The sequence below is a fragment of the Miniopterus natalensis genome, chromosome 14 (assembly GCF_054644295.1).
Source record: "Miniopterus natalensis isolate mMinNat1 chromosome 14, mMinNat1.hap1, whole genome shotgun sequence".
Classification (NCBI taxonomy): domain Eukaryota; kingdom Metazoa; phylum Chordata; class Mammalia; order Chiroptera; family Miniopteridae; genus Miniopterus; species Miniopterus natalensis.
The window spans coordinates 11,923,029-12,066,502 of NC_142094.1; the positions used below are offsets into that span (position 1 = coordinate 11,923,029).

At 48.1% G+C, this 143,474-nt stretch overlaps 2 protein-coding genes across 9 annotated transcripts; both read right to left on the minus strand.

Moving 5' to 3' along the window:
- Window positions 1–2,691: 2,691 nt before the first annotated feature.
- Window positions 2,692–38,180, minus strand: CSGALNACT2 (chondroitin sulfate N-acetylgalactosaminyltransferase 2). Of its 8 annotated transcripts, none has more exons than XM_087824273.1 (10): window positions 38,136–38,180; window positions 31,963–32,046; window positions 24,630–24,762; window positions 18,605–19,540; window positions 16,259–16,475; window positions 14,830–14,931; window positions 11,537–11,715; window positions 9,848–9,942; window positions 7,233–7,314; window positions 2,692–5,276 (listed from the first exon to the last, which is right to left on the minus strand). In XM_087824273.1, exons 4-10 carry the CDS (start codon window positions 19,263–19,265, stop codon window positions 4,984–4,986), a joined length of 1,629 nt encoding a protein of 542 aa, XP_087680399.1. In that variant the 5' UTR covers window positions 19,266–19,540; window positions 24,630–24,762; window positions 31,963–32,046; window positions 38,136–38,180; the 3' UTR covers window positions 2,692–4,983. The 8 variants fall into 8 exon arrangements, with proteins under 8 accessions (XP_087680399.1, XP_087680401.1, XP_087680400.1 ...); XM_087824275.1 differs by lacking the exon at window positions 31,963–32,046 and adding an exon at window positions 37,103–37,303 and having other exon boundaries at window positions 38,136–38,166; XM_087824274.1 differs by lacking the exon at window positions 24,630–24,762 and adding an exon at window positions 37,103–37,303 and having other exon boundaries at window positions 38,136–38,166.
- Window positions 38,181–55,654: 17,474 nt separating this feature from the next.
- On the minus strand, window positions 55,655–92,501 carry RET (ret proto-oncogene). Its single transcript, XM_016206963.2, has 20 exons — window positions 92,495–92,501; window positions 86,711–86,974; window positions 84,722–85,009; window positions 81,806–82,047; window positions 80,455–80,650; window positions 78,636–78,835; window positions 76,546–76,804; window positions 75,630–75,755; window positions 74,617–74,727; window positions 73,919–74,038; window positions 72,809–73,065; window positions 69,813–69,960; window positions 68,439–68,546; window positions 67,153–67,367; window positions 66,950–67,072; window positions 61,636–61,706; window positions 60,193–60,330; window positions 58,988–59,087; window positions 57,603–57,690; window positions 55,655–56,233 (listed from the first exon to the last, which is right to left on the minus strand). The coding sequence occupies exons 1-20, from the start codon at window positions 92,499–92,501 to the stop codon at window positions 56,076–56,078; spliced, it is 3,219 nt and encodes a 1,072-aa protein (XP_016062449.2). The 3' UTR covers window positions 55,655–56,075.
- Window positions 92,502–143,474: the final 50,973 nt, after the last annotated feature.

Below are 143,474 nucleotides of genomic sequence, written 5' to 3' on the forward strand. Positions count from 1 at the left end.
CCATCTGGGACTAGATTCAGCAGCAGGTGGCAGAATCAGACAAGTTTCGCCTCTTTCTCGTTTCCCCCGGGGGAGGCTGAGTGAGGAATGGGGCAGGAGGCCAGGAGGGCTGCTCTGGGAAGCTGAGGAGTGGGGAATGGTGCAACCCCCACACACACTGCGTCATAAAGTCCCACTTCCTTGGTGAAAAAAAAAAGAAGAGAATACAGAACAACAGCTTTAAGGTATCCTTCCCTTTGAGGTCATAAATCAATAATAAAAAGTAGAATACATAAAGGAAGAATAGTCACAGTAAAGTTCATTTTTATTCATTAAAAAGTGTCATCAAGAATGGGAAAAGGCAAACCAAATCCTGGGAGAGGATATTTGCAAACATGTAACCAACAAGAATTGGTATCCGGATTATGTGAAAAATTCCTATGAACTGATAAAAATGGGCAAAAAGACTAGAAATGCAAATTATAACTATAATTCATGCCTAAAACCTGCTAGGTTAGCCAGAATTAACAAGCCTGACAAAATTAAGTATTGCCAAGAGTGCGAAGTGAACTCTCACCCAGTGCTGGCTGTGGTCAGTGTACCTGGGAAAGAAAGCTGCATGGGCACACAATGAATGACCCAGCATCATCCCTCCTGGAAGTTCTCGCACACTGTGTGTAAGAGACACACAAAGCAGTATTTATGACAACAGTTTGTAATAGCAAAAGCAAACAACAAACTACAGACAACTCAAATATCTATAAACAGTAAAATTAAATATTGTAATATACAGTTACATGCCACTTAGTGACGGAACACATTCTGAGAAATGCGTTGTTGGGCAATTTCACCCTTGTGTGAACAACACAGAGTGCACTTACACAAACCTACATGGTACAGCCTGCTACACACTTAGGCCAGATGGTCTAGCCTATTCCCGCTAGGCTACAACCTGTACAGCATGTTACTGTCCTGAATACTAGGCAATTACAACACAATGGTAAGTGTTTGTATATCCAAACATAGATAAACAGAAAAGGTACAGTAAAAACATGGTATAAAAGATAAAATGGCATCCCCGTGAATGGAGCTGGCAGGACTGGAAGCTACTCTAGGTGAGTCAGTGAGCGAGGGTGAGTGACTGTGAAGGCCGAGGACGTCACTGTCCACTACTGTAGATTTTACAAACACTGTACTTTTAGGCTACACTACATTTATAAAACAACACAAGATTAAACCAAGCACAAGAGAAAATGTGCAATCAAGAGAAGGGGTAACCATGAGATGGACGAGGCCACTGCCAGAGTAATACCACACACAAACTTATTGTAAGTAGGCACAGACTCTAAAAATAATGATTCAAAACTAGTAGTAAATGCATAAGCCAGGAACACAGCTGTTTATTATCAAGTATATGTACTGATAATACTGTACCGTGCTGTATGCGCTGTGCCTTACAGGGCTGAAAGCACAGGTTTGCTGACACCGGCATCCCCGCAAACACGTGAGTACCGCATTGTGCTACTTCTGTCCTCAGGACGACAATATAAGCTCCGCTATTCTTGTTCACGGTTGCACTCAGTGTCTAGAACAGTGCTAATTAAGCATATAGTGGGGTTTCAATAAACATTTTGGTTTAAAAGGCAATGGTGTGCTCCTTAGTCCTAAAGACAATGATTCTGATGTTTCAGTATCATAAGGTGACAGGAATTTGTTAGTTCCATTATGATCTTACGGGAACCCTGTCATATACAACGGTTACAGCACGTGATCGTATTCATACAGTGGAATACTAGTCAGTAATAAAATAATTTTGAGATTAACATGGGTGAACCTCAAAAACATAATACTGAATGAAAGTTGCAAATACATAATGAAATAATATGTATATAAATTCAAAAGCAGGCATAACTGCCTGGCTGGGTGGCTCAGTTGGTTGGAGCATCAGCCCGTACACCAAAAGGGTTGCAGGCACATATCTAAGTTGTGGGTTCAATCCCTGGTTGGGGCACATAAGGGAGGCAACCAATCGATATTTCTCTCTTACATCGATGTTTCTCTCTCACACAGATGTTTCTCCCTCTCTCTCTCTTTCTCCCCCTTCCTCTCTCTCTCAAATCAATCAATAAACGTGTCCTTGGTGAGGATTAAAAAAAAAAAGGCAAAACTAAACAGTCCATTGGGTAGAGATACATAAACAGTTGGGAAAACTAAGACTACAAGTGGCCCTGGCTGGTGTGGGACAGTGGTTAGAGTGTCAGCCTACGCACCGAGGGGCTGAGGTTTCGATTCCCGGTCAAGGGCATGTACCTGGGTTGCCGGTTTGATCCAGTTGGGATGTGTGCAGGCGGCAGCCAATTGATGTCCCTCTTTCACACTGATGTTTCCCTCTCTCTCTCTCTGTCCTTCCCTCCTTTCCACTCTCTCTAAAAATCAATGGAAAAAATATCCTCAAGTGAGGATTAACAAAAAAAGAAAAAGAGAAGAACAAATGAAAAGTTACCACAAAAAATCAGGATGGTGATTATTATGGAGTGAGACTGTGATTAAGAAGGGGCACACGGAAGGCCTTTCACTGGCAATGCTCTATGTCCTAATCTGGGTAGCTGGTGCCCTGGTGTTTGCTTTAGTATTTTTAGTTTTTTTGAATCCTTACCTGAGGATATTTTTTCCATTGCTTTTCAGAGAGAGTGGAAGGGAGAAAGAGAGAGAAACATCGATGTGAGAGAGACACATTGGTTGGTTGCCTCCCACTCGCGAGATTGAGCCTGCAACCAAGGTACATGCCCTTGGCCAGAATCGAACCTGGGACGCTTCAGTTCACAGGCTGACGTTCTAATCACGGAACCAAACCAGCCAGGATGCTTTAGTATTCTTTAAAGTACACAATTACATGTTATATACATTTCTGTACTTACGATGTTTTACAACATAAATAAATTAATTTATCACATTTTAATTTGATTTTTGGTAATAAAATACTTTATTGGTACCGTTTAATGTCAAAAACATAATAATGTTTCCATTGCTTAGCTTCCATCTTTAAATTAAAAGCTAAAGAAAAAACCAGAAGATAAAATCATTTGATTCTATCAAAAAAACAAGCTGAAACTTACCTTTGCAAATAATTAGGTTCCCTCACTTTTCAATGGTCTTCATAATAAATACTTGTATAAAAAGGAGACAAAAGCCTGAATAATTTTTCACAAGACATTTTACACATCATAAAAAAAACTCAAGCCTAAGTGCTACCCCAACTTAAAATTTTAAGAATTAGTAAAAGTTATTATAAAATTGAATTCATGTAGCACCAAGAAATTTGGAATTTATAATATTTCAGATGATATGATTTACTGAGCCAAAAAAGTAATGATTTTTCTTCTGTGATTTTTCAGAGGTTTATATACAAATAGAAAGAATACAACATAGGTCCCTTTCTAAAAGCCAAAGGTTAAAAAATCTATGCATGCCTTTCACCATAGCTCCAATTTCTGGATCTAGCAATTGACCCTATGGTAAAAGATCCACATGTGATAAATAACAGTATAGTCCTATCTGAATATAATTTCTTATTCATCTTGTCTCATTAATATAATTTATACTTCAAAACATCATTCTCTCTGCAAGTTATATATATCTCTAAAATATTCTGTAATTCAGATTTCCATTCATACCGCCTTCCCTCTCTTCCCCTTTTCTCAAATCAGTGTAATCTTATGGTATACCTCATTAAATTGCTTTTTTCTCTCTTCAATGAAACTGTCAACTCAAAGTATTACAATAATGCAAATACATATGTAGCATATATTAACATATTAGGAAAAAAAGCACAGTAAATACATATGGACCCATGCTAAATGAGACAAAACAAAACAAAAACATACAACAAGCACCATGCTATGCTCATCTATTCTGAACCACCCACCACAAAAGGCCCCACAGAGCCCAGGCTCATGTAACTGATGCTCCCAGACACCACTACTGTCCTGTACTCCAACACAAGCAATTGTCTGTTAAGGCGTTTCCATGTTGAGTTCAGTTAGTTCAAAACAGCTTACAGCAACTTTGATTTTTAATCCTGAACATGATGACAAAGTAATAACACTATATTTTTAATCAAGTCATAGATTTTCATCCAAGTATTTCCCACTACTACCCACTTGTTTAAAAACAGACACTGAGGGGACTAAGCAACATGAAGTTAAGGGGTTTTTACTTCTGTCTTCTCGTGATCGGTTGGGGATTTCAGGTGTGTCATGTAATTATCCTCTGCTTCACTAAAAAAGGATTCTTCAAGCAATGAAAAAGATCTTCATTTAAAAACCAAACAAGTGCCCTGGCCGGGTGGCCCAAGTGGTTGGAGCATCATCCCCTACACCAAAAGGTTGAGGGTTCAATTCCTGGTCAGGGCACATACCTAGGTTGTGGGTTGAATCCCCAGTCAGAGTGTGTACGGGAGGCAACCAGTTGATGTTTCTCTCACATAGATGTTTCTCTCTCTCCCCCTCCCCCCTTCTTCTCTTTCTAAAATCAATAAAAACTAAAAAACTAAAAACAAAGCAAGCTGACTCAGTGGTCGGCAGGTGAAGAACCCTTGTCCACATACTCCACCTGCTATGCTCCATCTCTGTGGGAATGGGATGCTCCTTACCTGCCATCGTCACAACACACTCCATCCCTTAGCCGAGATGCAACCAGGACACATCAGAATATGGGTGCAGATACAAACTAACTCAAAACTACTTTGGGACCAAACACCAAATTTCAAGTTATGAGTGATTCCATAGTGCAGTATTTTCACAAAACAGGCTTTGCATTGAAACAGTTGCTTTTTCTTCTCCTATGAAGTTAAACTGCTAAGGTAATGTCAGAGAGAGCACAGGAGATAAGCATGTCTTCTCTGAAAGAGGCACTGCATCTGGCACTGAAATTAAGGCTAATAAATAGTGCTGGTTTGTGGTTCAGCGCTGGTTTGAGTTTCAGACTAACGTGTTGATGGTGACGTTAACCGACAGCTTCGCTGTTTGTCCTGTATGCCTGTTTGCGGAGATGTGTCTCTATCTCTTCCCTGAAGACCAGCATTCCCATGTGTGAATGAGAGGCTTCATTCATGGCTTTGGACTGGATGCACATGCGGTACTGCTCGGGGGTCAACTCGTCAGCACAGCGTTTCTCATGCCACAGGTGGAAAAGACCAGGAACCGGAGTCCGAATCACAATCAAGTCACCATGTAAGTATTTTCGATAAAGATGAACATCTTCTCCACCCCAACCTTTAACTTCCATGTCAAATCCACCTGTAGGATCAAAATCAACACTGTAGGTAACTGCCTGGTAGCCAGAACACAGTCCAAGTGACAATGATTTAAACATTTCACTTCACGTGAGATGGCATGGTATAGCCCACAGACACCTCAGGTTGAGGACTGACGTCCTGGTTTGGAAGTTCAGTTACCAGATGACATCTAGAGCTCAAAGTCTGTTGTTGAGCATCAAAATGAAATTAAATATGCATTTGACACTGCTTTGTAAACTTCAAAGATCTACAGAAAGTCTTTAGAAAGTAAAGGAGAAGGAAATATAAATCACCCATAATCTTAACACTACTAACATTTTATTCAGTTTTTTTTCTATCTTTTGAGATGCAAGTTTTTCTGGGTCAAATAAAACTTACCAGAGAGGAAAATAGAAGAAATGGCTAAGCTGGAGATACAAATTTGAGAATGAGCACACAGATGATTTAAAGCCACAACGAATGGATTAAATGACTGGTTGGTTTATAAGGAAAGCAGAGTCTAGGTCTAAATGCTAAGAGATATCAACTTCTAGAGGTTAAATAGGCAGAGAAAGATAAGTCTGCAAAAGAGACTGAGAAATGGCCCCAGAGGAGGGAGAAAATTGTCTTGAATGTGCAGCTGCTCAGTTAAGAACATAAAAAGAACCAAGTAGACCTGGTAACAAATGTCACTTATAACCTCAAGTAAAATAATTATGATGGAATGATGGGGCAGAGGGCTAACTAAAGGGGGAATTAAAGTTGAGACTAGTTTGTGCTGAACAAAAAAACTTTTTTTTTTAAAACCTCACCTGAGGATATTTTTTTTCATTGCTTTTCAGAAAGAATGGAAGGGGGGGAGAGAGAATGAAACATCGATGTGAGAGAGACACACTGACTGGTTGCCTCCTGCACGTGCCTGGACCAGGGGCGGGGGAGCAAACCTGCAACTGAGGTATGTGCACTTGACCAGGAATTGAACCCGCGACCCTTTGGTGTGCGGGCTAGCACTCTAACCACTAAGAACACCGGTCAAGGGCACATACCTGGGTTGCGAGTTCGCTCACTCCCTGCGTCCTGGAGGGGCACCTGTGGGAAGCAGCCAGTGGATGTGTCTCTCTCACATCGATGTTTTTTTCTCTCTCTCTCTCCCTCCCTCCCTCTACTCTTTCTGAAAAGCAATGAAAAAAATATCCTCAGGTGAGGATTAACCAAAAAAAAAAAAAGAAAAAAAAGAAAAAAGAAAGATGGCATCTGCAGTGTGTAAGTGACTTAAGAACAGGGACCCTGTCAGCTGTCCCTTCAGTTCTCCTCCTGGAACCACAAAACCCATTCCTTCCTCACAGGATTCTCATCAGTTCTGCCTTCCTTCTGAGCCCAGGGTGAGTGGCTGCTAACAAGACTTTGTATGCTGACTTTTTAAGAGGGTGCCTGGATCTCTAGCAGACTTCTGTCTCTCCCTGCTGATTTTCACAGCCAGATGTTATATGGGTGCTTTTTTCACATAACATCTGGTGGACTGGGCTGGGGAACCCAGTGTGGGGTTGAGATCCCATGTTCCCAAAGGGGAACCTTTGCAGCTGTTTATCCCTCAGGAATCTCAGCCACCACCAATGGAATCAGGCCAACCCTTTTCATGTCTCCACCCTTCATGCCAATATCTATGGGGCCAACGCTCTAACCACTGAGTCAAACTGGCTAGGGCCACACAGATATTTTTGAAAACTAGTGTTTTGATTTTAAAGAAACAATAATATATTACACTTTTATTTTATCTTTATGACCTCATTTTTGCTATTCAAAGACAGTAATTATAAGCTCACATTGCCTTTCCTATCTCCAGACTCCTCTTTTCAGCTATTCTCAGACATTCATAATTTAATAGGAAAATACTCAAATCTGAGACCTTTTAGAAAATTGCCATAAGATAATACTGTAAATATATAAAGTCCTATCCTTAAATGTAAGGTATACTTACCAATGGTGAGGAAATCTGATCGATACTGACAAGTCATTCCAAAGCCAAAATCTCGCCAAAAGCCAGAATCCTTTTTGTGAACCTTAAGTTAGAGAAAGATAAATAAATTTAGTCCCTTAAGGACTAGAAAAAGTTTTAATCAACAGTAAAAAAAATTAATACTTTCCAAATAATTTTTCCTGTCATTTATATGACTGATAATAAAAACATGTATTTGTATTATTAAATCTTTATAAAACCAAAAAATATACAGGGTGGGGGAAAATCAGGTTTACAGTTGTTTGCATGGAAAATAATACATTAATAAATAATAATACAAGAATAAACTCTGTGTTTCCCATACTCACAGGTGTAAACCTACTCTTTCCCCACCCTGTATAATAATCCCCATAAGCAAGGATTCTGGCCACTTTCAATATATTTGAATTCAAGCCCTGTACAAGGTGCAAGCTCAGGTTACTAATAATCAGTGTGGTGCCTTGACCTCAGGGGCCTTACATTCAATCTAGGAGCACAATAGTTGTACATATTGTAATACACTGTGATCATTTCTACAGAGTGGACCTTATTTAGTGCCTACCCAGCACCCACTCCCCTACTCCTTTGATTGTGTAGAGTTTTGGCCCCATGCAACCCATGGGCTTCACGCAAGCTCCCAAGAGGTGACAAAGTCCCTGCCTCTTTCACGGCACTGGTTTTCCCCAAGTGTTTGGCTGGTCTTAGTTAACTGCTACTCACTTTTGTTACAAAAATTGTTCAAAACCCATGGCTGTTAGCTATGATTATAGGGGTCTATCTCCATTAATAGTGGGAGAGGGTCTGAACATGGTCTAGGGCACAACCTATCAACAGCAGCGCATCCTTGCATTCTGGGGCTCCCTAGCCTCCCTGCAACTCAATATTCCAGGACCTGCCCTACCTTTCTGGCTCCAGGGGCTATACATACTGCCTCGGCTACAGGTCAATCTCTGTGATGCCTGCTGCTTAGCATACCCCTGGAGAAGCAAGCATATATATTCCACTGTGTCCTCCTGAACATGCTCCAGATTGTTCTCTCCTCCATTAATCCTATATCCACTACTGCCACTTTACAGAAATTTCTCAAACTTTAGACTATTAATGGTAATTCTCTAATTTTCCAAAACTCATATGCCTTTTTCTTCTTAATTCATTTTTACAAAAGGTTTAGGATGTCAGATAAAGCAGATGTGGGTGCCTGATTTGCCATTTTGATCCCATTTGTATCAATATTCCTAAGTAATACTGGCCTACAGATAAGGTAGAGGGGTGTGTGTGTGTGTGTGTGTGTGTACATGTTTGCCAGGTACTGGCATGAAGATAATGCTGGTCTCATAAAATATATTCAGTAGATCATATGGCATTAATATTACCTGTTCTTTGAAAACTTGGCAAAACTCACTAGTAAAACATCGTGTCTATGCACCTACAGGTTACTTTTTGGATAACTGTTCTAACATTTTTAAGCAGCAATCTCAGTTTCCTCAGATTCTATCTCTTTTATTTATAAATACTAACAGCAGCTTTTAGAAAATACTAACATAAACTTAGCTCATATTAATGGTTTATAAATTCTCAAGTCTTTTATTTAGAGTTTTTAAAACATCATATAAAATTGATTTTTCTCAATGTTTTCTTATTATAAATTCCAATGTTATATTGTCCTTTTTACCTTGAATTTATCTACTTTATGATTAAAAAGTTTTTTTGCATGTAATGAATACCTTCCTATATTTGTCAAACTATTATTTTTGGTTCATTAATTTCTGCCTTTATCTTTTTTTCCTCTGAGTTATTCAAGTTTTTAACATCTTAAATTGTTTGCTTATTTGTTTCCATTTTTTTCTTAATGTTAACAATAAAAAATTAGACTAAATGCAATATAGTATCCTGGACTGTATCCTAGAACAGAAAAGGGACATTAGTAGAAAAACTGGTGAAACCCTAATAAATTCCATAGTGTAGTTAGCAGTAACTTACCAATATTAATTTCTTAATTTTGACAAATGTACCACGGTTACATAAAATGTTAAAATTAGGGGAAACTGGATGAAGTCTAGGAACGCTTTATACTGTCTTTCCACCTTTTCTGTAAATCTGAATAATTCTAACATAGTAAGTTATTTAAAATTAAAAATAACTTATGTAAGTATAACTGCTATGTTGATGTAAGTATAAGTTCTGACATGTGACATTCCCATGCAATGGCCTTCTAAGTAATTTCCTATAGTATGTCATTCCTTCTTAGTTATCTAGTAGTTTTAATTTCTAGTTAATGAAGTTTTTAAAACTAAAATTTATTTTCAGTATTACTATAAATATGTTGGCAGAAATAACTGTACAATTTTCATATTCTGAAACATGAAGTTTTCTCTGTGGCCTAAACTTTTCTTTTTTCCTCCAGAATGACAAAATTCTAAAACAATAAATGTGAAAGTGTTTTATGGGGGTCTGGGGGGGAGTAAAGAGAGACTCTGAAAATGTGTTTATAGTAACTACAGGGATTTTTTTGAAATTCTGTTTTCTACCTGTGAAACAAATACAAAGGAACCTAGAAAGGATCTTTGTGGCCCTTCATAATACATCGAGAGTCTTACCAGCTGCTGCTCCACAGGAGGGGGTACATTCTGACTGGCATACACAATGGCAGGGTTGTAAAGACTGAACACCACAGGGTAAAACACCTTCTTACCTATAAATTAAAATATATGTTTATATCACACAGAGAAGTCATAAAATGAAGGACTGGTCTGTATTACAAGACCTACTATTTTGTTAGTCTTCCTTTGATCCCATATAACGATTTTATTGTATCGATATTGTATTTTATCAATATTCAGGCTACTGAACATGCTACTGATTTGATAAACATGATGATGATTTTATAAACAGTAGGCCAGGCCATAGAACTACAGACTTGAAAAGCAACAGAGAAAAAAACAGACTAAAGGGTGCTCCATACATTTATTCCCTTGAATTTAGGGAGATACGCAAAGGTATTGTCTCAGTTATTCATTAGGTGAGCCATTTATTACTCATTATTTCATCTAATTAGCAAGAATAGATACAGGTTAACCTTGGCAATCACCAAGAAACTGAGAGACTTACGTTAAATCCACCTTTCAAAATGAACCATAGAAATAGTAAATACAAAGAGTACTGTAAATAGATATACAGAGAATTAAAACATAGAACTGCAGATAGATTTGAACAAGATTTGAAAAAGTTGGAAAGATAAGAATAAAAAATACCTGATGTAATAGCCCTTGCAGAAAGCCTTGTCATTATCATTCAACTTGACAGAACTGAAGGGACCTTAAAGGCCAACTAGCCCACCTCCCTCAACAGGGAACCCCTTGCTAAGACTGGCCTCAATAACATATGATAATGTAAAGTGCTCAGTAATTGTCAAGGATCCTGTAAGTAAGGCAGTAGCCTTTTAATTACAAGATTTCTAGCAGATGCTCATCTCACCTTCCTCAAAACCCACTTAGGGATGAGGAGCTCAGTTTCCCAGAGGCAAATCTATTTCTGGATATAAAAATATTTCTTTCACATTGAGCAAATATCTCCTTCAACTTCTACATTTTGAACTTCATGCTGTCTGGTGTAACAGAAGTAAACCTAACCCTTACTTACTCACCAGACTCTGAGCGAGTTCCTGAGAATTATCCCACCAAACTAATTAATAAGGTAGTAATAATTTGCAGGATATAAATAGTTCTACATTTAAAAAACCACTATGAGATTTTTTAAAATATAGAAAACCTTTTCATTTAAAGATTTAAATCACATTTAAAAGATTAAAAAACATTTAAAATAGATTTGATTTATAAGAATGTCATTTGCTCATACATTTTCAAAAAATATCTATAACGTAAAGCAAAATATAGTAAATCATCCCAAATGCATAGTCTGGAGACCAAGCACTATCTGTATGGAGACGTCTGCATGTGTGAATGCCTGAGGTAAAGTACTTCTGACACTCACGTATCCACACAGTAGGTGTGGCTCCTTTTCTGATAGGTGCTGCTTCCTCCTTGTTAATTTCAAGACTTTTTATTTCTTTGCATTTGTTTATTTGCATTCAAAGGCAGACATTAGAATTTGGCCATAAGAGAACAGGGGTATGAACTTCAGAGGGACAAATTTTCACTTTTTGACTTAATATTCCAGTTAAATTATGCCTAATATAACTTTAATGAAACATAATTAATGATTCAAAATATGGGACATGCTAACATTGCTCTAAATCCTACACTCAGCTCATCTAACATTTTACGCACCTGGCTCAGCATTTAAGCGGCAGCTGTGAAGGAATTCGGCTGAGAAGTAGATGTCAACGTCACAGAAGAACATCAAGACCTCGCCCTTGTCCCAAGCTTGGGCGCCCACATTCAGTCCTCGCCCACGGTTGAATTCTTCATTCAGTGGGACCAGGGTGTAATTGTGAAAATTAGACTCACTATGGGGAAGCACATATAACAAACAATAAGTCGCACTTACAGCGTAACAACTCCCTCCTTCATTACAACTTACAAATAGGTTTTACACTTCAGATAATATTGTGTTGGTTCTGCATTCCTGCAGGGAAAGGAAATCATCAGCTTCATGTGTATAATCATCATCAGGGACATGTATTCACTAAATGCCCACATGTGAGGCAGCATGATGGGGGCATGAAGTTTATAAATGTTGAGGGGCCCCTGCCCTTCTGAATCTTAAAAACCTATTGCAGAAGATAAGAAATGTACACATTGGAAAACAGCCATAATGTCTGGTAACAACACATTCCACATGAATGAGACACACACAGGTGCTCTTCTACGGAGTTCTTCAGATCTTTGCTCAAATGTCCTCCTAGAGAGGCAACCCTCATACGATACACGAAGTAGCTCCAACCTCCTCTCTTTCATTTCTATCCCCTTGCCCAGCTTTGCTTTTCTCAGTCCCACCAGACATGTTTGAGTGTCTCCCCCACTGGAATGTAAGCTCCATGGGAGCAGGGATTCTGTTTTGTTCATTACTATGGACACGGTGTTACTCATAGAGTAGGAGTTCAGCAAATATTTGCTGAACAAATGAATTAACAGCAGTTCTGAGAAACAAAGACTGCTTCTGTCTGGAGTAGTCAGTGAAGATGTAAGAATTGGAATTTAAGTTGTGCCTTGGTTAAAATCCTGAATTCAGTGGCAAGTGTAAAGGTTGTTCCAATTAATTATTTTCAAAGGCAATGAGGTAAGAACATATAAAGCATTTTAAAGAACAGGGATCAGACAAATCAAATTGGCAAAGAGGGATCCTAGAATGAGAACACTGAGAGGAAATCAGAAAGGGTCAGACTGAGGAGTACTTTTCATGAGAAGTTAAAGATCTTGGTCAGTGTCCTAAAGGCAAGGAAGAGTCAGGGCTTTTCCATCAGGGCGCTGGTTCTCGTTGTGAAGTCCCTGAACGCAAAGCATCAGCTTCCCCTGCACACATGTTAGAAATGCAAATTCTCGGGTCCCACCCCAGACTTCTGGATCAGATGCTAGGGGTGGAGCTGAGTGTCTGCGCCTTAATAAGCCCTCCAGGTGACTGATACTAAAGTTGGAGAACTACTGTACTAGAGTATAGTAGAATAGAAAAAGGAACCTTTCAGAAAGATTACTCTTACAATACTATAGACTGGGAAATGAAGAGATGGAAGCCAAGGCTCAGCGTATGGAGTGGACTCCAAGTGCTCTGAGTGCCCATGCTCCCCTTCTTATGGGATATAAATCTCCCCCTTCTTTTGGGGAAACTGCTGATCACCACCTCACACTCCTAGCAGCATGAGAGGAACTAATCATTGAGCACCCCATCCAAAGCAACTTCCTAGGAGTGGGGACCAGACTCAAGCTGGGCTAATGACAATACCCCCACCTCGCCATAGTGATTGGCTCAAGAGTGGGCAATAGTTCCTCCCTGGGATTTTCTCAGCTGGATGTGGGAAAAGGCTCTTTCCTATCTGACCACAAAGCTGAGGAGTGAGCCCAGAGCAGCCAACAGCCATATACCTCACATATGGAAGAAGACAATCTGCAAGAGGAGAATGAAGTCAAGATGCAAAGAAAAGCAGACAAGAGGACAAGAGCACTTGGACAGTGTTCCAGGCTCTGGTCCCCGCCCCTAAGACATCAAAGTGGATTTGGTTTTCTCCTCCAAATTGGTTGTAATGACCCCTTTAGTTTTGCGAGTTATCCAAGGTTCTTTAATAACACTCATTTTCCTTAAGTACGCTCAAAACAGGCTTCCATCATTTACCACGGAGGAGTCTTGATTAATGTAAGGGCGGCTTCAGGAATGCCAATGTGAGTGCTTGGCACTTAGCAGGCGACCTGAAAATGGTAAGGAGGGAAGAGAAGAGGGAAAAAATGAAGGGGGAGGGAACGGCCTAGGAGAGATCCTGGGCAGTAAGCAGGAACTGACTAATCAGAGGTAGAGAATGACTGAAAGGTGCTGACTCACAGACATCAAGAGCAGAGCATCAGGGGAATGGTCTTAGTCTGAACTGAAAGAGGGCCACCAGGAGGAGAAGACAATGTTTGTTTCTTACACGTCAATGCTGTGAGAGAGCCCTTAGAAGCAGGGACAACAATTCCCTCTTCCATGCCCAGTACTATTCCTACCACCCCAGTTAGGCTCCCAAGCAGGGTACCTAGAACACAGCTGGTGGGAGCCAATGAACGCTAGTGGAATGACTGAAGAAGAATGGCCAGCCAAGTCCGGACCCTTAGGGAACGTCCACACTAGCAGAAAGGCGAGAAGCAAGCAAAGGATACAGAACTGGGTGGTGAGAAAAGAAAATCAACGTATCTTACACATAACATATTTACATTTACAAGTATCAGAGGAACGGTTCAAGAAGGATGTACTTGTCAAGTGTCAAATGCAAAAAAGTGATAGTAGAGGATGGCAGGGAAAAAGCTGAATGTGGCAAATAGGCCCTTAGAGATGAAAAAGCTGAGAAGCTACGGAATTAGTAACAGACTTTTAAGGAATTACTAACTCACTCATTCAAACCTCTGAGCACCTACTATGTGCCAGGTACTATATGAATTGTTTGGTTAGAGAACTACTGTCTTGTGAGGTTTAGCTATGAAAGGACAGAAACCTATAAGTACCTACTGGATATTGTAGAGTCCGGTGGAAGTGTCTTAAGGATAAGGGGAGACCTTACAGGGTGAGAAGAAGGGACTTGGGGAAATGAAAAGATAGGTGACAAGAGACAAGTTCAAGAGATGATATCAAAGTGAAGGGACTAGATTTAGAAAAAGGGAAATAGTTTAACAGGAGGAAATAAAGAAGTAATAAATGGAGGTAAACATACAGAAAATGAGCAGGCTGTGGAGTTAGAGCACCCTGATCATGCCAGGCTGTCTGCTAGGAGGTTAAGTAAAGATGTCATTTAGAGTCGCATGAGTGAGCCTAGTGGTGAAATGAGGAACTTATCAGTACACTCACATGCTCAGCCAACTTTTAAACATAGCTATTCCAAATTAACTCATTAGATAGCTGAGATTCTCACTCTTCTAATGGTAACGTATCAAGGACCCACCTTGTGACAGACTCTAGGATGGATTTGACTTTAGACAGTCCTTCTTTACCAAAATACACCACTGTGAGATGAATCCTCTTGTCCTGATGAATACATACATCCCTAACAGAATTGAAAAATAAAGTTCATTCAAGAAAACATACGAGGCTCTACTCATTCCAAAAGCAATCACATGAAGTTTTAAAAAGAAAATGAACGAGGTATTACTAATTTAAAACAAAATCACATAAGTTTTAAGTAAATATAAAAGTGGCAATATTGTTGATTAAAGGCATCATAGGGAATGAATAACAACGTATATGTCTAATCCTTGGAGAGCCATGGAAACAGTCTAACAGTGTTGCCAAATTTCAAAACATTTTGGGAACTTTGCTTTGGTATTGCTTTCAGAAGCAAAATACAAGCTACTCAAAGAAATAAGGCCAATTAATTCAGAACCAAATAAATAAATATTCATCTTCTGATTTGAGAATTACTTTGTCTTCAAACCGGCTAGTACCAGAAATTACACCTATCATTGAGGAATAAATATTTGCCATGAATAAGGTTATTTAGTGTAAGAATAATGTAGCATCTGAAGGCAATTCCAAGAAAGGCAATAAAAAATGATTTAGGAAATCAGACCTCAAGTGAGCTATTTCAAACATGCAAAACTCATTTGGAAGCATGACTTCTAGATATTCTGCTACAGAAGAGTGTTAACTAACTTTTAAATCCAACAATTTCAATACAAGAAAAAAGACAGGTTACAAACATCAAACTAGCATATTAAAGTATTTAAAACATGGCAATTTTTAAAACAAAAAAGCAAAACTCTCCTCAAATAGTTATTCTAATATGTAGTTGTTTTCTTTAACACTTCAGCATTTTAAAATATCCAAATTTAATGGCAAAAAAATTCTTTTAAAAATTGTTAGTCTCTGCTTTCCAAGATGGAATAACTTTCTGCCATTTTTAGTTAAATGTTTGTATTTCTAAAATTTAGTTCAACTTTAAAATTCAAATTGCTCTTAAGGGAATTTTCTGGGGAGATAGCAATGTTCTATATCTTGATTAGGGAGGTAGCTACAAGAGTGTACATGTCAAAAGTCATGAAACCCATATTCCTAAAATATGTGGATTTTATTGTATGTAAATTATGCCTCAATAGTTATTTTAAAAAATTCAACTTGTCCTAACATGAATTCACACACATTTATAAAGGTCATCAAGTTTAGTTGTCACCCTCAATTTACTTCATAGTTCAAATAGTGAAAAACACAGTAAGTTTTAAGAAATAAGAGAATATCAAAAAGTAAAGTTCCCTATAGCCTATAAAATTATCCTGCAATTTTAAGTAATCATACTCAGTGAAGATAAATGAGTAAATGTGCACGAAGTGAATTTTTTTCAGGCATGCTTAGCCAAATCATTAAGCACTGAGAGTTACCTGAAGTTCTGCATGAACTGCACAAATGCTTCAGTTCTTTCAGCAAGTGGTACGATTATATTAATAATTGATCTAGTAATGTCAATCATCTCGCTCTTCACTTTCATGAGAGGTCCAAAAGGGCGGAACAGGGTCACATGTCTGTATTCCATAAGGTCTGCTTTCTTAAAAAAGAGTTCATACTGGGTGCCCTTATCTCTCTCGGTGCGGTAATAACCTGAGGAAAGAGTTAGGGACAAGGATGTCTCCATGTCAAAGTTTATAAATTCAATGTGAACACTGATTTTACTCAAAGATCAAAGCATAAAACCAGATCTGTAGGGTTTTTATCTGTTTGTGAAAATATTTATCCCAACTATTTATCCCCACAACTATTTCTTTATAAAAGAAATTTAAAAAAAGTTCACTGCTCTGCTGTATTATGATTCAATCCATACCATGCGCTTCAAATGACATTTATTCCTTTTTACATATGATTTTTTAAATAGTAGAGCCTATTAACACAGTAACCATCCTATGAAAATAAAGAAATTACTTCTGGCAATATTAAAATCTAGACCTGAAAGTCAAAACTTTTATTGCTTGGTTCAGCTCAACAAAAATGAATTGAATGCCTCTGTGTCAATCACTGGTGGTATAAAGAGGGCTACAGGTCTTCTTTGAGTAAGGGTCAGTTTAATGAGGGAGACAGCGCAATAAGAAATGATAATATAGTGATACACACGTGTGCACACATACACACATACACTGAATACAGTGAAGTCAGACAAAGAAAAATTAGCAGAGATTTAAACATGGTGACTTGGATGCCTCAGGGTGAAGACCAGGGAAGCTACTGGGCTGATTTTAAGTGTGACATAGAGAAGAAAGGTTAGACTCACAGATGTGTAAGTCACTGTCAATATCTCAGAATAAATGGAGAATGAGACAGACCTGGTCCCACTCCTCCTGAGGCTGACAGACAAGCGAGAATTACAAATCAGGAAATGAGCAATCCTGTATCACAAGAACTATGAGGGGACACAGACGGGCTACAAGAGCACACAGGCAGTACTGTTATCTTAGACTTGCAGGTTGGAGATGATCTTCTAGAAGTGTCATCTAAGCTGAAGTCTGGAAAGAGGAATAGGAGTTGCTCAGTTGTAATTATTTTTTGGTGAGGGGAGTAGCATAGTGGAGAAAAAATGAGGGACAAGATATGTTCTATGCAGAGAAAAATCTTGTAAGTGGCAGAATCCAAGGAGAGTTATAAGCAGAATATAAAACGGGCATCAGTTCCTTTCTTTTCAGGCAAATGTGAAGACATTTTACATGTTATGTAGTTATTTTACTTCCTCAGCAGCTTTCAATTCTGCTATAAGCTACAAACATAGAGTGAAAAGAAAAAAGCTGAGCTTGCAGGAAAATTAGAAGAGTTTTGAGAGGAACAACCCTTGAAAATGGCAGGAAGTGACAGCAGAAAAAAGAGGTGGCTACAGGGAACAGACAGTTCAAATGCCAGAAAAGCACAATGCTCTCTCTGATGGCCTCCAAAGTCCCCAAGGTATTGCTTTACAGTATAGCAAGTGACATCCATGATGATTCAGGGTCAAAAACACTACACATGGTATACTGTTTAGAGTCAAGCAAAGAGAACTTTTAAGAAAGATTTATATCTAAAGTGGTTTTAAGCCTGCAATTAAATATCCAGCAGAGGACATTAGGATAGAGATGGGTGGGGATCTGTAATTATTCCTGTTTATATTAATCAACAAATATCTCTAATTCATAGTAGTGTTTCTCAACTTTTGAGTCATGTCCTATCTTGATATATAAAAATCCCATGCCCCTTTTGCATCTGTATTAGGAAAATACTTTTCCAAATGCCAAATATGTGTTTTAAAACTATGTATGCCCCTTGATGTTCTCACGTGTGCTTTTCTCCTCCCTCCAAAACAGAGAATAACCACTAATCTACATGCTTAGTTTCCATTACTTTATCAAATGGTTTTAAAACCTTGAGCCTTAGTTCATACATTTTTTAAAAACATAAGAAAGGAACAATAAGACCAGATAAGAGAGGAATGCAAATACCTACACACGTAAATACAGAAACAGCCCTAGGAGCTTTCAACTTGGGTAGCAGTCTTCCATATAAGCTTAGATTTATTCTATTTTCCTGGTTCTCATTCTCTACTTTATTACAGTCACATGATAACTTTTTTCAAAAAGCCACTTCAAACTCTTGGTGGAATGAAGTGGGTAAACACTTAATGTTGTAGCACTGTGGAAAATGACTTGCCGGCATACAACAGCAGCATTTTGCCATATTAACATAACTACGGACCAATACATTTTTCACATTACCTTCTATGAAGTCATTTTCATTAAACATCAGTTTCTCTCCAAGGGGACCATCCTCATCTTCCTGTTCATCATCTTCATCAGGATTATTAATGACCTCCAAGCCAGCTTCAATAACTTCTACCAATTCATCTCGCTTATCTTTTCTAACTGGCTTTTCCTCAGGATGGCGAGTGAGACCCATTTCCAATTGGAATACCTTCATTAAGGTAAAACTTTCAAAGGGAATGACCCCATACTCACTAGGTAGTCTGGCTCCTATGCTAACTTCAGCTTTGTCAATCTGGGAATGAAGAAACTCTAACAGATCACTAGGTGCTTGTTCTTTGTGGCCTTGGTAACCTATGCTATTAGCCCCAACATTCTTTCTCTCTTGTAATGATCTCATCTTCTCACTCATTTCTTGTAATTCTTGTTTCAGTTGGGCAATTTGGCGTTTCAGACTGGTTGCCCTGGTTTGATAATGTTCTTCTTGCTCCTGCAGTAGGGCCTGATAATACTCTTTACCATAATTTTCTCCAATGACTCCAGGAAGAGATGCGTTTCCATCCGTCTGGGGGGCACATTCCAGAAGATATAAAAACAGTACCAAACTGCAGAGTAAAGCAAGACCCAACAGCAGCCAGTGGGTCCGGGTCTGAAGAATGAATCCTCTTCTAGGCATTCTTATTAATGTGGCTTTGCCCAATGAGGTAAGTTCTTTGATAGTTCATGCCTTTAGTAAAAGGTTATCCAAAAATTAAAAACCAAATCAGGATTTCCATAAAAGGTACCAAAATGAATTTTTTTGTAGCTTAAAAAATTTCTTCCTTCAGCAGTTAAGACTACTTGCAGAAATGAGAAATTATGCATGCTTCCTGTATTGTTACCATGATATCCAGAATGAAGAAATCTGATCTACAGAATCAGATAAAATTCCATTATATGGTGGTGACCTTTCTGAAAGAAACAGATCAGAATCAATCAGAATTTTGTTTCCTTAAGTACATCAACTGTTGGCAGCCTCAGTAAACTTATGTGACCACTATATCTTGAGCACCATGAGAGGTGCTAATACAATTCAAAATATTCAGTAAGTTGAGGAAGAAATTATTAAGAAAAATATTACAAAGCACTAAAATATGACACATAATACTCCTAAGCCAGTATGTATACACATCCATAATCTCCTGAATGAATTAAACATTAAAATTATGTTTAGCATAGTTTGTGTTATATAGATTTTACTATTCTCTAATCATTTGGAAATTATATTGCTTATAGCTCTGTATTAACATAATATTTCAATCAACACACCATTTCCCTCCTATTGCATATTACAATTTTGGAATTGAGTTTCTATCAATTGTTTTTGTTATATTAATAATAGCTTACTAGAGAAATGTATGTTCTTCCAGTTTATTCAATTCAAGAATTTTACTGCATTAATTTTTATGGCTCAAGTCAGTCAATCTAAGAGCTTTAAAATTAAGTGGAGGGAAAACAATTTCAAAAGGTCACAGACATCTGGAAAACACATTAGGAAACATTTTTACATCCAAAATCCTCCAGTAGATTATTTGAGCATTAGATCACATAATTCTTTCAGAACTCCTACACGTCTGGAAAGGCTTAGAGTCTATATAAAGGAAAAACATGAACATTTTAATATGATTTTTACAAGGGAAAAAATTAAAAACCTTTTATAAATTCACAAAATTACACGGTACTATTCATACCACAACCAGTTGTGTGAGTTCTCCCATGTTTCTTTCTAAATTAAGGATTCTTAACTGTAGAAATAGAGATGGTTAAACTTAGCAGTCAGGAGACAGGGGAGGCCTCTGCCCCAGAGAGAATTTCCATTCTAATGAAGTGTTTGTCAAGAAGGATATGTAATAGTACAGTAGGCTTTTAACAGATGGTCTCTGCCAATGCAGCAGAACCTGTGGAAGAGGATTACCAGGGAAAATGAGTCCTAGTCATTTTCTTACTGATTAGGAAAGTCTGGATACCTTCTGTGAAAAATGCTACACAGAACATATTTGTGTGGAACATATCTGTATAAAATGTAGGATAGATTCAAACTTCTTATGGCTAGTAAACCACAAACCTTAGTCATTTATTACTTTAGTTAGCCAAATGATAACCAAGTATCTTGAAAAATTTAATTCACCACTGAAAGAGCAGTGTATATCACATAAAGTTTTATGTTACAATTATATACATATGTATATTTATGAGATCTTCACATAAAATGTATTTATAAATGGGCTGAGTTTTACTATGACAGCATCTGTTTCACAGATTGTAAATCTTGTTGTATGTAAATGACGTAGAAAAAAGATAGAAAAAAAATTCGGTATTAAGAAATTATCTAGGGAGCACATGAGATCTTACATCCTGGCACATGCTGTGAGTTTGGATCAAATGAACTCTCATAAAAATTCTCTACAGGTCTGGACATTTCTTACATTGACATTTACTTGGCACAGTGTGACAGGATTCTGAAGAAGCCCACCCAGGGCCAACCTGTGGCCCTAGACCCGGTACTAGGTAAAGCAAGGGCGCCTTGTGTCCCACAGGCTCCCCGCTTTGTAGCAAGTGAACCTGGGTGAATCCTGGGCCTCCTTGCTTTAAGTAGCAGGCCATGACTTTATGTGAGTTGTTTTTAGAAAATCCTTGAGGTGGATAATGGTTGAGATAACCTAGGGAAAGGGAAAAAAGTGGGTTGCCGCTTTTAATTTCAGCTTTTTAATTGGATTGCTTACTGAGTCTGAACAAAATCTCTGCTAATTAAATACAAGGCTGGGCTCTCTTTAACTCCAAAAGAGAAAGGACACTTGCCTTCCCAACCCAACAACAGTTGTTTCAGACCCCTGAATTGAGAGTGGCGGAGATGGGAGCCAGAAGTTGTCCAGTGAGGTGGTACAGCTAATCCCAGAGAAGCATGCCGGAGCCCCAGGAGGACAGAGCACCCTGGAATGGGTTTGCCTGGAGAGAGGGACCTGAAAGAGGTGCTGTGCCTTGGAGAGCACTTCAATTCTTGCTGCATTCAGTATGTTCCTGCTGGCCCCTGTTTGGGTATTATTAGGTGAGGAAGAATCTTTGTGTGGTTTCCAGAGACAAAATTTCCTCTAGGGTATAAAGCAGTCCTATAAAGATATCCACTACAATTAGCTCATCTGGAGACATGCATGTAAGGGTTGGTTTTCCCTAGAACTTGGTTCACACTCTACAGATCTCAAAATTAGCATGGGAAAGCATGCTGCCCAGGCCAACAAGGCCCACCACAGCCAGCCTCCCATTTATAACTAAGATGACCAAAAGGAAAATCCTTTGATACATTTAAAATATTTTTTGCATGTACAAATAGAAAAAGCTGGCTATAAAAGTAGGCAGAATGAAAGAAAATCATATTTAATTGGTCTCTTGAAGCTTCAAAAAGAAGATTTAGATAAATGGATTACCTATGATGTTGTTTAGGTATCAACCCAATTTTTTGTGGTATTAAAAACAGCTGTCATTTTGAAAGAGGGAAGGTCATTTGGAACTTGACTTTTCAAGCACAGATATGAATTGTAAATGCTTCCTAAACAGAATTTAGATCCAACTGTTCTCTCTTTGTCCCTGTCTGTATGTGTCTATATATATGTATGTTGTAAATGTGAGATAATTTTCTACCTTGGGATAGTATTGTTAAAATTAATTTAAAGTCAAGGACTTGCAAGAATTGGGTATTCTAAAATTCTCAGAAATATAGAAACTCAAATGCTTTTCAAGTACACATGTTCTAAGATTAATCCTTAGTAAATAAAAGCTTGCTTAAGTTTGTTGCTTTAAGTAAAACAGTCATGTCTTTACTTTGCCTGGGTTTTACAAAAATAAGTCATTGTTAATAACTGACTTTCATATCTATGAAAAATGTTTCCAGAGATTATAAAATATCAGCTAAAGAATGCTTTCCATTTGAAATTGAGGTTTTAAGGGTTAAAATCTCAATATATGAAGAAATAACATTGCAGTGTTCTAGAAGGGCCCCTGGAACATGTCAAAAGACTTGTCTTTTGTGTTAAATTGCATGGGAATATCAGAGGTAAAAATATGAAGAGTTAGGGCTATGGAAAACCCAACATGGTTGCTTGGTTCTTTTCTGCTCCCTGGCCCCCCATTTTCCAGTTTTTGCTTTCCTTCATGCATCACAGTGCATTTAAGCTGATCTGCAATGAAGAAGCTTATGAGAAGACATTACTGAAAGGAGACAACTTACACTATTGCCAAGGTTTGATAGAGTCCGTTCAAGACAATGCCTAGTTGGTAACTGCATCCCTTTCACAGTGAACTCCCAGGAGACAAAGGCTTTAGATTTTGATTACTGGAAAGAGCATCAAATAAAAGACACTCTCCAACTTTATTGGAAGGGACTTTATTAGGCACCTAACCACAAATGGACATCTACCCCATCTCTGATACTTGTCTCCACCTAGAATGGTCATCAAAGCCCTCTAGGGTGAGAAGCTGCCGACACCAGAAGTAGTCAGCTCTCCCAAGACAAGACCTATATACCTATGGATTGATACTGAACTCAGAATCTATTTTGTTTGGCTGTCATAATAATAGTTATTTGTTCTTAGGGTTTTTCTATATAGTCCAACTGTTTATGATTACTGAACATGTATAAGATAACTGTTAATGCTCTTCATGGCTTATGTAACTGTTATACTAGATGCCAAATACAGAAAAATGAGACAGAAGGCAAAGTTTGGATCATGACAATTCACAGGACAGAAATGATCCAGAGTGGTTTTTGTGCAATGAAGGCCGTAAGACCTGACTGTCTTCCATTTACCTGCCCTTTTCCCTTTTTGGGGAAAAATTCTGCCTCAATTTGGATCCCATGGTTCCAGTAATGTCCCATCCCCAATGGTCAACAATACAAGGTTGATACTGAGACTTCCAAGGACTGAGCCTTCCTAGAGCTATAAGAACACACTATCTGGCCAAAAAGTCAGTCATCAATGCATTCTTCATGGCGACTTATGACCAAAAGGGGGAACTGTGGATGAAAAAAAGGGGTTCTATAGAAAGTAATCTCACATAGTGATCTGATCATAAATCCCTCACTGGGCAAGTTATGGTGAATTAGTCATGCCCCAGGCCTATAAGTTCTTTAGTGAAAGGTTTTAAGCCAGCCCTATCCATTGTTCTTGTGCTTGCAATATCAGAAGTAATGTCCCTTGAAAGGTGTATCTACCCTCAAGAGAGCACGTAGTCTTGTTAAGTAACTTGTAAATCAATCCCCTCCCTGCTTTCTCCAATCTTCTGAAAGTCCCCTTTTTAATTTCAAATGCATAAAAGAAGCTGCAAAACTGCTATTCTCCAAAGCATTTGAGATCTTTCTCCTTGGCGTATGTCAATTTGGCTCAAATAAACTCTTATAAAAATTCAAAAAAAGAAACTAATTTAAAAATAAGGATGCAAAGTTATTATTAGTTCCAGGACTTTACCATGCCTCAAAACCCTAATTCTTGGCATAAGAATCCACTCAAATTTTATTAATTAAAAAATAAAACTGTGGTATGTCTTTTAAATATTTATAAGTTATTACTATCCCATTTATTATGGAAAAGAAAGACTAAAACTAAAAATATGGAAACATAATCCTGTATAAATTATTAATAAAGTTATACATATTTAAATATACCATACTCAAACTGTTTTGAAGTAAAAGTTGATAAAAGAACATAACCTAAGTTCTTTTATCTTTTATTAATCTGGTACTTCATAGTTTTTTTCTTTATATAGACAATGTATTTTAAACTGTGAGATATAGCCTGTTAATGGGTCATACCAAAAGTTTATTTTTCAATGAAATAAAACAGGAAATATCAGTGTATATCACATATAGCAGTAAGATTTGTGTTGCAATTATACATATATATACACATATATATATGATCTCCACAGAATATGTATTTATAAGTAAGTTTTGGTTCAAATATCCTGAAAACGAATGGTTTAATTTTTATACATTTTTCTGCTGTTATACCTTGATTGCCATCATTCTCTATAATGTGTTGATATCATACATAAGGTTCATTTGTAGCACAGATTTGATCCCAAGCAACCTTCTAAGCATAAACAGCAGATAGTTAGGTGTTCTGAGGAAAGAATGGGATAGACTGTGGAAATAAAAAAATAAGCTGTTAAAGATATGTAATACAAAATCAAAGATCTCAGAGTTGCCAAAAACCTTAGAGGTCATCAATTCTTACTCTCTAAAACAGATTAAAGAGTCTTTCTCTTAAAGCCAAGATGGAGCAACAGGGACCAGATTTACTCTCACACTTGAAACAACCAAAATCAACCAACCAACCAACCAACCAACCAACCAACCAACCAACCAACCAACCAACCAAAAAACCCCAAAGCATTAAACAATGGTTTTCAAGATACTGAATATTGGTAATAAAAGACTGATTCCTGGAGAAACAAGAAACAAACAGTTGCCCAGCTTACTGCCTTAGTCTCCAGGCCACAGACAGGTTGCAGAGCCTAAACAGAGCCCAGCAGACTCCTTAAGTTGATCAGATGGAGCTGACAGTCTGAGTAGAGCAAGGCATACAATCTGAGAGGAGAAAGCTGCACAGAGAGAGAACCCCAGAGATCTGAAGACGATATTCTTGGGGAATTCAGCAGAGCGCTGATAATGCTGGCATATGAAGAAGCTGATGCTAAAGAAAGAACCACACAAAAAATTAGAAGACATAGAACTCAGCACTCATACAGGGCCAGGAATAGTGCACATTCCTGCCAGACAGACTGCAAAAAAACCCAAAATTCATGGGGAAATGGGTAGTGTACTCAAAAAGGTCTTGCCTCAGTAGTAGAAAATAATTAGCTCTAGACTAAACATGGCTCTTGTCCTCAACAAATCTTTTTTTAAAACCATTTTAAGTTTTCAATTACAGTTGATATACATTATTATATTAGTTTCAGGTGTACACACCAGTAATTAGACATTACATAACTTACTAAGTGATCCTGAAAAATCTCACATCCATCTGACACCATACATAGTTATTAGAATATTGTCGACTATATTCCCTATGCTGTACTTTACATCTCCATGACTATTCTGTAACAACCAATTTGTAGTTTTAAATCCCTTCACCTTTTTCACCCATCCCCCAAGCCCCTTCTATCTGGCATCCATCAAAATGTTCTCTGTATCTGAGTCTGTTTCAGCTCTGCTTGTTTTTGTTTTTTAGATTCAATTGTTGATAGATATGTATTTATTGCCATTTTACTGTTCACATTTTATCTTTTTTCCTTTTTTCTTCTTAAAGAAGACCCTTTAACATTTCAGATAATACTGGTTTGGTGGTGGTGAACTTCTTTAGCTTTTTCTTGTCTTGGAAACTCTTTATCTGTCCTTCAATTCTAAATGATAGCTTTGTGAGTAATCTTCCTTGTAGGTCCTTGCTTTTCATCACTTTGAATATTTCTTGCCAATCCCTTTTTGGCGTGCGAACTTTCTGTTGAGAAATCAGCTGACAGTCTTATGGGAGCTCCCTTATAGGTAACTAACTGCTTTTCTCTTCTGCTTTTAAAATTCTCCTTGTCTTTAATCTTTGCCATTTTGATTATGTGTCTTGGTGTAGGCCTCTTTGGGTTCATCCTGTTTGAGACTCTGTGCTTCCTGAACTTGTATGTCTATTTCCTTCACCAAGTTAGAGAAGTTTTCTGTCATTATTTTTTCAAATAGGTTATCAATTTCTGCTCTCTCTTCCCCTTCTGGCACCTTCATGATGCAAAGATTTGTTGAAGTTGTCCCACAGACTCCTTACACTATCCTCATTTTTTTGAATTCTTTTTTCTTTTTGCTGCTCTGATTGGGTGTTTTTTGCTTCCTTATATTCCAAATTGCATCCTTATATTCTTGGCTTCATCTACTCTACTGCTGATTCCCTATAAAATATTCTTTTTTAAAAAAAAATGCCTTTATTGATTTCAGAGAGAGGAAAGGAGAGGGAGAGAGAGAGAAATATCAATGATGAGTCATTGATTGCTGCCTCCTGCATGCCCCCTACTGGGGATCGAGTCTGCAACCCAGGCATGTGCCCTGACTGGGAATCGAACTGCAATCTCTTGGATCATGGTGGATGCTCAACCACTGAGCCATGCTGGCCAGGCCCTATTTCAGTTAGTGTAACCTTCATTTCTGACTGGTTCTTTCTGTTTGTTTGTTTCCATGTCCTTTTTAATGCTACTGAAGTTCTCACTAAATTCACTATCCTTATAACCAGTGTTTTGAACTCTGCATCTAGTAGGTTGTCTGTCTCCATTTTGTTTAGTTCTTTTTACGGAGTTTTGCTCTGTTCTTTCATTTGGGACATGTTTCTTTGTCTCCTCATTTTGGCAGCCTCCCTGTGTTTGTTTTTATGTATTACATAGAGCTGCTACCTCTCCCAGGCTTGGTAGAGTGGCCTTATGTAATAGAAGTGTTCTGCAGGGTCTAGTGGCGCAGCCTCCCCAATCACTCAAACTGTGCCTCCCCTCCCCCATGTGGGCTGTGTACACCTTTGTTTTGTAGTGGAGTCTTGACTGCTGTTTGCATGTCAATGGGAAGGATTTACCCCCACAGGCCGATCAGCTGTAAGGACTGGCTATAACTACCAACAACAGACCTCTGACCTCTATGCAGGTGCCCACCCCACAGAGCAGTACTTACTTCAGCAGGGTTCTGGTGCCTGCTGAGTCTGCTCCTTGAGTGTCTTGCTTGTGGAGGTGGTTGGGTGGTGATGCTCTGACATGGTCTGAAACTCTACTGGGTACCCTGGCTCTAGGGCCTCCCGAGAGGTGCAGGCCAAGGTCAGACACTGCTTGTGTTCTTCCCTGGGGTCACGTGGCATGAGCTACAATGCATTCTGCAGATGGCTGCTACTTGTGGTGGGCTTGGAGGTGCCAAGATGAGGCCAAGCTGTGAACCAAGGCCTGCTGCTGCTAGTGCTGGGCCTAGGGCAACTTAGCAAGAAGTACAGGCCACGCTGATGCTAGATACTGTTTGTTTGCAAGATTTTAGGAAAATCTTAAGCATGAGCCAAGACAGGCTATTCGTTTGGAAAAGCCACTGGAAACAGCTTGGGGGAGCCTGAAAACTGGATTAGGTAGAGCCTCAGGGAATCACCTGGGTGGGGCAAACAGTGTGAGTCAAGCTGATTAAGTCTCAGATGTGGTACTCACCTGTAGGCTCTGTTGGGGGGGGGGGGCAGGGCTCATCAAAGGGACAATGGCCTCTGTCAGCACTTCTGTCTGGGAGAAAGCTGCACCCCCAGCTCTTGCCCTGATGCTGGACAATTCAGTTCCTTCCCGTATGTCTCTGGTGCCTTTCAAGCTGCTGGAACTCAGAGGGAGTGAGTATGAATATGTCCATTAGTGGGCCCTTTAAGAGGAACTGCTTGGGACTCCAGCAGCCCTCCGTCTCCCTTAGCCTCAATCCCCTGTTTTTTACAGCCAGAAGTTATGGGAACTTCTCCTCCTGGTACTGGAACCCTGGGATGGGAGGCCTGGTGTGGGGCTGGGATGCCCTTTCTCTTTAGCGGGGACCTCTGCAGCAAGACATCCCTCCCAATTTTTATATGATACACAGGGTGTAGGAACAGCTCATTCTGCATCTCTGCTCCTCCTACCAGTCTTGATGTGGCTTCTTCTTTTATTCTGTAATTGTAGGACTTTCATTCAGTCAGATTTCAGACGATTCTGAATGATGTCTGTTCTCTAGTTTAGTTATATTTTTTATATGGTTGTGGGAGGAGGTGAGCACCACATTTACCTATGCCACCATTTTGACTAGAAATCCCTTCCTAACAAATCTTAAAAGCAAGACCCCAAAAGACCGAACTGTTTCTAAGTAACTACACAATAAGCATCAAAACTACTTATAGGAATATAAAAATATCCAGCATCCAGCAAAATGAAATTCACAATGTCTGACATCCAAACAAAAATGACCAGGCAGACAAATAAAAATAGAAATACAACCTATAAGGAGAAAAAAATCAATGATTGAAATAGACCTAGAATTGATATAGAAGCTGGAATTCATAGAAAATGACATTAAAACAGTTATATAAGTGTATTTAAAATTATGTTCATGTTAAAAAACTAAGTAGAGACACAAATGGCATAAAAAAGAATTCAAATTCAATTTCAGGAGATAAAAACTTCAATGTCTAAGAAGAAAAATACACTAGATGAGATTAACAGCAGATTAGATATTTCAGAACAAAAATTTGACAGAATTTTTATAGGACTAAGTAGCAAAGAGTCTTTAGGAGAAACAGAAAAAAGTAGATCTTAGGGAAGCCTGGGCAAGCTCAAAAGCTGAAATACACTCCTGAACACTAGAGCCATCCTTGTCTTTTCAGATCCTCGTATGTCTTCTTATTCACAACATTCTTCATACTGTTCCTCAGGCTGCCATCGTTCTGATGCCTTCTGCAATTTCAGCTTGGCCCACGAAGAGACAGCATCTTCAATCTGTGAAAGAGTAGCAAAGTGGGCAGTGTTTGGGATACCCAAACACCTCATGCCATTCAGCAAAGTGCCACTGGAAGGCCTTGGGACCTCAGTAGGTGTAGTTTCCATAAATCTGGCAGTTGTAGTTGATATTTAGGCCATGAAGCTTATATAACCAGTAGAAAATGGGTCTGTTATCCCAGCCAAGCGGCAGGTTTTTGGGGTTGTTAATGATCTCGTTCTCTTCATCTTCACTTTCACTCCCACTGATCTGCTTTTCCTCTTCTCCGTCTTATCCTGTCCTTGCCTGTTTGCATTGGACATATTTGTAGATCTGGGCTTAGAGGAAAGCAACATCTTTGCACAACAAAATATTAATGAACTGAAGACACAGCAGTAGAAATTATGCAAAATGTAAAAGGAAAAAAAGAATAAAAACCAAAAAGAACACCCAATAAGCTGTGTGACAACTTCAAGCAGCCTAATATATACGTAATTAGTTCCCAAAGAAAGGGGACAGGGCTAGAAGAACTATTCAAAGAAATAAGGCTAAAACTGATCCATGAAGCGCAAATACAAGAGTTATAAAGAAAACTAAAGTAAGGCACATGATAATCTATTGCTCAAATCCTATGATAAATAGAAAATCTTACAAGTGGCCGGAGGAAAAACACACATCACATACAAGAAACAAAGACAGTGGAGCAATACCTTTAAGAAGTGAAAGGTAAAATATGTCAACTTAGACTTACATAGTCAGAAAAAGGATCTTTCAACAGCAAGGGCAAAATACTTTTTTATACTTTAAAAGAATTTGTCACCATCAGACCTGCACTACAAGTTCTTCAGACAGAAGGAAAATGATCCCAGATGGAATTATGGATCTACACAAAGTAATAAAGAACACTAGAGATATTAACTACATAGATAAATATAAGATTTTTGTTTTTATTTAAATCTCTTTAAAATATACCTTAATAAAATGAAAAATCTCCTAGAAAAATATGAACTACTAAAACTGACCAAGAAGAATAGTAAATATGAATAGACCTATAATGAGAATGAATTAGCAATAAAAACACTACTCACAGCCTTGGCAGGGTGGCTCAGTTGGTTGGAACGCTGTCCCATACACCAAAAGGTTGAAGGTTTGATCCCGGGTTAGGGTGCGTGCAGGAAGCAACTGATGGGTGTTTCTCTCATTTTGATGTCCCCCCCCCCCCCCCCAGAGTCAATAAAAATATATATCCTTGGGTGAGGATTACATGCACGCACACAGACACACAGACACACAGACAGACAGACACACACACACACACAAATTGATAGGAGGAAGGGCACATAGCAAGAATAGAACCACACTTGTTTAATGATTATTCACCCTACTAACTATAGATAAGTGGTTTTCTTATAGACCCTGGGAAACTGGAGGATGTGCTGCAAGGAGAAAAATAGGGCTGTAAAAAGTTAAGAGATGTCTCAGAATCCAGATAGGTCCATTAGTCAGAAAAGAAAATACATTTTGGGAACAGAGAAAAGACAGGACATGCTTTGATCTGGTTGCTGTGCCTGGACCCTGACCCTCTCTGGGAGTTTGCCCCAGGAATGCTGACCATTCTCTGGTCCCAGGAATGGGCTGAGCTGGGTCTTAACATCATAGAAAATTACCTTGTTATTGGGACTTCAAGATCCCGGAAGGAGACACACAGGCCACGGACCCTGCAGCCCTTATCTTGCCCTCCCTCCCCCTTGCATGTAGCCTTTCTTCCTTACTCATATATAACCAGCCAGCTAGTAGGGGAAGGTAGAGCAGAATTTATAGGATCACCCGCTGCTCTCCCATACTGCCGGCATTATTGGAATAAATGCTCATATGTGATTCAACCTTGCCTCTGCTTAATTTGGCTCAAGTAGTGACAGGCGGCCCGGACCCGTTTTGTGTCTGGTTTCAAAACCACTACTCACAAAGAAAATTCCAGGCTGAGATGATTTAACTAGTGAATTCTTCCAAGCATTTGAAAGAATACCAATTCTTCAGAAATTCTTCCCCCAAAAAAGAACAGAAGGAAACACTTACCCAACTTATTCTATGAGGCCAATATTACTAAAATCAAAACCAAATAAAGACATCAAAAGAAAACTACCAATATTCCTTATGAATATAAACACAACAATCCTCAACAAAATATTAGCACACTGAATCTGTCAACAGATAAAAAGAATTATATACCACGATCAAGTGAGATTTATCCCAAGAATGCAAGGTTGTCTTACCATCTGAAAAGCAACTAATGCAACATACCATATAAATAGAACAAAGGACAAAATCCACATGATCATGTCAATAGACACAGAAAAAGTATTGGACAAAATCCAATGCTCCTTCTTGATAAAATCACTCCACTAACCAAGAATAGAAGGAAACTTCCTCGACCTGAGAAAGGGAATATACTAAAAACTCACAGCTAACTTCATACTCAGTGGTGACAGTTCCTAATGTCAGGAATAAGACAAGAATACCTGCTCTTGTCACTTCCATTTAACACTGTACTGAAGGAGGTTGTAGCCAGGACAATTACACAAGAAAATAAAATAAAAGATATTCAGATTGGAAAGGAAGAAGTAAAACAATTTCTACTTGCAAATGGTATCATCTTGTATATCGACAATACTAAGGAATTCACTAAAAATCTACTATAACTAATAAGTAAGTTCAGTAAGGTTATAGGATATAAGATCTATATACAAAAATCAATTGTATTAACTGTATTTCCATATGCAAGCAATTAACAATCTGAAAAAAAAATTCTACTTACACCAAAAATAAAATGCTTAGTAATATTCACAAAAGAAATACAAACCCTGGTCAGCTTGGCTCAGTGGTTAAGAGTGTTGGCTTGCAGATTGAAGGATCATGGGTTCAATTTCCGGTCAAGGGCACGTACCTGGGTTTTGATTTTTTTTAGAGAAAGAGGAAGGAAGAGGGAGAGAGAAAGAAACATCGATGAGAGCAAGAAACATGGATCAGCCGCCTCCTGCATGCCCCCTACTGGGGATCGAGCCTGCAACCTGGGCATGTGCCCTGACTGGGAATCATACCGACGACCTTTTAGTGCATTGGAAAATGCTCAAACAATCGAGCCACAACTGGCCAGGGCTCATAGCAATATTTTTGCCCATATATCTCCTTGGGCAAGGAAAACAAAGGAAAAAATAAACAAATGAGACTAAATCAAACTAAATAACTTTTGCACAGCAAAAGAAACCATCAACAAAATGAGAAGACAATCCACTGAATGGGAGAACATATTTGCCAATGATGCATCTGATAAAAAGTTAATATCCAAAATATATAAAGAATTTATACAACTCAACAACAGGAAGACAAACAACTCAATTAAAAAATGGGCAAAGGACCAGAATAGACACTTCTCCAAAGAGGACATACAGAGGGCCAATAGCCATAAGAAAAGAAGCACAATGTCACTAATCATCAGAGAGATGCAAATTAAAACCATAATGAGATATCACCTCACACCTGCCAGAATGGCCCCCATCAATAAATCAACAAACAACAAGTGTTAGCAAGGATGTGGAATAAAAGAACACTTTTGTGCTGTTAGTGAGACTGCAAATTGGTGCAGCCACTATAGAAAACAGTGTGGAGATTCCTCAAAAAATTAAAAATTGGACTACCTTATGATCCAGCAATTCCACTTCTGGGTATTTATCCAAATAAATTAAAAAAACAAACAAACCTAATTTGAAAAGATATATGCACCCTTATGTTCACTGCAGCATTATTTACAACAGTCAAGATACAGAAACAACCTAAGTGTTCATTAATAGAAGACTGGATAAAGAAAAAGCGGTACATATATACAAGGGAATATTACTCAGCCATTTAGTGAATGAAATCTTACCATTTGAGACAACATGGATGGACCTAGAAGGTATTATGCTAAGTGAAGTACGTCAGACAGAGAAAGACAAATACCATATGATTTCACTTATTTGTGGAATCTGAAAAACAAAATGAACAAAACAGAAAGAGACTTATAGATAGGGAGAGTAAAATGATGGCTGCCAGATGGGAGAGGGGTTTGGGGGCTGGGTGAAAAGGTAAAGGGATTAAGAAGTACAATTGGCAGTTGTAAAACAGTCACGAGGATATAAAGTATAGCATAAGGAATATAGTCAATAATATTGTAATAGCTATGTAGGGCTCCAGGTGGATACTAGACTTATCAGGAGGAACACTTCATAAGTTATGTAAATGTCTAACCACTATGATGTACACCAGAAAATAATATAATGGTGAATGTCAAGTGTAATTGAAAAAAAAAAGTATGTAAAGACAAGTCACAGACCTGTAGAAAATATGTGCAAAGCATATATCTCATAAAGGACTTGTATTCAGAATATATTATAAAAAGTATCAAAATAAAATTATAACAAAACAAACACAACTCAATAAAAACTGACAAAAGATCTGAACACTTAAAATAAGCACATGAAAAAAAAAAGCTCGTTGTTAGTCATTAGGGAAATGCAAATTCAAACCACAACGAGATACCACTACACAGAAGGCTAAGTTTAGACTGGCTAAAATTAAGGACTGATGTGCTAGTGACAATGTAGAGGAACTAGAACTTTCACAAACTGCTGGCGGGAATGTAAGGTGTTTTCACAGTTTCTTCATAAGTTAAACATAAACCTACCATATGATCAAGCCACTCCATTCCTAGATATTTATGCAAGATAAATAAAAGCATACGTCCATACAAAGACTCATACACAAATGTTCAGAGCAGCTTTATAAATACCCAAAACTAGAAGCAACTCAAATGTCTGTCAATAGGTGAATGGAGGGAGGGAGACAGATAGAAACATCAATGATGAGAGAGTCATTGATTGGCTGCTTCCTGCACGCCCCTAACTGGGGATCGGGCCGCAACCCGGGCATGTGCCCTGACTGGGAATTGAACCCTGATTGCCTGGATCCTAGGTCGACGCTCAACTGCTGAGCCACGCCTGGCTGGGCCAGATATAGTTTTAGTAGTTAGTGTCAAAGAGGCATGTGTAAGAAAATAATTGTGAAGATTTGCTAACTACGTTTGGATTTAAATGCAAAACTAAGTATCCCCCCAAAGTAGAATCATATTACTATAAAGGTCTTGCTACATCTTTTCTATTTGATTGTGATTTTGAAACAATAGAAAAGTGTTAAAGATAGTTCATAATACGACCTTTAAGCAGTTTCTACTCAGTCTTCTGATTCTAAAATTTTATGGTCCTACTAATACATCTCTCATACATCATTTCCAGGATACTTATACCGCAGTGTGCCAAACTAACTTCTGATATAAAATAACCTACTGTCTTCTGCAAAACATAAATAATCCATTTGAATCCACTTATTTTTAAAGTTCTATTCTGTATAATCTTCCTAGATTTTCTGTATACAATAATTATTATTAAAGTTTCCAAAAACTGAATTTACAGTTTTGAGTTCACTTTTTACACAACAAAAACAGTCACAAAATTATTTGGAAATTATGACTGCTGTCAGAAAAAAACCAAAAAAACTAAAACATTATGAAGTATAAATATTTGTGAAGGAGGGAATTGGATTTTATTTCTTGAGCAATTGATGAGTATTAAAAATGATACATGGGTTATTTAGCATGTCAATGAATCAATGGTTTGTAAGTATTTAGAAATAAAAGTATGATCATCAGAAGGCAGCGCCTCATTCAACAAGTATTTTCAGTACCTACTGTGTGTCAGGCACTAACTGGAAAATGTCATTTATCATAAACAAAATTCTGGTATACATAGAGGTCTGTTTTTGTCCTCTAACCAGTGGTTAGCAAACATTTTAGGTAAGAAGTCAGACAGTAAACATCATAACCAGTCAGTTCTGTCTTGTAGCACAAAAGCTACAACATGTAAATGAATGAGCATAGTTGTGGTCAATGGACACTGAAATTTGGACTTCATATAATTTTCATGTCACAAAGTATTCTTTTCTTTTTTCCCCAAGCACTTAAAAATGTAAAAACCACTCTTAAGGAACAGGTCATATTAAAATAAGTGGCCAGCCAGATTTGGCAACCCCATTGCTCTAAATTCTTACATTTTTTATACTTTCCCCATTTATATTTCTCAAATTCCCCCAAATGAATACATGTGATTAAAAGGTTACACATGATATAAGGGCATAGAGTGAAACGTCTCCCTTCTATCCCAGAGACACAGTTCCCCTCTTGTTTTTGTGTATCCTTCCAAATCTACTGCTGCCACTATTACACATTTCAGCATAAATAGCTTTATATATACACAACTGTCCACACATGTTATTTCATCTATAGGATAAATACCTGGAGATGGAACTGCTAGGTTATATTTCCTTAAAGAGTTTATTCTAACATGTAATTGGTTGGTATCTATAGCTTCTCCCTTGCTCAGGATAAGCCTTCCAAAATGCCTTTACCTATTTCTCACCTTTCTAACCAACTTCAAAATCAGGTTGAATGTTTGTTCCAAACTATAGACTCTCGGTCTTTTCCATTCATAAACTCAAATACTTCTACTCAGAGAAATTTCCTTGTTTTCTTCCTCCATTCCTTTGACAGTATTTTGGTTCCATTCTATTATAAAGTAGGAATGGGAAGTCTGGCATCTATTGTGAGTTGCAAGGGGAGGAGAATGGGGGGGAAGCTGTTAACACAGTCAGAACCCCTAATCGGTGCCACACCGTTCCACAAGCTCTCTGAAAAGGTATATCCTGGTCACCCTCACTGCACAGAGGAGAAACAGAGGCCAGAGAGGGAAGGGTTGATTTAGATTTGCCAATACTTGGTCTCCTAACTGATACATCTTTCTGTTTGGCTTTGGCTGCCCAAGACACTGCCTGGATATTCCTACCCCCATGATCTCTATTTTCTCTGTGGTTACTTCTCCTCTTCCAATTTCTCTTACCTCCGGGAACTCCTATGAGATATGAAACGGCTCTCCTAGATCTATTTTTGATGTCATGGCTATTTCTTCCTATTTTCTATATTTTAAAACTTAAGAACCGACTGCTTATTTTCAGGGCAGACTGTATGAGTCCAAAAGGATGCTATCCTTCTAAATCTGAGCATACCAATATTTATTGTAAAGTTTCTTCTCTTTCTTACATTAACTCCACCGTTTCAGGTCTAGTTCTTATATTTGCTCAGTCTGAGGCATCTCTTAGATGTCACCAGTTTCCCACAAATGCTTAGTGATTGTTGTCTGTTCCCATGGTAAATGTATCTTAGTACCCTAGAAATCACTGTACTCCTATAGCGAATTCACATTTGTAACTAGCCCTATAATTCAATTACATGTTTCTACCCATGCTTGTGTAGGACGACAATAACAATGTAATAAGTTCTTTGATGTGCAGTCACGATTCTTCAATCCATTTTCAGTCCTATCTCTTTGGTGTTTCATTTCCCCTAACAACCGTTGACTTGAGTAACACAGCTCTTACCTAAGAGTTATACAAGCTTCGGGACAGATCGCCGGCTCTAACAGACTTCTCTAACAGTTAAAGACGTAGTAACAGTCTGGGGGAAGATCATCACAGACATGCACTCCAAGGAGCAAATAATAATAATAATAATAATATGATAATGAGTCACTTAAGTTTCAAAATCATAATAGTTATGCCTTTTACCAATCTTGAAATATTATAGAAGTTAAAATAAGAAATTGTATTTTTTAAAAAAGAAAGTGTCCATGTTAAACGTAATTTTCTGCCTGTCTTATGAGTCAGCCTTTCCACAGCTGACAGAAACACGTACGGATGTTCGCCAAGACATTCACAAGAATGTCCACAGCAGTCTTCAAAACACAGAGTATACAAAAATTGGAAACACAAATATAACGTCCGTCAACAAAGGAGTAGTCATATAATCATACAAATGAATACTGCAGAGCTAAAAAAAAATAAAAATGAAGTGCTGTTACCCGAAACATCATGGGTGAGCCTCACAGTGAGGAGCCGAGCATGCTGTACAGTCCCATGGACAGGAAGCCCCAGGCAGACAAGACTAACAGACGCAGACAGAAGCCCAAACGCTGATGACGGGCAAGGGCATCGCTGACTTGGAAGGAGCAGAGGGAAATTCTTGGGATGATAGAAATGTTGAGTTCATTTGTATTTTACACCTCAATAAAAAAAGATAAGAAAAAAGAAAGTAATTTCTTTTCTTTTCTAACTAGAACTGTGCTTCTGTATGTCAAGGCTCTGAGCCATCAATACTGCAGATCCAACATCCCCTTTTACACTGCTTGACTCACACGATAACTTGAAACAGTATCAAAACAATGACGCAAAAGGAACGTTAATATTCTCAGTCTTAAAATACTTGGGTCCCACTTCCATGCCCGAAAGCACTATTTTAATGCGACATGAAAGGTGACCCTAACTCCGCGGGCTGGGACCCGGCTCCTGGGCGCCTGCGAGGACGGCCGCCGTCGGCCCCGCACACAGAGCTCGCGGCGGGCCGAGGGGCGGAGGCTTCATTTATAACCGAATCTTCATTCGGCCAATAACGCCGCCGCAAATAAAAGCATCACTCTCGCGTTTACAAATCATTCCTCGGCCAGCCGCTCAAGAACAGGGGGGGGTTTCAAGACGAACTCTGACAGCCGGCGGCCCGCTCCCCGCAGCCGCCGCGGCCCCTCAGCTCCTACCCGAGCGCGCACCTCAGGCGCCGGCTGCTGGCGGACGCCGGGGCTGCGGTGACAACGCTCGGGTGAAGAGAAAGCGATAAAATTAAACCAGCAAGTCAACGCCGGCAGCAGCGTCCTCAAGGGAAACTCATCCTGCTCCGAAAACCCGCGGCTCTGCCTGACACCAGGGAAGACTGCGGCGGGCTCGTCCGTGAGGTGACCCACGGGGGTGACCCGACCCGGGCAGAGACTCAGCCCCCGCGCCGCGCCCGGCCGGAGCCGTCGGAGCCGCAGGCGGGCCAGGCCGGGAGGACCGGGTACTCACCGCGCTCACCAGCCGCGCGCGCCGCCGCCCCGCCGGCCCTCCTGCCCGCCGCCTCCGCGCAGCACAGCCGGGCGACGTCCTGCCCGCCGGGGGGCCGCGCCGCGGCGCACACACCGCCACTTCCGGCATGCGTGAGGAAATGAGGCCGCCGCCGTGGCGCGCGCTCGGCCCGCCCCGCCCCCTCGCCACAGCCCCGCCCACGCCCTGCAGGCCCCGCCCACTCCCCGTCCGCGCCCAATGCCTGCATACAAAGCTGATCGATTATCTCTTAAAAATTCGTGTTGTGCGTGTGTCTGTGCAAATTCAAGAATGATCTGTGAGGCAAAGAGAGTGCCCGAAGCCGGAAACTGCTCCTGCCTGAGCAATCGACAGCAGGGGCAGGAGTTTCAGCTCAGGCCCGACCGCAGGCGCTGCCCGAGAGAGGGATTCGCCCAGGGTGGCGGCGCTGTCCTGCCGGGTCCTGCTCCGGGAGCCCAAGGGGCGATGAGAGCCTGCCTGCGTGGGCACCGAGCCAAGGGCCGACAAGTCGCCAGAGGTGCCTGAGCATCGTCGGGGCCGGGCTGCCCTGGGCCGCCAGCGACCTTCAGGCTCCTCACTCCACTTCTTTGAACCTGAGTTTCCTTACGCGTGAAATGAGAAAGTCGAGATAGACATTCTGGGAAATGGCTTCTTGGTATCACATTGTATGAGTTTAGTGAGGGGAAAAAAAGGCCCGGCATTCAACAGCTTGTTCCCGGGCCATGCCCCCGGCGCTTTGCTCGGCCGAGCAGGTGGGAGGGTGCCCGGCAGCAGCACCCTGCCTGGGTCTGGGTGCACAGGCGGCGCTGAGAAGGCTCTGGGTCCGCCTCCCGCCGCTCCGCTTTTGTTACTAAGTTGCCTTGGTAGGCTATCCGAGCTTAGGCTCTCTTACACCTGTTTCCTCAGCTGTCTTGTGGAGACAGTAACAATAGCATGCGAGTTTTAAGATTGTTGTGGGGATTAGACACAGTTTTGCATTTGGATGGTTCGGTGCTGTGGCCGGCAGCAGGAGCTCGCTGTCATCACTAAGTGCATTAAGTTAGAGCAGAAGGCCAAGGTGACCGTGGGATGCGTCCAGGAGAAGTGGCATTCCAGCAGTGGAGGATTTGTTCCTAAAAACCCTTCCCCCCGACCTGGCCCAAGAGTAAAGAATTCACCTAGTCATAGACTCCACGGCTCTGTGAGCTCCTGAAGGACTACACCTTTTTCATCTCGGGGTACTTTGCGCATAGTACATGGTCAATACATATGAATTGAATTAAAACAAGAACATGCAAAAATCCCTCCCTTGTCTAGAATCTTTGCCACTTGACCAGCTCCGCGAGCAGACAACATGCCTGATTGAATTTGCTGCCTGTCATAAATAAGCTTTCTGTCTGGTTTCTGGTTATGCTCTAGTACAGAGATCAGCCTTATTCAAGTCTCCTGCCATCTCAGAGGAGTAGGTTATAGTCTTCAATTTACAGTGGAGAAAACAGAAACTCAGCAAGGGAATTTCAGAGGCTCTCCCAGCACAGTGCCTGGCATGAAATGGAAGCAGCAGGGTTCATGTTAGTTGTCATTTCTTTTAAATTGTTATTTGAATCCTCCATTAGAATAGTTTTCAAAATAATTGAGGTTCCATCAATGAATTTAAATTGTTAGCTTATTATTATTTTGACTGCCAAATCAAATACTAAATGTACATAGATAATTTGAATTTGGAGAGAAGATAACGCATAATTCAAATTTTATGGTGGATAATGGATGATATACTGGGGCTTATAAATTACTAGCTCCCTTGGGGAAAACACTAAAGTACTATTGTGGTATGATTAATATCAGAAGAATGTAGTTTTTCTAAAAAAACAAAAACAAAATAAAAAAACCCCACCACTAACATATCCCCCCCAAATCTCCAATCTGAGGCTTAACAAAAACACACACTATACAGCTTTTCCACACTCCCATAGCCTGCCTTTGTGTCGCCCCCAATAAGTGACGGGGGGCTGACTCCATTGCTACAGCAAACCTGTTTTCATTTCCGTGATCTTCCTTTCTTTACGTAGCTTTCCTGGTGACCCCATCAAGACACGGTTGGCACTACTTGTTGCCCCAAACCAAAGCCTTCGATCAGGTGCAGTATCCCCAGAGGGCTCCTTGTGCCTTGCTGTCCTTGGCTCCTCAAGTCCGGAAGGACATGGTAAGTTGGTATTGGGTCTTATCTCCGCTCTCTGTGTGTTGAATTCCTTGGCTATTTATTCTCAGTTTGGTACTTAGGTTTTGTTACTGATTCCCATTTGTTCGGCATCTTTGATGGAACCAGACCATTCCTTGCGTGCTCTTTGCTGTCTTCTTTGTTGCTGTTTTGTGTGTTGTCTGAAAGTGCTGTTTGTCATTAGAAGGAGAATCACAGGGTAGAACACAGGCACAGACGCCAGAACACTGTTGCTGGAGCCGGCCTCACACACCTTGTGAGTTTGGGGTTCTCACCAGGCCAGCGTCCACTAGGACAAACTTTGCTGTGGAGTCACCAGTGAAACCGGACAAGGTTCTTCCACCTGGATTTTGTGTCTGAGAGGTGTTCAAGCATTATATTCCCACTCACTGTTCCAGTTCTCATGGTGTTGTCTAAGGAAAACTCCTCCTCCAGGAAAACCTGCTTCTTATTTACGCTCTTTACAATCCCAATTTTTGCACCTATTTCTCCGAATGGCATAACTTCACTGAGAATTTTTGGGACTTCAGTAACCACTTTAAGGACCATTCAACTTGAACAGGTTGTTCATTTGAGAGAGACATTAGAAAAGAAAGGGAAAAAGATTCCTCAGACCCAGTGGCAGCACTTTTGATTGATATTCAAAGGGCTCCAAAGAACATTCTGATTCAAAAATTGTTTGACTAAAAGGTTCTTTGGCCAAAGCTAACTTGACATACTTAAGTAACAACAAACTTATGCTCCTAGGAAAACACCCCTCTGCTTGTCCTCCAGTTGCCTTCCTATAGACCCGGCTCTCCCTCTTCCCCTCAGTCTTCTGAGCTCTTTCCTACCACACCTCTATCCACTCCTCCCTCCTCTTTCCCTTGTCCTGACCCCTTACCTTTCCACAAGAATTCTCCTAAGAGCCCAAATTCCATGTGCCTCTGAAGGTCCTTTCCTCTTATGAACCAGGTATGTAGGCAACCGTAGAATTTAAACCTTGGATTCAAACTGAATTAAGAGCTGCAATTATGGATTTTCTCAAACCCAGACAAGACCAGCCAACTATTCATATAATTATTTAGAACATTTTGGAATGTACGTGACCCAGGATTATCTGACCTACATCGACTTGTACATATGTTGATTAAAACTGCAGGTGCTAAATCCTGAATGGAAAGACTTACCTAAAAAGGGACATACAGAATCCTTCTTTCCACAATAAAGGAGAAAGTCCATAAAAAGGTTCAAAATGTTGGGTGAAGTCTTCTACAAGCCATACCTAAAACATTTGCAATAAAAACAGATGAATCATAATGCAAACAGAGAAAAGATGAATCTACAGAAGACTCTGGGATAGGCTAGAAAACACATTGTGTCAACTGATGGTAGTTGCCACCAATTCAGTGCCAACAAGAATTCCCAATTTGGGGGTGCAGCAAGGAAGGAAACTTTATTCAGTGCAAAACAGCTCAACCGTTACACAGCAAGGCTGTGAAAATAGCACAGCTGTGAGGCAGCCCTGGGGCCAGGTGGTCTTGGGACCAGGCCTCTCTCTGGCTAGACAGCTCTGCTCTGGGCCTTGCATGTCTCTTTGGCACTGTGCTGTTCTGCTCCGTGGGCTCTGAGGAGACATCTCTGATGCTTCAGCTCAACGAGGGAAACAGTCTTCTGTGGAAAGGAAGAGTGCACTCCCAGAGCCACAGGGGAGCTGGTTTATGTAGCCAGAAGTCCGGGGCCTTGCTCCTGGATTCATCTTTCCTCATGCAAATGAGGACGCCAAATCCTCAAAGTTTGATGGTCCCAAAAGACACTTTTCTAATTGGTCAGAATGGAGCTTCTCTGATTGGCTGGTGAAGATGTGGATTGGGGGGGGGGGGGAGATATAGCTGCCCAGCTCTGATTGGATGGGGACAGCCTCAGTCCTATTGGTTGACATAGGATTCCAGGAGCTCCTTCATAAGCCGGCTCGGATGGCAGGATCACAGTGCAGGCAGGCAAGTCAGTGCAGAGGCTGGTGGTTCCGTGCAGGCCTGTTAAGTGCAGCTTACATGAAAGGCCTCTGTGTAGAAATGGCTGCTTGGCTCTGTTTGTTGAAATTGGAGCCCAGTTAGTCACCAGGAACCCCTCTTAGTATCTTTTTTCTCAGGGTCCACAATGGCAACATTTGGGAGTTTAAAAAGTTGCACTCTCACCTCATTTTCTTAATGAAGTTAAACCTGAAATTGGAGACCAAATTCAAAAACAGAAATTAGAATGGGAAATAGCCCCTTAACCCAAACTACAATACCTGACAGACATTTTAAAAGCGCTTAAGACCAAAAACAAGACAGGACACAAAATAAACTTGTGGCCCTGCAGATCAACAGTAAGGTGGTTTACTCCCAACAAACCACCTCCTGACAAGGACACTTGTAAGTATTGCAAACAGAAAGGACACTTGCAAAAAGATGGTCCCATCTTATGAGACTAAGAAAAATCCCTTAATTCAAATTAATGAGGGTGCTCCAAGGAAGAGAAAGCACCTGATATCCTGCCGTACCCTTAAATACTCAAGGTGAATTAATTATAAATGTAGATAGTGTGTTAGTTTCCCAGGGCTGCTGTAACAAATTACCACGAACTGGACGGCACAAAACTACAGACCCATATTCTCTCATAGCTCTCTTCTAGATTCTGGTGGTTGCCAGCAATCCTTGGCATTCTTTGGCTTGCAGGTGCATCACTCCAATCTCAACCTCCATCTTCCTGTGGTATTCTCCTGCGTTATCTTTGTGTCTAAATTTGCCTCTTCTTCTGAGGACACCACCCTAACCCAGTCTGACCTCATCTTAACTTGACTGCATCCACAAAGGCCCTATTTTCAAATAAGGCCAAATTCACAGGTTCTGAGGGTGAGGACTGGAACATATCTTTTGGGGGGTCACAGTTCTACCCACTATATATGCCACCTCATGAATTTCTGGTAGATACAAGTACTACTTACTCTTTTTGCATTAAACCCTGCTATCTTTGCTCAACTTCTTTTTTGGAGCGAACGTAAACAGACATGGGTGGTAAGCATTTTAAATAACCCACAGATATTCTCTATTTTCCTTCCTTTAACTGTAAGCCTGGAGCCTTGACTGAAAAGCACTCCTTTTTGTTCTGTGACACTCTCCTGCAACTTTAACAAGGAGAGACTTACTTTGCAATTTTAAATGAACACCAGAGTACTTGGGGCTATTTGTGAGATTCCTGGGGACTCCTCTAGTCATAAGCAAGTTGATTCTGCTCTGAATCTCTCTCTGTTTTCTCCATTATATCCCAGATAAGTATTTGGCACTGATGTGGGAAAAATAATTGGAGCAGAACCTGTTAAAATTCAGAAGGAGCCCACCTACCATTATGCAAACTTCCCCAATATCCCTTGAAACCAGAAGTAAAGGAAGGGGTAGTATTGATAGTTGAAGCCTCAGGTCCGGAGGTCTTCTCATGCCTGTCCTGGCAGTAAAGAAACCAAGTAGACGGGGACATGCACTTACGACCGAAGGGCCACCAACAAAATTGTTATTCCTCACTTTCTCAGCCTCAGATACCGTCCTGCAAGCCACCTGCTGACGCCACTTGCTGCAGTGAATCTTCGTTCAACTTTTCCCAGTGTGCTTACAGAGCAGGACAGTCGGTAACTGTGTGCGTGCGTATGTATGGTAAAATATACATAAAATTTATCGCTTTAATCTTTTTTTAACCAGTTCAGTGGCATTAAGTACACTCACACTGTTATGCAACCAACACCAATATCCATCTTTAGAAATTTTTCGTCATCCCAACTGAAACTCTGTACCCGTTAAACACGAATTTCCCACTTTCCCTTCCCACAGCCCTGGCAACCACCACTCAACGTTTGTCTCTGTGAATTCACTACTTGAAGTACTTCATATAAGTGAAATCATACAGTAGTTGCCTCTGTGTCTGGTTTATTTCACTTAGCATGTTCTCAAAGGTCATATATGTTGCAGCACGTCAGAATTTCATTCTTTTTTCAGGCTGAATAATGACAGTCCACAGCTGTTTGCTTTCATCTGGGGAGGACAACAGTCCTCCTGGATAGTCCTGCCCTAGGGGTTGACAAGCTCCTTGCTATTTTCCTGAGGTCTTTAAGTAAGATTCAAATAATCAAAATTTCCCTTGTGATTCAGTTCTGACACGATTTGTAGATCTACTTTGCTGAGAGAAAAAGGATTCCATTTATTCTCACCCTTAGCAGAATATGGACATAAAGTTTCAAAAGATTAAATTCCAGTTTTGCCAAAACACAGTCCTTTATTTAGGGCATGGCTCTTTTAAAGGGGAAACACTCTCTTCTGATAGTCTAGAAACTATCCAAATCTATTCCAGACCCCTCACAAAGCTACATTTAAGAGGAATTTGAGGTTTAACTAAATAGTGCAGACAGTGGGTGCCCATTTTTTTCTGTGATTGTGCCACCCCTTTATGAATTTAAAAAAAAAATTAATTTTTTGATTAAAGTTGACATTCAATATTATTTCATATTAATTTTAAGTGTACAGCATAGTGGTTAGACATGATATAATTTACTAAGTGAGCCCGCTGATAATTCTAGTCCCCAGCTGGGAACATAGGTAGTTATTACAATGTTACTGACTGTACTCCCTGTGCTACACTGTATACCCCCTTGGCTATTTCGGAACTACCAATTCCTACTTCTCAGTCTCCTCCCCTTCTGACCCGTCCCCAACCCTCCTCCCATCCGGTAAGCATCAGTCTGTTCTGGGTCTACGAGTGTGTTTCGGTTTTGTTTACTCCTTATTTCGTTCTTTAGATTCCCCTTAAGTGAAATCTATGGCATTTGTCTTTCTCTGACACTTCATTTAGCATAATACCATTTAGGGTCTATCCATGTTGTCATAAATGGTAAGAATTTTTTTTTCTCCTTTTGTTAACCCATTGATTTTTTTTTTTAGAGAGTATAGGAGGGAGGGAGGGAGAGAAGGAGAGAGAGAGAGAGAGAGAGAGAAAGATCCATGTGAGACAGACACATAGACTGGCTGCCTCCCATATGCACCCTGACCAGGGCCAGAGATCAAACCTGTAACCTAGGTACGTGCCCTTGACCAAACCCCCAACCCTTCAGTGTGCGGGCGGACTCTCTAACCACTGAACCACACTGGCCAGGGCTCATTCTTTTTTTTTATTTTTATGGCCGAGTATATCCAATTGCCTATTGATGGGCACTTGGGCTGCTTCCATATCTGGGCTACTGTAAATAATGCTGCAGTGAACATAGGGGTGCATATATCTTTTCAAATGAGTATCTTGGATTTGTTCAGATAAAATCCCAGGAGTGAAATAGCTGGGTCACATGGTAGCTCTATTTTTAATTTGTTGCGGTAACTCCATACTGTTTCCATAATGGCTGCATCAATTTGCATTCCCACCGACAGTGCACGGGGGTCCCCTTTTCTCCACATCCTTGCCAACACTTGTTTGTTGGTTTATTGATGTTAGCCGTTCTGAGAGGTGTGAGCTGTTATCTCACTGTGGTTTTAATTTGCATCTCTCTGATGATTAGTGACATTGTGCAGCTTTTCATATGACTATCGGCCATCTGTATGTCCTCTTTGGAGAAGTGTCTATTCAGGTCCTCTGCCCATATTCTAACAATTGCTTGCTTTTTTTGGTGTTAAATTGTATCAGTTTATTATAAATTTTGCACATTAACACTTTATTGGATATACCGTTGGTAAATAACATCTCCCATTCTGTAGGGTGTCTTTTAGTTTTGTTGGTGGTTTCCTTGGCTGTGCAAAAGCTTTTTAGTTTGATGTAGACCCATTTGTTTATTTTTTCTTTTGTTTCCCTTGCCTGAGGAGATATATCAAAAAAAAATATTGCTAAGAGCAATGTCAGAGGTTTTACTGCCCATGTTTCCTTTCTTCTAGAAATTTATGCTTTCAGGTCTTACATTTAAATCTTTAATCCACCTGGAGTTTATTTTTGTATATGGTATAAGAAGGTGGTTCAGTTTCATTTTTTGCATGTGCCTGTCCAATTTTCCCAGCACCATTTATTGAAGAGACTGTCTTTACCCCATTGTATATTCTTGCTTCTTTTGTCATACATTAATTGACCATATAGGCATGGGTTTATTTCTGGCCTCTCTATTCTGTTCCATTGATGTGTGTTTTTATGCCAGTACAAGGCTGTATTGATTACTATGGCCTTGTAGTATATAGTTTGATATCAGGTAAGCGTGATACCTCCAACTTTGTTCCTTCTCAGATTGCTGGGACTATTCAGGAACTTTTGTGGTTCCATATACATTTTAGGATTATTTGTTCTAGTTCTGTGAAAAATGACCTTTGTATTTTGATAAGAATTGCACTGAATCTATAGATTGCTTTGGTTAGCATGGACATTTTAATGACGTTAATTCTTTCTATCCATGAGCAGAGGATATGCTTCCACCTATTTGTATCTTCTTCAATTTTTTTCTTCAATGTCTTATAATTTTCTGAGTATAGAACTTTAACCTCCTTGGTTAAATTTATTCCTAGGTACTTCATTTTTTGATGCAATTATAAATGGGACTGTTTTCTTAATTTCTCTTTCTGATAGTTCATTATTGATGTATAAAAATGCAACTAATTTCTGATTATTAATTTTGTATCCTCCTGCTTTACTGAATTCATTTATCAATTCTAATAGTTTTTTTGGTGAAATCTTTAAAGTTCTCTATACATAGTATTATGTCATCTGCAAATGATGACTGTCACTTCTTCTTTTCCAATTTGGAAGTTTTTTATTTCTTTTTCTTGTCTTATTTATGTGGCTAGGACTTTTGATACTATAATGAGTAAAAGTGGATATCCTTGTCTTATTCCTGATTTTAAGAGAAATGCTTTTAGATTTTCCCATTGAGTATGATTTTAGCTAAGGATTTGTCATATATATATGGCCTTTATTATGTTGAGGTATGTTCCCTCTATTTTCATCTTGCTGATAATTTTTTATTATAAATGGACGCTGGATTTTGTTAAATGCTTTTTATGCATCAACTTACACGTTTGTGTAATTTTTATCCTTCATTTTGTTTATGTGGTGTATCGTGTTAATTGATTTGTAGGTATTGAACCAACCTTGCATCCCAGGAATAAATCCCACTTGATCATAGTGTATGATCTTTTTAATGTATTACTGAATTCAGTTTGCTAGTATTTTCTTGAGTATTTTCACATTTATATTCATCAGGGATATTGGCCTATAATTTTCTTTCTTCCTTTGTTTTTTTTGGTAATGTCTTTGTCTGGTTTTGGAATATGGTGATGCTGGCCTTGTACAATGGGCTTGGGAGCCTTCCCTTCTTTTGAAACAGTTTGAGAAGAATAGGTGCTAATTCTTCTTTGAATATATGGTAAACTTCACCTGTGAAGCTATCTGGTCCATGACTTTTTTTTGTTGGGAGTTTTTTTTATTACTGCTTCAATTTCGTTAGTAGTTACTGGTCTGTTCAGATTTTCTGTTTCTTCTTGATTCAGTCTTGGAAGAATTTTGTTTCTGGAAACTTATCCGCTTCTTCCAGATTGTCCAGTTTGTTGTTATATTTCTTCATATTTCTGTGGTGTCACTTGTCACTTCTCTTTCATTTCTGATTTTATTTGGGTCCATCTCTCTTTGATGAGTTCAGTTAAAAGTTTATCAATTTTGTTTATCTTTTCAAAGAACCAGCTCTTAGTTTCATTGATCTTTGGATTTTTTTTAATACTTTATTTTTGCTCTGATCTTTCTTATTCCCTTCCTCCTACTCACTTTGGGCTTTGTTTATTGTTTTTTTTCTAGTTCCTTTAGGTTTAAGGTTAGATTGTTTGAGATTTTTCTTGCTTCTTGAGGTAGGCCTGTCTTGCCATGAATTTTCCTCTTAAGACTGCTTTGGTTATGTGCTATGGATTCTGGGTCATTGTGTTTTTATCATCATTTGTCTTAAGGTACCTTTTGATTTATTCCTTGATCTCATTGTTACCCTATTTATTGTTTAGTAGCATGTTGTTTAGCCTTCATGTGCTTACATGGTTTTCAGGTTTTTTTCTCATAATTTATTTCTAGTTTCATACAATTGTGGTTGGAGAATATGCTTGATATGATTTCAGTCTTCTCAAATTTACTAAGACTTGTTTTGTACCCTAAAATGCAGTCTATCCTGGAAAATATTCCATGTGAAAAGAACTGCAACTTTGGGGTGAAATGCTCTAAAAATATCAAATTCATTTGGTCTAATTTGTCATTTAAGGCCATCATTTCCTTGTTGATTTTTCTGTCCGGAAGATATACTCATTGACGTCAACGGGATGTTAAAAGTCCTTACTATGACTCTGTTATTGTCGATCTTTCCCTTTATGTCCTTCGCTATTTGCTTTATATATTTAGGTGCTCTGATACCTTTTCTTATGAAGTGACTAAGTTCTCAGAAATTGGTTCTCTCCTCTGAGAGCCCAAGCTGATCAGGACTTCTGGAACCTGAAGACAGCTTCTCAATGGCCTCCTTCCCGAAACATCCATAACAACTAAAACCATTTTGTCTATTTGTGTATGAGCAATCTCAACCTGCCCTTGGTGTTTCATGGGAACCATCCAAAACCTATTACTTACTATAGTCTTCCCTTCACCAGGTGCAAAGGCTTACCCCTCTTGTGATCTGCTGCAAAATTTTTCGATGCTTTTGCTGAGCTATTTTTAGGCTCCTGACTTGGCCTCATGGTTCTGCCTGCAGAACAGACATTACTACTGACTGAAAACACAACACTTATTAACCAGCTGATTAATCTCTTACAAAATTCTATTACTTGTCCTCTCCCTATCACATTATTATTCACTGCTGCAATACCCTGAATCCTGCTACTCTTTCCCCAGTAGAAGGGGAGCCTTGTGATTATCTTACCTCAGATAATTAGGGAACTCTCTGTACCTCACTCAGATTTATTAGTCTCCTATTGAGAACCCTTACCTGATACTCTTTGTTGATACCTCAAAACTGAAGCTGGAAGTTATCTAACGGCATATACTTTCACTAATTTAAGGTCTCTTTTAAAACATAGTCCTCTATCTGAGGTAAAATCAGACCAGATGACAGAACCTATTGAATTTATTAGAGCTTATCAACTAGGCAAAGACTAGACAGTAAACATATATACAAATAGTAAAAATGCTTTCGTAATAGTACATGATTTTTGTACGTTAGAACCCTCACCAAAATGGACAGGAAGTCAAGCAACTTTTAGATGTACTCAATGTCCTAGAGAGTTGGCTATTATAAAGAACCATGCAAAAAGAGAAGCTAAAAGGAAATGTTCTAGCAGGTTATCCTGACAAACAAATAAACTTAACCAAAGTCATGACCCTATCTAAACCCTCAAAAGATAAATATCTGCAGGGACTGAAAGATGCCATTATAAAATGTCAACTTTTAGTTCCCGATTCTGAAAAGGAAGAGTGGGAAGAATCTGATTGTGCACTTACTCCATTTATATAATCTCCAGTGCCCTCAAGATAGTTGCTTGGTAGCATCAGATAAATTCAAATAGATATCAGCTAAATTTCTCCCTGAAACTACTCATAGGGTATAAACTGATTACTAGCTTAAATCAACACCGGAAGAGAAGCTTTAAAGAGACTAGAGGTCATTTTTGGGTTATGTGTCACCAGTCTACAACATAATCCTGGAAAAACTATAAAAGTGGGACATGGTCAGAACCAAAGCCTCAAGGGTCCTTTGAACACCTTCAGACCCATATAGGTCCAAACATGTAACTAGCTAATGTAAGGCCTGGTTTTGTCCTTCTGTCATGAACAGATTTTTCTCCTAGATCTCCATGTGTCCCTGCCAGATAGTAAATATTTTGTGATCAGGATGCCTGGTTCTGTTTACTTTAGGCTTACACCTCATGCATGTAGGAACAGCATTTCAAAACTTGTCTGTACACAGAGATCCTAATTCTACAAATCATAAAGGCTAAAAATTCTGATCCAGACACGATCTCCAAAAGGAAGTCACCCTTGGTTATTCAGTACTCTTCCTGGGGGAATGACTTGCTCATAATTCCCATTGGTGGGAATTAGACATATAGGATTATAAGAAACTTACCACTAACTTTGGCAGAAGTCATTAGTGGTACTATCTCTTCCCTAGACGGATCACAGATCAATCCCAACTCTTTGGCATGACAATGATGGACATTGTTCTGGATTTCTTGTTGGTTAGTCATGGTCTGTGCCATTCCTAGTACTGTACTTGGATCAGGAAAACCAGGAAGGTGGGACAGGTGGCACAGTGCCTTAAGACAAGAGCTACTTGGCTCTCTAAAGTGGATCCCCATGGCCTATACAGGACTTGTTCTTGGCCTGGGTTGGAATTCTTGGTTCAAAGCACCTTACAGGGATTGTTAATTGTTCTTGTCATTGTCATAGTGATCATGATGCAGGTCCATTGCATTCTATCCAGATTCTGAAATGCTTCTGCACAGCCACTTTCATGTCAGATGATCACTGTGATGATACAACAGCAAGATCAAGGACACTTCATGATGTAGTTCGCCATGGAGATGACTGAACAATCAGTCTTAAGGTGGTGAAGATATGGATTTTTTTACTTCCTTGAATTATTTTTCTTAAATTTATCTTTACTATTGAGTATTACAGATGTCCTCGTTTTCCCCCCATTGGACCTCCTTGAATTTTTCAACCTACAAGCCAAAAAAAAAAAAAAAAAGACCAAAATTGGGAACTGAAAGTGTGAATATGCAAACAGACAATGGCTAGATCACATATAACTAACGAACTCTGATTCATAACCTGTGCAGTCATCGGCCCAGGATAATCAAGACGCGCTCAATGACTGCCAGCTTCTCTATCTGATGCTCCCATTTCCAACTCAGAACCAACCTAGGAAAGCCAAGTACGTTCCCCAAGTGAGTCACATAACATGCCCTGCTTCTATCGAGCCTGCCTCCAGCTTTGCCATGCCAACCGCCTGATGACAGCACACCCGAAGCTCCCACCTCCTTTTGTTACCACTCTCCAGCTCTTGCACTCCTCTGCTTGCCTTTGAGTCTCTGCCAAAAACAAGTGAGAGTGGCGGAGTCTCTTGCTATAGCAAGTTCAGAGTAAATAGCTTCTGCTTGTTCTCATTTGGGTGGTCTTTATTGCTATAAAGCAAAGGATTATAGATAATTGGACATCTCTTAAAAATTTCTTTTCTTCCACAACACTTTTACTTATTTTAATGACTATCTTGAGAGACCAGAACCCTCCCCTCCTCTGTATTATTCCTATTCTTAAAAATCATTTCCTGTACTCTTTCCCCTTCCCCCAGACACTCATGAAGTCTCCCAAACCCTTCAGGTGTTCCTGGCCTCTCAGGCCCTGTGGCCATAGAGCCTCCAGGAAAAATTTCAAGCTTTTTAAAACTCTCAGAAGAAAAGCACAAAGTATGGAGCAAGTCATATGACCTTGGTGGGAGGAGCCCCCAGAACAGGGCTGTGCCACAGGCTCTGTACGGACCCCCTCCAGTTCTCCCGACCAAGTCCCTTGCCTCAGGTGGCAAGAGGCAGCTTTATGTTCTTTCTTCCCCTGGGCTAGACCCTTCTCAGCCAGAGGAATGTCTTTCCTCAGTGGGGAAATGACAAGCACAGAAAGGACTGGGGGGCAGGTGAGAAACAAGAGCAGCTAAAAAAGATATGGTTTAATTTGGTACAAAGATCAATAAAAGCATGGACACTTAAAATGGACTTTGCGTTTTTATTCAAGAACTTGACAGTGTGCATGGTAAATGTTGTCTGTATGAAACATCAAAATGACTTTCTTCTCAAAAAATCAGTAATTTTTTTTTTTTAAGTTTTAGCATACACTTTCCTTACCTTGCCTGCCCCCATTGTGAACCTGAATTGTTCAGTGTCATCAGAAAGGATGCAGGATCACGGTCTTTCCTGATGTGGGACAGAACTCCTGAAGTCACTGTGGTTGGAGTCGCCTCACGTCATTGCTCCTGCCTGGCCCAGGTCCCTGTGATGTCCATGTCCCTGCAGCCTGCAGCCACCACAGGCAGATGGCCTCCCTGTGGTGCTCCCCTGCCTGGGCTCCTGCTGGGAGATGTTGGTTGGCCAGGTCCTGTGATTCAGCACATCTCAGAAACATCTGCAAAAATATCTTGTCACTTGACACAGCAATCAAAACCTGAGTGGCAAAGATTAACCGTGGTGGTTTCCTTTGGGTGTTCAGTGTGTGTCTCATTAGCTTGCGGGGCGAAGCTTATGCTCCAGCTGTTAGACAACAACCCACCCAACCTCCGCTGCAGGACAAACAGAAACCTCCTCTACCTCCAGGGTCTGGCTTCGTATCATCTTAGCAAAGATAATCCTTCGAGAGTCCTAGCTCCCTAAAGAGGTGGGAGACCCGACAAAGTCCTAACAGGCCGTCAAGGCTGCTGCGCTGGAGAAGGGAGGGGACCGGGCAGGCAGCCTCAGTGGAGGGCGCTCCCTGTGTCTAATGGCGCAGGAGCAGAGGACAAACGCCACACGTGTCTTTATGCCGAAATGTGAGGGGCGTGTGCCCCAGGCTGCAAGTGTCCTTCCCACCCACTCTCACCACATCTTCCAGGGCCACAGAGGTAAGACTTTCTGAGGCATTTCCTGGAACCACCTTAAATACCACCGGCTAAATACCCTTTGTGTGAATATGCTGGGCCGAGAGAAAGCCATTTACTTCCCCGCCTGGGGAAAAAGCTTTATCTGTACTGCAGGAAATTGCACTTCTCTATCAAATTTTCTTTTATATATGAAGTATCTGTCTAAATCCTGTTCTCAGACATTGCATTCAACTACATTTGCACCCAAATAAGCTGGCCTTGTTGCACCCAAATAAGCTGGTGGGAAGGGATCATCCGTGGAGGCTGGTGAGAATATGCTGCTTAAGAAAAATAAACTGAACACAAATGGAAAAATAAACCGAGTACAAACGCCTACGGTCTTGTAAAGGGGCTTTTTAGTATTTTAGTGTTAGCTTTTCTCATCATGGGTTTCTAAATGTTCAGAGGTAACGGCTGTAGCAAATAACTGACCCTAGAAATTAGGTTTATTTCCAGCCCCTGTAGTCCAGACTGAAGGAGGAAGCGGAGAGCACGCAGGTGCCGAGGCAGCCGCTGCAGGGGGGCCCGGGCGGCCGTGGGCGAGGCTCGGGGAGCTGGTGTGTGCTGGTGCATCCGCCTGCACCAGGCAATGACAGGCCTCGGCAGCTGTGAGTCAGATTTATGTTGGTAACAACTTGTGTTTGCCGACTGACCCACCTGCTCCCTGCCAGGCATTTTGAGGGGTCCACAGAATTTCTGCACAGTCCAACAGGAGGATGGGAACAGAAGTATTTAGTATTTTAGCTTTATAGTGGTTCAGGGCGTAATTTCCCCTCCAACTTCTAATGGACTTTCAGCTATGACTATGCATTTTACAGCTTTTCCCCCACAAGTGTCCAACTCCAGCTTCAAGAAACAAGCAGCAAGCACAGTGCCAGGGGACTATAAACACCTGAACCTGACATTGGCTGCGGCTCTATTCCTGAGAAGGAAACCTCAAGGAACGGATTCCTTGAATGGCGGAACTAGCTGAGTTTTTAAGTTACTATAAATGTGCCTGTTCACATACATATTGTGCAAGACAAGTTGATAATATTACCAACAGCCTCCTAACCATCCATTGCTGTTAGTTCCCCAGTAGTTACCCCAACAGATTCTTGGGACATTTCAATCCTTGCACCGAAACTTCAAAGTCAAAAAACCCTGAGGTTTCCAACTAGGAAGTTAGAGAAAAGAAGTTTACACATTTTATGATACATGATTTTATTTACATAACTGAAATTATTTTCTTAGTCACCTTGATTTACAAAAACAAATTAACATGGTATGCTTTAATAACCTTTCATAAATAGATTTTACAAATTTTAATAACTGGCAGATTGCTACTTAATACTTAGTAACACTTAACACTTAATAACTTCTGCATATATGCATGAAAATTCTGATAGGACTAGTAGGTATGAGAACTTTTATAACTCAGGACTAGACAATTAGGTTATTAGTTAAGGGTTAATTCTCCACCACTGGGTCAGCCACTTAGACCCGGAGTATGCAACCTGCTGAGAACAAACCTGCTACAGCAACTCACTTATTAAGTAGGCATTTTTAATAATTTGAGAGTTTATTCATATTTAATAAGACTAGGATTAAACACATCTGAAAACCAAAAGCTTCCAAGTAGGTATCTGTAAAAGAACTAATCATAGTGGATCTGAAAAATGGCTCCAACGGCGGCCACGTTACATCTCCAGCAAGTGCTTTTCCAGCTTTCTCTGGGTGTGTGTACAGAGGCACGCACACACCACGAGGCTCCAACACACACTCAGCCAAGCCTTCTTGGCCACAAAAATGCCATTAATTTTATGAAATGCCTATAAAATACAGTATTGTAATAAAACTACAGTTAAGTCCTTTCACAGTGCTTTCATCTGAAGGCCAGGCAGTGTTTTGGTAACCGATCCTCTCCTGGGAAGTCACAGTGCTGAGACAAACAGAAGAGCCACCAGGACTTTCCCAAAGCCGCCCCCCCAAGAGGGGAGGGGCGCAGTGTCTGACCACAAACAGGCAGAGACGAAGCTTATGAGTCACAGTCGGAATCTAAGAAACAAAAATGTCTCACTATAGCAGCATTGTTACAAACACAGGAAGAGTGGATACATGTCCTTTTACACACAAGCTCTATAAGAGCCAGACACTGTCTTTTCCACATCAGAACTGTTACTGGAGGTGCAGTGGTCCTTGGTCATTGTCAGTGCTACTTCTAACATAACTAGCCGAACGGTCCCTTTTACACCGAGCACCAGCTCCCCCCACTCCTGACGTGCGAGACGAGCGGCTGATTTTTGGTGCTGGGCATGCAGTGGACCGAAGGCTGGGGGTGGGCTCACAGCGGCCACGTGTCTGTGGTCAGCAACGCCTGGGCTGGAGGCCACTCCACTCACACGCCCCCTTCCTTTGTGCTGTTCTTGACGGGGCAGAGACCACTCAGTGATGGGGCAAATGTGTCCGTGAGCTCTCTTCCCTCACACCACTTGTCTACACAGCAAACTGGCATCAAATCTCTCCATTGTGCTAAATCTAATAATCATTTTAATTGTAATAAAAAAATGTTTTCCTATGAAAAGGTTTTCTTATAATTAAAAAAAAAATTCTCAGGATCTTGAATGCTGAGCCAAGGCCTGTCCCAAGATCCCCTCTCCCCCTCCAGCCCTGGCAGGGTTCTGACAACATCACTAGGCCTTGCCAGGTCCCCATTCTCAACACGGACGGGTCATTTGGGCCAGGTTTTTTCCTTGCTGCCTTTGTGGGGGCGGGGGGAGTGTGTGCTTCATGTTTAAATCTCGTTGCCTTGTTTGGCGGCAACCAAACAGATCAGGTAGTAACTGAGGGACCCAAACGTGAGCGCAGAGTACGGTGATCCCTGGTGAACACAGACCAAACACGGGGCTGCCGAGGGCTGAAGAGGGAGGAGGGACCTAAACACTGGACTCGGGACTCCCATCCAGTGCTCAAGGTCTGCTGGGAGGGAGAACCACCGGCCAGCGGAAAGGGCACAGTGAGGGCCGGTGGACAGTCTCGGCACGTTTCCTCTCCTTGCGGGTCCATTACCTTTCACAAAGAAATGTTAACTATCAAACGAGTCCGTTAACTGTGCCGCAGAGGGTGAAACCATCCAGTTAGCATATACACTATCATTTGCATATCGTGGACACCCAGTGTTAGTGCCATCGGCTCTCGTGAGTGGTACAGGACTCTCTTCAGGCCAGTTCGGGTCTGACATGCCTAAAAACGAAAACAGATCATTTGTTCTGCACTGAAGAACCAAATTTCATGTGCAGACAGTAAGGCCTTGGCAAAACTCCCTTTGAGGTTCAAACCAAACTTCTGGATTCTGTGCCAATTACAGGAACGGTTTCATGCTCCAGGTTTCCAAAGCACGTATTGGGGGAAATATCACGAGCTCTCTTGGCAACTGTAACTTGACAGAAACTCCCAATTTTGACTTTTATAAGCTTCAGACTCTCAACTCTGGTATCTTTTTGTTGACCTGCTTAACTCTCTGTCTAAGGCACCATAAAGCATCCGCTTATGGCTGTCCTCAATGGCTTACTGCAGGGGGCAGCTTCCATAAAAAGCTCTCTGACCTAGGAAGCCTACTATTTTCCACCCAAGTCTACCCTGGAGGAGAGGATCTTCCAGATCAAGGGTGCACACGGGTGAGTCCCACAGCGGCGACAGGAAATGGCATATAGCACGAGACCCAAAGCCAGCAAGGAACCCAGTGACTCAGGAGGCATGCAAAAGGAACAGTCCCAGCTGAAGAGTGCTTGAAACGCCAAGATTTCAAAAAACAATCAATGATGAGGTTAGAAAACAGAAAAAATTTTCAAGTATTTAATTGAAGACAAAAGAAGGAGTTTTGGCAAGAACCGTATTTACTGTCCATTGCAAGACCACAGCACCACGGACTACGTTCTCTCAGAAAGCATTTGCTCTAGCTTTTAGCACTGACTGTGTAAGTGACCACCGTCAGGACAGTGTGTAACGCAAAGGATGTGAAAACAGCTGCCTGCGTGTGACCTCCCGGCTCTGGGCACGTGGCTGGGCACCCAGCACCGAGAGGCCTCCAGAGCCGCCTGCCCGCCCAGACGGGGTCCGGGGACCACTGGCTGTGCCCTCAGCGCAGGCAGGTGGTGCTGGCTCCTCCTTTCTAAATCAGATGCCTCCCCAGACTGGGTAAGTGTATTCCAGTAGTTAAATTAGAAGTACTACGACTTGATACCCACCCCAGAAATGACATCATCATCTCTCCACATCCCCTGAGTGTTCTGCCCTGCTCACTTCCTTTTTCATTTTAAATTGCTGGGCAGTATAGTAATTACACTTATTTTCACATCCTTTAAAAAAAACATAGTTGCAAAAATGCCTGAATGTAAACGGATGCAAAATCAGACATTACAAATAAAAAGGTTCAGAGTGGACTTTGGTTTCATTCAGACCAGAAAGACTCTTAAAAAGCATTCCAGAGAGTAAGGATAGTGCAGAGAGGAACAATGTTGCTAGAATCGAGTAAATGCATGTGAAATTCTACCATAGAGTTTGTTTTCAATCCACGTGGAGGGGAGGGTTCGAGGGAGGGGAGCATTATTACAGTCCACCAGGGGCATCTCCTCTTCCGAGAGGCCATCGTCATAAAGCAGGGAGTCGGATGGGGTGGACGCGGCCAGATCCAAGTAGTCCTGGAACAGAAAGATGGCTGGTTACCACTCCCCAACGTGGGCCACTGCTGGACTCCTGGGCAGAAGCCCTGGCCATGTCCCATTCCACACTAGCCTACTGGTTTCTCCAAGGGACGTGAGCCCCTTACCAGACTGCCAACATTGAGGTCCTCCAGCCCCTGCATTGCCTGGCCTGTTCCTCATTGCTCCCCGCTAGAAAGTCATCTCCTTGGGGGCAGAAATGTCCTCCTTCACTGTTTGGGTCCCATCTCTGCAGCACTGGGCACCATGCCCAGCACTAGGAACTGGCCTGTTTATAAACCCTAGGCTCTGGGAGAGCTCCCTTCAGCCCCATTGCTCATGCGGAAGTGCCAAGATCATCGCCCATCTGCATCCCCTGCCTGCGCCTCAGCCCTGCGCTAGGAAGGCGTCCTTGGCATCAGCTGTGCTTGTTTAGGGTGACCCCGCATTACAGGATTTGGAGGCTTTGCCCAAACAATACACTTTACTACAAATGGCCTAGACCATGCATCTTGCTTTTCCTGTTTCTTGTTTCCAGAACTTACAACTGTTGGTAAATGTACACATGAGGATGAGCAGTCTATGTAAGCACCGTGAGGGCAGGGTCTGTGCCTGCCTGTTGACTTGCATTTCCATGATGCAAGATAGATACGGGCACAGCAACTGCTCAGTAACTGTTAGTTCAGACGTAGCTGACTTCCTGGTCCTCCAGAGCTGTCACCTGGAGGCACACCAGCCGAATCTCGCCTCCCAGGTCTGGTTTGTTGGGCCCACACTGGGCTTTTAAAAATATAAATGAGCTGCTGACATTAAAAACTGGGAAACAACATAAAAAAAAATCTCCTAAAATTTGGAAGACCTGACACACTGGAATTCATTTTCCTATAGGTCACATGTGCCTACAACAAGGGGTCCCTCAGAGGGCTGGTGTGCTCTTCCCTACTCACCCTCCCCCCCAGCCAGGCCCTTCAGAACACCTGAATTTAGGACACTCACGTCAACTTTTACCTGTGATTTTGTTTGGCTTTGAAATATATCCCCCATACACCTGTGTTCTGAGAGCTCTTCCCAAGTGTCAAGCTAAAAATCTTGGTATCTTCATGATTTGAAAAGAAGCCTAAGGGCCTGGTGCCCTTGAGGGCCAGCACCCCATCTCACCCTGCACAGCCTCGCTCTGCCCAGGCACAGGGCCCTCCGTGGACCTGGACTGGGGCTGGGAACCACCCCTCCCCACCACATGCCCCCTGCCCCGCCCAGCCTGCTGGCGCCTGCACTGGGAACCGCGCCAGACACTCACTCTCCTCTTCACCATCATCTTCTCCAGGTCTTTGCTGATGTCGGCAAACACTGGCCTCTTGTCTGGCTCCTGCTTCCAGCACTGCAGCATCAGGCTGTACCTGGGGGGAAGTGCAGACAGGAGGCTATGACCCAGCAAGAACCACGCTGTCACGGCCACCACACCCAGCACAGTGCCAGGGGCCTGGGGGGCTCTGTTCTCGAACCCCAAAGCAGTCTCTGCATCACTGACATCCTTCTGAGCTGGGCCAGGATCTGAGGGCTCATCGGGGGCTCAGGGTGCCCAGTATTATAAGCTTCCCTTCCCTTGAGAGAGATTTGTTTTCAAGTCCCTTCAGGGACACTGGTAAACAGCTAACAAGATGCCGCGCCCACTATGACGACTGAGTGGGAGATGCCAGTCCTTACAACTCTTAGGAAGGATGAACTAGGTGTGGAAACACACAAAACGTGTGCCAATCACACCTCTGTCTTACACCTTTATCACCCCCTCACTTCTGCCAGGCCCCGCTCGGCTGCGAGGCCTCCAGGACTGCCGCGTGTGGAGCGCTGGGCCGGCTGGCCGCCAGGGAGGTGGCGCCACTCACACTTTGAGCCCCGTGCCAGGCACATGGCAGGCGCACAAAGACTTTGTGGAATAAATGGACGGGCATGTGTCTGCACGCAGACAACCCCTTTCTCATGTGACCTCCACCTGTCCTCCGAGAATCACCCGAGAACCTCCGCGTGCGAAGGCTGCGCCCTTGGGCTGAAGTCTGGGCTCTGCCTGCCTACCCTTTGCCTGCCTCTGCACCCCCACTTGGGCACGCCCCAATATGTGCTCCATGGGCCTGACTGAATTATCTGCCCCTCTGCAAGTGACCAACAGGCACAGGTCTCTGGCCTTGGGCTCAGCTGCTCTGAGTCTGAAGTGCTGGCTCATCCTTCCCACGACTGTGCCTGCGCTCCGCTCCCCTCATCCTGTAGGTCCCCCCAGGAAGTCCACCCAGCCCCCGGGGGAGTTGGATCCTCAGCATCCGCCGCCATGCCCGAGGGTGGTTCTGTGACTTCTAACTGGTCATGCTCTGCCCTGGCACTGCCCACTCCCAGCTCACCACAGACTGGCACCCAGGGCAGCTCAGGAGCCAGAGGGAAGAGGCGCACGCGCCCCGCCCCCAAACCCGAAGCCCATATGAGGGAGGCTGGGCCAAGGCAATGCATGCTCACATCTCCTCGCTGCAGTTGTCGGGCCTCTCCATCCGGTAGCCTGTCTTCAGAAGGTTGAAGAGCCGCTCAGGAGGAATCCCGGGGTAGGGGTTGCCCCCCAGGGTCACAATCTCCCATAGCAGGACACCAAAGGACCACCTATGGGGAGCAAGACAAACAGTGAGTGGCCACCCCAGGCCTGTAGCGCCCTCCAGGAAACTCAGGCATCCAACCCCCCAGCAGCTGCTGACCCACCAGCCCAGAGCCCCCACTGTCACCTACAGAGAGCTGGTCTGAGCCTGGGGCCCCCTGCACCAATGGATGCAGGATGAGGTGGGGAGAGCCACCTGCCTGCCCTGCCCCTGCCCCTGCCCCTGCCCCTGCGAGGCCTCCCAGCTCAGCCCTCACACCCACAGGGGGCACTGGGCAGGCCAAGGCAGGGATCAGTGAGGTATCAGAGGTGGCCCAGAGGAACCCAGCAAGTGCAGCAAAATGCAGGCTGGACCCCGGCCACAGGCCCAGGTTCCTGGCACATTTCCTCCACCTTCTGTATGCTCAGAAATGTCCATAAAGCCTTAGAAGAAAAAAAGCACTGCTTTCGAAAAAATACTTAACTGTGAGGGAAAATTTACTGTGAAGTTGGAACAAAATCATATCACAAAATAACATCGTCACATGAGCCCGCTTCCAGTGATGAAAAGCAAACACCTGCTTCCCACGGAAACCATGAGAAGGTCATGCTTATGAGGCCAGCAGTGGTTCCTCGGGGGGGCGGCGGGGGGAGCGGGATGCAAGTGGCTCTTAGTCTCTTCAGTATGCTTTATTTTGAATTTCCCAATTGCCAACTTCCACAATCAGAAAAGAGTTGTTTAAAACTGTAAGAACTGCCTCTTCACAGCCCACATTACTCAAGATGTGCACGTCTGTTAGTGGCAGAACACTTAGAAGAGACAAGTCTGCTGTGTTTTTGAAAACTACCAAGTCTGTAATTTGACCTGGAAGACTGAGTTTGGGTTCTGTCTTTGAGCAGTTTGGGGCACACCAGCTAGAACTTACTCAAGGCCATTCCCACCTATGGTGGGGACCAATCCCAGGCGCCCTGGCGGAGCCCAGTCCTGGTCAGGCCCAACGAAGGGGAGCTGCTGGGCTAGGCCTGTGTGTCACTAAGACTTCCACAGGAGGCAGGGGAGAGGAGGAGGGGAAGAGGGGGAAGTGAGGGGGCTTTGCGGCCACTGCTCACCGCTCTCAGGATGTTACTTCAGCTTTCAGAACTACTGCCTGAGCCCTGGTCATCTGCCAAATGAAGACACAAAGCTCCCTCGGGTTGGGGAGTCCCTGTGGATGGCTGGCACGAGCTGACAGGCACTCAGGGCCAGCGTTGTTACCCAGTTGAGCTGCCCAGACTGGTGTCATAGTCCCCTTCGCATGTAACCTGCACCCCAGGAAAGCAACACCCACACTTACACATCGCTTTGGGTGGTGTAGATATGATCAAAAAGGGACTCAATTGCCATCCATTTGACTGGAATCCGGCCCTAAGGAGGGAGTGAAAGATGGGCATTAATGTTGCTTGGACACCCTGGGAACTGGAGGAGGGGAGTGTGGAGGAGGCTGTGGCCCTGTCCCAGGTGCTTCCAGCTGAGTAATGACACCCAGAATGCTCCTGGGTAAAGAACTGGTAGCTCAGCTTCGGAGGGGCCAGAGATCCAGCCTGCACCTCCCAGGCATGGCTGAGATGCCAGAGGGAGTCAGCTGGCCTGTCCATAGATACACAGGGCTTGTTTGTCATGCACCACATTCCTGCTGAGAGGGAACCCAAGGCATTGATACCAAGCCCAAGCTAGGTCCTCTACGGCCACATCTGCGGAGCTCTGGGGTACCCTGGGTGGTGCTGCCCAACTAGTGGGTCAAGAACACCATCTAACAAGATCTACCCTGATTTCTGAGGGCGAATGCCTTTGGGAAACCAGCATTTCTATCTTGGAGACTTCTGATGTAAACTAATATGCTAACAGCTCTTCTGAGAAGCTCTGAGAGAAGAAACCTGTTTATGTGCTGGTTTTCCCTCTTATTTTATGCCAGGGCCCTTTCAGCATCCTCTGGAGAGTGCCCCACACTGCAGAGGTGCTAAGGTCAGAGCTAATAAGCCCTTTCAATGCAACTTCAAAAATTTTATTTTTCAATCACAGTTGACATTCAATATTATATTAGTTTCAGGTGTACAGCACAGTGGTTAGACATTTATATACCTTCCAAAGTGATCCTCGTGGTAAGTCTAGTCCCCATCTGACACCACACAATTATTACAATATTATTGAGTATATTCCCTGTGCTGTACTTTACATCCCTGTAACTATTTTGTAAGCACCAATTTGTACTTCTTAATCCCTTCATCTTTTTCATCCAGCCCCCAAACCCCCTCCCATCTAGCAATCATTAGGGTGTTCTCTCTAAGCTTGCTTCTGTCTTGCTCATTAGTTTATTTTATTGTTTTGGGTTCTACATATAAGTGAAATCATATGGCATTTATCTTTCTCTGTTCAACCGATTTCACTTTCCTCAATGCTCTCTAGGTCCATCCATGTTGTTGCAAGTGGTAAGACTTCATTCTTTTTTGTGGCCAAGTAATATTCCATTGCATATATGTACCACCTCATCTTTACCCATTCATCTTTTGATTGGAGCATTTAATCCATTTACATTTAAAGTAATTATTGACAGGTACATAGTTATAGCCGTTTTATTGTTTTCTGCTTTTACTTTTCCATTCCTTTCTTATTTTCTTGCTCTCTTCCCTTGTATGTTGATGACTTTCTGTAGTGTTATATTTGTGTTCCTTTTTATTTCTTGTGTTTCTCTTGTAGATTTCTGGTTTGTGGTTACTCTGTGCTTCACATATACCAAGCTATGTTTATAGTAGTCTATTTTAAGCTGATGGTTGCTTAAGTCTGAACACATTCTATAATCACTACTATTATTAATCACCTCCTCTGTATATTTATGTTTTTGTCATTATTTTTTACTTCATTTGTGTGTATCCTTTAATTTACTGTTGTAATTACATATGATCTTGCTACTTTTGCTTTCTAACCCTTGTAATAGTTTTAGTGTTGGCTGATCCACTGCTCTTAGCATGTGTTTGCCTTTGTCAGTGAGATTCTTTTGAGACATTTTCTGATTCATATTTTTTATTTCCTTCTTATTCTTGAAGAAGTCCCTATAACATTTCTTGTAATAGCGGTTTGGTGGTAATAAACTCCCTCAGCTTTATCTTGTCTGAGAAGTTTTTATCTCCTTTGATTTTTAAATGAGAGCTTGGCTGGGTAGGGTAGTCTTGGCTGTAAGTCTAGGTCCTTGCCTTTCATCACTCTGAATATTTTGTACCACTCCCTTCTGGCCTGAAATGTTTCTGTTGAGAAATCAGCTGACACGTCTATGGGAGCTCCCCTGTAGGTAAATAACTGCTTTTCTGTTACTGTTTTTAAGATTCTCTCTGTCTTTAATCTCTGGCATTTTAATTATGATGTGTCATGGTGTGGACCTCTTTGTATTTATCTTGTTTGGGACTCTCTGCACTTCCTGGACTTGTGTTCCTTCACCAGGTTAGGGAATATTTCAGTAATTATTTCTTCGAATAGATTCAATCTCTTGCTCTCTCTCTCCTCCTTCTGGTACCACTATGATGTGGATGTTGTTATGCTTGATGTTGTCCCAGAGGTCCCATCCCATTAACTATCCTTTTTTTGGATTCTTTTTCTTCTGCTCTAATTGGGTGCTTTGCTACCTTGTCTTCCAAATTGCTAATTCAATCCTCTGCTACATCTAATCTGCTGTTGATTTCAGCTAATGCATTCATTTCAGTTATTGTATTCTTCATTTCTGACTGGCTTTTTATGGTTTCTATTTCCTTTTTTATATTTCCTATCTCTTTGTTGAAGTTCTCACTGAGATCATCTATTCTTCCCTGAAGTTTATTGAGCATCCTTTACACCAGTGTTTTGAACTCTGCATCTGGTAGATTGCTTCCCTCCAATTCATTTAGTTTCGGTTCTGGAGTTTTGTACTGTTATTTCATTTGGGACATGTTTCTTTGTCTCATTTTAGCTGCCTCCCTGTGTTGGTTTCTATGTATTAGGTAGATTTGCAATGTCTCCCAGTCTTGGCAGAGTGGCCTTATGTAGTAGGTGTCCTATGAGGCACAGCGGTGCAATCTCCATTTCCTTGAACTGGATGCTCTCGGGTGTCCCTTGTGTGGACCGTGTGCCCTCCTGTTGTAGTTGAGCTTTGATAGCCATTGGAATGTCAGTGGGTGGTGCTGACTCTCATACTGACTGGTTATGAAGACTGGCCGTGACTACAGAAGGCAAGTTGCTGTGTGTGGGCTGACCTCATGAGTGAGATTAGCTGTAGCAGGGCTCAGATATCTGCCACTTCCATCCTTTGGGTGTGATGTTTGTAGTGCTAATTGGGTGGTGTTCTGGTGTTATCTGAAGCCAGCCACCAGATGTATTGTTTTTGGGGACTCTTGGGAGGGTCTCCAGTGCAGGCCAACTTCAGCTGCTGCCTGTGTGTGGCCCAAGGCTACCTGGTATGAGTCACAAAGTGGTATTTGGTTGGTAGCTGCCTGTTATGGGCTTGGTGGTGCCTGGAAGTGGTTATGCTGTGAACCATGGCTGGTTGCCACTATTGCCAGGCTTGGGGATGCTTAGAAAGAGGTACAGGACACACCGAAGCCAGACACTTCTTGTTTGAGGTTTATGGAGCTTGGAGAAATTTTTAGAAAATTCCACAGTGTGAGCCCAGGCTAGCACCTTGTGTGGGTTAGCTTCTGAAAGAGGTTCGGGCCAGGCAGGGTGTAAGAGAATCGTCAGGGCGAGGTGGGAACCATGTTAGCCTGGTTAATGGAGATTCAAGGCTTTGTGCCCAGCTGCACTTGTAGGCTGGACTGGAGGAGGGCTCAACAAAGCAACAATGGTACCTGTAGGCATTTAGTTCCAGGAGAGAGATGCCCCTCCAGCCTTTGCCCCAAAGCCAGATAATTCAGTTCCTCCCTTTGTCCCTGGTACTTTTTGAGCTGCTGTCCTTTTGTTGGAGCTTAGGGAGTGTGTTTGTGAGCAAGTGAGTCTGTGCTTGGGCCCTTCAAGAGGATGCCTGCATCTACAGCAGCCCTCCCTCTCAGCTGGACAGAATCCCCACTGATTTTCACAGCCAGCTGTTGTGGGGATTCCTCTTTCCAGAACTGGTGATCTGGGCTGGGGAGCCTGGTGCAGGGCTGGGACCCCTCACTCCTCAGCAGGGACCTCTGCAGCTGAGATATTCTTCCTGAGTCTTAACTGCCACATAGGTGTGGGACACATCTCTGCACCTTCTACCAGTCTCAACAGAGGTACCATGGCTACTTCTTTACATCTCTGGTTATAGCTCTGCTCATCAGCTAGTCTTCAGGTGATGGTGAAGGATGGTTGTTCTATAATTTAGTTGTAATGCTCGTGTGGTAGTGGGAGGAGGCAAGCAGAATTTAACTATGTGCCATCTTGACCACAGATGTCCCAAATACAACTTGATAAATAACTTTTCAGTAGGTAAGTCTTTAGGCACCAATCAATTAAAAATTGTGTGCACTGGACTTTAATGTAGTATTTACAGTAATTCCTTTTTCTTTAAAGCGTTCTTTAGGATTCACGTCCCTAGTGCAGTGCGACTGTTTCGGGGGCACGTGTCTGGAATGCTGCCTGCAGCCTGTGCTCTCCAGTGCCCTGTGTTTGAACTCCGTGTTTCTCTGCTCAGTGACACAGGCCTTCTTGGAGGATTGTGTGACAACAGGAAGGCCCTGTCCACATCCCTCCACAGGGTGGGGAGTAGCTCCTCTCCACTTCCCCTCTGACAGTACTGAGATGCGCTGTCACAATGGAAACCCCAGAAAAAATGAAATACCGTCCTCACAGCCTGTGGCCACACAGGGCTTCTCCCCGCCCCTCAGAGCAAAGCTGAAGTGTATGCAGTTGCTTCTGGTGCTATTTTTCTGAGCAGCATCTGTCCTGCACGTCAGGTCAGCTGTGACTCCTGAATGGCCTGGGAGCTGGCTGTGCCTGTCTGTCAGAAGGAGGCTGCAGGAGGGGCCTAAACAGGCAGCAGCCGTAAGAGGCCAAGACAAATGCCACAGGAAACTGGACAATGCCAGGAATCCGATTTCCCCAGAGGGGCCCCCAACCACCTACTTCAGAGATTCGGAGAACCATTTCAAGAACCCCATGCTGAATCTCTGGGCCCGTCTCCAGGGTCCTCTTGTGCCTTCCAAACTCACCCAGGCTCCTGTCCCAGAGGAGCCTCCACTTGTAACATGCTTCATTCCTTCCTACAAAGAACGGTCACTTCACTCTCCTCTGGGCAAAAAGCTAAATTACACAGAAAGGAAACGGTGACCTGCATTCTGTGGGAAGGAGAGGGACGCTGCAGAGGAGAGGATGGCTCTCTCCTCAGCATCAGGTGACCTTCACAAGTGATAGTGACTGAAAGCAAGGGAAGCTTCGGGCCCAGCTCTCCAGCGGCCGGCTCTGAAAGGGCGGGTGTGGTCCTTAGGAAGAGACGAAGGACTCGGGGTTCAGTCCTGAACTGGGTCTCTAGAGACGCAAGATCAGGGAGGATTTGGGGATGATGGCTCGAAGCTCATACCCTAAAAGCCACTTTATTCTCTCCAGGCATGGTAGGGGATCTGCCGCCACCCTGACTGCTGTCCCCACCCAGCCCGGGGTCCCCGGCCAGCACCCGGGACCTGTACCTTGCTCCTCTTCACGTAGGAATCCTCTTCATACACATCCCGGGACAGCCCAAAATCTGAAATCTTCATCTTCCGCCCCTCGGCTACCAGGACATTTCTGGCTGCTAAGTCCCGATGGACGAGCTGCAGGGAAGATACAGCAGGGACCCCTAAAACCACGGCCCATCATCGGCGGCGGGGGGCCGGGCCGGGGCGGCACACACCTTCATCTCAGCCAGGTACCGCATCCCCCGCGAGATCTGCCAGGCGAAGGAGATGAGGTCGCCCATGGTCAGCGCCCGCTCGTCGGGGTTGTCCAGGTAGCTGGAGTTGCGGCTGCCTCTGCTGCCCACGTAGCCGGGGCCCGCCTTGCGGCTCTCTCGCAGGAAGCCCCGCAGGGAGCCGTACTTGGCATACTCCACGATGAGGAGAAGCGGCCCTGGGGCAGAGCGGGGCTGTGAGCCGACTGCCTGCCAGCCCTGGGCAGGCAGAAGTCAAGCCAGCTCTGGTGCCTCACAGGGCATGGGAAGGAGGGGGTGCAGGTTTCCTCAGGGCAGCGAGGCACCCTACCAGTAAGCAGGCAAACGGACACAGCCCTGCTCTGGGGGGCGGGTGCCTGGGTTCCGGGCAGCTCCAGGACTTAAGTCCCAGCTCATTCTCACATCGCTGCTCCCCCGACCCCGTAAGGCCGTGCTGAAGCCGCTGCCCGTCGTTGCACATGACCTTATCCCAGGGTGCCCAAGGCGGGCGGCTACTGCACTCCACGCTTCCCGGGGATGCACACCCTGGTTCCTAGGATGTCAGGCCTTTCGGCAGCCCTGGTCCTGCCACAGCATGGCCTGGGAATGGCTGATGGGTGCAAGGGGTCTGGATCCACACGGCCCCCTGCTTTCTGCTCCCGCCTGCTCTCAGCAGCTCTGCGCTAAGGCCCTGCCCTAGGCCCAGGCCTGAGTTCTGCTGGTGCTGACCAGTATCCCTGCTGCCCTCTCCCTGCTGGCTCCCTGTCCCCTCACACCCCCAACACACACACACACACACACACACACACACACACACACACACACAGTGAGAGGCCCCTGGTAGCTGGTCTCTTGTGTCCTTATGTGAGAAATGGTGACAATGCCTTTGTCATGCAGGGCTGGGGTCACCTGGAGATCACAGCATGTCTAGTCCCCAGTGGCGCCTAGGAGGCACCATCCAGTTCCTTGCCCAGGGGCTCTGCCTGGAGCAGGGTGCTAACAACAACAGAATGTTCCCAGAGACCTCTGGGCAGTCCCAGCAGGCCTGGGGCACCCAGAGCCGTGGCCTCACGCAAGCGCTCCTGCGGCAGCCCCTGACAGCCTGCTGACACAGGAGGCTCCAGCAGGGGCCAGAGCCAGAGACCATGCTTCCCAGGAGACAGGGAACAGGGGCCAGAGAAGGAGAGGATGGGGAATGGGAAGGAAGGAGAGCAAAGTGCCCAGGGCTCCTGGCCTATGCCCAGCAGCTGCTGTCCTGTGGCCGGCCTCACCATCCTGGCTGCAGGCGCCATACAGCTTGATGACGTTGGGGTGGTTGACCTGCTTCAGGAGGTTGAATTCTGACAGGAGGTCCCGCAGCTCATTTGGGGAGGCGTTCTCTGAAACACATGTAGACACAGAAGGCTGCAAATCCATCCCTCTGGAAGCCCCTCTGTGACCACGCAGGGTCACGTTAACCCACAGCTGGGTTCTGCAGAGACCTGTTACCTCCTCTTCAGACACCCTCCCTGAGGATCCCACAGCTTGCGGCTAGGATTCAGAGATCTCTCATGAATCCTTCTGAAAAGGCAAGGGGACTCCCTGATGTCCCCACACACCCAATGACCAAGCACTCAACAGTTGGGGCAAGACCCTGGAGGAAGGTAAAGGTCAAGACCCTGGAGGAAGGTAAAGACCCCTCCTGTGAAAGGAGGACATGCATCCTGAGAGTGGATGCAGCTTGGTTTGGGCCTGGCGTGGAGGTATTTTGAATCAGAAACTGGCTAAACAGTCCTCCTGGGTCAGCACCCCATAGCCCATTGCCCGGCTGTGCCATGCCACTGCCTGTGGCTGCAGGCTAGTCTGAAGGCAAGAGACGGGGCATTAGGAATCAGGACCCCCGTACCACACGTGGGAGGCCCTAGGCTGGCCTCACTGTGCCCACTTAGGGCGTGGGCTCTCTCAGGTAATGGGCGGCCCAGTCTGAGGGCCTGAGGAAGCATCCAGAAGCATTGTATGTGTAGTCCCTGACTGCTACACTAGAACTCTGTGTGTGCCAGCCAACTTTTGCCCCCATACTGCCGCTGGGACCCTGATCAGTCCACTTGGGTCAGAGCCGAGCCATGGCAGAGGGCCATCTGCCTAGTCTCTGCCAAGAAACATGAATGTGTGTGTGTGCACGCGCATGCGTGCGCCCATTCTGGGCCAAACTTGTGGCACAACTGGTCACTCATGGCAAGACTGAGGACCTGGGGATAGGGTCAGTCCTCTCAAGTGGTCTCTTCACCAGATGCCAGCAGGCACTAAGCCAAGAGGAATGAATGGGGCAGAGTGAGGTGGGAAGAGCTAGCAGTTCAAAACCAAAAGGGCTTTAAAATTTTTTAAAAACTCAGGTCTTTACCCAACATTGGTATAGAAGCTACACCACTCTAGAACCTTCCGAAGGAGGCAAGTTCTCACCCTGCTTCTCCAGGAACCACGACCCAGGTCATCTATGATGGGTGGGGGTCCCCAGATCGCAACCACTCAAGAACAACCATGGGAGGCTCTTGAGAAGGTACCAGGACAGCCACCAACATGCTGCCTGTCAATGGCTTCATCTACTCCTTGGGGCTCCCGCCAGTGTGCACGGCAGAGCCACCTGTGTGTGCTGCCTGGACAGGTACCTTTCAGCATCTTCACGGCCACGGTTGTGTACCCTGCTTTGCCTTTCAGCCGGAAGGCTGTTGCCTCGACCACTTTTCCAAATTCGCCTTCTCCCAGAGTTTTTCCAAGAACCAAGTTCTTTCGAGGGAACTCCCACTTTGGATCCTCCTACGTTAGGGTTGAAGGAAGGGAGAGAAGAGGTGAGGGGAGGAAGATGGTGAGGGTAAGAAAACAGGAGTGAGGCGAGACCCATGAACAAGCCTGGTGGACGGCTCCAGTGTGCAGAGGACTGGCTGATCTGAACCAGAAGGTGACAGTCGCCCATATCCAGCTGGGCCCAGAGGTGCCATTCCATGGCAAGTCTCCACCAGGGCAAATCCAGGCCTCCACCTGGACTCCCTCTGGATACCTGTACCTTGGCTGGTCCCTGATTCGCTGAACACGTTCTGGGCCAGCCTGGGCCTGTGTCCCCGCCTCTCAGATGCGGTGTTCAGGGCTTACTCAGCACAATAGGTGCTACGTGAGAACACAGCCTCTTCCCTGGCAGCCAGGTACAATCCCCTCAGCACTGCCTCAGCTTTGGACACCAGGCCCGCCAAGCACCGAACAGGCTGAGCCCAGGTCCTGGGGTGCCCTCTCCAAAGACATCCAGGAACCCCAAGAGGACTGAATCGGCAACAGTGGCAGAAGTCGTCTCCCAGCCCAGAACCCCCATCTATGGGTGGAAGTGTCCAGGGCAACTCCCTGCATGGCAGCCTCTGGACAGGTGCCACTGTGCTCCTGGGGAACCTCCCTCCACCCAGCGTGTGGAAGATGCTGCTCCTCCCATGGAGCTGGCGGTCGCCCTGAACCTGCGCACACCTGCTCCCCTCCACACATACCTTGCCTTCCTGCTGAAGCCTTGCCCACACACTCAGGGCCACTCTAGGATGCCTTCTCAGACCCCTGCCTGGCCTGTGCACTTGAATTTTGACTGGGGATGCTGGAACCTGTCCGGAACCTCCTTCCCCAAGTTTCCCTGCAGCTTGGCATAGATATGGCTTCTGGTGGGTGCTTAAAGTGTACCCCTACCAGGCCCACACAGCCCATAGAGATGACACCCCTGGGAACTCGCTGCTCCTACGTGAACAGAGCCATGTCCTTTGGTCTCTGGGTGCAGAGGGAGCCTCCTCCCAGTGCCATGGCCAGGGGAACCTTCCAGACAGCTCCAGGGGCATCCTGGTGTTGTCTCAGGTCCCCTAGGAACCCACAGTTAGGGTCAGAGTTGATAACACTGTCATCATTGCCCTGGTGTCCTCACCTCCACACTGCACTGAACATTCCACTAACTACACAGAGACAGTATTGAGTGTGTGTGGCTATCATCAATTTGACTCTTTTAAAAATATTAAGTACCATTCTCCCTGCTTTATACATGAGCAAACAGGCTGAGCGGTTGAATAGCATGTTTGAGACCTCAGAGCTGGTCAGTGTGGCCCTTTAGTCTCAGGCTGGGCTCTGGTCCCTCTGCATTCTGAGCAGGAGGTGATGTGGGCCAAGGTGGTGCATATCTACCAGCAAGAGCACCCATCAGCCCCACTCTCCCAGTGGACCTCACTATAAACTACCAGGGTATGTAAAGGAATCATGTGACTCATCCCACAGGCCTACAGCCAAAGCTGAGATGCTACTGGGCCAGGGTTGAAGCCCCTCCACAGGCTGAGGGATTGGAGCTAGGAGAGCTGGGAGAGGGGCTGCAGTGGCCCCTGCAGCTGGGAATAGCCTCTATGGCCCCGACTTTCACTAAGGGGCAAGTACCTCTTAGGTGGCTCCTCCTATAAACACCAGCTACCTCCCAGGCCTGACTGGGGACTGCCAGAATGGCGTGGTCCCTGGATGCTGAGCTTCCTCCTGGATGTCCACACGCCGAGCTCTCCCTTCCCAGACTCGTGGTGGGACTTCTGTTCCAACACACCCTCCACTCAGCACTTACCTTAGTCCCTCCCAGAATCTGAAGGGGCACCGCAGGCTGAGGGGAGGCCTGGTCAGTATGGGGGCTTTGAGGAGCACACGGTGACCACAGATCCAGGTCCTCCTACTGAGAAGAGGACTTGGAAACCTACCGGCTCTGGCTGGCACTCTGCCAGATGGTTAGTTACAGAGCCGAGGGGCCTAGCTCCTCCACAAGTGGCCCTCCATGCCAGAGAAGGACTCCCCTCCCTGCTGCTGCCACCTTGGCCGAGCCCTTGCCGGCTGCCATCTCTCACCTGGATGGGGACAGCACTCATCTCTGGGCTCCCACTTCTGCACCCACCCTGTAGGCTCAACAGAGCGTACTATGGAAATGAAAACAGACCATAGGCCTCCTTTGTTCAGTCCCCCAACATACAGGGGTCCCAGCCTCTGAGAAAAATCCACACTCCCCCTCAGGGCCCCCAAGCCCTTGGGCACCTGCAGGTGTATCATGGACTACCCTTATTGTATTCTCAGGGCCACCAAGCCCTTGGGCACCTGCAGGTATAGCATGGACTACCCTTATTGTATCCTCAGGGCCGCCAAGCCCTTGGGCACCTGCAGGTATAGCATGGACTACCCTTATTGTATTCTCAGGGCCGCCAAGCCCTTGGGCACCTGCAGGTATAGCATGGACTACCCTTATTGTATTCTCAGGGCCGCCAAGCCCTTGGGCACCTGCAGGTATAGCATGGACTACCCTTATTGTATTCTCAGGGCCGCCAAGCCCTTGGGCGCCTGCAGGTATAGCATGGACTGCCCTCACCGTGTCCCCAGGGACCAAACCCCAGTCCATCTGAACAGCACCCATCGGTCTCTGCTGGCTAAACTGCCTCCGTGCTCTCTGCCCCACAGCCTTCTGCCCTCCCTGGAAGTCATTTCAGGAAGGGGGGGTGGTTTGCTGGACTGCTCCCGCATTAGCTGCTCGTGGGTTGCAGGACAGCCCTCTGTGCTCCCCTCCCCTCTGCAGCTCCCAGAGGCCAGCGCCCCCTGCAGGGCCTCGGGGCCCCACCCGGAGCCTCACCGGGATCTTGAAGGCGTCCACAGACACCTGGTTCTCCATGGAGTCCAGTGAGGGCCGGCGGGCGCCGGATGAAGAGTAGCTGACCGGGAAGGCCTGGGCCGGCCGGCGGAAGGTCATCTCCGCGGAGGCGATGGGCGGCTTGTGGGCGTTCTTGTGGTAGCGGTGGATGCAGAAGGTGGAAAGCAGCACCGAGATGATGAAGGAGAAGAGCACAGCCGCCGCGATCACCATGCGGCAGAGCTCATCGCACAACGGGTCTGTGGGCAGGGCGGCCATGAGGAACACGCTCCAGAGGGCCCCAAATCCCAACAGGAGCCAGATAACCTGCCACACCCACAGCAGCTGGGAGGTGCTGGCAAGTGCTGCTGTGTGGAGGTGCGAGAACACCTGCCAGCACTCCAACAAGCACGACTGCATGGCAGGTGCTGTTAGAGGCGCTTCCCTTCTCTGGAGACTGTCATCACTCTCTCACAGAAGGAAGGAGAGAGGCACAGAGAGTGTCAGCAGCCTGCCCGAGGCCACACAGCAGAGGCAGTGCACCCGCCATGTCAGCCAGGACACTGTGCTGCAGTCAGCTGGCCCTGGAGGGCTGTGGGGACGTAACGCTCTTCCTCGGTGTTCCCAAAGTCTTTTGTGCTTTTTTTAATAAAAAGTGAGGAGGGAAGGAAAGTGACTCATGACCTAGGGTCATTCAGTCCAGAAAAGTGTCTCTGGGCTCAGGCTGGAAAGCTCCCCATGTGCTCAGTGGGGCCTGCACTGCCCACCCACTTGCTGTCCCAGAAGCAGCACCTGGAGGCTCTGGCTGGGAGAGTGGGTCCCATTTGGACAGTGCCGGGGCCCAGCCAAGGCCCTGCATGAGGACAATCCCAGCAGGCACTGAGTTATTTGGTGGAGGAACTGATTTTCCAGCCCAACCTTTGCGTTGAACTTTGGGCTATAAGGCACTATGTAGAGGCCCTGACCCAGCTCCCTGCCTGCAAAGATAGAGGAACAGAGGCCCAGAGGGAAGGAGGAGGGTCTCTGGGGTTTCAACTGCCTTCCTGAAGTTTCCTCTCTGGCTTGCAGGGACATAGGGGGAGCCCCGCCCACATGTGGCCCCGCCCCACTCACCCGGGCTGTCTTCTGGCTCACAGAAGCACTTCCTCTCCTCAGGGAAGCAGTTGCAGGTACCAAAGCCGGCTTTAATCCCCCAGCGCTCCCCAGGCTCATGCCCACCAACGATGCTGCCCCCTGGTGACAAAGGAAGCCCTCTCAGGGCCCTGGGTGACCTGACATGCCAGGACCACCCAGAGAGGAGTGTGGGAGGTCCCACTCTGCCTGCGGGGGGAGGGGGAGGGGGGTGTGGGGGCGTGGGGGCGTGGGAGAGTGAGCTCAGAAGTCCAGGTCAGCTGGACGGGCCTCAGCATGACCGGTCTCCAAGCCAGTTACCTGGTCACAGTGGGTGGGAGAAGGAGCCCATAGGCTGCCCGGGCCCTTGCCGAGGTCCACACATGGCTGCTTTTTAGAAGCAGAGGAGAGAAGGGGCAGCAGGGGTGACCAGCAGACTGCAGAGCAGGGAGCGGCACCCCTGTGAGTGGCCAGGGTGACAGTGGAGTGTGGATCAGGGCACCAGGCTCCAGTTCTTTTGGAGGGGGGTAGAGCTCTTCATGCAAATAAAATGCTAGACAACGGCTGGGCACGTAAAACTCAGGAACGAGGCCGGTCTGGCTGAAGTCCAGGTAGAAGTCCAAGCTTCTCCCACCACTACCCCACCTACCCGGGGCCCATCTCTGCTTAGGCTGACGGGGCAGGCCCAGCAGGTTGCTTACGGAGGCAGTCCTGGGGGCAGATGTTAGGATTGCTGCTCTCCACAGCATCACAGTGGCTGTCGGGGCAGGTCTTGATGCTGGGGGAGCAGGTGGAGAAGTTCCTGGAGATCCCTATAACACAGTGGGCGGGTCACTGCCACCTGGAAGCACCACCCTGGCCAGGAGGGCGGCACCCCAGGGCCTCTAGGGCCAGTCCTGCCCCTCCAGGGCCTGAGCAGAGAGAAACTACCCACGCATCCCTGGCTGGCTGGCTCAGTTGGCTGGAGCACTGTCCCGTCCACCCAAAGGTTGCAGGTTCAATTTCCGGTCAGGGCACACACCTAGGCTGCGGTTCGATCCCCAGTTGAGGTGTGTATGGAAGGCAACTGACTGATGTTTTTTTCTCTCTCTCCTTTCCTCTCTATAAAAGCAATAAAAAACATGTCCTCGAGTGAGGATTTAAAAAACCCCACACATGCAACCCTACAAGCAGGGACATTGCTGAGAAGTGCTTGGGGTCCTGAAATGTACTAGCCAGCTGAGTGGTGAGGGAAGGAGGGTCTGGGTCATCCCAGGACTGTGGCAGCCTCACATCCAGGAGACCAGAAGAGGCCAGGCCCCTCGCAAGGCTGTACCATGAGAGGGGCCCTCATAGTGGCGGATGCTGCTTGGAGTCTGCACATCTACGCCAGCTTGGGCCCTCCTTGCTTGGGGACACACTCCCTAGCCTGAGACCTCCTACAGAGCCTCTCTGTCCCCTGCACATCCCAGCTTTGGCCCAGACCTTCCCAAACCCAAAGAGAGTCCAGCCCCAAGCATCTCTGTTCCTTTGGCAATGACCAGCCTGAATGTCCTCGTGCCACTCACACCCTGAACTCATGCCCACTTCCTGGCATCGGGAGCCACAGACGGGGACAGAGCTCTGGGGAATAGATGAGGAATGAGAAGGGTCCTCACAGACCCCGTTTTCACTCAGCCATCACCACCCCTCCCAATTGCTTGGCCGCAGGCCCCTGGCTCTGTGGGGGGCCTACCTTTGCCATCTCCCTGTCTCCACTCGCACCTGCCCGTCGGAGAGCCCAGGCCACCGCACTCCTCACACTCAGGCCGCCTCTTGCTGACTGCGCAGGACAGGGGGCAGCCTGGCTCCTCAGCCATGTCTGGGGGTGGAAGGAAGCAGGTCACAGGGCCAGCCTAGGCCCAGTGTCCAGCCAGCACCCACGGACAGGGCAGCACTGGCTGAGGTGCCCCCATGGCTCAAGCTCAGAGGGGAAGGAGTAACTCGGCACCAGGTGCAAGGGAGTGATGGGGCTGCTGGGAAAGGGGAGGGTGGCACCACAGTCACAAAGGGGGGACAGCTACTGGGCTGGGATAGTATGGGGTGAGGATGTGAGGTGGCCAGACATGGCCAAGGACACAAGGGATGCCCAGTTAAACCTGAGCTTCAGGTAAACAGTGAATACTTGTTTTGTGTAAATACGTCCCTAATATTTCATAGACATATCTAAAAATTTGTCTTTTGAGATACTCCGCAGAAGTTGCATGGGACATACATAAAAAAATTGCTTGTTTTTTAAAGTTGAACCTAAAGTTGAATCTAAATTTTAAGTTGAACCAGGATGCTGTTTTATCTGGCAACTACATAGCAAGTGCATGTGTGAGATGCATTGCCGGTGGTGATGGGGCGCAGCCCTGTTTACTATGTGGTCTCTCTGGGTGGAACTGTTCCACACTGCCCCGCGTCCCCCCACCCCCACCCCCAGTCATCCTCCCAGCTCCGCTACGCAGCGTGCATTGTGACTCATTTTATGAGGAAGGAAGCTCAGGCTTAGGGAAGCCACCCATCCGTGAGAGGGAGCAGGATCAGGTCCCTTCTCTGTGTGTGGGGAAATGCCCATGTCAATATCATGTCCCATCCATCCCCACCCTCCACGGGGCCCTAGAACTCACATGTCCCCTCCATGGTGACGAGCAGTGGAGCCTGGGCCTGCCTTTGGGTTGGCTGGTCGGCAGCCACCACTGTGTACTGGAGCTGGGTACACTCGGGCCGCCGCAGGGCCTCTGTGTCATTCACGAACAGGGTCCCTGTGGTGTCCTCTGCCGAGGTGACCACTCCCAGAGCACTGCAATTGGCGCTGGAGAGCTGCAGCTCATACTGCACATGGATGCCGGTGAACTCCTGTCCATTTTCCACAGAGACTTTCCCAACCTGGGCGTGGCAAAGGGAATGCCTCAGATGGGAGGCTGGACAGGCTTGCAATGGTGGCTGGAGGGGCTCCCTGGCAGTCTGAGTCTTGGAACAGTCCTCTGCTCACCTGGGAATGGCAGCACCCCCTGAACTCCCCAACCTCCATGCCCCCATACACCTGCCTGGCCCTGCCCTACCTAGGCCATCACACCACCATCCACCCCCGCTGCTCAGAGCAGGTCATTGATGTCTGGTTTGGAGGCTGGCCCTCCAGGGAAGGACGCACACACTTGTGGGGAGCCGGCGGGACTCCCCCTGGGGAGGGCCCACCGGGCGAGGTGCTGCCCCAGGGTGAACACCCGGGGTGGCCCGTATGCCCTAGTGTCACCAAGAGAGGAATCTCTGGGGCATTGACCCGAGTGGTGGGCAGCGGTGCTAGCACTCGCCCTGCTCCCCCCGCTCCCCCTCCTTAAGGTCTTGGCTAAGCTTAAGATTAACTGTGCATACATGAGGAAATACCTTTGTATAGGAGGCTTAGCAGAGGTCAAAAGGGCAGAAGGTCCTAGTTAACTAGACAAAGAGTTAGGTGGGGAACATACCTGGGACAAGGTTACTGATTATACCGCTGCCTTACTGAATGCGCTATAATTACAAGCTGAAAAATAAACTCGGGGCTCAGTCACGTACTGCAGCCCTCCCGATCCCATCCTGTCTCTTGTCTTTCTTTTCCAATCCTCACCCCCTCAATCAGGTTACTGTTCGACTGCCGGCAGGCTCCGGCACACACTGGCTCTTTCCTCACTGGCTCCCTCATTCAGGCACAAGGCTGACACTGGTTCCCTCTGGTGCACCACCCTCGTTGCTCTGGCCAGGCCAGTTTTGCCCTGGGGACCACCAGTTCCTGTCCTCACTGCATGGGGCTGGGATGGCCCACCCCTGCCAGGTGACCCGCCTGGTCAGAGCACTGCACCCGGCCACGTGATCATGCAGAGTGGTTGCCTGTCTCCTACAGGACCAGGGGCCTTCCTGGGACTTGGCTGAAACCCCTGGGAAAGAGGGGCTGCTTGGTTACCTCTACCCTCCTCAATGCCCCTCTCTATGAAAGACCCAGGGTGGTGGAAAGTCAGGGAGCTTGGATGTGTCCAAGGAAGGGGGAAGACACCCTCTCCTTCTTGTGCTGGACCCAGGTGGCTGCCAGAAGTGAAGGGAACTAACCACAGGAACTACCACCATGACAAGGTGGCCCTAAGCCTGAAATCCACAGCTGCTCCGTTTACAATTTCAAGCAAACGTTAAAAAGTGCTCATGAGAAACATTCTAGAGACAACTGCACCAAGATGCTAAACATGGATTCATCTTCTTTGATGAATACTGACTACTCTCATTTTTCCACTTGTAATCGTTCTGTTCCCGTGGGAAATGCAAATATACTTGCAGAAGTGAAGCCCCAGGGCTCCCACCTTCGCCTGCTCCAGCAGAGGGCGCCACTGTTAATAAATTCGGCCGATGAAGACCGGTTTTTAAACATGTGGAGCCAGGTGACATCAACATTTCTGCAAACCACTTTGTCACTTAACAATCTACCAGGAGCGTCTCTCCAAGTCAGCATACATATATTTACCTGGCATTGCTCTTACGCTAGTAAAAAGCATGTCTTATAGATACTGAGAAGGGAGAGGCCTTGTGCCTGTGGCTCCCCCTGTGTACTTATTAGCCCAGGGAGGGGGTGTTGCCCACCCCCAGCACGGTTTGCAATCTGCCAGTTGGAGTGCCCATCCTGGGGAATAGCCCACTCCAGGGGTTCCCCACCCCTCCATATCCCTCCCAGGCTGGCAGTGGGCTGAAGGCTCACCTGGGCAAAGCGGCGGGCCCGCCTGCTCACAGTGAAGGAGTAGGCGCTGGGCAAGCGCAAGGTGACTGGCAGCACAGACACATTGAAGTGGAGGAGGAGGGTGCCCTCCCCCGGGCCCTGGAAGTCCGAGTCGTTGACCAGCACAGCCAGCTGCAGGGTGCGATTCTCCAAGATGGGGAGGCTGCGGTTGAGAACCAGCCCTGCGGGCGGGGGCATGGTGATGTGAGGACTGCCCCATGCCACTGCACGCCTCCTCTCAGACGCACACACTGCCCACACATGCACATTCCTTCACACACACGGTGCACAGGTAACAGACCTGGCAGCTGGCAATGTCAGAACCACTATTTAAATGTTAGCTGTTGTACTGAGCTGGAAATCCAGAGAGCCCTTCTCAGCTGGGAGGTAACATGTATGCAGTGTGTGTGTGTGTATGGGGTATGTGTGTGTCTCTTGTGTGGAGTACATATGTGTATGTGGGGGTGGGGGTGTGTGAAGTGTGTGTGAAGTGTGTGTGGGGTGTGTGGGAGTGGGGGTGTGGACGTGTGTATGGAACATGTGTGAGGTGTATGTGTGAATGTGTGGGGGAGTATGAGGAGTGTGTGTGTGGGGTGTATGTATCTATGGAGTATGTGTGGCACGGGTTGTGTGTGAAGTGTGTGTTTGTGTGGAATGTGTGTGTGGGGTGTGTATGTGGAGTGTGTGTGTGGGGTGTGTGTGGGGTGCGTGTGAGTGTGTGGGGTCCAGCCCATGTGCTGGTGTGGGGTGTGTGTTGGACTGTGTGTGTGATGTGTGGGCACATGAGGTAAAGACCAGCACCACCGAGGTCCTGGGCAGGCTGCACTGGCCCTTTAGTTCCCCCAGGGAACTCTCCATAGCAGCAGCCTCCAGTGGAGCCTGGACTCCACCGGTCCCCAGGCCTAGGAGCTTGCACACCTCAGTGCACCTGCCATGGGCCAAGCTGTGGTTTCAGCTTCATGGAGACAGAAAATGGAGGTGGGGGCTCTGGTACACAGAGTACAGAGCGAGTGTGCCAGGGAAGGCACGGGTGATGTTTTCCCATGCACGAGGCAGGTGGCCTACAAAGGCTTGGTAGGGGAAGAGGTGAGGTGTGAAAGAAACAATCAGGCCAGGCAGAAAAGGGTAAAGGTATCAGTGATCCTGGGTTCCCCCAAAACAGATTCCAAAACAAGGACCCAAGTACAAGTCGGGTATTTGGAAGGTGACCCCAGAAAACATGGGCAGGAGGGCTGGGAAGGGAGACAGGGAGGCTAGGAAGCTAATGAAAATGCCCCGTGTGTGGGTGAACACTGCCAGCACCTGGTGCCCAGCCCTGCAGGTACATTCCAGGAGCCAGGCAGGACAAGTGTCTCAGGGTCTTCCCACTCAGGGGTACGGAGCTGCTGCTGTGCACCAGCTGCTGTTAGTAGAGAGCTGCTGGTTGGCGGGGGGCAGTAATCCTGGGCACTGGGCACCTGAGGGGCAGCAAAGTAGGGGGCAGGGTCTGAAGAAGGCCTCAGGCAATGACACGTGTTTGCAGTGGGCAGTGAGCCCAGGAGTGGTCAGCATGGGGAGGGGGGAAGGGGTCCTGCCAAGGTCAGCCATGGGGCAGTTCAGGAAGAGGGTGGCTTGTAAAAACCCACCAGGGTGGCTGAGGTGAGCCCAGCAGAGACAAGGGGCTGGGTGGAAGATGGAAGGAGCAGCTGCCTGGGCTCAGAGGGCCAGGCCAGGTGTCAGTGTGCGCAGGGGGCTTCCCTGTCCAGAAACAGGGGCTGCGGTCCCCTGGGGGCCCTGCCAGGCCACACCCAGCCCCTCTTACTGTAGTCATGCACTGTTGCCCGAATGAAGCTGCCGTTGACCTGGACCAGGGTCTCATTGGGTGTGTGCTCCACGCGGAATGTCTGGAGGGCCCAAGCGTCTCCGGGGAGCAGCGTGCTTGTGTACCGCCTCAGGAGCTCCCCGGACGCTGGCACCACATCCGAATCGAAGACGTGCAGTGTGGCCACCACAGTGCCCTGTAGGAAACAGGAGGTGCCAGTCAGATTTCCTGCAGCCTGAGACTGAGGAAGGGCATGTGCCCCAGAGGTGGACCAGGAATGCATAGAGCTGGCTCTAGGACAAACTGACCTGAGTTCAAGTCCCCACAGGGCCACTTGCCAGCCTAAATCAGTCACCCTCCCTGGGCCACTGGGCCTCACGTCACCTGTGCAACAGGCGCGATAGGAATCTACAGGCTTCCTGTAAAGGTGGATGAGAGCAGATGCCCAGGTGCTCTGCTGACAGGCCTCAGCCAGGTTCCCGCAAAGTGGATACTCCACTTTCCAGAGCCAGCCATGCCCCGCAGCAGGGAGGGGTTAGCTCGGAGTCACAGTAATATACGGCAGAGCCGGATCCAAGCCCGGGTGTGCACCAGAATGCTCTCCTCCAAGCAACTGGACACTTGGCTGGAGAGGGCTGTAAGGAAGTTTCTGAGCAGTCACCTCTTCTCACTTTGCTAACAGGATTCCCTACTGTCACCCCAAGACAGCCCTGCCGACTCAGGGGGCATTTCCTCACAAGATGTGCTTTTTCCTCACCGGCACACTCACCAAACCCAGTCCTGGGGTGCCCAGAAAGGCAGGCAAAGACAACATACCACTTGCCCACCCTCCCATTGCACCTGCCAGCCGGCCGGCTGCAGGGCAACCTGAGGCCCAGCAGGTGGCAGTTACGCTCCATATGTGCTACCAGGGAGGGCTGGGGCTAAGATGGGCGGGGCAGCCCCCAGAGCTCCCCCCCCCCCCCCAGTCCTGCCTTTCTCCACTCCTGGGCTATCCTCCAGGAGCCTCGAAGCTCCCCCGCCCCGCAACCCGTGAAGGCCGAGTGCAGGTGGAAGGGAGCATCCTGCAGCCAGCTGCTGTCCTCTCCCCTCCTGCGGGCACAGGTGTGCCCCCAGATGCATGCTCTCAGCCCTGCCTGCCTGCTGGGACACAGGCCGGGTGCCCAGGGCCCGTGGCCACACCAGTCAGGGCCAGCTGGGAGCTGGCGGGTTGCCCTGGATAAAGGCAGAAAGCCCTGACGGACGACTGACAAACGAAAAACAACTTGAAGGCCAGTCATGCCTGGGGCTGGATGGAGACAGACACCGAACAGAGAGACGACAGACAACGGACAAGCACATGGGGACACACCTTCTTCCGCTTGAACTCCACTACGGCACTAGCCGTGTCGACGCCCCCGAGGAAGGTGGGCGCCGAGTCGTCCTCGTCGTACACAGTCACCGGGAAGGGCGCCAGCACCTCCTCCTCACGTGCGCCCAAGCGCACCACGCAGGCAGCCACCAGCTCGTACTTCTCTTGGCGCTCGCGGTCCAGGGCCCACCGTGTGCTCACCTCCAGGCTGTCGGAGGCGCAGCGGAAGGGCAGATTCTCACCTGTGCACCAAGCAGACCGGGGACCCCCGTGTGATCCGGGGCTGGGGACAGGCTGAGCTGCCTTCCTCTGGCACCCAGCAGGAGCAGTGGCAGGGGAGGGGCTCTGTGCCCCACCCAACCTCCCCCACCCCAGCTAAGCAGGGGACACAGTGTTCCAAAAACAGTCTGCAGGGCTGTGTGCCGAAGAGCGTGCTGATGGAGGAGAGGGGACCAGGAGGCCTGCACCAGGTCCTCACCCTCATCACCTAGGGAGGGCCCTGCACCTGTTCCCCCACCTTGCCTCAGCTGTGGGGTGGCACCAGCTCGGCCAGGCTGCGGGCCCAGAGACCCAGCAGAGACCTCGCTGCTAGCATCTGCTGCTTTTTGAAAAAATGTTAGCTTTTTAAAATTACGGGAGTAATACCTGCTCCCATAATCTTAGAGAACGGGAGAAGTCAAGTCACAATGCCACCACTAGAAAACAAACACAGGGGACAACTGGTGAGTGATTTGATGTTAACACACAATATTTCCAACTTCCAGGTTCATATCCCTGCTCTAACTTCTGGCTGTCCAGCTTGAGGCTGGTCACTGTGCCTGTTTGCTCACCAGAAGATGCGTGGGTGAGACTAACGTGCCTGCTTCTCGCCAGGCACTGCTGTGCACTTACCCACTCCTGCACCCTCCACAACCCCGTGAGGGGAGGACCAGTCACGACAACAGGCTGGAACTGCATCTCCCAGGAAAAACCCAGAAACGGGGAAATGCTGAAGGCTGGGAGGTCAACAGGGAGGGTTACGTCAGCTCCTCTTGGTGGGAAATCCAAGTCTCTCCCATCAGAGACACATGTTAACAGGTGGATTACACATGTGGGGATGCTATCAGACAATGTTTCCCTCTACTGTTATGGTTACAAAAAACACGCTCAACAAAATTTAAGTATGTAACTCTGAGCCAGGAGGAGCAGCACGCTAAACCATATGCTTTGGGACAATCTTGCACAAAGACTGTCCCTGCCCCTAGGCGAATGAGGATGGGGCGGTGAGGGACTACTTTTATTTTACTGAGGTTTCTTTAACATTTTTACCATGTGTGCACGGTCAGCCTGGTATGATTCCAGGTGCCACATACTAGCAGTCCAGCCTCTGTGTCCTTTGATTTTTAATCCTTACATGAGGATATTTTTTCCGTTGCTTTTCAGAGAGTGTGGAAGAGAGAAAGATCGATGTGAGAGACACACATCCATCAACTGCCTCCGCATACACCCCAACCAGGGCCAGGGATAGGGCCTCGACCTTGTCCGGAATCAAACCCAGGACCCACGGGCCAAACCGGCTAGGGCCCTCCGTGTCCTTTTTGAGTCCCAGTTCCTTGTCTTTAAATTGTGTTTCATATGCCACTCGGTGGCCTCTCCTCATCTCCACGGGGATCAAACTCCCTCCCCGCCCACCAGCACCACCACGTGGCAGGGCCATCTTAGGGAGTGGGCTGTCCTCGCAGCTGCAGGCAGAAGCCTGGGGTCCTTTGGTCTCCTCTTTCCCTCGACACCCCGCATTCAACTCATCATGAAGTCCTGCCCGGTCTTCCTTCAAACATGCCCAGACCATGCCCGCCTCTCACTGCCCTGTGGCCTCCACCCTCCTCCCAGTGTTTTTTTTTTTTTAATCCTCAGCTGAGGATATTTTTTCCACTGCTTTACAGAGAGAGCGGAAGGGAGAGAGAGAGAAACATCTCAGGGATATCTCCTGTAGCCTCCTAATTGTCTCCATGCTTCTGCCCTAAACCACCCCACCCCCAATCACTCCTAACAGCTGCCAGATGAATCCTTTAAAGGTAAGTTAGGTCCTCCCCTGACCGGTGTGGCTCAGTGGTCAGAGCACCGACCCAGGCACCGAAGGGCTGCGAGTTCTATACCCAGCCAAGGGCCAGGGAAGGAACCTGGGTTGCCAGTTCATTCCCTGGCCTGGGTGGGGGTGCATGTGGGAGGCAAACAATCGATGTGTCTCTCTCAGAACGATGTTCATGTTCCTCTCTCTCTCCTCTCCCCATCCCTCCCTCCCTTCCACTCTCTCTAAAAATCAACGGAAAAAATATCCTCAGTGAAGATTCACAAAAGAAAAAAAAAAAAAGATAAGTTAGCTCCTGTCAGTGCCCCCCTCAAAAGCCTTCCATGACTCCCCAAGTCCCTCAGTGGGAAGCCCTGTCCATCCCCAGGAACTTCTCTGACCTCATGTAATTCCATCCTCCCCTGTCACTCATGGCACTCCAGGTATGTGGAATCCCCCCTTGGCACTCTCAGAGGGGCTAGCCCTGATTGCCTTGCGCCCTCCGCTTCGGCTCCAGAGCCTCCTTCCCTGCCACCCTACTGAAGAGGCACCTGGCATCTCCACCACTCCACGTTCTCCAGGCTTTACTCCCCACCCGGCCCCTCTCAGAGGCTACCCGATTTCCTCAGCACATGTGTGTTCTCTGTCTTCCACAGGCATGGAAGCTCCAGGCGGGCAGGGTTAACGCTGTTTTTGTCACATCCTGAGCCCTTAGAACAGTGCCTGGCCCGCCGCAGGAGCCAGCACACGTCTGGACACGAAATGAATGGAGGGGGTGGTGGTGGGACGTAGCTGCATGGCTCGTGTCGCGGTGGGCACTGAGCCTGGCACAGCAGGCCCCGGACCCGCCCTGTGAGGCCTGCACTCACCTCCCAGGAGCCTGTAGGCCGCGCTGACGTTGGGGCAGAGGAACTGCACCGGCAGCTGGCGAAGCTGGTGGAAGGTGCCCGGAGGCCGGTTCTCCCGAATTCGGAAGGAGAGGCCGGAGTCGGGGAAGCAGAGCTCCCGGGGCTTGAGGGAGCCGCACGCGGGGAAGGAGGCGTTGATGACGGAGAAGTACACGCGGGCGCAGCCCGGCCACTGGCATTCGCCCTCCCGCAGGGCCGTGGGCAGCAGGAAGACCTGGAGGTAGACGGTGAGCAGGGGGAAGCCGCCGTCTGCAGAGAGAAGTCAGCCCAGGGCGTCAGCCTCACCAGCGGGGGTGGGGACAGACGGGGGAGGGGCGGGAGCCCCAGGGGGGTGAAGCCCAGTCTTCAGCGTGGGTGGTCCGTGGGGCTCTGCTGAGCTCTCTGACCTGGCCGTCACCTCCTGCTCTCCGCCTTTGCCCTGGACCTGGGGTCTGTCTGCCTCAGGGCCCTGTGGTTCTGCTCCCTCTGCCTAGAGATTCATCACAGGCCCACCCCTCCTGTCATTCAGGTCTCAGCTCAAATACTGCTCCTCGGGGAGATGCCCTGAGTGCTGGGGCTAAAGCTCCCCTCTCCCCCCACCAGCCTCTCTGTCATTGGCCCCTAAGAGGGGTGCCCTGAGCCCTGGTCTAACCCCAGGTGGAGAGCTGCCCCAGGGTCTCCATGCCCCCCCGGCAGCCTCATCATAGAGCAGCTCTGCAGAGATACATGCTGTGGGCAGAGTACTTAGCACCCAGGGGTGGGACTGCCTGCAAATTCCATCATGGAGGCAGCACAGTGGCTCCCCTTCCAATGAGGTCTGGACCCCAGCTGGGGCGGGGGACTCTTTCTGAACCCTCCCCTGCTCTGGGCCCTAGGGTGGTGGCCTTTCCTCACACGTGCTCTTCCCATGTTCATTCGTTCTCTTTGCCTCTTACTAGCCTGTTTTTCGTTGCTCCAATCCTGTTACAGTTACTAATTCTCTATACAAATCTTCCCTGTTCAAATTACTGTGTGCTTTCTCTCCTGCCTGGCCCCGCAGGGGCACGAGGCTGCTCTCCTGAAGACGCCCCCTATGGAATGGAACCCTTAGCAAATCCCACCCTGGCCTCCACCCCAAGGGCCCCGGCTCTTCAAGTTCCCACAGGGGGCTTGGGATGAAGACAGTGGCAACTAAGTGTGTGCATAAACAAGGTCCATCTCAGATGCCACCTCCTCCAGCAACCGTCTGGGGTGCCCTCTTTACTTGGGGACCCTGATTTTACTGCAAGTGGGTGCAGTCATTCTGCCCTGCTGGGCCAGTGCCACCCTTCTGCACTCACAGGCTGCCTGCCTCTTACCCGCACACAGCAGTTCAGGGCTGGCGGGAGGGTCCAGTGGGGGCCTACTGGGTATGCAATCACCATTTGTGCCACAAGGCAAAACTCTGCTTCACACTCTTTCCTCCCTGTCCCAGGGTCACAACTGGCCTTCACTTGGGCTCTGACCCCTGCTCAGAGGACTGGCCAGGCCTTCCTTCTGCCCCACTTTCCTCCCAAGCACCAGACCGAAGTCCCCACCAGGTGCAAGAGCAGCTTGCTGCTGATGGTAAGACAGACTCTCTGTGAAGACTGCTGCTTCTCCAGCAAATTCCAGGCCATTTGCTAAGTAGAAACCTTGGGGTTTCTCCAGCCCCTTAGGCCCTCTCTCATGGCCCTAAATCCTTGTTAACCAATTGGTAAAGGCATCTGGGTCCAGGACCGAGAGAGCATCCCACCCCTCACACAGGCCCTTCAGGGTACTAGAAGCACCAGAAGGTCCCAGGGCCATCAGCAGCCCCGAGCTTGTCCTGGCCCCCTCTCCAGGCTGAACACCAGGTCCATCGGTCTCCTTTACTCTTACACAGCGGGAGTCCACCCTCTGAGCCTCAGTGTGGGTGAGCCGTGGGCTGTGGAAGGAGAAGATGGGGCGGGGGCAGGGCTTCGGCTCCCTTACTGCGGATGCTGAGCTTCTCCCAGGAGCTGTGGTCCAGACTCCAGTTGAGGTAGAGAAGGCCCGTGTCCTCCTGGATGCGAATCCAGCTGTTCTCGTGCAGGCGCTTGCGGTAGGCGCTGTAGAGGTGCTGGCCAAGGCGGAAGCTGGGCACCTCCTCGGGGGTGTCCCGCAGGGCGTGGACGTAGAGCAGGGGCGTTCCGGCCGGCTGGCCCACGTACAGCTTCTCCCAGTAGGCGTCCCTGGAGAAGTAGAGTCCCAGCGGGGCTGCGGGGAGCAGGGAATCGAGTGAGGGAGGAAGAGGGGTGATAGTGGAGCCAGGGGCAGGCCCCCCGGGCACACTGGCATTATTCCTCGGTGGCTTTATCTCACACTTTGATATAAAAGATTCTCGCGGACCATAAAAAACTCACTAATTTAAAACTCTGAACTTAGTAGGACTTTCTCATGTGCAGTTCTTTGGACATCGACACACAGTTATCTGCAGAGCTATACAGTAGGTGAGAATGTCCTTCTTCCAAACAGAGAGCGGGGGAAAAGGAGCTGTATACAGCAGTTGCACAATCATTACCCAAGCCTCACGAGCACGCGAACAGCACAGAGCAAGGGGTTCACGCCAGCTTCTGAACAAATCACCTGGAGCCAGAGTTTTCAAGTGCAGGTGACGCTACCAGACAAGCGGGGCACGCAAGAGTCGCCAAAAACGAATCAAGTGCTTTTTATAAGAAAGTAACAAATTTTTATCTGAAGTTAAACACACTCCTACCATACGACCCAGAAATTCCACACTCCTTTTGTACAAGAGGAATGAAAACACGTGGCCATCAGAGTGGTAGGGTTATTCACAGCCACACCTGGAAGCAACCCCGATGCCTTCGGGGCGAAGGGACAAGCCGACAGAGCTCATCACAGCGCAGCGGCCTATCAGGCAGCGAAAAGGGGCAAGCTAGCGCACACACGGCGACTCGGATGGGTCTCAGGCATCAGGCCGAGGCGAAGGAGTCAGGCACACAGAACACATGTGGCACGATCCCAGACTGATTTTAGGCGATGGAAATCAGACCGGCTGCCTGTTGAGGGTGGAGAGGCAACAGACTGGGAAGGGCAGGAGAGAAGGTTCCACATCCTGACAGGGGTGTGGGTCACTCGGGCACATCCATTTGTCAACAATGTACAGCCAAGATTTGTGCATTTCAACCTATGTACATTTCCCCTAAAAACCTGCTCGTTGAGGGGGGCTGTGGGTAGAGTTGGGAATGCCACGAGGAAGGCAGATGCTGACCATGGGCGGCAGAAGGGCACTCACCAACTGCTAGTGCTCTGAGATGTTGCCAGTGGGTGCCAGCTCTCAGGGCTCCAAGGAACCCTGCTGGGGGAGGGGAGGGGAGGGCAAGTGTGTCTACAAGACGGCACACAGACCTGGGCAGCCTGGGTTTTCCAGAGGCCCAGGACACTACTAGTTCTCCTTAGTGAGCCTGACACCCCCACGGAGGTGGGGTCTTCTGGCTCCAGAGGCCAGCAAGGGAGCACTGTGGTGACCTATCAGCCAAGCTTATGTGATGAGAGGCCACACAGCTTCTGTCAGCTAATTCTGCTGGGACACACACCCCTGGCCCTGGGTGACAACCTGCTGCCTTTGGAGCCACCCTGCGAGGGGTCTTATCATGGGGAAGATAGTCTGCCCAGAGGCCCCACCTGCCAGGTAGGCAGGAGCAGGTCCAGTGTGGGGCTCCTCCTCTGGGGGTCTCCTCAAGCACACGCGCTTTTAGTGGTTCAGGGGCTGGGAGATGGGACGAGCTGAGCTCCTGGGAGCCCCTACCTCCAAGCTGATCCAGTCCCCCCAACACAGACTACGTTTGCAGGGGAGAATGGGCTCTGTCTGCTCTCGGCTCACAGAGCCCAGCCCGGCAAAATCCACGTGGGGCCCAGGCTGTTGCTGCCAAAAGGGATTTGTGGGCCAGGCAATGATTGTGAGCAGAAACAGACTTAAATGCACTTAAAATGCCTTCCAGGTGGTGCCTGCAGCAGGGTGTGCTGCCTTAATGCTCCTCCTTGTCACAAACACTTTTAGATGGAAAAACATATGCTCCAAAGGGGGAGGGAGAAGATGTGGATAAGAGTCAGCCTCAAGGGGGTGGAGGCTGGGCAGTCCCAAAGGGCCCATGCTTGGTTTAATTAATGCTCGGTTGTCACTGTCTTAAAATTCTTCATCATTCCAGAACAGCGAGCACACATCTTCATTCTATACTGGGCCCCACAAATGATGTACCCAATCTCGGTGGGTGAATGAAGGCCTGGGATAGGCCAGTGGTGTCCATTTCCACGGCCTATAGAGTGTTGGCCTCCTCTGGGCCTCAGTTTCTCCAACTGACATGCTTGAGAGCAGAGCAGCCAGTGTAGGTCCACACAGGCCTCAGCTTTGCACAGTTACATATTATATAAATTTCTCCCTTCAGATGCAAAACTACTGTGTGCAGATCCCTTTACTATCCCATTTCACAGTTAAGAACACTGAGATGAGGTGAGGAGTGTCACCAAGTCGAACAGCTGGAGGTTCTACATCTTGGGCTTCAGCACAGTGGCTAACAAAGCGGTGGCAGGAGTCGGGATAAAGGCAGGTGCTGGGACTCCTGGGAGGCCCAGGGCCAGTCTGGCTGACCACACCCTGCTGCTGACACCTTTCTACTGGGGACGGCTGCTCAGAACCTGCCTCTGGTACTTTGGGAAGGTCAACAGCAGGATTTGCAATGGTTTTCCCTCCCATACCCTCCACCTCTGAAGGCCATGTGGTGACAGAATGCTCCCATACCCACTCTAACATTTGTGCCCAAAAGGCTTGGCTAGCATCACCCTCCAGCAGCACCTTGTGGTTGTGGTTCCTCGGGCTCCCCTGGGCCCTGGCATCATGTTGAGGGATGAGCAGCTGGTTTTGCTCACATAGGACAGGCAGGTCCTGTATACCTGCCAGAGAGACCCTGGGAAACTTCAAGGCTTGTGTGTGCCTGCACACGTGTATTATATGGTTTGTGCACACAACTGTGCAGGATGTGGAAACAGAGACAGAGGCCCACTGGCCCAAGACCCCATCTGCTCCCCTCCTGCCCCAGCCCAGCAGGGAAATGACTCAGAACTAATGTTCAATGGGGTGAAGGGCCGTCCTATCCCCAGCAGGGCCTCCTTCAGCATCTCCATTATAAGCAACCCCCCACAGAGTCTGCCAAGGGGCACTGAAGGCTTCAGTCACCCAGCCAGGGTTTTGCTTCTGCCGTTTTTGCTACAGGATTCTAGGGCAGGGGGAATAGGGAAACTGAGATAGCAAAGTCAAAACAAGGCCACGCAGTGTGGACAATTTGCAGCCAGCTTGTAAATAACAAGCCATTACCTTCCCCAGCCAAGGACGCTGGAGAGCAAATGGTTAAAAGCCTCCCTAAGGAGAGAGGCAGAAAAGGAGGGGCAAAGGGAAATAAGAAAAGGGCAGTTTTACTCTCTAAGCAGAGAAGCCAGCAGTCTGGGGCTTGGCAAGATACAACTGCCAGGTGCTTCTCATCAGTTCTGGAAAGGTCACAGCAAAGTAAAAAGGGACCTTGAGAATTAATCTGTACCAAGACATTCAGCAGAGGAATTTTGAGACCTATAGACAGGAGGGCATATAAATGCCTCGGACCCCCACCCAACTCACTCGTCAGATCAGCCGAGAGCCCATCTGCGCTTCATAAGCCAGATGTATAGATGTGCTTGCCTTCCTTCTTTAATAAAGGTGCATGCTTTAATTGCTTTAATAAAATTGGCTTCATCACAATGCAATCAAGGTCTCTCATATAAATTCATATATATGAGAAAACAAAGGTTGAGGCTGGGGACAGCCCTCTCCTACTGACTCGGGGGTCCGATGACACCTCTCTGGTGTCTGTGAGGAGTGCCTCTAACATTTTCCCTTTCTGTAGCCTGTCAAGGCAGGTTCCAATGCTCCATGCTTGGTTGGGATGTAAATTTGATACAGATGGAACAAGGCCCAAGTCCTCTCCTCCCTCTTGTTTATTCAAACCTTCACAATGGCACACACGTGCACGCACACACATCCTCTCATTGTTGCACACCTCCCAACCCCGTTCTCTTGCTCACTTAGTGCAGACACACTGAGCCCTGCCAGGCCCTGACTATGGGCGCACCTTTGTCGGCTCTCCATGGTCCTGACTGGCATTAGCCATTAGGGGCCACACAGCTCACCTGAGGTTCCTCCGACCTCCTTGCCACCTTCTGTGGTGGATGAACTGCCGTCTGACCATACAGGCACCCCCTGGCCAGATGCCCCTGGTCTCTCATCCCACCTCTGGGCCTGCCCTCCAGGCTGTTCTGAGCATTGGTGAGTCACACTACCATGGTCACCCTGCCATGGAAACCCACAAAGCCCCAAACAACTAAAAATGGCAACATGAAAGCCAAGTTTGGGGCCCTTAAGAAAAAGAAATTGTGAAATGGTATGATCCAAAAAGCGTGTGTGGTCAGCAGCAGCACCTGCATGTGCAGGGCAGGCCCTTCCTGTAGGTCCGTTCACCAGGCAGCCCACTCCACTGCCAAGCACCAGAAGGTGCCGGTGACAGTTTTATTAAGGCCCAGCAGTCTCTTTAAGGGACGATTTCATAATGCCATCATCTTTGTTAGATAGGTCTAGACGGTTCTTACTCAATGCTATTCTTGCTAAATGTTAAAATGTAGCACAGTATTTTGCAGATAACAGCTGTAAACAGGATAAGCTTGACAGGAACCCAACTAGGTAAGTATAACCAACTTCAAAGACGAAACCAACATGAAATTAACCAAATGGGTGTACATAAGCAATGGCTAGGCCTGCTTCAGGGAGGCAGAGACATGAACCCCTGCCTCCTTTTCTTGCTGAAAGTAAACAGAACTACCTAACAATCACCTCTCAACACCCCAAGCCGTGGACCCCTTGAGTTCATTAACATCTTCACTGGGAATGCAAACAGACATCGTGGGCTCCTCCCCAGGGTGGCCCCTCCCCCTGCAGGCCAGCTGCCCTTGCTGGGGGGGTTGTCCCTCCAGCCTCAACCCAGGGCCCAGACACCAGTTGGCACCATCAGCCTCCCAGGATTTGGCCTGTCCACCCAAGGCCCTTGCTCCCATATCCCATTCACATGTTTCTCTTTATTCTAGTTGAACATTTGATACATAGAAGGAATACATTTTGTATAATATTTACCCTGAAAGTAGACACTACAGCAAACACCATGAACGGATGGCCAGCCTAACTGGACACTAAGCAAAACTGCTGCCCCCATATTCCCACCGTCCACTCCATGCCACTCACAGCAAACAAAGACTTGCGTCTTGCCTATCTCTTGCCTTTTACCTATTCTAGACTTACGGGGTGATCACTGGTAAGTTGGACAAGTGTCCCAGGTGAGCCCATAGTCAGGGCCTGGCAAGGCTCAGTGCATCTGTACTAAGCAAGAGCATGGGGTGGGAGGGTCTCTACCTGAAACTCAAATAATATTGTACATCAACTGCAGCTGGAAAATTTTTTAAATTTTTTAAATATTTTTACCTCATTCTTGAAAGTCACTTTAGATGGGCAGAGAATTCTGAAGGACAGTTATTTTCTCAGTCCTGTAAAGGCACCATTCCCACGTCTTTTTGTTTCTGCTGCTGCCGAGAACTCCAAGCTCATTCTGATTGTCACTCCCTGGTGTCTCTCTTCTGTCCAGGTGCTTTAGGACCTTGTGTCTGGAGTTCTCCAGTTCCACCAGGAGTAGCCAGCTTGCTCACCTCCCATGCTGGTCTCCCTCCTCTAAGTGACGGAAGCACCTGTGCTCTCTCCAAATTCTCTAGCACACAGCAGCCAGTCCCCACTTCTAACTACTGCGTTTGCTGACTCTGCAGTGTTCAGTTCACCAGCCTGGACACCTCCATCCCAAGTGCCGGATGCATATCTCCATCAACTTGTTCCTGTGCCAAGTCCTAGTCTGGCTTAGTGGACGACCCTCCCATGCTCCTCCCACTCTCCCGCTCATCAAGGTCCCCCTCCCCTGCCCCATGTAGGCCAAACACCTCAGACTCACCCTGAGCCCCCTCCTCCTCCACCCCTTCCAGCAGCCCTCAGACTGTCCTCTGCCACACCTCAGCCAGGTGCCATGCTCCCTCACCTCCCTCACCTGGGCGACACCACAGTGCTCACCCAGTCTCCCTGAGCCCACTTCTGACCCTACAGGTTCAGCTGAATCATATCACCCTCTGTAGTGCAGCACTGACTGTCCACTGCCTGCAGAATAAAACACAGCTTCTCCCCAGGGGGAGGTTCCATCTGCCCCACCCCAATCCACTCCTCCCTACTCAGGCGTCGCCACCTTCTAGCCACACTGACCAACTCATGACTGAACCAATAATGAATCAACAGAGAACATACTAATGAATAAATGGGAAATGGTTTCGCACTTTTGAAAAATGGTCAGAATTTGGGATGGAGTGGGGGTGGTGCCAGGGAGAGGTGGGTTAGATCAGACTTGGCTAAGGTACTCTGGCTTGGTGTGGCCGGTGGACGGTCAGTAGCAGGATGCGGCACACAGAGCGTGTGGATGATGCCCTCCTGCTCACGAGACTCATGTGGGCATGCAGTGCCCTCTAGTGCACTGGCCGCCCTGGTGAGGCCAGCAGCTGGTGCTAAGCACAGCCATCAGGCCGAGAGCAAAACCACTGACCAGCTTAGGAAACGACCGACTTACTGGTGACTGAGGAACTGCCAGCGGGCAGATGTCGGTTAGCCAGGACCTCTGTGCTCAGACGTGCACACGTGTTCATGTGCAGGCAGGCTCACCTGCTTCACACGCCCCACAATCACTAAGCTCTGTCCCAGCTGGAGGCTGCTTTTGCAAGAGACTGCAATGTAATTTTGCTTTTAGGAAAAAAGCACAGATCAGGGGAGGCTCTATGGCAAATAACGCTTTGGGGGGATATTTAAAAGGAATCTGTTTTTTAAATTAATTGTGGTAAAATGCATAACATCAAACTTACCATCTTAATAATTAAGTGTCCAGTTCAGTGGTATTAAGTATATCTACACTATTTTGCAACCATCACCACCATTTATCTCCAGAACTCTTCTCAAGTTGTAAAACTGAAACTCTGTACCCATTAAACAATAGCTTCCCATTAGCCACTCCCTCCAGCCCCTGGTAACCACCATTCGATTTTCTGTCTCTAAATCTGATGACTCTTGGTGCCTCATATGAATGGAATCGAACAATATTTGTCTTTTTGTCACTGACTTAATTTCACTTTCCACAATGTCTTCAAGATTCACCCATGTTGTAGCATGGGTCATAATTCCCTTCCTTTTTAAGGCTGAATAATATTCCATTGCATGGATATATCAACATTTTGTTTACCCACTCATCCACTGATGGACACTTCTACCTTTTGGCTATTGTAAATAACGCTGCTATGGATATTGGTGTACAAATCTCTCTCCGAGACCTTGATTTCAATTATTCTGAATATATACCCAGAAATGGAGTTGCTGGATCATATCTAATTCTATCTTTAATTTTTTGAAGAACTTTCATGCTGTTTTTCATAGTGGCTGCAATTTTTTACATGCCCACCATGTAACAGCGCACGGGGTTCCAATTCCTCCACATCCTTGCGAACACTTGCGCTCTTCAGTGTTTTAGATCGCAGCCATCCTGAGGTGTGAGGAAATATCTCATTGTGGTTCTGATTTGCATTTTCCTAGTGATTAGTGATGTTGCGCATCTTTTCATGTGCCTATTGGCTACCTGTATACCTTCTTTGGAGAAATATCCATTCGAGTTCTTTGCCTGTTTTTGAATTGGGTTTTTGTTGTTCTGATTAGGTTGTAGGAGTTCTTTATATATTCTGCATATTAACCCTTTATCAGATACATGATTGTAAACATTCCCTCCCATTCCCTAGGCTGCCTGTTCCCTTTGTTGACTGTGTCCTTTGATGCACAGAAGTTTTAAGTTTTGATACAGTATAATTTATCTACTTCTGTTGCCTGTGCCTTTGGTGTCATATAGGGGATCTCAGTTTTAAAGATGTGCCCACAGCTCTACCTCTAGCCAGATCCAGGGCCAATCAGAACCAGTAAGTTCCTGGCCCCACCTGATGTCCCTGGCTGCCTGCCACAGGCCAGGTAAAGACCTAGCACTGCTGGTTTCTGCTGAGGTTCCTGCCTCGGCTGCTCGTCACTCACAGGACGACAGCGCCCAGCTACAGGGGAGGCCTAAAGGCTGAGAAGCTCACCATCCCGTGGCTGAGGGTACACACAGACCTGCCCACATGCGCCAGCCCTCGGTGCCAGGGTCCTCCATTCTGAATAGGTACTGACACCACAGTGCCAGCTGCCCAGCAAGCCCAGTGGGTGCGGTGCCTGGGGCCCACACCAATGTTTTAGTTTTAATTTACTTTACGATCAGAAGAAAGAGATATAATAGGAATATAAAATAATAAAGTGGCATAGATTCTATTTGTTTTTAAACCAACAGTCATAAAAAGCAATTTTACTTTTTGTGGGAAAAGGGGTCCATGGATGTCACAGGGCCTGAACCCATAGTGGTCATGGTCTGGCCGTGGTTTCAGAGTCACTTGATCCCCACAGAGAAGGCAGAGCACAGACCCAGGCCAGTCAAGTTTGGTGCAGGGTACTTCCCTCTGCCTGTGTGGCCAAGCCTCCTTCCCGCGTGTGCCAAGGTGCCAACCCCAGGAGCCTTGTGTGACCACTCACTGCACCCTGCCAGGCTTCCCACTCAACTCTCCAGCTTCTTCCTGCCTTCCCTGTCCCCAGGGGTTCAGTGGCCTCCCAGCCTCCCACCTGCCCTGGGCAGCCATCACGCACACACCTTTTCCCAGGTGTCTTTCTGACCCCTTCGCTGGGCCTCTTGTGCCCGGCCCAATGCCTGCAGCCACGGCCTGACACTCTAGTCGTCAAACCCTGGCTCTGGGCCTTGAGCTCACTCTGCCAGTCGTGCCCCCAGCTCCCAGGTGCCTGGTCTTCCCCACCCTCTCCTGGATGAGCCTGTGTCCAGCTCAGCCCTTTCCCCATGCCCCGGCCATGCTGGCCTTTGCTTTCAGAGTGCTTAGCCCAGGCTAACAGGAGCAGAGGCTGCCACTCCCCCAGGCGAGGCCTGGTCTCGGCGCGATACATGCTCCACTTTGCTGCACCATCACAGCCTCCCAGGGGCTACTCTCATTAGCCCGCTTTCTGGTGAGGAAGCTGAGATCGGAGAGCTCATGCACCCGACCGGGCACCATGGCGGGGGGGGGGGGGGGGGGGAGGGGGGCAGCAAGGTGGGCCGGGCCCTGGGCAGGGAGAACAGGGGTAACGGGCTGCTGCCTCAGCAGCACGCCTTGAGCACAGCGCTGGGCGCCCCAGGCAACCCTGCCGTCACACCGCGGAGGTGGCGCTGACTGGACGCTCAGCACCTCTGTGCAGCTGCACCACCTCTGCCATCTCCGCCATCACCACCACCCTCCCCCATTCTCCCACCCCCATCACCACCACCTCCACCATCACCCCACCCTCCCCCATTCTCCCACCCCCATCACCACCACCTCCACCATCACCCCACCATCCCCCATTCTCCCACTCCCATCACCACCACCTCCACCATCACCATCCCCCCCATTCTCCCACCCCCATCACCACCACCTCCACCATCACCACCACCCTCCCCCATTCTCCCACTCCCATCACCACCACCTCCACCATCACCATCCCCCCCATTCTCCCACCCCCATCACCACCACCTCCACCATCACCACCACCCTCCCCCATTCTCCCGCTCCCATCGCCACCACCTCCACCATCACCACCACCCTCCCCCATTCTCCCACTCCCATCACCACCACCTCCACCATCACCACCACCCTCCCCCATTCTCCCACTCCCATCGCCACCACCTCCACCACCTCCCCCATCCCCAACCACCACCCTCCCCTATTCCCCAACTCCCATCGCCACCACCATAACCACCACCCTCACCATCACCATCATCACACCACCACCACCTTCACTTCACACCCTCCATTACCAACTTCAGCCTTCATCACTTTCACACCCCACCTCCATTTCACCACCACCACCACCTTCACTTCACCACCCCATCACCGCTTCACCACCATCACCTTCACCCCCCATGACTACTACTTCACCACCCCCACCACCATCACCTTCACCTCCTATGACTACTTCATCACCACCACCATCATCGCCGCTTTGCCAGCCATCCTAAGGTGTCCAAATGAAAGCAGCTTTGCCATACAAGTTGTGGGAGAAGAGCTGGGCTGTAAAGACCTACAGGGTCAGCACTATGCCCGTTTGGTTCACGGATGTATCCCCACCTTTCCTGATGCCTGGCACAGAGCAGGTGTGAAGGGAAGGCTTGGGCAGGCTCTGGTACTTGATGGTCCCCAGGTTCCTCACTCTGAGAGCCAGCTGCCTCTGCTCATGGGTCCCTGGCTTAGCTCAGCTGTACTCACTCAACAGCCAATGCCTCCTTTGAGGAAATCTGATAGCCTGTCCTAATCCTGTTGCTCTGAATTTAAGCCTCTGTTTATAAAACCACTGAGAAAACAAACAACTCTGGCTTCTGTAGGTATATGCCCAACAGATAGACAATTTAGTGTATACACTGGGCACTCAATCAATGCCAGGGCCAGCTACTTCTCTGGTGCCCAGCGAGCACAGTCGTCACCACTAGTGCAGTATCAGTCCCAGTCTTAAATGTCTTCTTCCCAAAATGCTGCCAGCAGCCCCAAGTTGGCAGCCTGTGACACTGTGGCCACAGGCTGAGTGGCCTTTCTGAGCTAGGCACGCAGCAAGGGCAAGCTTGAGGGGCCCAGAACATGGGAAGGAGCAAAAGCCATGCTGGCACACACTGGGTGCCGAGCTTTCCAGAATAAGCTCTGGGGCTCTCCACACTCCATGACTAGCACAGAGCCCAGGGCTCCTGCCTGCCTGTCTGGTCGGGAGCTTCACAGTACAGCTCTCATGGCCCTTCTAGCCTGAACCCCATGGTGTGGTCCACAGTGGGGGAGGGCAGGGGGCTCAATGTGGGGTGTGGTGTCTTCCCAGACACCTGTCCTCTTGGGCCCTGGCTGGACAGGGTGGCTGGCAATCTGGAAAAGCAGCTGGTAGAGGAGGAGAGACCCAAGGCCAGCCCTTGCCTCAAAGACCCCACGGTCCCTGCACGCACAGGGACTCTTCCACCCTTGTGAAAAGCTCTTCCTCGCACACCTTGCCTGAGCATTCCATGTAGGTTAGGGATTTCACTCTCCCCAGTCAATGCTGGGAAATAAGCCTGGCATTTGCCTCTCACACTCACTGCCTGATTCTCCTGCATCCCCGTGGTATCCATGTAGCCCTCTGCCCATGGTGGGAAGGGGCGAGGCTTGGCTGAGGTCTGGGGGCTGAGGTCTGCAGCCTGGCAGCATGGGAGACAGCTCCCAGACTCATCCTCTGCCCACAGGCCCTGGATGCACCCAGGATGCACCCGTGGCTGCCACTGACTCGCCCACCCCCGCCCAGACCAGCTGCAGTGGCCTCACTGACATGATGGACGCTCCTGCCCAAATGTGATTTCCCAGCTGCCGAGTTAATCACCACCCTCCATGGCAGTTCCTTCCTGCTTCTATGCAAAGGAAACTAACAATTAGGTTACAATTAATTTCTTACTCCGGCAAGGCCTGCCTGGAAAAAGACTGGCCACTTGAGGGGCCTATTGATGGCCGTGTGCAGGTCACTAGGCCCCTTAGGCTCCAGTTCACTGGTGCCCCACAGACCCAGCAGGCTTTGTATTTATTACCAGCCCTGGCCGCCCCATTTTTGCCCTACTGTCCCCGCACCCTTCTCATCAGTGTTCAACATTGACCAGCAAGACTTCTACAGAGCGTTCTTCCTGAGAGGCCGCATTCAAAGTGCTTCATAGGCACAGGGTGACTGGGGCAAAGACGTCTCCACGAGCGCTTGGCAGCCTGCTGGTCAGAGCTGGGCTTCGCTGGGACTACTGCAGCTCACAGGGAAGCTCGAAGGCCATCCTGCAGTCTGGACGTGCCTCCTTGTCACGCCTGAGAGTTGCCCCCTCAAAGGGAGCCCAGTCTCCTGCTAAGCCTGCCTGACTTCCTGCCCTCGGCACACACTCCCTCCTTCATGCAGAGGGCAGGCTCCAGATTTATAGTGCTCACACAGGAGCCCACAGTGCTCACCCCGGGAGCTTCCCCTCTTCAGCCCCTCCCTGCAGCGTTGGGCCTGCCATCTTCTCCTTTCTCCACTTCTGCTGTGAGCATGAGCACAGTGGGTGCAGCCAGGGTGGGCTGTAGGCAGGACCCCCAGGTACAGCCACCAGAGTCTCTGCAGCAGAAGCTGAGCTCTCCCTGGGGATGTGGGGGGCCCCAAAGAAGGCCCGAGGGTCTGCTGTGCTGGGTACGTGGAGGTACAAGAGCTGGGGTAGCCTGAGAGACGCAGGTACCAGCAGAGTGTGGACCTGGGGCCAGAGAAGTCAGCGAGTCCTGAGGCCCCAATGCACGCCCAGCAGACCGGTGCTGGGCACATGCCGCCTGCATCTGGGTGCTGTCATCAAGTCCCCTGGGGGCACCAGACCTCAAAGAACTCAACTTCAAGAGTAAAAAAGGAACCTCTGCCCTGGCCAGTGTGTTCAGTGGTTAGAGCACTGGCCTGCACACCGAAAGGTCTCAGGTTCAGTTCCTAGTAAAGGGCATATACCTGGGTTGCAGGTTCAATCTCTGGCCCTGGTTGGGGCACATGAGGGAGGCAACCAATTGATGTATCTCTCACATTGATGTTTCTCTCTCTCTTTCCCTTCTCTCTAAAAACTGATGGAAAAAATATCCTCAGATGGGGATTAATGGATAAAAAAAAAGGAGCCCAGCTCCAGGGAACTAAGTCCTCACTAAGGCCTCCCTCACATGTGACAGTTCACACCTCCTTCTGCGCCTCAGTTTCCCCATCTGTAAAGTGAGAGGCTTGCACCTGATGCTGAGGCTCCTTTCAGATGAAATTCTGATTCCGAGTCTCTGTGATGTTTGTGCGGGAGTGGTCATGGCATGAACTTCCAGACCAGGGCCAAGAGGCAGGACGGGGGCAGGATGGAACCTGGGGTGGGCTTTGGCCCCGGTGGCCCGTGGGGAGAGGGACATGGGGTTGGAATGAGATTAGAACCACACACGTCCTCCTGGGCCATAGTGATGAGGGGAGAAGACATGAGTCTAAACCTGCGGGACAGACTTCAGCGTGACAGGAGGGAGCAGAAAGAAAAGGGCAGAGCAGTCTGTGCTTCTTTCCCCCAGCTGTGGGCCCTGGCTGGCACTTGGCCTTTCTGGCTCTGATCCCGGCTGTGGACTCCTCTCTGGAAGCCTTACCGGACAGCCCAGGCACAGAGCACCTGCTGGCAGAAGCCGGTTCTCCTCCTTTCTCCCTCCCCCAACTGTGGAATTGGATCTGCCCAGCCCCTGAATGCTTCCTGCTGCCCCTCAAGGCCTTCCGGCCACCCTCTGTGCTGGGCTCTGGTGGCTGTGGCAAGGTGGGGGCACTGCTTCAGTAAGCACCACTATCCCCCAAAATCACTTCGGCAGACTGGCATCCTGCTATCCACAGTGGCAGTCCCAGTGATCAGCCCCATTGGCCCGGCTATTTTAGAGTCTGGATTGAGGTTTAGCCAGATGGGGAGGCCCTGGTCCCCTGCTGCTGAGCCCTGTTGTGAGGTAGGCCAGTGGGTCACTGGCTCCCGGCACCCTCCCCTCCCCTGTCCTCCACAGGCAGTCTCTGAGCATCAGGGTCTCACACACATGTTGTGTACCTTTGCTTTTGGGATGTCTGAACTCAATGTGGCTTTAAGTCCAGGTCTCCCAAGAATGTCCTCAGGGTCCCAGTGGGGTCTTGGTGACTCGACCCCACAGGAGGACCGTCGGGTAAACTCATGTCCTCCCTGAAAGGGACCTGGGGCTCAGACACAGACAGAAACGCCACTGGATGAAACTGCTGCTCAGAAATACTTGGGAGATTTGATAAAGCAAAGTAAACCCAACAACAAAAAGACAAATCACCCAATTAAAATCTTGGCAAAGGACCTGAACAGATACTTCTCCAAAAAAGATATAAATGGCCAAGCAGCGAGTGAAATGAAGCTCAACATGACTAATCATTAGGAAAATGCAATTCAAAACAACAAGATACCACTTTGTACCCACGAGGATGGCTATCATTAAAACAAAACAAAACAAAACAAAAATACAGCCCTGGCCGGTGTGGCTCCGTTGGCTGGAGCATCGTCCGGTGCAACAGGAGGTTGCTGGTTGGATTCCTGGGCAGGGCACATACCCAGGCCGCACGTTCCATCCCCCGTAGGGGCGTGCACAGGAGGCAACCAATCATGTTTCTCTCTCTCCCTTCCCCTCTCTAAAATCAATAAGCACATCCTCAGGTGAGGATTTAAAAACAAACACACAAATCCTAGAAATAAGTGTAGGTGAGGATGTGGTGAAAGGCGAGTCCTCACACACTGTTGGTGGGAATGTGAAATGGTTTGACTGTTGCAAGAGCTGGCAGTTCCTCAGAAAATAAAAACTTAGAGTTACCATGTGAACTAGCAGCTCCACTCCTAGGTACATGCCTAAGAGAACTGAAAACAGGGATTCGAGCAGCTGACTGTTCACAGCATCATTCACAACAGCCAAGAGGTGGACGCAACCCAGATATCCGTCAGCAGGTGAACGGCTAAATAAATGCGGTCATACACGCGATGAACATTACTCACCCTTAAAAAGTAACGCAGCACTGACACACGCGACCACGCGGATGCACCTCAGAAACAGCAAGGAGCTGAGAGTCCACTGATGAGAAGCACCCAGAATGGACACATCCATAGAGTCAGCACGCAGAGCGGTGGCCACCAGGGGCTGGAGCCGGGGTAACAGGCAGCACTGCCTATGGACACGGGGTTTCCTTTTGGGGTGGTGAACAATTTCTGGAACTACTAGAGGCGGTACCTACGCAAATGCCACTGAATTATTTACTTTAAAATGGTTAATTTTATGTGAATGTCACCTAAAAAAATTGTGATTATTTGTCACCCTGTCCCTCTCCCTTCCCTTCCCTGCTGCCAGGCCTAACACAGATGTCTGCCGGGATGACCAGGAAAGGCGGACCTGGAAGAGCTGGTGCTCAGGGGCACAAGTCCAGAGAGGGGACCCCGGGAAGGATGTGGTGGGTTTCTGGCCCGTGGAACGTGGGCAGCTTGCCCTGGGCCCCTCCAGGCCTGGCTGCTTAGAGCTCTGGGCCCCTCACCATGTACCCCGGGGTGTGGGTGGCTGACGACCACGTCACGAGCAGGAGACACACAGACTATTGAGGCAGTGAGGCTGAGGGGGGCTCTGTTACCAAGTACAGTTCTGCCTGCCCTGGCAGATTCAGGTAGAGGGAGGCTGGGGAAGCAAAGGAAATCCCAGAAGATCCCTGGTTAAGGCTTTTCAAGGTTCTGCGGAGTCATGCCTGTGGCCCAGCGAGGACCACCTGCAGGCCACCCGCCTGAAAGGCTCAACCCCTCCCAGTGGCGGTGCTGAGCGTGTGTTCCCCCTGCTCCCCAGGCAGGCACGGCACCCACTCCATGGCAGAGCCCAGCTCCCGACCCCACCCTTTCTCCTCTCCAGAAAGAAGAGAATGGAAAGCCGAAGACCCCACAGCCAGGGCTGGAAGGGCAGGATGGGGCAGCAGGCGAAGAGAAAGCCGGCGTCCAGAAAGCCCGGCTCCTGTGCCTTTCACCTTCTCACCGTCTCTGCTTGTTTCACTGGCCAAGGAAGTCTAGGGAAGAAACTCATTAAACTCCCTCCGTCAGAGGCCCGCCATCACCATGCACCCCTAGCTCAGCCCCACATCCACCCACCCTCCGATCCTGGCACAAAGAGCACACATCTTTCCCAGCTGTTAGTAAAGTTTTAGGAAGTTACATTTATCATTCTTCCCTTTCTAGAAGAGTGAGAATTTTCAGAATTTCCTGGCAGTCACATAGGGACCTGGGGAGGGGTGGACTAGAACCAGTTTTGATGACCGTTGTCTTGCCAGAGGCTTTCTGAGTGTCTGAGCAGCGGAAGCCTTTGTCCAATCAGAGCCCAGGTCAGGGCTGGTGCTCTGGGCCAGGCCTGAAGCTGTCCCACTGCCGCCTCCTCCAGGGCATGCTGTCCCTCTGGAGCCCTGGGCACTGCAGAGCCCAGACATCTGCAGCCTCTGTCGCAGAGGGGAGAAGCCCAAGACTGCAATGAGGTGCAGCTGCTGGCACTCAAATCCTGGAGGGGAAACTGAGCTCCGGGACCTGGGCCTGTAGGAGCACAGGCGCTTCCCCTGAGCAGGTGTGAAGAGCGTCAGCCCTGGCCCCACGAACACTGCTGACATCCTGGAGGGCCTCCGTTGCGAGCTTCTAGGTGACCTTTCTGTGGCAGTGCCCTGTCTGCTGTACTTTGTGGAGCCACCCACAAGGCAAAAGCAAACAGAGGTGTTTGCTCAGGGCCAGCCACCTGCTCTCCTCGAGGGCCCAGGTGCGCCTGGACTGCCTCCCTCAAGGTCCCACTGGCACCATCTACCTCACAGTCACATTTCGTAGGGGCATCAGCTACAGAGAGGTGTAGGTGCTAGGGGAAAAAAGGCATCCTGCTGTGGCCTCTCGCCCCACCTCCCCCTTGGCCAGGGTTCTCAGGGTGGACAGCTCAGAGGTCCACTGGCTTCCCAGCCTCCAGCCTTGGGGTCAGAGGGGTGTCCCAGAGGCTCTTACAAACACACAGCTGTGAGGCCAGAGCTCTATGGAAGCCAAGGCCTCATCTGCCCCCAGAGCTCAGGGAGGGAGGCAGGAGCAGGGCCTGGTTCACAGGGGTCCCCACGTGTCCTGGAGCTTCCACCAGAAGAAGGCATGTCCTCTAAGGACCTCCGAGGTGAGGCAGAGCCCCGACTCCCGAGTCACAGCCCACCCTAAACCCCCAACACTGGCCCTGGGCTGCCACTCTCTGCCACTTGGGCAGGGAAGGGAAAGCCAAGTGGGCTCTGGGAGGCCTGAGCCTTCTCACTCTGTCAAGTCCCCCAGAAGTGCCATCCCCAGACCCACAGAGGGACACCCTGGGCCTGACCTCTCTGAGTCTTACTGACGTCTCCCCTTCCCCCTCAGCCTGCCTGCTGCCTCTCCTCCATCTGAAATCACCCCCCCACCCCCCCTTCCTTTACGGCCCATGTCTCTCCTTGCAGGTAATGGCTCTGAGCTGAAAGGGCCCTTCTGTGGTCCCCTCTGTGCATCCCCAGCCCTGGGAAGTGCCCCAGGCAGCAGGTGGTCCCTCAGGGAGTTTGTGTGACTGAGCGCTATTACTATAATTGTTACTATAATTGTTACTATTGAGTCACTTAGAAGAACCACCATAAAAGTGTTGGGGGAGGAAGATGATGACAACATGGGGGGGGGTCTGAGATGAGCGGCAGCCTAGGTCAGGATCCTACCAGAGATCCCACACCAGGAATTGTCCTCCAAACCCAGAGGGAGGAAGGAGGGGCTCCATCTGCATGGAAATGCAGCTACTTCCACAGGACAGAAGTGCTACTCTGGGCAGAAGAGAACTTCTCCAACTCTGCCGGGATTTTTTTGCTGGGGGTCAGGTTGGACGCTTACTTCTCCCAGCCTGTCCTGCAGCCCCCGGGAGGAGGGCCCTGGAGAAAAGTGCACCGTTGCACCCACACCCCCTGAATCCCAGCACCCCCCCACCCCTCTCCTCAGCACAGTAGCTTCTGTCAGGAGCTGGGTCACTAGGCAGAGGGTGGGGCAGGGGACACACTCCAGGCCTGTACCACAGCACAGAGACCTCTTCCTGCCACACCAGAGCACACACGTCCTCTCCCCTGGGGCTGGCTATTACAGGGCCATGCCTGGTGGCAGCCCCCAGGCCCACAGGGCTCCCTGGAGTCTGCTAAAGCAGCAGTCCCACCTGTTTCAGGTGACTCAGCACAGAGCCACACTTCACTTGCATACCTGGGCCCGGCTGTCCCCAGGGTCCCTGGAAGCCTGAGCAGGTGAGTCACCAGTGGGGGAGCGGGCTCAGGGCCACCTTCCCCTTCCAGAACACCTCCTCGGCCCTACCCCTGGTCCCTACCATCACTGGCCCAGAGAACGGGCTTGCTGAAAGCCAGAGGACCAGGGGTGGCGAGTCACTCAGTCCTCTCCTTGGGCTCAAATTCACAGGCTATGAGAGCCTCAGTTTCCTCATCTGTGAAATGGGAAAACAAGGCACCTCCCTCAGGGCTTTGGGAGGACACCGTGAGCTAGTAGGTGATCGGTACTCAGCATAGACCCGGAGGCTATGAGCCCCTGTGCCGCGTGGCCACTGCTGGCATCGGCCTTGTTCAGTTAAGACCAGGAGACCAAGGAGTCCGCTCAGCTTGTAGAGATGGGGAAGGCCACAGGGGAGGTGGCAGTGGCGGGGCCCTCACCTCACCTTGGCACCTCAAGCTCAGTTTTAACAGATAGCATTATTTTTAATTAGTTTTCTCCTTCCCTGGCTAAAAGGCCATTAGCTTCCCATTAGGTGCATGCATGCTATTTTCTTCACCACCCAGGAAACAGTGACTTACTTAGCCAGCCCTACAGCAATTCTGCAGAATAAAGGCAATTTAGCAATGAGCTCAATAAACTTCCCTGCTTGTGCTCTACTCTTCTCAGGCCCCACCCTTAGGAGCCCACCAGCTGGTTCAACCCCTCTGTCCCTGGGTAGGCAGGGCCCTGCTGGGGCTCAGGGCAGTCCGTGTGGGACACAGGCAGCTCCAAGAGACCAGAGGGGCTTAGAAGGGTGGAGGAAGAGGAGGACAGGGCCCAGATAAGCCTGGTAAAGCAGGACCCGCGTTCCATGAGTCCCTGGCCAAAGAGGGGGGAGGGACCGAAAGAGAAATGAAGTCTAGAGGCAGCAGCCTTTCTGGCCTAGAGGCTGCTCTGGTGCCTGCTGGCCCAGGCAGGAGCGCCCGCCCAGGCCCCACTGCAGAGGGGTGGGCCCGGAAGCCTGGAGAGGGGCTGGCCAAGTCATGGAGAATCTTCTTTCCTTTGGTGCATGGGAGTCAAAGGTCTGGGAGTCCCCAGGCAGAGAGGGCAGGTCCTTCCTTGAAGCGAGAGGTAATGAGCAAAATGGGACCCAAAAAGCCAGGCCAGGGAGATGAGAGATGGGAGTCCTGCTGAAGAGCTGCAGAAGGTCAGGGAGAGGGTGCTGGGTAAGGGGTCAGCCTGAGACATGCAGCAGAGCCCCAGAAACTGGGATTCTGATTCCTTGTGTATATAACAAGGGTGGCTATACCTGTGCTGAGCAGCAAAAGGCCAGAAACCCTTCTAAGAACAACTTTTAGACAGAGGTTCCCTAGTTCTGGTTCCAGGATACAGGGTGCAGATGGGTATGAGGGGGTGAGGGGTAGATGTCCCTGTGTGCATATGCAGAATCCCGGTGTGTGTGAGTGGCAGGGTCTAGATTCCTGGGTGAGGGTGGAGTGTGAGGGGCCAGGCCACGCTGTGAGAGCGTGAACACGTACCTTGAGAAAGGGAAGGGGTGCATCTTGGTGAGAGCTGAGTGTAAGTGTGAGCATGGATGCGAGGGTGTGGGTGAGGAGTCCCGCCCTGCTCTGCCAGTCTGCGTCTGGGTTGGCACCTTTACTGAAGATGTGCGTGGCTACACGTAATGAGAGTGTGCACATGTGGAGAGGAGGCAGGAGGCTGGGGGGGGGGTGAAGGGTGAGGAAGGGGTGTCAGTCTACGTTCCATGACCTTGCTCTGGGCCTCTCTGGGCCCTCCAGCCTACCCCTACCAGCCCTGGGGCAGCGTGCTCCTTTCCCTGAGCTCTGATCTTAGCCACTGCTTCTTTATCTGGATCCCCCTCCTTAACCCCCTCCTGTCAGTCCCCAGCAGAGAAGGGAGCTTCAGTCTTGGGGAGGTGTCAGGCCTGCAGGAGCATAGCCTTTCTCCTCAAAGGCTCAGCCCATCCCCCAGGCAACAGGCCAGGCCACTGGAGCACGGCATCCACAAGAGGGCGCCCTGAGGCTGGCCTGCTCCCAGCCTGGGTGGGTCCCATGCAGGCGCAGGCACAGCACTGGCAATCTGGAGAAGCTCCAAAGGGTGCTCATAGGCCTTCTCAAAGGCCCCAGCTGTCTTCTCCAGGGTGCTGAGGGGCCACTTCTGCACTCTCAGTGCCACCAACTGTGGTTTCTTGGTCATCCCAAGGGAAGGGTGGGCGGGGTGGGGGGCTTACTTTCCCTGGATTGGACAGCCTGTCTTTGGCCACCTAACTCCATGGGCTGGGAGTGTAGAAAAGCCACCTGGTCCTCCCAAGTGCCACAGGCCAACCCTCACAGCCTGGACCGCAGGGTTCAGCCCCTGCAGCCGCACTGGGCATTCTGTGGAAGGACGCTGGGAAAACCTCCGGCAGGAAGACCTTTGCAGGATCCCGAGGCTGCCTGCGCACACTGCTTCTGGCTCACACAATTACAAGCCCACGATTACAAAGTTGCAACCTAAGAGTTACAAGGGATCTTTACTACGCCCTGTTTGTGTTTACTTCTGCCCTTCCTGTGTTTACAGCCTCCTGCCTGTCCTTCTCCCCCTGGCAGCCCTGTGACCCCAGGGTCCCAATGCTGGAACGGGCTCCCTCCCCCATTCTTCCCCAGGGCAAAGAAAGGGCGTCTCACTCTGGGTACCATTCTGGCTTCAGTATCTTGAGACTGGGATCAGTCACACAAACGAAGCCCTGGGCAGGCTTACGAACCCAGGACCTGGGACCAGAGGCAGGGTGCCACCTGCTCTTCGGTGCCCAAAGGCCACAGGTACAGAGAGAGAGAGAGAAAGCTCTGTAAGCACTGGGGGAGGGTGGCCAGTGCTCCTTCCCCCCCAGAGGGAAACTTGGTGCACAGAGGTACTGCAGGAGATCAGTCAGGGATGGCTTGGGGAAACTAAAATGCATGGCCAATGGGGTAAGAGTGTACAGTTTGGGGGTTCATCTTGTTAGGGTCTGGGGTTGGGGGCGGTGATCAGCCTTTTTTGCCCACTCTAAGATGGTCAAAAGTTCTCGGTAAAGGTGGGCCCAGAGCCATCACAGGGACCCCAAAGGCCACACCTTCAGGCGCCCGGCGGGGCTCGACCACGGCAGGCCCGCTGCCCCGCTGCGCTGGGCCAGTCTGAGCGGGCCATCCAGGGCAACCTACTAAGAAGCTCCAGGCTTTTAGGTTTTTAAAGACTTGGGAAGCAAAAAACAGACGACGGAAAAGCAACCTTTTGTAAACAGGCAGATGTCCTCCGAGGCCGCGCAGGGCAGGGTCGGAGCGGGAGGAGGAATGCACCGCCGCGGAGCGCAGGAAGGAAACCAGGGCACGGTCTTCGGCACAAACACAACTCCCTGCGCAGGTCGCGGGCTGTCTGGGGCCACCTCGCCGCTCCTCCCCTACCTGCGCCCAAGCCGCGGCGAGACCCGTCCGCTGCGTTCCAGGCGCAACCAGGCTGGGGCGCGGGGCTGCGCTGGCCCTGGGCACCGACCCCGGCCGTCCAGCCCGCCCGCGTCCCGCTCCGGCCCGAGACCCGCCCAGCTCCGGGCCGAGGCGCCCTGCGCACCGCATCACCTCGCTCCCCGCCCGGCCCCTTCGGCCCGCAAATGCCCGCGTCCCGCTCCGGCCCGAGACCCGCCCAGCTCCGGGCCGAGGCGCCCTGCCCGCTGCTCCGCCTCGCTGCCCGCCCGGCCGCTCGGACCCGCAAAGGCGCTCCCGCCGCCGCGGCGCACGGAAAGGCGTTTCCGAGCGCGCCCGGGCGCGCGGCGCCAACTTCGCCCCGGCCGCCGCGGGCACCGGCCGCCCGCGGGACTCACCTTCGCCGAGCAGCGGCAGCAGCAGCAGCCACCGCAGCCCCGCGGTGCGGGCCGTCGCCTTCGCCATCTCCCGTGCGCGCCGGCCGCGGCTAGAGGGACGGTGGCTCGGGCAGGGGGTCGCGGTGGGTGCGGCGCTCAGCCGGGCCGCCCCATGCCCCCTGGACGCGGGGGACACTGCGGTGGCGGAGCGTCGGGGAGCGACTCCGGGCGATCCTCGGGCTGTGCGCCAGCCTCTGGTCGCGGGACTCGGGCGAAGCGGGCGCGGGCGGCGAAGGAGGTGCCGGCGGGGCGGGGCGGGGCGGGGCCAGGGGGCTGGGCGGGGTGCGGGGAGGGGCGGGACTCTGGAGTACCGGCCGGGCTACGCCTAGTGCGAATCGGGAGAAGCCAGCAGACACCGGGTGCGGGCGGGGCTGGGCTGGGCAGGAGCGAGCTGCGGGGCGCGGGGCGCGGGGCGCGGGTGTGCCCCCGCAGCCCAGTCCGCGCCCCTCCGCAAGCCCAGCGGCTCTTTCTTAGCCTGTGCCCAGCTCGCGGCCCCGGAGCTTCGCCCTTGGCCGCCGCCCCTCGGGGCGGGAGACTGCGGGGACGTGGGTCTGGCAGCCTGGCTGGGATGCGCCGGGCGGACGTGGGCGAGGCGGCGCCCCGCCTCCGGGCTGTGGTGCGGGGCGCTCCTCCGCCATTTCCCCGAGCGGGGCGCGCGGCGGGAGCGCGGTCCCTCCTGGAGCGCGACGCGGGGCGAGGGGAAGAGCCCGCGCGGGTCGGGAGCGCGAGCGCTTCTGGCGCTTGCTGCGCGCTCCAGGGCGAGCCTGCGGCGCGGCCCGTGTCCGCGTTTTGGGTGGAGGCGAGGGCAGGGGTCTCCTAGGGACAATTAGTGATGCCCCCTCTTTAGGGCTGCCCAACCAATGGGAACGGGCCCTGGGCACAACTTTCCAAGAGGCCTGCGCTGGCGGCCTAGTGGGGCGCTCCAAGGCCAGATCCCCCCCAACAGAGCTCTTCCAATGCGAGGCTGGGTAGGAGAGCGAGTGGCAGGGAGGAACTGGGGCCGCAAATAAGTTAATTTTGCCCCCCAAAATGATACCCACAAACACATGATCCTAAAAAGGTAAAACTCGGGCGTTAACATGGGCCCCTGAGGGGAGGACGGCGGGGGGCTCTGTGCCTGTGCGGGGAAGTCCACTGTCCCCCTCCCGCCCGCTGCCTCCACCTGGCCCGAGGGATGGGAGCCTCGGGGTGGGAGGGTCCAGGGTGCCTAAGCCCGGGGCCCCTTCTTCAGGGTCTTGCCTTCCTGCTGTGCACAGGGCCCCACCCTGCAGCCCGGCTGGCGCAGGCCCAGGGGGAGATCTGTACATCACTCTGCAGATATGAAGTCAACGTGAAGTCACCTCGCGGGCGGGAGGAGGAGCTGCCAAGACGGAGGCTGGCTGCGGGCTCTGCCAGCCAGGATGTCCGGAGTGGGCCGCTGGCAGCAGGCCAGTGCTGTGTTGCCAGCCCCGGAGAGCCACCCTGCAGCCATCGGGCCTTGTGTTGCCTGCCGCACAAGCCCAGGGCTCCAGACCCTCAGGTTTATGGGGTGGAGTTGGCCACAGGGGCTCCCTTGGGTGCACAAAGGCTCTACCTCTGGGGCTACCAAAGCTGCACACTCAGGGCTGTGTCCAGGGAAGGAGCCTGAGTAGGAAAGGAGGGTCTGAGGGGGACTTCTTTGTTACAAACAGGCTCCTGTGGCAGGAGAATGCAGAAGGAAGAGGGGTGGCTTGGCTTATTTTTCCAACCAGCGCCTCCCCAAAAACCACCTACCTTGGCCAGGCCTTGGCTGATACTGGACAGGCTGGATGTCTGGTTGGCTCTGTGTGTCCCTCTGAGGCCATGCTCTTGCCTGAGCCCCCCCCCCCCACCCTTGGGAGCCTTCAGTGGACACCTGACACTATGGTTAAGGCATTGCCTTTTTAGGTCAGTGTCTGGTGGGACCTCACATGTGTACCACTGTACATACATGTATATGCATACGTGCATACACATGTTCACATATGTGGATGGAGTTACATACCTTCCTCCTCGTGCATGCTCAGGGACCTGACTGGAGGGGCACCGAGTAGAGGGCAGGGGTGAATCCCTGGGCTTGCTGGCTTCGGACTTCAGGTGGGAGTAACTCAGCCCTGCCTGGGGCTGCACACTGGCTCCGGATCCAGAACATCAGAGCAGCAGGAGGGTGCTTCCTCCCCCAGCAGAGAGGAAATGGATGCCACCTCCCTGCGGTCCCACAGGGCGAGGTCAGAAGTCCAGCTGGGGCAGAATCCAAAGATGCTAGCCTGATTCCCCAACAAACCTCTCCCTTTTCCCCACTTTGTCCCAGGGCCTCCGACAGTCTGCACGAGGTTCCTGTCCCCTGCCCTGGCTTCCCCTATCATCTCCCCCGTCACTCAGTTTCCAACTGTAAACATCCCCCCAATCAAGAGTGAGCACAAAAAGAGGGAGTATGTGCCCAAGGAGCTCAGTGTTGGGCACACAGTCAGTGCTCAATGAACCTTAGCCATTGTCTTGCCAGGGCTTAGATCTTGGCTCTAGCACCCTTGTCCTGGCCACACTGTCGAGGGCTTTGAAACGCTCTCTCGGAGGTGGGGGAGAGACTGCGTCACAGTGTGATCAGTGCTGCCCCCTGCTCACAGTCCCCCTTGGAGTATCACCGGGGCGGCTTTTTATCTACAGATTACTGGGCCCCACCTCCATAAAAACCCACATCCAAAAAAATAATTCCACAAGAGGTTGTGATACGGGATTCTGCTCTGGAGTGAGTCAGACCTGTGTTTGAATTTTTGCTACTTATAGTCACCTGCCATTGCATGAGTCACTTTATCTCTCTGTGCCTCGGTTTTGCCATCTCTAAAATGGGGACTGAAACAGTGTTCCCACTCTGGGTGGCTGGGAGGAGTGACTACGGCAGTGTTTGTGAGGCCCTGCCCCCAACACAGGATAAGGTGCTCTGTGGGTGGGTGGCTCACACCTCATTCTTGCCGTATTCCTTACTCCCGCAGTGAGGCCTACCTGGAGTCCCTTGGGTCCAGCTCCAAAACACAGCTCAGGGAAGGGAGGGTGGAGGTCAAGGCCAGCAGGCAGGGATCCCACCTGGTGCAGGCTTGCCTGAGCGTGGAGGAGCTGCGGGGGTGGGGGGGTGGGTAGGAGGCAGGGCAGGATGCTTTGCCACCATGGACCCAGGTGGCTGTGGGGACTCCTCCACTTAGGAGTGGAGGCTGAGTGTGGGGACAGGAAATCCTGGCTCTGGGGGCTTTACAGGGTTGAGGAACAAAGCCAGCAGCACAGCCCTGTCCTGGGGGCACTGGAGGCCAGGCAGCCTTCCAGAAACTGCTGATGAGGCCTCTCAGGCCCCTACCTGGGCCAGGTGTGGTCAGAGTGGGCGTGGGAAGGGGTCTCCGGCCCTGTGCAGGCTTTGTGATGCAGAGGCGGGAAGCATAGACTCACTGCCCGCCCACCCCCGTGTCAAATATGCTGTCCCCACACCACTCACAATGCACCAGGCTTGGGCTCGCAGGGTGTGGCAGTCAGGGACATTGTTCCCTGACTCTGGAGGCCCCGCCTGACTGCCTCATGTCCACTGCTGGTGTTCACAGACAGGGCGTCTGCCCGGCCAGCGAGAGGGCCCTCCTCTGGCCTGACTGGGAGCTGGCACCTGAAGCCTGAGCCCAAGGCTCTGGAGCACAAATGGCTGGGTCCTGCACACCTGCCAGAGACCCCGTGAGGCACAGACAAGGCCCACCCCCACCCAGAGGCCTGACGACAACTCTTAGCCCCAACTCACCCTCCTAAGGGCCCCCACAACAGACTTGTATTTCTCCTCTGAATTTCCTTCCTCCCTCCCTTCTCTCCCCATCTTCCTCTTCTCGCCACCTCCCCTTTCTCTCAGAGGAATGTCTCTGTTCCTGTCTCCTAGCCCGGGACCTGGCTAGCTGCACCCCTGGCCTCGGGTTCCTCATGTGCAACATGGGAGTGACATAGGGTAACTGCCCCACGGTGTTGTGAGGCCAAACCCAGGTGAAGCGTCGACAGGATTGGCACAGCTCCTGGCTCAGCAGGACACTGGCATTTTCCTCTCTCTTCTTCAGGGTCCTTTGAGGTCCAGGGGGCTGTCTGGGTGGGAGGCTGGACAGTGGCATGGCGTGAAGGCTGCAGGGGCTGTCAGTGTGTCCGGCTCTGTCTCTTCTCTGTGTGAACCAGCACATTCCTTCCCAGTGTCTCTGGGCCTTGGTGGGAAAACAGAGTCCCTGCCCCCCAGGTGCCTGACAAGTAAATCCCCAGGCAGCCGGTCTGAGCTGTGCTGCTGCTTCCCATCAGCTCTAGGAGTTGAGGCCAACAGGCCACAGAGGTCAGTGACATTGCTAAGTCAGCATGGAGAGCAGGTAACCCCTGAATCCAAATGACCACCTCCCTTGTGCTGGCTCCCCAGCTGCACAGGTAACGATGCACACATGTATGGCGATGGCAGCGAACTGAGACTGGCCTGCCTCAGCCGAAACCTGTCCCCCCCCCCCCCACCTGCAGCCTTCTCAGTAAAAGGAAAGCAGGCCCTGGAACCCAGGAGTCCCCTCTGCCACAGCAGTGCTTATCTGACCATGTCATTGCACATTCAGGAGCCGAGCCTCACCTGGCTCCTGGGGGCTTTGCTCACACTGAGTGGAGAGTGCCCAACCCAAGGGCACTGCTGGCCCAAGGCAGCTGGGGCATGCCGGGGCCTCAGGCCTGACAGTGCCTGCCTCTTGCATCATCTGGGCCAAGGAGAAGGCCAGTTCTGCTCACAAGCAAGCTGCGCAGATATTAGGGAGCTCAAATTGGCAAGTCCAGCAAATATGGCCTGAATGCTTTTTAGAAAAAACATCTCCCCAGACGGTTTCATAATCTGCCTTGTAATGCAGATTTAGACAAGTTTTTACGAATGCACTTTTTAAAATAGGTCTTAATGGATCCTTTGCAGTAGTTACAGTCCATCGCGTAAATGCAAACAGAAGGCTTTTTGAAAACATGTATTATTGATCAGAAGGGCAGCAGCAATTAGAAGCCAGTGTGTCATATCATTCAATACACACTTCCTATAGAGCCCTGCTTGCGTTCGCTCATAACTTTCTGACAAATTAGCCTGTCACTAGGAAGCCTTTCTTCCCCTTTGCTTCTGGAATTGGAGAGGACCGCTTATTAGCTGGAAGCGAATGAAAAATTAAACTCGCTATTACCATCTCAAAACCTACTTAGGACCTCTCCAGTTTCAGACTAAAATGGCAAAACCTTCAGGTAAGATGGGCGATGCTTCTCGATTTGGTCTATGGCCCACAATAAAAACAAACAAACAAAAACTGGTGACCAGGCAGCAGGAGATTGGAGTGGAGGCCCCACCGGGAAGCCTGCTTGTGTGGGAAGGATGCTGAGGCAAAGGGGAGAAGTGACTCAACAAGGGTCCGCAGGTAGAGGTGCCACCTAGCCCCCCAATGTGCCCAATAGTTTTGCTTTTCCCTCCCCAGTCATGGAACCTAAAATGACTAGCATGAAGCTGAGACTTATTTTTGCTCAAAAACTCATATGTGAGTCTATATTTCACCCAACTTGCACATTTTCCGTTTGCCCTTCTCTGTGACAAGTTCATTCATTTAGCAAACATTTGCTGGGCCCTGACTGCATTCCAGGTGCCAGCTTCCGCAATGGAGATACTACAATAAACAAAACAAAGACCCTCCCTTCATGGTGCTTCTCACAGACAATCGCCACCACAGGAAGGACGGGTGCAGTGCATCTGTAGGTGACCCAGGTGGTGAGGGACAGAGGGCAGGGTATCCATCAGGGCTGGCGGCCTTTGGGCAAAGAGGGTGGAGCTGCAGGGACAGCACTGCCCTCCTTGAAAACGCCAGGATGCGGGAAGGCGGTGGAGGCGGGCCTCAGCGTCCCCCACGCTGCCCCAGCAGGGACAGGAGCCGTGCCCTCCTCCTCATGAGAGCATCTCCGAAGCAGCCTCACCCTTCCGGAAGCCGCAGCTCTGGCCTGAGAGGGTCACAGCCGCAGGATCCGCAGGCGAATTCTCTGGCCTGGGTGGTCTTCGGAGCCACAAAAAAACTGTTGTGTGGTTGGAGTGCTGACAAATAGGAAGTCCATTGACTTAATGCCCCGTAATGGCTCCTGGAGGCACCTTGCCCAAGATGGCCTGGGCTGCAGCTCCAGGCACAGTGTGCAACTTCCAGATCCATCTCGGGCCTGCGGGCACTAGGGTGGCACACTGTGAGCTGGAGAGGGGGCAGAGGGTCCCAGCTGGCCAGTGGGCAGGCGCAAAGCGTAGGGGCACAGCCTGGGTGGCTCCCCCAGAGCCCTGTGTTTGCAGATAGGGCTGGGAGCACGGTACTCACCTGCCTCCAATGCCGTTAGCCTTGCCCAGCTGTTTCAGAGCCCCAGGGAGCTGTCTCAGGTAGATCACAGGCGCCCTCATTGCCTCCCCTCCAGCACCACCCTGGGGTAGCTACCTGAGCCTAGACCCGCAGGGCTCCCACCCTCGCTGCAGACCCCTCACAGAGGCTAGGTGGGGCCTCCTCCCTGCTTGCTGAGAAGTTGGCCAGCCTGGCCTTTATCCCCTAGAGCAAGGCTGTCTAATAGAATGTTCCCAAAGATGGAAACATTCCACTCTGTGCTGTCCAGTGTGATGGCCACTAGCCTCGTGTGGCAGCTAGTGAACGCTTGAAATGTGGCTGGTGTGACAGAGGAACTGAATTTTAATTTTATTGGATTTATAATAATGAAAAATTAATCACTTGTGGTTAGTATACTTATGGGGCAGTAAAGTTTAAGAGGCAGCTCCCCAGCCTCTCCCTAGAGCTCCTGGGGGTGGGACAGGCTCTTGGCACAAGGCTCCCCCACTGAAGTGAGAGCAGAGCCCTGAGTTGCTGGCCCAGTGGGCTCTGATCCAGCAGCTTTCACCGTTTCCGACTTCCTAGTGGTTTGCAGATGCACAGCCCCAGGGAGAAGGGTGGCATTGCTGGAACATACGCTGGACACCCCTTTTGCCCTGGGGACTCTTCTGTTCTTCTCCCAGCCCAACTCCAGGCCTGACCCTGACTCCTGAAATCCCTGCCCCCTGCAGGCAGAGCGAGTACAGCTCAGTAGCCACAGGGCCCTCCTCTCAGGGGCCTCTTTGGAAAGGGGCTGATGAGTTCGTGCATATTAAGATGCAGTGATGAAGGGCTGTCAGGGGACTCTGTGCAGCGGCCAGAGACCCAAGGGCCTGCTTGCTAATGCTGGGAGCTCAGCACTCGGGCCTCCTCCACAATTTTCATCCCTCTGCTCCTGACACCCTCCCAACCCACCCCCCACCACCCTCCATGGCCTCAGATTTCCCGCCTGCTCCCTGGCCACTGGTTTCCACTAGCTGTTCCTTCTGCCCAGAAAGCTCTTCCCGCCTCCTCCTGGCCCTTCTGTTGCTCAGCTCCTACTCACCACTCAGCAGGCTCGGCTCCCAGGCACCCCTCTTCCCAATCCACTCTCAGAAGCTCTGTGGAGACACTCCCGGGGGGCTCTGTGTGCCTCCTGGTCTGACTGTTGGATTTACGTCTGAGTCCTTTAAATGGGGACCTGGAGAGGATTCTGAGTGCTGGTCAAGTGAGAATGGCCCTCCAGGGAGAGAAGACAGCTTGAACAAAGGCAAAGCTGGTGCCAGGACCACAGGCGGGGTAGCTCGAGGCCACCTGTGGAGTCACCCCGTGTGCAAACTCACATGGCCCTGTGAGCCCCTTCTCCTTGGGGCTGCCTCTCTCGGGGAGAGAGCAAGATGCCCAGATAAATCATTTCAGGCCTGACATTTGGAGCATTTGAGTTTGAGACCAAACACAGATGCCCTTCCGATAAATTCCTTTTTGAGAAGTGTTTCTCAGAAGTTTATGACTTTAATAGGTTTTTAGTGTAAGACAAGCATCGGGAAGTGTTTTGTTGAGAGACTTTCTTTTAAAAGCTCAGGCGCCTTTTCCCTCTGGCCTTTTAAACAGAAGGATACAAGGATCTCAGTGCGGGGAACATTCTCCTCCAAGATCCCTGGGGATCTGCCCCAGGCTGGGATTGCTCCAATGAAGGATGTTGGGGAAGGCTCTGGAGACCTCAGTGCTCCAGGCCAGCCAAGGTCGGGGGGATGCTGGGGCCTCTCAGGAAGCTGATATGGAAGCTCAGAAGTATCCTCCTCACTCAGAGCAGTTCCCCTCCCCTCCCCAGTCCCCCTGAGAGGAGCCTGGATGGCTCCTCAGAGGTGAGAAGGGCTCTGTGTGGAGGGTGTGGGTGCCTCCAGAGGCTGGGACTTCTCTGTGGACTGGAAACTTTACAAAGCTCCCCACGCTGAAGCCCAGGAGTGCGCAGGAGCTGAGCTCACTGCGGGCCCTACGCCAGAGAGAGGAGACGCGAGGAGAAGGTCAGATGCAATCATGTCTGGAAGCTTCCTCCTTCCAGCTCAGAGACAGGCACCCACCTGCTTATCTCGGGTTCTGTCTGCCCCAGGACCTCCAGCAAGCCCTGGGTCCTGCCGCCACCTTCTGCCCAGCTCTGGCCTGGACACCAAATGTCCACATGTTCCACTAGCTCTGTGTGCTCCTCTGTTCTTGGCCCCCCTGCACTCCCCCCCAGGACAGGGGCTTTGTTGTGAGGGGAGAGATGCCCCTTCGAACTGCAACTCATCCTTGAGTAGGGCCAGCACCAAAGAACTACAGACCATATTGCCCATATCGTCTGTGCTGTGGCTCTGGGCCATGTGGGAGTGGGGGTTCCCCAGTCCAAGCTGGGTTGACCTCAGGCTTGTCTCCCTAGCAGAGTGGGTGTGGGTGGCATTTGGAGCCCAGATAGGAGCAGGAGGGGCCACCGTGGAGACCCAGGATATGGTTCACAGAAAACATACAGAAGGAATGGAGAGGAAGCCGTGTGGGCTTCCTGGTGGTGTGGGCTCCAAGGGCACAAGCAGCCTCCTCCTGGTACAGCTAGCTCAGTGATGAGCACTGGGGAGGTGGGGATCTGGAGAGAAGGGTGCCCAGACAGGATAGGACCCCTCCTGAGGGCATCAGAAATGTCTAATCAATCAGTGCACCAAGACTCAATGTCAGAGGCCTCCCCTGAAATTCCTGCCTGCAAGAGAGAGATACAGGCCTCAAGACATAGGACACAGGACAAGAGCACCTCCCTTCCCTGAGCACACCCATGCCCTTCCCTTCCCATCTTCTTCCCCCACAGGTGTGCATCTCCTAAACTCTAAGTGTCCCCAGGAGACTTGCAAACAGGGGACCAATGGGCAGCAGCAGCGTGTCCTGGGCTCACCCCCTGAACCTGTCTCCAAGGCTCCCTTTTCTCTGACTTCCCAGTGAGCTCACAGCAGCCCCACCTAAGCTCCCCTGTTGCTGCTTCTGTGCTAAGCTCTTCCTTGTCTCACTGTCCTCAGACTTAATAAACCTACCTTCAAGTAAAAAAAAAAAAAAGACTCAATAGTGACTGCAAGAAGGGCCTCACATTTCATCAGGTGACTTCCATGGACCCCTGGAGCCATGTTTCAACAGCACCAGCTGCTGTAACTGAGAAACTCAGCCTTGGTTTTTCCGTTCTAGTGATAGTCTGCCCTCCCACCCTGCCCCTCCACCTTGCACCCCAAGGGCCTGGCTTAGACCCTGCCCCAGCCCCTACTTGTGTGGAGCTCGGCATCTTCCTGAACAGGAGCTTGTGTGCAAACAGGACCCAGTGTGGTCAGCGGTCCGGGTCATGTATCCCGCTGTCTCAGGCAGTGGATGGCGACAGCCCTGGACCTGGGTGCCCCTTCCCGCACCCCAAGAGTCTGCCCCTCCCCCTTTTCTCACTGCCCCTCCCCCCATCCCTGTTCAGCCCCAGGAACTTGCCAAGACCCCCATCAGGAGTCCAGGATCTTCTAAAGCTTCGCTCCTGCTTTGTGATTCATTTCCTTGCAGGATCCAGACACTTGGATGCGGCTGCTTTCTCGTACCATTCATAACAATCTTTTTTTTGTTTTTTTCAGTGTCTTAGGAGCAGCTGCTCACAAACTGAAAGCAGCCCATCAACTATGCCCTGTCTTTGGGGACTTCGCCTGTGTGTGGGGCTGGCAGGGGTGGGTGGAGATAACCCATTTTATTTCCAGGCTGATACCCAGGCTGGGGAGAGATGTTGATTGGTTACCCATTTGCACCTGTAATTTATGAGCACTCCCCAAATGCTAAAGATTTGGGGTTTAATTACACATGTCTGACCCCCGGGAGAACGTACAAGTGAGGTCACTCTGGAAGGCAAACCTTTGCAGGCCCAGGGCGGTCGGCTCAAGTGAGGACAGCTCACAGACGTCAGCTGTGGAGAACCTACCCATGGGCAGCCCTGGACTGAAGCCTCTAACTCATCCAGGGTCCCAGTACCTACCCAGGGGGGGCAGTGTCCCATTTTACAGGTGAGGTCACTGAGGAGCTAGCCCAAGTCTTTTTCTGGAGCTTTTGGCCCATGCGGCTCTAGTAGAGGGCTGGTCAAACACAGTTGGAGCCTGCCCCCAGGTTCTGACTCTGGGTGTGGGGTGGGATGGGAGACTCCACTTGAAACAAGTTACCAGGAGCTGCTGATGCTGCTGGTTCCAGGCCCACACAGCGGGACCCACTCGCTGCTCCAGATCATGGTGGGATGGGAGAAAGGTGGGTGAGGGTCTCAGAGTGGAAGGTGCCCACCAGCTTCACCCTCCAGCCAGCGCACCACCTCCTCCTCTATGTCTGCTCCCTGTTCACAGCCTTCATTTGCCCTGGTTTATGCCCATGGCCCTGGTTTTGCTGGGAGCCCACCCCAAGCTCACCTGCTGTAGGGACCCACCTGCATTCGCAGACAGTTTTTGTTTTTGTTTTTGTTTGTTTGTTTTTTAAATTTATCTTTCTTGTTGAAAGTATTACAAATGTCCTCCTTTCCCCCCCATTGATCCCCTCCCCCTGCACCTCTCCCCCCAGGCCTTCACCCCACTATTGTCTGTGTCCAAGGGTTAGTCGCAGACAGTTTTCAATCTCCTTCTAAGACCCTTTTCTTCAGCTGGGCCCCTCGTGTGAGGCTCAGATCCCTCAAAGTCCACTGCAGGGTCCAACGCCCTCACTGCACAGGCCCACGGGATGGTGATCCGGCTGAATTTAATCCAAGATCTGTGACCGGACCCTTGAATCTATAGCAAGTGCATCTTTGATCTGCAGAGCAGGGGAGCTATTGCCATCTTCCCTACAACAGCATGCTCTGCTCTGGGAACCTGGTCTCTGCAAGCCGTGGTCACCTGGTAAAGGCTGACTCGGGACCCGTGTGTGGCCAACAGGGGCCCGAGGAAGCTGAAGGAAGAGGGAAGCCACAGGGAGGCCAGGGGAGCCCGTAGCCCAGGCCGCTCCAGCTGTAACAGAGGAGCCGGCGGCAGCGGCCGCAGTGACTCCGGCTGGCCTGGGCATCGTTATTTGCCAAGACTGAGCCTTTGGAGCAGAGGCATTTTCAGTGTTTGATGAAAATCTTGCAGCCAGAGGAAGCCCCGCTCTAAATAACTGATAAGGAGATAGGCACTGCCTGGAAACGTTTCCTAGTCGATGAAGAAGAGATAGCGGTCAGCTGAATAAAAAATCACTCTGGCCTGCTCTGGCTGGTGTTCCGTGGTTAGAGAGGCAGCCTGCGCACCGAAGGGTCACCAGTTCGATTCCTAGTCAAGGGCAGTACCCTGGGTGCAGATTCATCCCCCAGCCCCCCTGAGGGCTCGTGAGGGAGGCAACGAATCAATGTGTCTCTCTCACACCCATGTGTCTCTTTCTCACTCTCTCCCCCTCCCTCCCTTCCACTCCGTCTAAAAATCAATGGAAAAAATATCCTCAGGTGAGGATTGACAACCACAACATTACTCTGGCCCTATAGAGATTAATATAAACACCAGATACGGAATTTGTAAAGGATGCCACGTCCACCTACTCTCCCTGGGTTAAATACCCTGGCCTATGATTTATGTTCTGTGCTGCAGGGCTCCGTCAGCATAATCAACAGGGATGAGAAATGCGACCCCCAGGCTGCGCCTGCCCACGGGGCTGGGGTGAGGGGAGCTGAGGGGAGCACATGGGCCGCCCTGGAGGCTATTGGGAGCAGGGGTCCCTCTGAGTCCATTCTGTCTCCTTTCCCCCTTCTTCTACCTCCTGGTGGACTCCAGGCCATTGGTGGACAAGTTTCCGAAGGGCTGGGCCATGGCACTGTCTCACTAGGTCTCAGCCCTGTTCCCTGCCTCTCCAGGGGCCACAGGAGGTGGCCAGAAAAAAGAGGGCAGGGCAGGCTGGGCAAGACACTGCCTGAGACCAGAGCAGTTAGACCCCCCTGTGCTCAGGGAACCTCCTAGCAGTAAGTAATCAACCAGCACACACCCATCTTTGCTTGATGACAACTGCTCCACCCTCCTGGTTCAGGTGAATCTTGCCTAGGAAGCAGGAATTCCCACCGTTCCTAATTTGGGATCCGCCGTTTCTTTCTAGGAGATGTAAGTTCAGTCCTTGCGGGCCAGTGCCTGGGTGATCTCTGCAGGGAGCTTCACGCTGGGGCTTGCGCACAGAGACAGACGGGTCTCAGGCAGCTGCAGGTCTGGCCTTCCTGCTGTGCCAGGTGAATCAGGTGAGAGGAGAGGTACTGGCACTCCTCCTTGGTGAGGGCTGTGCTTGTTCATTCCACCTCTTGTCACCCCGTCTCATGCACACGCGGCACCTGGGCAGCATGGATGGTGGGTGGGCAGGCAGAGTCAGGGCCAGCAGAGATTAGTAGTGAGGCAACTCAGGGAAGGGTTGGCCCCCTGACACTAGAACCTAGCCTTTGATGCTGTGCCTTGCCCCCAGCAGCCAAGGAGAGCCGCCTATGTGATCTCAACACGGCTGTCCACGCCCACCCTGAGCCCGCCCTGGGGCCTAAAGCCAGGGACAAGGGATCCTGAGCAATCCCAGGGATAGAGAGGCCCTGAGGCACCACCCAATCTAAGCCTCACCATACCGATGGAGAAAACTGTGGCCTCAGGGAGACTGGTCAAGGCCACAGAGCAAAGCAGCCTTCGTGGCCCCCAGGGCAGTGCCCTGTGTCCTGTGCCTACTGGGCCTGGCTGCAGGGTTGCCCATGGCACCGGCCTGGACACCGTAGAGTCCTAGTGACACTGAGGAGATGAACATAAACAGGATGTTACCCTTTACACTGTGTCACAGGCTGAACTCTATCACGGGCTGAACTGTGTCCCCTCAACCCATACATTGCAGTCCTGACTCCCAGGACCCCAGAATGTGACCTTAGTTGGAGGTAGGGTCTTTACAGGTGCAATCAAGTTAATATGAGGTCCTTGGGGTGGCCCCTAACCCATTACGACTCGTGTTTTATACAGAAAGGAAATTTGGACACAGACATGCACAGAGGAAGAAGATGTGAACACAGGAGCTGAGGAGAGAGGCCTGAACAGACTCTCCCCCTCGGCCCTCAGAGGAGCCCACGGGATTTCAGGCTCCTCACCTCCAGGTCTGTGAGGTGCAGTCTGTTGTTTAAGCCGCCCAGGTGTGGTACTTTGCTGTGGCAGCCACAGGAAACTAATGCAGAGGCAAAGAAGTTCACGATAATGAACTTAGAGCAATGCTAGTTCTGTTTGTTTTTTTATTTTGATTTGGGGGGTGTTTCAGATGTTTTTTGTGCTTTTAATGTTTTAGTTTGTTTTGTTTTTATGGATCCACACATCAGAATGTATTGATGAACGATAAGGGGGTTAGCAGGCGATGCTGGGGAAGGCTGCCTGGTGCATTCCAGGGGCAGTGGCCTTTACGGGAGGCGGTCCCGAGGCTGTTGGGATGGAGATCAGGTTCGCTGGAGGCACGGAGTGAACAGAGGAGCCACAACCCACATCTTCTGCCTCCTTGGTGAAGTTTTCTGTCTCCACTGATGACAGTGATGTAGATCAGGAACCCTTTGGCACCCCAACTCAGGCACCTCCCTCCAGTCAGAGATGGAGGAATGGGCTCCCGAGGGCTCGCTTGTCCTTTTACATAACAGACTAGTGCTATTTTAATAGAGAGGATTTCCTGGGCATTGCTGGTGTAGGCGTGATCGTACAACATGTATTTTAAATAAAATCATACACCCTCACTTGGTGAAACTTATTCTGGGAATCACAGCATGTTGTTAACGCCCTTTGACACCCCTGCTCAATTCCAGTTTTATGCTCACAACAGCCCTGTTACTGCTGCTTTTCAGTGGAGACTTAAAAAAGGCAATTTCTCTATAGGCCAGAAGCCCGCTTGCTGCAAGTTTACGGGAGGGATTCAGATACCTCACAACCTTTGGAAAAGGACCATATATTTAATTCTGAAAGCCAAGTCCTAGCAGTTTGCAAACATGAAAACATTTCCATTAAATAGTAAACCTAAGACTGGGCTTTCGGGGCTGAGACTCCTCCCCTCCTGTACACAGTGGATCCCGGTGAATGTGGCTCCCGCAGACCCAGGCCAGTGGGAGCTCCCCTGGGATGAGGAGCCCTGTGCCCACCCAGGGTCCTCAGTCAGTCTCTGCAAAGTGGGTGCTGCTTCCCTGCGACAGAGAACCCCCAGGGAAGGCTGAGCGATCACCTAGGGCACTGTCTTACCTATTGCTGAACAACAAACTATCCACAAACCGAGTGTGTGAAAGCAGTTTCACAAGCCTGCAATTCAGGCCTGGGCAGCGCTCAGCTGGGACAGCTTATCTCTGCTCCACTCCACTTAGCTGAGGGTGGCTTGTGGGCAGGGCTGTGGTTGGTGCTGGCTGTCAGCCCAGACCTGCATCTTCTCTGGAGCTACCCACTGGGGCACAGACACCCCCCTGTAGAATCGGGCTTCCTTACAGCATGGTGGTCAGGTCATCTCACCTGTGACCCAGCCTCCGAGTCACCCTGCATCCTTGGCCTTGCTCAGTGCTCCATGGCAGTCACGAAGGCCTGCCAATTTCAGGGAGTGGGGAAATCATAGAACCCATCTCTTAATATGTGGGTGGCAAGGTCCTGAAAGAGCATTTAAGGAAGGAATATCGCTGTGGTCATTTTGGAAAATGCAATCTGCCACGCTATGGGTTAGAGGTCACGCCAGGGAGTCTGGGTAAGGGGGCAGGTCCCAGCTATGATTCACCAACAGGAGTGAGGGACATGGTACAAAATGCCTCTCCGCTGCTGCTGAAGCGAACCTTAGAGGCCAGTGCTCCACAAGTCACTCCCGTGCTCCCCCAGCCCTGCGGGCCCATTAGCAGCACAGAGACCAACCTCGATCATTGTCAAGGCTCCTTGGATGCCTGGACTCACCAGCTGTGACAGGAGCCACCAGTGCGATCTCCCGCAGGACGTGATCCACACAAAGTGGGGATTTGTCATGCCTGGGGCATTTTATAAAACTTGTCATAAAATGTTCTTGTTTAAAAATCTGCCAAGCTGTGGCTCTATTACTAATAGCACAGCCAGCATGAGGTGATGTTGCTGGGAATGTGGGACCTGTGATTGGGCTGTGTGCTCCCCACTGTGGGACCCCAGAGCCCACCTGCCCTGGAGAGGACCGGGATGCTCAGGGCACTTTCCTTCTCTTGCCCTCCCCAGGAGGCCTGGCACAGTGCTGGGCACACATGGGGTCCCAAGTCAACACCTCTGGTCACAGGATCTGAGACCTCTGTTGCCTCCTGGTTGTTCTCAGAATGGGGAGCCACAAGGTAGGGTGGGACAGGACTCAGGGAGGACCTTGGCCCCTCAGGGTGTCCGAGATGGGGTGAAGAGGGCTGTGGTCACAGTGCTGGGCAGGGCCTCTGCAAAGACCCCAGAGGGGATGGGAGAGCAGGGCTGCTTTCCTGCATCTGCTCAGAGTTCCCTTTCCATGTCCATATTCCGGGTCAGAACCATTGGGTTTGAGCCTCAGAAGAGACTTCGGCATCTCCAATGTCTACAAGGGAAATGGGAGAACTCCACCAGTCAGTCGCACGATAAACATCTTCCGAACCCCATTGTGTGTGGAGCAGCTCAGAATGTATGGGTCTGGGACCCCCCAGAGCACCTCCCACCCCTGACTTGACCCCCATGCTCTTTTCCTAGGTCAGCCAGTCACTAATCCCTGTGTCCCCTCACCTTTCCATTTGCTGAACCTCCTGAGCGCCCAGCTTTCATAACTCAGTCGTAAACCTCATGTCCTCAGCTGCAGAACAGGTTCAACCTGGTGCACATCCAGGGTGGCAGTGCAGCCAGCTGCTCAGAGCAGGGGGAGGGTCCCGGGAGGTGACCCCAGACAAGAACATTCCACATATATCCATCTCACTGCCCCCCCACCCCAAGGATATTTGTTCCTACTCACCTGGCCAAACCCAGGCCCTGGGTGGGCTCACCCCTCTGCCTTCCCCTGTCTGGCACCAGGCTGTCTGTGTTCAGGACACCCTCAGGCTCAGCCCACCCCGGTCACTCCCTCCCGGTGACTGTGCGAGCCCAGCCCCTATGCCCCAACCCACACCTCTTCCTTTCTTTAGAGGAACCTTTCCCGCTAATTGCCGGTCCTCTGGCATCTGCACCGCCTGCACCCCGTGCTCAGCGCGGCTCCTGAACCCGCCCCACCCACTTTGTGCGTCCCCTCCTGCAGCTCCAGGCCTCCTCTCCTGCCCACTGGATCCTTGCCTTCCAAATACAAACCGGCTGCAGTGCTGCTCGCCCCGAAACCCAAACTCCTGGGCTCTGACCTTTCTCCGCTCCCCTGACAACGTTATCAGTTATCTCCGTTAACTGCCTCCCCACCTCTGGCCTCGTCTAAGCCTGAAGGCTGAGGGCCTGCACCCCGTCTGCGCCCCTGGCGGTGTGGACCCATGCAGCCGTCCCGCCCCTGCCTCTCTCCTCTTGGCTTCCCGGAACCCCTCATCTCCTCTCTTCCTCATCTATACCCCTTCCTCCCCTTCACTTCTAACCATGGGGGTGTCAGCAAAGGACCCTGGTCCTGGGCCCTCAGCTGACCCCTTCCTCACTCCTCAGGGACCCCATCGGGACCCAGGCTTTAAACTCTGCCAGCCCCTCCCAACAACTCCAAGGTCCAGGGCTCCGCGCCCTCTGAGGCCCAGTACAGGGCTCGCTGCCCCCACAGCCTCTCCACCCAGATGCTCAGCGGCATCTCAGTTTAATGTGTCCCAAACAGACTTGATGTCCAGTCTTCCCACCTCCAAATCTGGCTTCCCTCTGTTTTCCCATCTCATCAGTTTCTCAGGACAAAAACCAAAAAGACACCGTGACACCTTTCTTTCGTACCCCATTTGATCCAATAGCATATTCTGCTGATTCTCTCTTCTGAACTTATTCAAATCCCACCCCTTCCCTGCCTCGTTGGTTGGGGCCGCCTTGGTCCAGGCTGCCCCCCTCTCTAGGAGTTTTGGACCACCCTCCTTTGGGGCTCCTGCCTTTTCCCTCACCCCCTTCTAATCTGTCCCCCATAGCCCCAGAGTGATGCTGGGAAATTACAAGGCCCCGTCCCATGGAGGGGGCGGCTGAGGCCTTGGCCATGCTGGGGCTGATATCTGACCAGCATGCACCAGTGTCTGACCTCGAGGTGCCACCTGCAGGATGAGTGGTCCAGAGCCTGCTCTGACATTTTGGTGCCTGTGCAGGATCCTCCCCATCCCAGCTCACCCTCCTCCCCGGCCTCACCTCCCCCAACTCCTCACTCTGCTGGGCTCCTCTGGTCCACTCTTCCTTGAACACAGCAAGCCCATTTGCACTCAGGGCCTTTGCACTGGCTGCCCCTCTACCTGGGAGGTGCCTGCCCAGATGCCTGTGGCCCCTCCCTCTCTTTGCCCAGGTGCCTGCTCACATGTTGCTCCTTAGCAGACCTTCCCTGGCCACCCTGTACAAAGCAGGTCCTCCTCACTACCCTGCTCTGCTTTGCCCTCCTTAGAACTCTGTCATATTTGCATCATTGTATTTGATAGCATACTTATTGGTGTGTGTGTGTGTGTGCCTGTGTGTGTGTGTGTGTGTACGTGTGTGGTTTTACACTATAATGTAAGCTTCTGAGGGCAGGGAGTTTGCTCTGCCCTAGTGCCTAAATAATGCTTGGAACGTGGTGGATTCTCAACAAATATTTGTTGATTAAATGAATAAATGTGATGGCAATGCATCCACATCAAGACACATGCTTACCTTGGTCTTCCCAACAGTGGTGCTGTATTTCACTGTGCGGATGTGCCAGAGTTTAATTAACCGCCCTCCTACTGGAGAAAATGTAGCCTTTCTGTTCTTCTGCTACTATAAACAAAACTGCATGGCACATCTCTGTATAGCAGTCTTTTCATTCGTGTGCGAATACAGTGAAAAATCATTAATTTCAGCCTCTGGACTTGCTGGGTCAAGGACTGTGTACACGTAAAGCTTTGGTAAATAGTACCAAACTGTCCCCAAGAATATTTAAACAAATTATGATCTTCAAAATATTTGAAAGAATAAAGTTAACACCATGCCCTTTTGAGCCCTTGAGACTGTGAGGTCAGTCTCTGGGGCTGCGTGTCACTTCATGGGAGCAACGCCGTGTCTGGAGAGGGTGTGGGTGTGGGACTGTGTCTTCTTGGGCACTGTGGCCATGGTAACCAGGGTGCCCCAGCACTGAGGTCCCATCCCCAGCCTTTTTCACTCTTACAGAAATCAGCCTGCAGTGCCTGTCACTGGATCACCTTTATCTCACTCGGGGAGATAATGCACAGCCACAGGGATGGATGGCAGTAAGTCGTCCTGCCTTACACAGAACTTCCTGAAGTTCACCTGCTCCAACCCAAAGCACGTTTATTCAGCACCTGCTGCGTGCTGGGACGGTGGTGTTGCAGGTGGCGGGTGCAGTCTGCAATAACGCAGAGCAGCGCTGCCTGCAGGGAGCTGTCATTCTGCTTGGGGAGACATGCTGAACAGACTACGTGAGCACGCTGCACAGCATGTTAGGTGGGGCGATGCCGTGAGAGCAGCAGGAGCAGGGTGGCAGCCGGTTTTGGAAGTGGCTTCAAGTGTTCACACGCTCATGCAATCCCCTTCCTTTGCCTGGGGGCTGAAACTGCCACTTGCTTCTCACCAATAGAAATGGAAGAAATGATGGGGTGTCACTTCAAGCTTAGGTACAAAAGGCTGCGAATCTGTCCTACTAGCTGACACTCTCTCTCTCCCTTGTGCACTGTGTTGTCTGAGTAGCACTTTGGTGGGCCCACGTGCAAGGACCTCTAGGAGCCGATTCCTGCCCACATCCTCGTGAGGGAGGCTGAAGCAGATCCAACCCCGAGATGCCTGCAGCCCAGCAGACACCTTGACTGAAGCCTAGAGAGGTCCTGGGCCAGAGGCACTGCAAACCACACCTGGATTCCAACCCACAGGAACTCTGAGATAACAAATGTAAAAATATTATTGTCTTCAGATACTAAGTTTTGAGCTAATTTGTTACTCAGCAATAGCTAACTAGCACAAATGGGAACAGAGAGTGCCAGGGAAGGAGTGTAGTTTAAAATAGGGTGGCATAGGAGTTATTTGAGAAAAGGCTTGAAGAGGGAGCAGGGGCAGAGCTGGATTCAGACATGAGTCTGTGGGAGCTCAGGAGACAAAGGTGGCTGGAATGGAGCAAAGGGGTGAGAGGCATGGAGGGAGGGCAGGGAGGGGAGGGGAAGAGGTGTCATGAGAGCATTTGGGCTTTGACTCTGAACTTGGGGAAGGGGGGCCTTAAGACTTTGAGCAGTTGTACATTTTAACAGGGCTCAGTTGGGCAGTAGGAGTGTTTGGGAGGGTGAGGGCGGGGCTAGCAGGGAGCTGACAAGCAAGGAGAGTAGGGGCCTGGGTTTACTTGAAAGGTGACCACAGGGTTAGGCATGGGGCCTGAGGGGAGAGAGCTGTTCTTACATCAAAGGGAAGGAGGTGGCAGGCAGGTTCGGGGGGACTTAGAGCTCACAGCTTAAGCCCTAGATGCCTGTCTGACCTGGGGGCAGAGTTGGGCCAGGCAGCCTGTAGAGTCTTCAGAGCCTGGAGGCAGAAGTGAGTATGGAGAGAGGTGAGGAGAGGGCTGAGGGGTGGAGGGGCTGGGCCTGGAGTCTGGATGCCAGTGAGGCAGTGTGAGGAGCAGGTGAGTCACCGCTGACAGGTCCACAAGGTGAGGCCAAGCACTGACGGGTTAGTGACTCAAGGCTCAGTGGCAGTGAGAGTGTCCCAAGCCTTGCAGAGGGCACGAGGGTGTGGGAGGGGCAAAGTAGATGGAGGGACACAATTTGAACCAGTTTTATAGTCAATTTGCAGTTTTATTGCAAAGAAATAGGGTAGCAACCAAAGGGCAAAGTGAGTCCAACAGAGGGGTGTCTTAGATGGGGGAGTAACAGTATATTCAGACCCAATAGGATTGTTAGGCTAGACTGGGGTTCAGCAGGATGCGGGGGCAGGAGAGCAGCAGCTGGAGCGGGTCAGAGTGAGGCAGGGAGAGGGCCCTGGGAGCCAGTGGGAAGTCAGAGTCTGGTCCTCAGGAAGCCCTGAGGGTTCTGTCGCTCCTGTAGCACGTGTTGGTCCCCTGACATTCCGCCACGCTGGCCAGCAAGTGACCCTGGGGGTGACGGAGAGAACTGAGCCGCCCTGGAAGACTGCACTTGGAATTTCCTGGCCTGGCTGAGGTTCAGCCTTTAATCTTATGTTGCATTTACAGCCTTGTTTCATGTGGTTTGTGAGAAGCTGGGGGGGAAAGGGCTGATAAGCTTTACAGAGGAGACGAGAGGCCAACCCGAGGCACCCTTGACTGACCCTTCGAGGTGCTGGGGCAGGACAGGGACTCTGGGGGAATGGCTGTCAGTCACCACTGAGGGTGCAGCTGGGTGGCGGGGTGTCCTGAGCTGCCCCAGCTGCAGTTTCAGGAGAGGCATGGCTTTCCCAAGCCTCAGTTTCTCCCTCTGGAAAACGGAGCAAACAAGAGCACAGGCTCAGAGGCTGTGTGAGGGAGCGGGAAGGAGGCTACAAGGGGGCAATGGCTTTGTATAGGTGAGTCCTTGCATCAGGTGAGGGCCCAAGGTGGCACTCATAGGACAGGAGAGTGCCCCCAACAGTCCAGTACTTATTGCTCTGCGTGGGGACCAGAATCCCTGTGAAAGCGGGACGCCCCTGAACTGGAAACCTCTCATTTGATGACCGCTTCCTTCCTCTTCCTCGTGGCCCGGGAGGGTTTGCTGCCTCCAGGCGGCCAAGAACGCAGGTTGTAAGAGCAGGACTGAAGCTGGATGTCACAGCGATCTGAATTTTTCTTCTTTTCTGGCCTCTTGGGAGAGCTACTATTTCTTTCATTGATGAAAATGTGTTCGAAGCGCACTTCCCACAAACTCAGAATAAATGAGCCGCCTCTCCTCCAAGGCCTGGCCCTGTGGCTGTGGCCCTCCTGCCAGAGGTGGCCCGGGCTAGCCCCAGCCAGCACCTGCTCCACCCTTCGCGCCACTGGCGGGGACTGGGGCCCACAGGAGGCACTAAGCTGCTCAGTGCACTTGGGGGGTCCGGGTCCCTATCCCGCCTCTCCTCCTCCTCTGTCTGTCTCAAACCAGGCTCATTTTGGGGACGCAGCAGGAGTTTTCAGCCAGGAGTTGGTATTCAGCCAGGAGTTTGGGTTTCAGCCAGGACCTGGTATTTGTTAAAAGACATGAAGAAGGTGAAACTGTTATCAGGAGAGTGTATCTGGGGTCTGAGTTCACTGCGGGGCCTCAGGAACTAGATACCATCAGCCCGGCTGCCCAGCGGACATGAAGGGAAGCTGTGGGGTCACACATGGGAGCTGCTGGCTCAGGGGCGCCCAGGAGCCCAGAAGATGGAAAGCGAGTTAACAGTCCACGAGGAAATGAGCGGAGCAGCTTTCACCGGCCTGAGCCGGCAGCAGTGCCGTTGCTGCCTGGGCGGCGGCTGAGGCTGGAAGGCGGGTTTGGGAACCTGCAAGCCCTGCATCTGGCCGGCACAGCTCTCAGCCTTGCTGAGTCCCCAAGAGAATGTGAGCTTTCAGCTGCCCCACAGCTGGAGGTGCCCCTCCCGTTCCACAGCAGGTGAGCCTCTGTGTGGACGAACCCCACGAGCAGGAGAGGGAGAGAAACACTGCGTGGTCCCACTGCTGAGAAAATGTTTGGTGAACCCTCACCCACTCCCAATTCACTAAAACATGGTCACACGGGTTTTTCTTTAATGTGATAAAGAAAATAGTGGCGGGCTCTGCAGGGTCATTCCCAACCTCCTTTCCTTTGCGATCTGTACTCTGAGGCCAAAAAGGCATCTACACTATATTCCCAGCCTGTCCTGAACCAAGTGTGGTCAAATGGAACAGTTCTGATAAATGAGACATAATTGGCAGTCAGCTAGGGGGTTCTGATAAGGCTTACTTTTCTCAAGAAAAGAGCCAAGTACTTCTAGTTTTCTCTTTATTTCCCTTCTTCCTACCTTGAAGGTGGATGTGATGGCAGGAGTTGGGGCAGCCATGTTGCACCACGGAGGCAGAATGCATGAGAGAGAGGCAAAGCGTTTGCTGAGACAAGGCCCTTAAGCGGCTGAGCTGCCGGAGGCCTCTCGTAAATGGAGGCAGAACAAAACCCTGTTTGTTCAAGCTGCTGTGTTTAGAACTGTTGCAGCTAAAAACACTCTTAGTTAACACACGCCACTATGGCTACGGCAGACTCTCAGCCCGCATCACGCCAGCAGTGAAACCCCAGCTGCATTCCCATCGCGTGGAGAGAAGCTGGGTGTGCCACTGTAACTGCCCGAAGGAAAATAACACGAGTAACGTTTTCTGAGTGCTCACTCCATGCCAGCTCCTATCCTGAGCACTTGACATATTTTACTCATTTGATCTTCCAACAACCCCATGGGGACCATTTCATAAGGGTCAAAACTAAGGCACTGAGAGCTGGGGAGAACTTGCCCAAGTTGGTACACAGTGAGCTACCTGAATTTAGAAAGTCTGGCTCTAGCACTGGTCCTTGTAATCTTATGCAGAACTCTCTATGCAACCATTAGTTCAGAGGGTGGGAAGAGCCACCCGTGTCTGAGGCCTCTTGTCCCGAGTCTCATAGCCACCACGTTTCCTTCCCCACGCACCACTCCCCACTCCACTCCGGGGAATGCAGCTCCCTTCCAAAGGAGGGTCTGAGCTCGGGAGCTGACCCCTGGAATGTCTGAGAGCCTCAAGCTGGGATAAGCTGTGGGGCCACCTCACAGAGAGCCAGGACTCTGGGCAAGGCCCCCCTCTGCTCCGGAACACGTGTGAGTGGACACTGCTGAGATTTCTCTTCCTTTCCTTGGTCTTGTTTCCAAAGCTGATTAACCCACTTTGTTACACATTTTTTTATTATTATTTCTAAGCTGCTTCAGCATTCAACAATACTGGTGAGTCTCATCAGCAGGGAAGCTGGCTTGCTCTTTTTCACCTATTAGCCCTTCATGCTTTTTTATTAATTACAAAAGAAATACATGGGTGCTATAAAATCTGCAAATAGTTCAGTTACATATTAAGTAAAAACTATAGTTTTCTGCTCTCATATTTTCAATTCTAAGGGCTAACATCGCCTGGGAGATTGGAGTGTCACACACAGACACACTTGCCCATGTAAGAGGCACGCATCGTACTTTAAATAAAAAACAGCCCACACATAGTATTCTGTAAACTGCTTCTTCTCCAATATAATAATTTATAGACTTAAAATCTGGCTCATTGTTTTCAACATGTGCTGCGTGTTCTGTGGGAAGTACTGTGGTTTCTTTAGCTCACCGGTGTTAACGACACTGGTTGTTTCTGATGCGTGTGCTGGTTTGGACTGAAGAGACTCCTAGAAGTGGCACGGCCATGTCCAAGCGCGCACATTACAGTGCCTGCCGGGTGTGGCCAGACGTCGTTTCTCAGCTGCTGCACCAGCCACCCTGCCACCCGCTGAGAACAGGCGTGCTCTTTACCCACACCGCCTCAACCTTGGACACCTCCAAACTGTAAAGGTTTTGCAAACACCTCAGTGATACCCAGTGCCTAAATCTGGGGTTCTAAATACTGTCTCCACTAAAAGGAACCAGAGACCAAGGCTCCTTGGAGAAATGACTGATTCCAGGGCTGGCGCAGGGAATAAAAAAAAATGAGCTTAGAATAGTTTGTTGTGACAGAAAGTAAGGAAACACTCGAAGAATGACAGGGACATGTCAAATGGATACAGGAGCCAACCTGAAGGGGCTCCCATTGGCCAGCGTGGCCACTTTGAGCATCAAAATAAATAATTACAGTAATGAATTATAACCATTGAAATGAAAACTCCATGAGTCTATAAGGATACTAAGTAAATAAAAAGAAAAGGAAAAACTTTTCTTTGTAGTAGAATGCTAGCTAGTAAATGTAGATGGAATGTTTTAAAAAGTCATCATTTGGCAGCACTTACAATCATAAGCGATTCAGATAAGAATCAACAGCAGATGCTAAATTTGTGGGTGAAAGTCTGCACAGGAACAGTGATCACAGTCTCCAAGCATCTTCCCACAAAAGTATTTATCACAGAAGAAAAACAGCAACTTTAGAATTGAGAAAACTTAACCAAATAATCACTGTGAGGATCATCGGCGATGGACGAGCTCCTGCGTCCGTCTCAGTTGACAGGCTGAGGGGGCGCAGCTACGCTTCTGCAGCATCCCCGCCCCACATGCACGGCCTGGATCCCATCCTCAGGAAACACCCGCAAGCCCAAACCGAGGAACACTTTACAAAACAGCCAGACAGGTCCCTTCAAAAATGTCAATGTCATGCAAGCAAAGGAAGGTGTCGGCTGTCTCAGGTTACAGGAGACCCCTGGGTCATGACACTCAGATGCAACACACAGCCCTGGACTGGAAAAAGTCGTTATTAACAACACTGTCAGGACAGCTGACAAAATTAAAGTATGACTTCAGATAATATATGGAAGTGTGACTAATCGATAGCAATTGTATCAGCGCTAACTTCCTTGCATTCGATAAACGTACCCTGGTCAAGTAGGAAAGTGTCCTTGTTAGAAGAAGATAAAGGTTAAATATCTAGGGGCAAGGAGGCATGAATGTATGCAACTTATTGTCAAATGATTCAGAAAAGAAATTATATATACATCCGTACCTATACATACATGTATGCATGTGTACGAAACACACAGAGAGGAAGAGAGAGAAGCGGAGAGAAAGAACAAACGTGGCAAGATATGAACAGTCGGTGAATCTGGGTCAGTTTAGAGTTGTCTCCAAATAAAAGGTTTAAGAAAAAATTATTTTGCCAATGTGTTAGGTACAAAATAATATCTCACAGGTATTTGAATTTGCATTTGCCTCATTGCTAGCAATGCGGAGCCTATTTTCATATACTAGCCACTTCCAGGCATTTTGTGAGCTGCACGTTTATAGTCTTTGCTCATTTTTTGATTACATTGTTTTTGTTCTACTAAGTGGAATGCTTTCTAAATTTGTATTAAAATTTTTCTATTTTGTACTCTTGAATGTTTCTCCTATTTTGTCATTTGTCTTTTGATGTTTATAGTGTCTTTAGCTGTGCAGATGTTTTACATTTATATCTAGTTAACTCTACCATTTTTTCCTGCCCCTCTGTAATAGTATAAAGTATATATAATCTTGAGCAATCAAACAGTATAGCTAGGGTTCAAATCTGCTTCTAATTTCATCATTTTTTTGGTGTGTTTTTTTTAGTAATAATAAAACCATTAAACATTTTTTTTTCAATTACAGTTTGTCTTTAACATTATTTTGTATTGGCTTCAGGTGTCCAGAACAGTGGCCAGACAATCACACACCTTACAAAGTTCCCCCTGATTCCCCCAGCACACACCCTGAACCTCAAATGGTCATTGCAACACTATTGACTACACTCCCCATGCTGCACCCTCACATCTCTGTGACTGCTGTGCAATTACCAATTTGTACTTTTTAATCCCTTCACCTTTTTCACTCAGTCCCCCAACACCCCTCTCATCTGGCACCCACCAGTCTGCTCTCTGTGTCTATTTCAATTTTGTTTGTTTACTTTGTTATCTAGATTCCACATATAAGTGAAATCATATGGTATTTGTCTTTCTCGGACTGACTTATTTCACTTAGCATAATACCCTCTACGTCCATTCATTCTGTTGCAAATGGTAAGATTTCATTCTTTTTTATGGCTGAGTAATATCCTATCATATATATGTAACCATCACTTTTTTATCTACTCATCTATTGATGGGCACTTGGGTTGCTTCCATAGCTTGGCTATTGTAAATAATGCTGCATGAACATAGGGGCACATATGTTTCTTCTGAATTAGTGTTTTAGGTTTCTTCAGATAAATACCCAAAATTTGAATTGCTGGGTCATAAGACAGTTCCATTTTTAATTTTTTAAGGAACCTCCATACTGTTTTCCATAGTGGCTGCACCAGTCTGCATTCCCACCAACAGTGCACAGCGGTTCCCTTTCTCCACACCCTCGCTGGCACTTGATTTATTGATGGCAGCCATTCTAACAGGCATGAGGTGATACCTCATTGTGGTTTTAATTTGCATCTCTCTGTGATTAGTGACACTGAGCATCTTTTCATATGTCTATGGTCCATCTGTATGTCCTTTTTGGAGAAGTGTCTGAGTTCTCTGCCCATTTTTTAATTGGATTGTTTGGAGCTTTTTGGTGTTGAGTAGTATGAGTTCTTTATAAATTTTGGATATTAAACCCTTATGAGGTGTATCATTGGTGAATATCCTCTCTCATTCAGTAGGCTGTGTTTTTGTTTTGTTGATGGTTTTCTTTGCTGTGCAAAAGCTTTTTAGTTTGATGTAGTCCCATTTGTTTATTTTTTCTTTTGTTTTCCTTGCCCAAGGAGATGTATCAGAAAAAATATTGCTATGAGAAATATCAGAGATATTACTGCCCATGTTTTTGCCTAGGAGTTTTATGGTTTCAAGTCTTACATTTAAGTCTTTAATGCATTTTGAGTTTATTCTTGCATATGTCATAGTAATGTTGTCTAGTTCTTTCCTTCCTTCCTTCCTTCCTTCCTTCCTTCCTTCCTTCCTTCCTTCCTTCCTTCCTTCCTTCCTTCCTTCCTTCCTTCCTTCCTTCCTTCCTTCCTCCTTCCTTCCTTTTCCTTTCTCCTTCTCCTTCTCCTTCTCCTTCTCCTTCTCCTTCTCCTTCTCCTTCTTCTTCTTCTTCTTCTTCTTCTTCTTCTTCCCCCTCCCCTTCCCCTCCCCTTCCCCTTCCCTTCCCCTTTCCCTTCCCCTTCCCCTTCCCCTTCCCCTTCCCCTTCTTCTTCTTCTTCTTCTTCTTCTTCTTCTTCTTCTTCTTCTTCTTCTTCTTCTTCTTCTTCTTCTTCTTCTTCTTCTTCTTCTTCTTCTTCTTCTTCTTCTTCTTCTTCTTCTTCTTCTTCTTCTTCTTCTTCTTCTTCTTCTTCTTCTTCTTCTTCTTCTTCTTCTTCTTTTCCATGTATCTCTCCAGTTTTCCAAGCACCATTTATGGAAAAGGCTGTCTTTACCCCATTGTATGTTCTCACCTCCTTTGTCAAATATTAATTGATCATACAGGTATGGGTTTATTTCTGGGTTCTCTATTCTGTTCCACTGATCTATATGTCTGTTTTATGCTAGTACCATGCTATTTTCATTACTAAGGACTTGTAGTATAGTTTCATATCACATAGCATGACACCTCCAACTTTGTTCTTTCTCAAGATTTCTGAGGCTATTCAAGTCTTTTGTGGTTCCATACACATTTTTAGAAAATTTGTTCTAGTTCTGTAAAATATGCCATTGATATCTTAATAGAAATTGTAGTGAATCTGTAGATTTTTGGGGGGAGTATGAACATTTTAATGGTGTTAATTCTTTCTATCCATGAACATGGTATATGCTTCCACTTATTTGTATCTTCTTCAACTTCTTTCTTCAGTGTCTTATAATTTTTTGAGTACAGGTCTTTTACATCCTTGGTTAAATTTATTCCTAGACATTTTATTTTTTGATGCAATTGTAAATAGGATTTTTTTTTTAGTTTCCTTCCTGATAATTCATTATTGATGTATAAAAGTGCAACCAATTTCTTAATATTAATTTTGCATCCTCCTACTTTACTGAATTCATTTATCAGCTCCAGCAGCTTTTTTTTTGATGGAATCTTTAAAGTTCTCTCTCTATAGTACCATGCAGTTTGCAAAGAATGACAGTTTTACTTCATTCTTCCCAATTTGGATGCCTTTTATTTCTTCTTTTTGACTGATTGTTGTGGCTAAAACTTTCAGTACTGTGTTGAATAGGAGTGGTGAAAGCAGACACCCCTTTCTTGTTCTTAACCTTAAGGGAAACACTTTTAGTTTTTCCCTGTTGAGTGTGACGTTGGCTGTGGGTCTGTCATACGTGACCTTTATTATGTTGAAGTATGTTCCCTCTATTCTCAATTTGCTGAGAGTTTTTATCATAAATGGGGGCTGGATTTTGTAAAATGCTTTAGTGTGTCTATTGATAGAATCATATAATTTGTATCCTTTATTTTGTTTATGTGGTGTATGATGTTAACTGATTTGTGGATATTGTACCAACCTTGCACCCAGGAATAAATCCAACTTGACCATGGTGTATAAGCTTTTTAATATATTGCTGGATTTGGTTTGCTAATATTGTGTTGAGTATTTTTGCATCTATGTTCATCAGGGATACCGGACTTTAATTTTTTTTTTGTAGTGTCTATATATGGTTTTGGAATTAGGATAATACTGGCCTCATAAAATGAACTTGGGAGTCTTCCCTGCTCTTGAATTTTTTTGGAAAGTTTGAGAAGGATAAGTGCTTTTCTTTGAGTGTTTGGTAAAATTCACCTGTGAAGCCATTCATCTGGTCCAGGACTTTTGTTTGCGAGGAATTTTTAAATTATTGATTCAATTTCATTAGTTGTAATCAGTCTCTTCTGTTGATTCAGCTTTGGAAGATTGTATGTTTCTAGGAATTTATCCATTTCTTCCAGATTGTCCAATTTGTTGGCATATAATTGTTCATAGATTTTTCTTATAATCCTTTGTATTTCTGTGGGGTCAGTTGTCTCTGATCCTCTTTCATTCTAATTTTACTTGTTTGGGTCCTCTCTCTTTGTTTCCTGATGAGTCTGGTTAAAGGTTTATCAATCTTGTTTATGTTTTCAAAGAACCAGCTCTTGGTTTCATTGATTTTTTTTGGTATTGTTTTTGTAGACCCTATTTTATTTATATCCACTCTAATCTTTAGTATTTCTTCTTTTTTATACTCTCTTTGGGCTTTGTTTGTTGTTCTTTTTCTAGTTCCATTAGGTATAAGGTGAGATTATTTATTTGACATTTATCTTGCTTCTTGAGATAGGACTGTAATGCTATGAATTTCCCTCCTAAGATTGTTTTTATTGTGTCCCATAGTTTTTGTTTTCATGTGTTTTACTTAATTTGTCTCAAGGTATGTTTTGATTTCTTCCTTGATCTCATTGTTAACCCATTCATTGTTTAGTAACAAGTTACTTGGCTTCCATGTGTTTGTGTGTTTTCTTTTTTTTTTTCTTTTAATTGATTTTTAGTTTCATATCACTGTGGTTGGAGAAGATACCCAATATGATTTCAATCTTCTTAACATTTTTGAGACTTTTTATTGGCCTAATGTGTGGTCTATCCTAGAAAATGTTGTATTTGCATTTGAAAAGAGTATATATTGTGCTGCTTTGGGGTAAAATACTCTCAAAATATCAGTTAAATCCATCTGGTCTAGTGTGTCATTTAAGGCCACTGTTTCCATGTTGATTTCTGTCTGGAAGATCTGTCCATTAATATCAGTGGGATGTTAAAATCTCTTACTATGACTGTATTACGGTCAATCTCTCCATCAATAATTGCTTTATATATTTAGGTGCTCTTATGTTGGGTGCATAGATGTTTACAAAGGTTATGTCCTCTTGTTGGATTGATCCCTTTATCATTAGGCAATGTCTTTCTTTGTTTTAAAGTGTATTTTGTCTGATGTAAGTATTGATAACTCCCTTTCTTAAAAAATATGTTTTTATTGACTTCAAAATGAGGGAGAGGGAGAGATAGAAACATCAAAAAGAGAGAAACATTGATCAACTGCCTCCTGCATGCCCCCTACTGGGAACTGAACCCACAAACCAGGCATGTGTATAGAGTTGGTCACAGTATTCCTTTATTATTCTTTTGATGTCTGCAGGCTCTGTAGTGATATCCCTGTTTTATTCCCAATATTGGTATTTTTTGAATTCTCTCTCTTTTCTTTGTAAGCTTTGCTAGAAGATTGTCAATTTTATTGATCTTTTTTTTAAAGGATCACCTCTTTGTTTCATTGATTTTCTCTATTGCTTTTCTGCTTTCAATTTCATTGATTGAACAACAATCTTTACCGTTTCCTTCATTCTGCTTGCTTTGCAGGTAATTTCTTCCTTTTTTTTCTAGGTTCTTGAGGAGTTATGGGCTGAATCATGTTCTTCCCAAAGTCATATTTTGAAGTCCTAAACCCAAGTACATCAGAATGTGACTGTATTTGGAGATAGGGCCTTTAAATAGGTAATTAAGACAAAATGAGTTTCTTTTCATGGATAAGGCCCTAATATAATATGACTGGGGTCCATATAAGAAGAGGGGAGTAGAACATAGACACACATGGACAGAGACACAATGAGAAGCAACTATTTGCCAGCCAAGGAGAGAGACCCCAGAAGAAACCAGACCCATTTCCATCTTGGTCTTGGACTTTTATCTTCCAGAACTGTGAGAAAATAAACTTCTGTTGTTTAAACCTGTGGCATTTGTATTGGCAGCCCTAGTGAAAAGGCAAGTTTAGATGATCTCTTCGAGCTTTTTCCTATTACATGCATTTGGTGCAATATATTTCCCTCTCATCACTGTGGTAGCTGTGTCCCACAAATTTTGATAGGTTGTATTTTTATTTTACTTACTTCAATATCTTTTTCTTTCCCTTTCCTTCTTGATCTATGGATTATTTAGAACTGTGTTGTGTTTCCAAGTGGTTAGAGATTTTCCTGTTATCTTTCCTGTTATTAATTTCTGGTTTCATTCCATTGTGGTCAAAGAAAATACTGTATGATTTCAACTCTTTGAAATTTGTTGAGATTTGTTTTATGGTTTAGGATATGATGTATTTGGTATTTGTTCTGTGGGAACTTGAAAAAAATGTGTATTCTGCTATTATTGGCTGGTGTGTTCTATAAATGCTGGTATGATCCTGTTGGTTGATATTGTTGCTGAGTTCTGTATTCTTGCTAATATTGTCAGTAGTTCTATAAATTGTTGAAAGAAGAGTGTTGAAATCTCCAACTATAAGTCTGGATTTATTTTTCTTTTCAGTTATATTAGATTTTGCTTCACATATTTTATAGCTCTGTTGTTTGGTGTGTATACATTTAGAGTTGCTGTGTGTTCTTGGTGGATTAACTCTATCAGTACATAACATCTCTCAGTCTTGGTAATTTTCTTTGCTCTGCAATGTACTTTGGTTAATATTGATATTAATATAGCTATTCTTGGTTTCTTTTGATTAATGCTTGCATGATATATCTTTTTCCATTCTTTTACTTTCATACTGCCAATAGAATTATATTTAAAGTGAGTGTCTTGCAAACAGCATGCAATTGGGTCAGATTTTAAAAATTCACTCTCTATCTTTTAATTGGCATATTCTTACTATTTTCATTTAATGTAATTATTAATATGTTATAACTTAGGTCTTCCATTTAATTTTTTGTTTTCTGTTTAAAATTTTTCTGTTTTATTTTTTCTGCTTTTCTTGGTTTACTTGAACATTTTTTAGAATTCTATTTTGATTTATTTCTCATGTTTTTCAGTATATCTCTTCCTATTAGTTTTTTTAGTGGTTGCTTTAGGTATTAAATTACAGTATATACATAACTTATCACAGTCTGCTGGTGTCATTGTTTTGCCAGTTTGAGTGGAGTATAGAAATCTTACCTTTGTTTGCCCTTTACCTTTTTTCATGTATAACATGATTGTTTTAAGTATTTCCTCCTCATATATTTAGAAGCAGAGCAAACAGTGCTATAATTTTTGTTTTAACCGTCAAACATCATTTAGAAAACTCAAGAGAGAAAGGAAATAATATTATATTTACTTATGCTTCTGCTTGCCACGTTGTTTGTCCTTCCTGATGTTTCAGGGTTTCTTTTCTTATTATTTTCTGTTTAGAGAAATTTCTTCAGCCATTTTTTAGGGTAGGAGGGCTGCTGACAAGTTCTCTCAGTTTTCCTCCATCTGAGAATGAAAATGGTATTTTCACTGGGGGAGTCTGGGTTACAGTTTTTTCCTTTTAACAGTTGAAAAATACAATACATTTCCTGCTAACCTTCATGGTTCTGGTGAAAAATACATTGTCATCCGAATGGGTCATTTCTCTCTAACAGCTTTCAAGATTTATTTCTTTGCCTTTATGTTTCAGAAATGTAATGATCACGTGTCTTGGTGTGGATTTCTATGGTTTTATTACCTAGTTTCTTATATCTGCAGGTTTATGTCTTTTGCCAAATTTGGAAAGTTTTCAGCTCTTATTTCTTTGAATGATGTTTCAGCCCACCTTCTTCTTCTGTTCTTTCTGGGACTTGAATGACACAAATGTTAGCGCTTTGGTTATATTCCCCCAGGTCCCTTAGGTTCTGATCATTCTATTCTCTCTCTGTTGTTCAAGTTGGGTAATTTCTATTTTAGCTCCAATTCACCGACTCTTTCCTTTGCCCCTTTCATTCTGTTGAATCCATCTACTTATTTCAGTTATTGTGCTTTTCAGTTCTGAAATTTTATTTTGGTTCTTCATTATATCTTTTATATTTTTTGCTGAAACATTCTATTTTTTTTTCATTTGTTTCAAATATATTTGTAATTTCTTGACTCATTTTTATGATGGCTGCTATGAATTTTTTGTCAGATAATTCTAATATCTCTGTCATCTTGGTGTCAGCATTTATTGAATGTCTGTTTTCATTTCATTTGCAATTCCCTTGGTTCTTGGTAAGGCCCTGTAGAAACCTGGACATTTTCATATCATGTTTTGAGTCTCTGGATTTTATTTAAACCTTCGGTTTTGGCTAGATCTCTGGGATACTGCTCTGGCAGGGAAAGTAGGGCCACCCCTCCTTACAACCAGGTAGAATCAGAAGCTCAGGCTCCTCACTCAGCCTCCGCTGACACCTGAGGTGGGAGTGGGTGATCCTTATTACTGCTGGGTGGGGTGGAAGTTCCAATTTCCACTCGGCCTAAACTGACACAGCTGGCAGGGATAAAAGTCCCAGCTCCACACTGGCAGTCTCTTGCATTCCCTTGGCAGGGGTGTGTGGCACTTTGTCACAGTCTCGCAAAGGTGGAAGTCTAAACTTTGCTGGCATGAGTTTGGCTCGGGCCACAGTTTTTCCTGTGGCTTGGTTGCAGTAGACAGATTATTGTCTAAAATTTTCTGTCTTCCCAGGCTATCCTTTTCTGTCCTTTAGCTAGATAGAGGTGGCTTTTTGGGGACCTTTTTTGGTCTGCGCTCTTTGGGCTTCCCGGCTTGCTTTCTCTTCAACTCCAAGTCTCAAATCTATGAGGCACAAAGAAAACCCAAGGAACCTACCAATGTGTTGTTCCTTGGGTCCTAAGGCCCATAGCCAGTTTACCTTGCTCACTTTACCTTTTTGAGTCTTCTCACGTATGTTTTATGTCTAATTCCTGAGGGTTTTGTGTTGTGCTTAGTGGGAGGAACAATGGCACGCTTTCAGATTTTTATCTGCTCATTGAAAACATGCATATGTACTCATGTGTGGCATTGTCTTGAGGTCATTTGAATATAAATTACATCATTCTGTAACTGTATCTATCATAACATAATTCAAACTTTACCTAGAAAGCTTTCCTTAAATTTTATTTTTCAATTACAGTTTACTTTCAATATTATTTTGTATTAGTTTTAGGCATGCAGCATAGTGGTTAGTCAGTCATATCCTTTACAAAGTGTTCCCCCTGATATGTCAACAATCCACCTGGCATCATACATAGTTATTATAATATTATTGATTATATTCCCTCTATTGCACTTTACATCCCTGTGACTATTTTGTAACTACCAACCTGTACTTCTTTTTTTTTTTTTTAAATATATCTTTATTGATTCCAGAGAGAGGGAAGGAAAGGGAGAGAGAGAGAGAGAGAGATAGAAACATCAATGATGAGAGAGTCATTGATCGAGCCCACAAGCCAGGCATGTGCCCTGACCGGGAATTGAACCCTGATCGCCTGGATCCCAGGTCAATGCTCAACCGCTGAGCCATGCCCTGCCGGGCCCAATCTCTACTTCTTAATCCCTTCATCTCTTTCACCCAGTCCCCCAGTCCCCCTCCCCTCTGACAGCCATCATGTTTTCTGTATCTATAAGTCTGTTTCTACTTTGTTTTTGTTCTACGGATTCCACATATAGGTGAAATCATATGGTGTTTATGACTTATTTCACTTAGCACAGTATTTTCTAGATCCACACATGCTGTCACAAATGGTAAAGCTTTGAATTGATAGACTTTGAAGCTTATTTTTTTTAATTATTAAATTTCTAATTTTATTCCATTGCTACAAATAGCAGTCTTAGGGAATATATATATTTTTTTTTTTTGAATTCACTGGACATTTCTTTGAGGATTCATATGTATGACTATTATAGTTCTCTGGTAGACTGTATTTTCATGAACATGAATTATACTCTTGGTTACTTTTAATGATTTTTCCCTTTGATTTTAACTTTTTCTGAAATTCACATAGAGACACCTACCTTTTTGGTAACATTTGTCTAGTAT

Bases quoted from the DNA above. Each gene is read 5' to 3' on its own strand.
- CSGALNACT2 (XM_087824272.1), bottom strand. From the start codon at position 19,265: ATGCCTAGAAGAGGATTCATTCTTCAGACCCGGACCCACTGGCTGCTG. The intron at 11,716-14,829 runs GTGGGTCCTTGA...GCTTCCCCATAG, and splicing joins ATCCTAGAGTCTGTCACAAG to TGAGTCTAATTTTCACAATT. The intron at 7,315-9,847 runs GTAAGACTCTCG...CTCTAACTTAAG, and splicing joins CTCCTGTGGAGCAGCAGCTG to GTTCACAAAAAGGATTCTGG.
- RET (XM_016206963.2), bottom strand. The intron at 80,651-81,805 runs GTGTGTCCCCAT...TGTTTCCTACAG, and splicing joins TGGAGTTCAAGCGGAAGAAG to GGCACTGTGGTGGCCACACT. The intron at 56,234-57,602 runs GTAATAATGCTC...TTTCGTTTTTAG, and splicing joins GGAGATGCCCCTGGTGGACT to GCATGTCAGACCCGAACTGG.